Genomic DNA, 144,179 nt, shown 5'->3' with positions numbered 1-144,179 from the left:
GCCGGAAGCCACACTTTACCTCCTCCTGAACTTGGGTTGAACAGGGTGACTTTTCTGCAGTCAAATTACTGCTGACAAAATGTTTTTTTTAAGAAACACTCACCTCTCTGGAGCAGATCAGCTGAAGGTGTTTAAATTCCACAGACATGAGAGGCTTTGTTGGAACAGGCTCCGCCTTTATCTTTTAAGCCTTGTTCCACTGCTGCGTGCAACATGTTTTTTTAAAATTGCGGTCCTCGGGCTCGATTCCGGATATAATCCGATGTCAGGTGCCTTGCTGTCGGGGGTTTCCCCTGTCCCGTTGTAACCCCTTTCGTTCCGATACAAAATTGTAACAAGCCAGCTGATCGATTTCAGCACCACGTGCCTCCCGTTGCCATGACTGCAAACCAACACAAAGCGGTGGCGGCTTCCCTGAGCCAAGTTGGGGGTCTGCCATCACAGTCCAAGGGGAACCAGATCACCCTCTAATTAAATAAGGATAATCCAGCTTCCTCTACAGTTGCATTGATAGATCTGCCCTGTGTTGCTATGTGGCACTTTGAAAGAAAGGACTTGCATTTATATAGTCACAACCTCAGGACGTCCCAAAGCGCTTTACAGTCAATGAAGTACTTTTGAAGTGTGGTCACTGTTGTAATGTAGGAAACGTGGCAGCCAATTTGCACACAGCAAGATCCCACAAACAGCAATGTGCTAATGACCTGATAATTAGTTTTAGCAATGTGGGTTGGGGGATAAATATTGGCCAGGACGCTGAGGAGAACTCCCCCACTCTTCTTCGAATTGGTACCATGGGACCTTTTACATTGACCTGAGAGGATAGACAAGGGCCTGATTTAACATCCAATCCAAAAGGTGGCACCAATGACAGTGCAGCACTCCCTCAGTACTGCACTGGGAGTGTTAGGCTAAACTTTGTGCTCAAGTCCCTGGAGTGGGACTCAACCCCACAACCTTCTGACCTAGAGGCAAAAGTACTACCAACTGAGCCATGGCTGACATTGGTTACAAAAATGGAAGCAGGTTTGAGCTTTGCTGCCTTTCCCATGCTCTCCTGAAGGTTCTGGCTCATGTTGAGCATAGGTTCCATTGAAGCCTTCCAGCATTTCGCCCAAGTGGCCATTAGTCATGCATGAGGCCTGATTGTGACTGAATGTCAGGCTATTTGACCATGGAGGGCATCAGAGCTGAGCCCAATCTTGTCTTCACCCAACATTCACTTACTTCGACAGCAGTCACTCTTAAAAATAAATCATAGAATCATAGAAAGGTTACAGCACGGAAGGAAGCCATTTGACTCATCGAGTCCAAGCTGCCTCTATGCAAGAGCAATCCAGCTAGTCCCACTCCCCTGCCCTATCCCCGTAGCCCTACAATTTTTTCCCTTTCAAGTACTTATCCAGTTACCTTTTGAAAGCCACAATTGAATCTGCCTCCACCACCCCACGTGGCAGTGCATTCCAGATCATAACCACTCGCTGTGTAAAAAAGTTTTTCCTCATGTCACCTTTGGTTCTTTTGCCAATCACCTTAAATCTATGTTCTCTGGTTCTTGACCCTTCCGCCAATGGGAACAGTTTCTCTCTCCATTCTGCCTAGACCCTTGATGATTTTAAATACTTCTATCAAATCTCCTCTCAAACTTCTCTGTTCCAAGGAGAACAACCCCAGCTTCTCCAGTCTATCCACATAACTCAAGTCCCTCATCCCCTGGAATCATTCTAGTAAATCTTTTCTGCACCCTCTCTAAGGCCTTCTCGTCTTTCCTAAAGTGCGGTGTCCAGAATTGGACACAATACTCCAGTTGTGGTGGATCCAATGTTTTATAAAGATTCATCATGACTTCCTTGCTTTTGTATTCTATGTCTCTATTTATAAAACCCAGGATACTGTATGCTTTTTGCTCTGCCACTTTCAATGATTTATGCACATATATCCCCAGATCTCTCTGTTCCTGTACCCCTTTCAGAATTGTGCCCTCTAGTTTATATTGCCTCTCCTCGTTCTTCCTACCAAAATGTATCACTTCGTATTTTTCTGCATTAAATTTCATCTGCCACGTGTCCGCTCATTTCACCAGCCTGTCTATATGCTCTTGCAGCCTATCACTATCCTCCTCACTGTTCACTACACTTCCAAGGTACAGCTGTTTGTGTTCCAGTGCAACTTATACCATTCTTGCTGATGATAAATGTTACTCCCTGAAGTGGACAACTCTGCATTAACACTGTCTGCTCCAAAGGTAAGCCCACAGAAGAGAGTGCTCATTGCACAAGCCAGCTACACTGCAAGATATTACAGACAACACCTGTGTGCTTTCTCTCTACATTATTACAATCTTGCATAACAAATGCACTTTCTGTCCACAAGCCTTACTTCCTGCTGTCATAATTTTTGGCCATGTTTGTTTGTCAACATTTATCATTGTAGATTGCTCTGTCAACATTTCCCACTACAAATTAATTGCAGGTTGTGGCCACAAGATGGCTCTGTGGAACAAGTTTCTGAAGTCTCTCTCCCAACTCTGTTACCAATATATATTCATCAACTTATCATAGGCAATGCCATTGGCAATTTAGTAGTAATATGTATTTCTCCAGTCAATTCATAATTATTTTGTAGGCAATATATAATGATACCATCTTCTGTGGCTGGAAAGTGGGGCCTTTACCTGGACACTGATCTTAATACAGCAGTAGTTGGGTCGCTGCAATTGGGCTCAATGCCCCTGTGCTAAGGAGGGGAAATCAGCCAGAGTTCCCACTTCTGATAGTTATCCACCAACTCCTGCTGGAAAGTTTGTGTGGGTGGTGGACAGTGAGGACAGAATCAGGCTCTACTGTGACAAAGAAAGGAAGAACGTGCATTTATATGCCTTTCATATCCTCAGGGTGTCCTGAAGTGCTTCACAGCCAAATAATTACTTTTGAAGTACAGTCTATGAGCTTTGTAGGCAAACGCGGCAGGCAATCTCCTCACAGTAAAGTCCTGAAAACAGCAATGAAATAAAGGACCAGTTAATTTGTTTTTGCCGGTGTTGGTTGAGAGGTAAATGTTGGCCAGGACACTAGGAGAACTCCCCTGCTCTAGTGCCGTGGGATCTTTTACGTCCATCTGAAAAGGAAGACGGGCAGCGGTGGAACGTCTCATCCAAAAGGTGGCATCGACAATGCACCACTCTCTCAGTACTGCACTGAAACAGCGGCTTAGAATATGCGCTTAAGTCCTGGAACGGGGCTTGAACCTATGATCTGACTCAGAGGCAACTGCGCCCAGCTCACAGAGTCACCTTATATAATGTGTGTTGCCAGGAGATCATGCCCCAATTGATGCACTAATATCTTTGTGCCGCAGTGAAATCTTTGTAGGTAACTGCATGATCACATTGCAGTCTTCGGAGGAAAAAAAGGCTTACCAAATGCTTTTCAATAAAGACAGTGTCCTTTTAACACTTAGCACTCTGTGGACAACTGTGAAAAGTTGCCCTGTGGCAGGTGAGGACAGAATTGGGCTTGGCTGTGATGCCCTCCACATTCAAATAGCCTGCCCACATTCACCGCCTAAGCGCACAAGAGAACAATGGCCACTAAGCTGAGGTGCAGGAGGATAGCCAGTACCTTTAGGAGAGGAAGGGCAAGAAACTGGCAGGGGGTGGGGCAAAACTGCAAAATGTTTAGTGGAAATCATGATTCGTTTTACAATGGTGGCATTGCATTACTGGTTACAACCCTGAGAGAATGGCAAGCAAGCCATTTTACAAAGATGGCAATATCCCTTTAAGTTTGTTTAATATTCTGCCCAGCGCAGTGAGGTAAAGTCAAGATAATAACAGAAAACCACTTTATAATTTTAACAGATTCTCACTGTGATCATGCGGATTAAACACAGCAGGGAGCTGCAGTGACTGGCTGGGCCTGCCGGCAACAGTTTTCTATGGTTACAGTTTGCTGGGATTCTTTCAGAGCTGCAGAAGGTCTCCAACGAGGCTCCCACACACTCCGCCATAGTTCTGTCATCCTGAACCAAACTAACTGTCACTTACTTGGAGCGATTTGCAATGCAGAGGATTCAGTTGGAGCCAGAGACAGAGCCATACACACACACAGAGGCTCCTTTAACTGGGAGAGCAGGCAGAGACAGAGAGATCAGCCTTCTCCCAGGCTGTGTCACTGCAGACTTTTGGCCATCAATTGCTTTTCTGCATAAAAATGTCCAGAACATCAAACAAATGACGTCACCATCTTTGTCTTGCCTGAGATAAAACCTTCAGCTTTGACCTGTATGAAGCAATCAGCCATCTGATTAGATTACATTTGAATATTAAAACAGTGATGAAATGGAAAAAGAAACAGATACTGGTCATTGTGGGAAAGACTAAATTTAGTATGCCTTTTCTAAATAAACCAGTAAGGAGACACTGGGTTGCCCTAGTGTCATCAAACAAAAAACAAACAAAAGTGCCCCCTTTTTAGAGGGGCATAACTAATAAAGAAGTAAACCATAAAAAAAAAGGAAACTTATAAACTTAATCATGTTGATGCTTGTGTCCAGTCTGCACTCTAGTCCCTGTGGTGCCCACCGGTCGTGGAAGGTCCCAAGCGTACTGGCAGACACTGTGTGCTCCTTCTCCAGGGTCTGCCAGGTGTGGGCAAGGCCGAGTAAGAGAGGTAGGCAGCCAAAGTGACTCCCCCCACGGGCTGCGTCCAACCTGGACCTGTAGATCCTAATTAAGTATGTAGTTGGCAGCTTGTGGATGTAACTCTGTTACAACTCCTGTTAAACATTATATTGACCTCATCTCTCTGGGTTGAATAGGCTTACCCACCTTGTCTGGTTATGGCATGTGAGTCCACAAGAACTTAATGACCAACAAAAGGCCATTGGGCCTTTTTCTTAGATTAATTCAATCTACCCTTCTCCTTACTGTTTCCTTCAATCCTCTCTCTCCAGAAACACAACCATTTATATAGTTCACTTCCTTTGTAACTTACTTGACAAATCTATTACCCTTTAGGCCTAAACATTTGACCTGATCTGACATCCCTTCTCACTCATAACTTCCTCATTTTCAAATTGTATTTCAAAATCTTTACTATGGAAAAATAAAATGTCAATTTTCTTTATATGACCATGAAAACATCAATTAAGCCATCTTAAAGTCTCCTCTTTCTCAAAGTATTGAGAGAATGCTCAGTTATATATACTGGAATACTTGCGCAACCATCTCTTATTATGTCATTCTTTTGTGACCTATTCTGCTGAAAAATTCAAGCAAGCTACCCTTAAGTTGCTTTTAAATTGGATTTAGGATGAAGGATAAATAGTATATTAGACTTCTGAGAAATTGTTAAGTTCTCGGAAGGGTTAAGGATTATTTCTGATCAAAAATGGGGTCATCCCTCTTATTGTCCACCCTTTTGGGGTCATTTTCTGTCCAGTCTCTATTATTATCACTTCTATCTGCACTGTCTTCTATTGTCACTTCCTGCTTTCTGTTCCCTCTGCCTGTTGTCAATTCCTATTGTTAATATTTGCTATCACCTATTGTTATCACTTCTCATTATTATTCTGTTACTTCCTGCTTATTGTCCTCTCTCATTGCAACTTTCTGGATATAATTTATTTTACTATAATTTCCTGTTCACTACACTCTTTTACTGTAATGTCATACTCACTGTCCTTTCAGGTAATGCCACTTTCCGCTTTGTTTAATTTCTATGTTGCCATTTTATGTCACAAATTTATATGATGGAAATTCTTTCATTGATAATTTTTTTTAATTATTATTGTGAAAAACCTGGTTGAAAGACCATGACTCCAAATACATCAACAACATTGAAAAGAGTGAAAGAGGTGATGAGATAAATGAGCACCCAATGATTATGTTATCTCAAGCTTGTATTTTAAAATCCAATGATTATAGGAGGAATGGGACTGAAGAGGTTGGAGGTTTCACAGTTTTGAGGTGCTGGAAAAGACCGAGTTAGATTGGAATACGGTGCGTTGAGTCTTGATTTCAACACAATGAGAATGTAGAGAGGATTAATTCTTACATTACAACAGTGACTACACTTCAAAAGTACGTAATTGGCTGTAAAGAGCTTTGGGACATCTTGAGGTTGTGAAAGGCGCTATATAAATGCAAGTCTTTTTTAAACTAAAATGTTCAAAGGCGGAAGAGTGTATTTGCAGATGTAGGAGGAACAATAGAGTAAATTCAGAAGAGCACTGACTGTAATAGTATTGATAGAATAGGTTGCAATAGACAGTAAGTGGTTGGAGGCTGGAGGTGAGAAAGGGATCATCTATCAGAAGACAAGCTTTTTCTTGTGTCCTGTACAGGAGTGCGTGATAAGTGTTAGATACACTTCTCCATGTATGGCAGTAGTATTAAGACTTGGGTTTTACGGAGAGTTAAGAGATGTTGAGGGAAAAAGAGAAAACCGCGCTTTCTGGTGGCAGCTTTAGCATTGCAGGAGATAAGGTTGGAAGAGATAGTGAGGCCAAAAATATCAATAACTGAAGAAGGCTTTATAAATAGAAGCATAAAGTACAAAAGCAAATAAGTTATGGTAAGCCTTTATAGATCATTGGTTGGGCCTCAGCTAGAGTATTGTGTCCAATTCTGGGCACCACACTTTAGGAAGCTTGTCATGGCCTTAGAGAGGGTGCAGAGGACATTTACTAGAATAGCACCAGGGATAAGGGACTTCAGTTATGTGGAGAGACTGGAGAAGCAGGGATTGTTCTCCTTAGAACAGAGAAGGTTAAGGGGAAATTTAATAGAGGTGTTCAAAATTATGAAATGTTTTGATAGAGTAGATAGGGAGAAACTGTTTCCACTGGTAGGAGGGTCAGCAACCAGAAGACACAAATTTAAGATAATTGGTAAGAAATCCAGGGGGGAAATGAGGAGAATTTTTTTTATGCAGCGATTTGTTGTGATCTGGAATGCACTGCCTGAAAAGGAGAAATTTGCAGGGCTATGGGGAAAGAGCAGGGCAATGGGACTAATTGGATAGCCCTTTCAAAGTGCCAGCACAGGCACAATGGGCCGAATGGCTTCCTTCTGTGCTGTATCATTCTAAGATTCTATAAAGATGAAAAGGGAAAGCATCAAAGATAAGAGGTGGGAGCAACGATTAGACTTGAGAGAAGAAACTGGGGTAGATTTTCAACTTGCCGCCTTGTGTGGTCTTGTGTGGCGAGGTGGATTGGCTGCATATTATAGAAACAATCCAATTTTCATTTCCATTCAAAGGAAATGAAAATTGGATGGTTTCTATAACAGGCAGCTGATCTGCAATGCCAGTTTTACATCTTGGTGGCAAGTTGAAAATATACCCCACAGTCTGTGGAGGACTGAAAGGACATTTTCTTTGCTCATTGATAGGCATTAGGAGGATCAAAGTATGATGATTCAGCCAGTACATTGCAAGAGGATCTGTGGCTGTGTCTACTGAAGGAGTGCAATGTGAATGGAAGCATCAATGGACCATGACAGCTAATGCTCTTATTCTACAAGAGGAAGCATTTTCAATCATTTAATAACAAACCGTACAATATTTTCCAAACATGTATTCCACAGGCCAGTATATATAGATGCAGCCACCATTTATTCACCAATAAAAGTTATTGTTGAGCTTGATTTGTCTGACAGCCAAGGGTTCGATATGACACAGGTGAACTGAGTTCCCTCGGCCACTGAAACTTGAAGCCCACTTTTGAAGTTGAAATGTCCATTCGACAACTTCATGACTGTTTTTGAACGAGCGGTGAGGTCTTTGCCATTACCTGATAGCCAACTGATGTTTCCTAGAGGAAACCCTCCTTCAGTGTAGCAGATGAGGAACACATTGCGGAAGTTATGGGTCTTGTATTTTCCATATGTGATTACTGGCTCACTATAGGGTGCTGCTACTCGAAGTTCCAAAAGATCTTCACCAATTAACTTCTCTCTTTTTTTAACCCGACAGATATACTCTCCCATGTCATCAATTGAGATGTTTTTTATCTTCAGATCTGGAGACCCTTGCAAAAAGTCTTTCCAGTACAGGAAAGCCCGGTTCACATATCTTGGATCTTGACCAACTAGATTTTCCTCTTCATTTATGAGAGAATAGACCAAGTGCTCCTTGCTATTTGGATCCTTGCTGACCCAGTAGAAACCCAACTCAGCAATGGCGACTGGATCTCTTTCTGGAATAGTAACATCACAAATTAGCTCAACACTACTTCCAGCTATTCCCACCGTGTTCTTATATGGTGTGTGGACTGTGACACTTGGAAAAGGCAACACCCAATCCACCAACAAGTTTTCAATGTATTTATTCCAAATGCTGCAGATGTATTTTACTCCCTTCTTGACAGGGATCACAAGAGAACTTTTCACCTCAAATCTTTTGTTGGGTAGTTTTTCCATAATAGTGATTGCATTTTGCGAAATGTCAACACCAGCAGCAACCCACTGAACATAAGGCTCAGGGTATCCTTCCTTCGCCGCACAGTTTATTGACACTTTGGTTCCTTCCTCTGCTTCTTTAGGTTCATAGTCTATAAAAATATCCTTGAATGGTATACAAACAAAGAGAGTAATGGTGAGGCTCTTGACCCCATTGATAGAGCAAAAATATTTCCCACTGTCCTCAAGTATTGTTGGGTTAATATTCAAGATGGAGACACTTGAATTGAGAAAGCTGCCATGCACTCTTGCTTTGACATTTTCAGTCAGATATTGGACTGCTTCCTCATTAGGGCTGAATGAGTGATGGAGCACTCTCTCTAAGGTGTAGCCATCTGTGATTCGCTCCCATTCAATATCAAAGGTGCCTGATTCTGATACAATCTTACTAAGATTGCATAGCGCTGTAAATTGGTGACCTTGTTGCACTCCTACAACTGATTTCTGTTTAACCATAGCCATAGAATTGAACTTCTCCACTCTTGTGCATGTGAGCCACGGCAACAGGTACAAAGCATATAGGTAGAAAATTGGAAGTAATCGCATGATCCTGTTGGTAGTTGTGGCTTCAGTGATTCCGTCCACCACCTGGATTTTAACTTCCCATGTTTTCCACCATTCATCTGAAAATAAACATAGTTGTCAATGGAAACATGTCCTTTTGTCACGTAAGTTGGATTAAAGGGAGTCTGATATGAACACCATCCTATCTCGAATATAAGAAAAAACTATTGGACCCATCAAGATCCTTCCACACACCATGTTCAATCTACCCAATCATGAATTCAACCCCACCCATTTAATCTCCTGAGGGATTTTTCTTCATAAATAATCCCTGATCCTCAAGGTAATCGAGCAAAATCCAGACTATTCATCCATCCTCACATCCCCAAAACTTAATCCTGGTCTGCTATCATCCAGACAACATTCCCCCCTCACCCCCAATACTACAGAACAAAAACCATTGGGCTCCACTATGTTATCTGACTCCAGAGTGTCCCACTGAAATTATACAACAGTGGGGAGGGGGGGGGGGGGTGCGGAACAGGGCTAGGAAAACCAGATTACCCCCTTGTCTCCAATCTCTACAGCCACTGACCCCAAGGACCACCAGGACAAGGAGTGGTGGCATACCCTGAGGCAGTGGTTGCTGGCTCACATTGCTCTGATAGGAGAGAGAGGGCCTAGCAATGACCATCTCTCCCTCCACGCCCGCATTGCTTGAAGGCCTCAGTCCAGTCTGAGGCCTTGAATTAAAATTTTTCTCAAGTCTTTGGATTGCCTTTGCCCCCTTTAAATGGTCCTCCTCCTCTACGATGTGGTTCTGCGGCAGGTGTCCTGCTGAAATTTTTCATTGTGAGATGACAAAGATCACAGGTATGCTTACATATCGCACTTATTGTTCAATGGGTTTTTAGATTAAAAAAATCATTGTTCAGTATACACTGCCATTAAGGGCCAATCACAAACTGATGGTGAGGTCATGTGACTGGGAGTTCTCATTGATATGTGCATTTTTACATACCCTCCATTATTCAATCATGGTAAATGATTAGCACTGAAAAAAAACCTGAAAATTCTTTGAAATGAGTTAATAGATCTCTCCTGGGGTAGCAGTTATAGGTACCGTAATTAGCCTCAGACCCCTGGACTAGGGGAGGGGGAAAAAATCAGTCAGGGATCTCACTCCTGATCACTATCTAAGGACAGTGGACACATGATATTGGGTAAGGACAGAATTAGGCTTGACTGTGATGCCCACCATGGTTGAATAGCATCCTGGCACTCAGTGTCTTGGCTCGCACATGGGGAATGCCCACTTGGGCGAGGCACTGAAGGGTTGCTAGCACCTGTGAGCTATACTCCAGCACCTTCTGGAGAGGAGAAGAGAGAAAAAAACCACAGCAACAAACATAAAAATAACTTCAACACTACATAGAATCATACAGCACAGATGGAGGCCATTTGGCCCATCGTGCCTGTGCCTTTGAAATCTAATTAACAAATCATATGCACTGGGGGTAATGTTCCAACTTTGCATTACCAGAGGGGGCTTCACATGCCAGCAGTGCATATCAGGAATCTGGGTGCACACTGCCTATGATTTTCTAAGCATTTACATTAATGCTTGGGAAATAGTGCCCAAATTGCCAATATGAACTCTAGGTGGGCAAGGGTTCACCCTCTCCTCCCCACAAGCAGCACAGTCAGAAAATTACCCCCTTTAAGTGAGAGGCAAGAAGGAATTTAATTATTAACCAGTAGAATAAACTGCCCGCTGGTGTAATGGCATTTGAGTCTATGGCCTAGACATTCCATGCCGTTTTTGGCATCGTTTCAACTTATAATTGGGGCAAATAGCTTATTTAGCAACAAAATGGGACAGAAGCAGTCTATACGGGTGTTCTGTCCCAAAATCAATTCCCCCCCCAAATTGCCCTTCCCATTATTTGCCCGCTGTCTTGAGCGAGCTCATTTACACATATTATAATGAGGGCCAATAGCGTTGCAGCTCCCAGTTTCCTGCTGTTACACTCACATTGCACTCGGGGTAAGTTGGACTGAGCATTATAAGGTGCAGCTGTTGCCAGGATCAGCTGAGAGAGGAGGGTGTGAGGAGTTTGTGAGCCCAAGGAATGCAGGGAATTTCAGTGGCGATTTCTGCAGCTGGGAATGACTTTGTGTGGTGATTTTTCTTTTGGTATTCTGCTTACCCAGACCTGGACTTGCTTCTCACCGCTTCTGACTGTCAAACAACCCGGGAGATTTGCTGGAAGTTGTTAAGTGTCATTCACGCCTCGAAATTTGGTCTTCCCTGACCTCTTCTGGGAAGAAAAGCAAGTCAACGCATGGCTTGTTGGTGAAAAAGCCTACTGCCTGCTCCCATAGGTAATAGAAAGAAAGAACTTGCATTTATATTGTGCCTTTCACGACCTCAGGACGTCCCAAAGTGCTTCAAAGCCAATGTGTTACTGTTGAAGTGTAGTCACTGTTGTAATGCAGGAAATGCGGCAGTCAATTGCTCACAGCAAGATCCCACAAACAGCAATGAGTTAAATGACCAGAGAATCTGTTTTAGTGATGTTGGTTGAGGGATAAATGTTGGCCAGGACACTGGGGAGAACTCCCCAGCTCTTTTTCAAATACTGCCATGGGATCTTTCTCGTCCATCTGAGAAGGCACACTTGGCCTTGGATTAGTGTCTCATCCGAATGATGGATGACCCCACTAAGAGTAGCCCAAATAGCCGCAGAGGAGCGTTACACCTAGGCACACGTCCCTACGAGAGTGGTCAATGAGAGGACCAATGGGGTCTGAAAGGGGTGTTTCTGCTGCCTTGTTGGGTCGGAAGGGCCTCTGCCTAATGCTCCAGCATGTGTGTCCTGCACAAGTGAAGCTTGCTGTGCCCTTTACGACTTCACTATATAAAAAGACCTGGGCGTGGACAATCCTGGGGAGGTAGCCTTAGCTGCTTTGGAGGCAGAAGTACATGGAAGGGAGCATCACAATGACCTTCACTCAGAGGGCTCCTCAGTGACTGCTTCAAGGGGCATCAGAACTCATCTCATCACTGAAGTCTTCTCTTCTGTTTAACAGTTTACCTTTGACACCAGTGCCTTACCACCTTCTTCCCCACCTTCAAATAAAGGAATCCTTCAATCTGATATGCAGCCTAGAATATGACCACACGCAGCCCTCTATATCTCCCCATGAGCATGTCAATAATTATTACCTGGTTGAATAAGTCAGCACCAATAATTGCACTCTTTCCTGCATGACTCTAACCTCTGAAAATCCAAAGTGGTATGTTGTGGTATCATCCTGCTAAAGTGGAGGATGGGGTTTTAGGGTTGTTCATGCAAGTAATTGCTGTTAGGGGAGATGGGTAGCCATACAGTGATATCCTGAGTTAGTGCTTCCTTTTAGCCAGACTGCATTGTGAAGAGTCAGTTGTATAGCTGTTAGTTTTAGAGGGCGAAGAGAGTACTTGTGCCCAAGGAAGTAAAGCAAAAGTGGTTGATGAAATATCTTGCCTGCCCTGGTCAGTTTTATGGCATTGGTCTGCAGTCCTGGGGATGAGAAAGTTAGCACTCAGTGCCAGTCCCTCCAAATGGCATGAATGACCTTTTTGGTAGGACACTCAGCACCCTGTCTTTCCTCTGTTCTATTTCATAGAGGAGGCTTTGTAGGTCACACTCTGAAATTGTGGCATCTCCTTCTCAGTTTCTCTGTCATGCCCTTGTGCCTTCTTTGGCTGCTTCTGCCTGTGTTAAATATTCTTGGTAAGTGGCACAAAAACAGTCACGAGACATGCAGTCAAGCTGGCTGGCAGTCAAGTGAGTGAGCCAAGCACTGTTCCTTACTTACCTCTTGCTCCCACAGCCTGCTCCTGCAATCTTCAGATCAGAACAACCTTTTTAAAGGCTGCACTCTAATTTCCCAGCATTTTAGCAGATTTGCCTTACTTTAAATGGGTTTTACGCCAATCACTGCTCCAATGACTATGCAAATGAGCTGACCCAGGAAATTCTGTTGTGAATACCTCTCTGGAACATTGGTGGGTGGATCTCATTTTCCATTGGTGTAAAAATGGTGCAACTCACTGTGTGGGGTATCTAGATCTATAGATTCTTTTAAAAGGGTAATGGACTTTTAATTCTGGAGATTCTTGGGTTCTCTATTTGTAAACACAAATGGTTTATTGCTGTTTGGAATATACAGAAATAGGGGAACTGAAGTGATAGTCTAATTGTACACATTTATAAATTTAACCCATGTCCTGCAGTACTCTTCAACCAGGTTATCTGGGGCAGTTTTTACCATTTCACACTTCAGGCTTGAAGTTCAATGTGACAAAAGCACTAATTGGAACATTAGGCACAGAGGTGAGGAATTTGTGGCCCACTTGATTTTCCATCCATTAAAATTAATGGGATGGAAATCAGGGAGGCTGTGAATTGGGTGCACTGATCACCATGACCATTATCCTGATTCATGTTCCTGCCATGTGACACCCCATGCTGAGAGCGCTAAATGGTAAAATCTGTCCCATAACTCTTTGCTGTCAAATATGAAATTGTGCTGTTCTTGCAGGTAGTTACAGGGTGCACCATCTAGATAAAAATATAGTTTGACAAACCCTTTCTGCACTCGTATCAAACATGACACGTGGCCTGAAGATCCGCTTAAACGTTATATGACAATTGTATGTCATGTCATTGTGACCAAAAGGACCATTGGCTCTTCTCCGATACCAAACACAAAAAAAAATTGCCAAATACTTTTTCATGCCCCTTTAAAGATGTGACTGACCTTTTTAAAGCATCTTAAATTGTCCTGAATTGACTGTAGCTGTAGCATTTTTTGGGGCTGATAGTCTTTGCAGTTTCTGTATACGTATGAATTGCATTTTGGACATAGCTTCGTTGTTGACCACTCCAATTTCTTTCTCAACCCACTGTGGTTTTTCCCTTTAGGTAAAAATAGTTGCCAAGCTTTGCTGCTATGATCCGATCTAGTTAACATTGTATAATCTTTAAACACACCACTACCCATATTAGGTTTCTCACCTGATGAAAGGGATCTACATGATCCCAAAATCTTATGACAATCACATTGAGCTGATCCAATAAAAGGCAATTGCATTGACTCAGAACACAAAATCTAAATTGATACATGTTCGTGATGTCGCTGTGTAAGATTGTTTCATCATTGGAACCAAATCCTCTTGCTTGATGACATCATAGTCTTCTCTATGTGGCATCACAAAACCAGCGAAAGCTACAGTCAGCCAGAGACAGGAATCCCTACCCTTCATCATTGTCTACATTGAACTTGCAATTCCTTTATGCTATAGGTTTTGATCAGAAGTAAAGGATTTATCATCTAATTAAATAGATTCTTATTAGCTCTTCCAGTTGCTCAAAGGTTTGGAATTCAAGCCCTGGTCCATGTTGAGTTAGTTGATCTTAGCCAGGGTGGCAGTGATGGAGTTAAAATGGGCCTCAATTCCCCTGATCAAGAAGGAGAAAAAAAAAGATTCACCTGGGACTCAGGAAGTGTACCTGTGTGGACATCAGGTGAGGATAGGATTGGGCTTAGCAGTGATGCTCCCCATGATCTAATAGCCACCTGAAACTCACTGTCTAGGCTGACACATGAAGAATGGTTATTTGAGTGAGATATCGGAGGACAACTGACACTGACCTGCAGTGAAGGTCAGTACCATTGAGAGGATAGAAAATTGGGGGAAAAAACTAGAATCTGCAACTGATTCTTAATATGGTTACAACCAACAAAGGAACAATTAAAACCTTGATCAGTGGTTAGCATACCTTAGTTTGAGGAAAGGAAAGAGCCATGGGCTAATTTCAATATGACAAAGGCACTCATCAACTGATCTGAAAGCTCCTGTGATTTTCAGTAAGATTTTTCCCTCACTGCATTTCCACTGCGTCTCTCAATCCTGATCCCATTGGAAGTTGTGATTCCAGCAATTTTTTGTTATAGTCAAATTTAAATGCAATATGTTTGAGAAAAAGAAATGATAAACAGTGAAGAGAAACAGTCCACTAACTAAACTTTATGTGCTGTTTGACTGCTGTAAATTAGAATTTTAGCCAGTTTATCATTTTACATCTTTTGTAACCTGTTGTGCTTTTGGATGATATCAGAACTGAGAGGATATACTTATCAGGAAAGGCTGATTTATCTAAATTTGGTGAGGTTGAGTTGTATCTGTCTCTTGGGTTTAGTAAGCTTGAGTTGTATCTATCTCAGGATTTGCTGAGGTTGCATCGGGTCTGTCTCTGGATTATGAATTAGTTACCCTTTCTCTTCAATTTAATCCAAATACAGAAAATCCACTGTACCCTTTGATGCAAATTTAAATTTAAATTATGAGGCAAGCACACATTTAAGGTTCATTAAAGTCAGTTTTTGTTGCTAAATTTTGGATTTTTTCAGATTTTGCTTTTAGTGTAAAAAAAAGAGAAAATAACTGGGGAAAAATAGGCCCCAAAAAACAGGGTAAATTCAGAGATAATCAGTAAAATACAGTTTTTTAAAATTTTGAATATCACTAACACTCAAGAAAAAAAGCAAGGGACTTAAAAAAAAATCAGTCAAACTAAATCACAAGCCACAATTATTTACACAGTTCATCAACACCATTTTTATGGTGCTCCTCATCAGACTCTCAACCTTCAGATAATTTTCTTCTGCCTGTGTATGGTGGAGTGTTAAGTGCCCTTCGTTCCAAATGTAGCTGCATTGTCTTTAATCTCAATCAAGATATGCCCCTCGGATGTTATCTAAGGCCCAATTATTAGTACCACCAAGTTATCATCATTGGATAAAGTAAATTGCACATCACAATGTTTGATGTAACTTCATCATCTTAGCCCCGCCACTAGCTATAAAAATTAAACTAAAAAAGTTTTTTTCCCCAAAATGTCATTTGGATAATTATCTGATTGCCCATTAAAACAAATGCCACCATTCATAATTGTGATGTTTTGGTATTCAGGCAATAATTAAATCAGTTTGCAGACGTTTGAGAGCTGTGGACCCCTGTGACTTTGTTCCCCTGAGGTAATTTGCATGTTAATTATCATGGTGGCTGATGGCTTAGATCGAGAGAAACAAGTTATAAACAGCTTTAATTAGCAGCTTAATCATTTTTACAAGAAATTGCAAAGCACTGTGATACATTAGTATGCATAAAATTAAGCCAGATCAGCATGGCTGCTCATGTTAAATCTTCAACACAGAGCTGAGGTGACAAGATGGCTGACTAAGCCCCCAACTCACAAAGCTTTTGCTGAAAGACCATTTAAATAATAATTGCAGAATCCTGCATTTTAGCAGATAATTAGAATTTTTTGCATTGGCCATAGGCATGGTGCCCATGTATCATCCTGGCACCGTTGTACAATGGAGGCAAATTCTTAGAGATTACTAAACCCAAGGGTTAAATAAACCAAATTCATTATAAAAAATACAGAAATCCTGATACAATTTACTTCTCTTTGTTCAAAGTTGCTTAATTCAAATGATTCAATTTTTTACCACAAAATCCTAATTCACTGTGCTATAAACGCTGCTTAATTCAAAACATGTTTAGCACAAACAATGCCTTTGAATTATCAGGAGTGGACTCTGAAGTAGATTATGAACTCAGTGGTCTTCATCCATCACAGTTTTGAACTGAACAGTCTGGATCTTGACTGAGCTGACCAATAAATTCTAAAAAACAGACACGAAAGACTGGTCTTTGAACTTGAGCGCAGTGCTGTCTATCGAAGACCCTGTCTGTGTGTTCAGCTGATCATAAAAGATCCCATAACACTATTTGAGGTTCTCCAATATGTTCTGGCCAATATTCCAACTTCAACTAACATCACCAAAAATAAACAGATTACTCATCATTCATCTCACTTACTGTCTGTGAACCTTGCTATGTGCTATTGATTGGGGTGTCTGCCGACATAATAACAGTGACTAAATTTCAAAAGCAATTAATTCATTGACTGCAAAATAATAGAGATGTACAAACATGGTAAATCTCAAAGCTGGTAAAGACCATATAGATCGATCTAGTTCACCTTCCTGTTGTCCGAGCAGTTGTAACTTATGATGTGTTTCTCTTTAATGTACTTGTCCAATTTGACCTTGTAGCGATCTAAGCTACTTGCCCCTACAACCTTCTTAAGGTCTGAAATCTAAACTGTAAATCTCTTATTTTCACTTAAGTCTTATGATGTGGAGATGTTAATTTTACTCGGGTCTTGGGCTTGACTTTCAGTTAACATTCAGGGTCTGTTGGGCAAGAGGGGTTTATAAAATAGGCAAAGGCACATGTCGGTGGCTTGATGATAAACCTAAGATGTAGATCCAACAACAACAGCGTGCATTTAAATAGCGCCTTTAAGAGAGTAAAACATTCCAAGGCGCTTCACAGGAGCGTTATCAGACAAAAATTAACACCGCACCAAAGAAGGAGATATTAGGACAAGTGATCAAAAGCTTGGTCAAAGAGGAAGGTTTTGAGGAGTGTCTTAAAGGAGGAGAGAGGTGGTGAGGTGGAGGTTCAAAGAAGGAATTTAAGAACTTACAACCTAGACGGCTGAAGGCACGGCCGCCAATGGTGGTGCGAAGGAAGTGGGTGTGCACAAGAGGGAAGAGTTGAAAGAATGCAGAGTTCTTAGAGGGTTATAGGGCCGGAAGAGGTTACAGAGATCGGGAGGTGTGAAGCCATGGAGGGATTTGAACATGAGGATGAGAATTTTAAAATCGAGGTGTTGGTGGACCAGAAGCTAATGTAGATCAGTGAGCACAGGGGTGACGGGTGAACGGGTCTTGGTGCGAGTTAAGATATGGGCCGTTTTGCTCCACTTACGGCTTCTCAACCCAGAGCCAATACCAATCTCTTCCACTGGTAATGCTGTCCCCAAGCATCTTGGTTTCTTCTTTCATGCCAGTCTCAGCAACTATTAACACTCTATAGAACTCACATCTGTTGATTTCAATCTATGGACTGAAGGCCTTAACCTAGGTTTCTCAGTTAAAATAAAAATCCCATGCTAATCCCCTGTTGGTAGTGTCTGAACTCTGAACCACCTGCTATATCTGAGACAAGCCTTACCATGTTTAATTGAAGTTTCTAATTGGTATGCATTGCGCCCAATTCCCCATAAACTCTGCTCTGGCATTTAATCAGAGTGCCTCCCTCTGGCTGGATTTCTACATTACCAGTATTATCCTGTGGGAGCCAGTAAAGAATTTTAAGCTGTTTGGACTAGCCTCCCTTTTCCCGTGTGGAGATCTTTTCTGATAACATTAGTAGCTACAAAGTAGCTCTTGCAGCAAGTTATTTATTTTAAATGCTACTACAACTAAAATTAACCCTTCCTCTTATGCACTAAATAGGCGGTCTGTGTATCACTAAGTATTAATCATAATGAGTAACAGAAGGGACAGAATGCCTCCAGTTCTGAGAATTAAATGGACAGTATGTCTTTCAGGTTTGAGCGAGGCAGCCTTGGCAGCAATCAAAGGGATATCATTCAGCCTAATTAAGAGAGCCAGCTTCTCTTGTACAGTAAAAGGTAGATGTAAATACAATGGTTTTATTTGTTCAGAATTCACTGCTTTATAACATGTCAGGCCACAAGTAGATCATGCTCAGTTCTCTGCCAGCTCTGTGCAATTGGCCATAATGAAGGCTTTTCATAATTGGTTGCTCAAAGCTTCAATATCACTAAGCCTTAAATGGAATAAATTCTGGGGCAAATTCCCATAATGCCCAAGAGCAAATTCCAAACTAAATCACAATCATATAATAGATCTGATAGTTAGGATGAGAGGTTAGGGGCCAGACACTTGGCAAAGACCGTTGTTGCCCCCTCCCTCCCACATTATCGCAAAATGTCATCAGAAAAATTATAATTATAGCTCCCTGGAATTGAATTTAAAATAAGATAATGAATGCTTGTGTACTTTAATTTCTAAGCAGTTATGGTAGAAAGTATTGGAAATTAATGTCAAATGTTTCATATTTATGTTCCAATGAACACATTCAAATAGAAAGCAAATTATTTTAATACTTCATGTAAATGAAAATTATGTATTAACATAGGAAGTTGAGAAGGCATAGAACAGAATGGGATTGGATTAGGAGTATCTTTAATTAAAAATATGCAGAGATGGATCGGTGCGGAGATGGTTCAGTGTGGAGTGTTGAATGTAATCAACTTGCTTCTTTGTTTTAAGTGATTAAGGCAAGGGAACATAAAGGATTGCGGGATATAATAAGCAAGTCGATCGGTGAGGTTGATCTCTGAAAAGGGGATGGCTTTGTTGAGCTGTGGCCTTTCCCCGTTCTTGAAGATCCTTATGCTCTCAAGGATGTATAAGTACGAAGGTTAATCTGGACAGAGCTTGAACTGTTCTTACGCAGGACCCTCAACTAATAATCTGTCACGTAATCAAGACTGACACTCCAGTGCTGTGCTAAGGAAATGCTGCACTGCTGGAGGTGCCGTCTTTCAGATGAGACATTAAACTGAGGCTCTGTCTGCCCTCTCAGGTACACATAAAGGAACCCATGGAACTATGAAGAAGAGCAGAAGAGTTCTGCTGGTGTCCTGGACAACATTTATCTCTCAAGCAACACCACTAAAAACAGATTATCTGGTCATTTATCTCATTATTGCTTGTGGGACCTTGCAATGTGTAAATTGGCCCCTGTGTTTGCCTACAAAGAATTACATAAAATGTACAGCACAGAAACAGGCCATTCGGCCCAACTGGTCTATGCCGGTGTTTATGCTCCACATTAGCCTCCTCTCTCCCTACTTCATCTAACCCTATCAGTATATCCTTTTATTCCTTTCTCCCTCATGTGTTTACCTCGATTTCCCTTAAAGCATCTACGCAATTCGACTCAACTACTCCTCGTGGTAGTGAGTTCCACATTCTAACCACACTCTGGGTAAAGAAGTTTCTCCTGAATTCCTTATTGGATTTATTAGTGACTATCTTATATTTAAGGCCCCTAGCTTTGGTCTCCCCCACAAGTGGAAACATCTTCTCTATGTCTACCCGATCAAACCCTTTCATAATCTTAAAGAGCTCTATTAAGTCACCCCTCAGCCTTCTCTTTTCTAGAGAAAAGAGCCCCAGCCTGTTCAATCTTTCCTGGTAGTTATAACTTCTCAGTTTTGGTATCATCCTTGTACATCTTTTTTGCACCTTCTCCAGTGCCACTATATCTTTATATAATGTGGAGACCAGAACTGTGCACAATACTCCAACAATGGCTACAATTTAAAAGTACATAATTGGGTGTGAAGCACTTAGGGTGTCTTGAGGATACGACAGGTGCAATATAAATGCAAAGTCTTTCAATCAGCCCTTAGATCAATGAGGAGGTGAATCGGACAAAGCCTACAAACTACACCAGGTTCAAAGTAATTTTGCCTCAGAAGTGCCTATTAAGGGAGTCCAAAAGCCCTTTTATCAAATCTGACTGATGGCAGGCTCTTCAATAGGCATCAATGCAGCAAACAAGGTGGAATAGACACTGCTGTCGCAGTATTGAAGTGGGGTTGTGGGCTCAAATTTCAAGTTGTGAGAAATCTTAGCATTTGCCTGCAGAGGGTGCTGGTGCACTGAGATTGGTATGAAGGAGGAGGGAATTGTCTATGCTTCTGGTTTGGTTACTGTGTCTGATTGGGTTGGATCAGCTGTGATGTAACCTGCAATAGACAAAAAAAAAATCATTCATTAGCAAGGAGTTACTGAAACTCTTTATTAAAGTTCCTGGGTTTTGCTATATGTATGGAGGAAAATAACGACAGATTTTGGCATCCTATCATAGGAAGGATGTAAACGCAGTGGAAACGGTGTGGTGTAGATAGACTAGGAGGCTACCAGGAATGAGGGATGGTTTGGGGGGGGTGGTTACAGTTATGAAAAGTCACTTGAGAAGTCAGGCTTTTATCAGTGGAGCTGAGAAGGCCGTGCGGTGACCTGATAGAGATCTTCAAGATTACGAAGGGTTCTGATAGGGTAAATAATGAGAATGTTTCCACTGGCCAGCGAGACCAGTAACAAGAGGGCACAATTTTCTGATAACCACAAAAAGAATTAAAGGGCGAGTTAGAAAAAAAATCCTTTACAGGGCAGTTCGAGTGCGGAATCCCCGGTCACAAACCGTTGTTGAAGCAGCGTCCACAAATTCTCTTAAAAGGGAGTTAAATAATTGCTTGAAAAATAGGAATATCATAGGGTGCGGGGATCAAACAGAAGAATGGGATTAGAATAGGTGGCTCATGGGGAGAAAACCTCTGCATAGACTCGATGGGCCGACTGGCCTGTTTCTGTGCTGGAATATTCTCCAGTTCTATAAACAACTGGTACGGTAGTGTATTGTAGTGGTTGTGTTACCAGGTTAATAATCCAGACTTATCCAAGTACCTGAAGCACTGCTTCAGCACGTCAGTGGTTTGCTCTGTGACTGCCTACTCTGGTGGGTACCAGCATCTCATTATAACTGCTTTCAGTTGGTGCCCTTGGGTGCCGCAAAGATGTCATGATCACCCAGGAGCCACCCTGTTACTTGCCTTTGTGAGTCAACTGCTGGGACAGAGGACTGCCTTGAAATGAAAGCATTGTTCGAGCTGCCTGTGAAGTGACATTGGTTTGCATAATCCCATGATGATGGTCACAAACAAGCTAAACATTCAGAGAGTAGAATAATATGCAATTCATTTAAGTAGTGTATAATTGCTTGAGCAAACAAGACAGCCATCACTTACTTTATACATCTATGTACTCCAGATTGACTGATATGGCTGATGTTACCTTTGATGCCTTGCAATGATCCAGAGGCATAGGAGTTAAAGGTTGTGTCTGTGGATGAGCTAGGCTGTAAGTCATTTTGCCGTGCATGATGCAACTCAGTCATAGCTTGCCTTCTGAGTTTGTCTGAACAAGCATTGCACCTCCGACATATGGAGATATGTACGGTGTAAATGTGGGTACAAAGATATTGGTGGGTTGGATTGGAGCACTGCTGGTGCACTCTGACCTGCCTGGCATCCCTCCAAAAAAAAAACCCAAGTACAAGGAGGCTTGCTGTCTAGAAACCAACTGTGCTACTATCGGGGCAAAAATGAGGTGTATGTTCTCCTTGCAGTGTTCAGGCTCTTTAAAAGTACTTGCATCAACAGCTCAAGCCCTAGCCATCCTGGAAACCCAATATCTTGAAAGAAAGAGAGAGAAGGCAGTACCCTATCAGTTGGATTTGTAATGAAGCGCTGGAGGTGAAAGGTCAGAGTGCCAACCCAACTCACCACCAGGTCAGCTCCATTTGAAAACAAGCCACACATTTATAGAATTTAATATCTGACAGAAAAATAAAACTTTAACAAAAAATTCCTCAGAAAGAATCATGGTATAACTGCCGGCTCTGGAGGCCTACTTTTGTTGTCAAGTAATGTGCCATAGTTGTGAGGCTCCCTAAGTATTTTGTTACACTGGCACTATTAGTACATAATACCTTTTAATACTTCAGAAGGAATTAGCTTATCATGTTCCCGATGAGTGCATAAAGATCCAAGGAAAGGGGATTCCACACTTTAGAAAGGGCTAACTTCACAGGCAGAACAAGCACGTTGACTGGGATGTGCACTTAACTGTTCCGGTGTTCCAGAAACCTGACATTTCCTTTCCCTTAGCTCCTGTTTATTTGGGAGGAGCCAGGTCTCTTCAAGTTTTAGTCCAACCTGCAGCATTCCAAAAAATCGTTCCTATTAAGATGGCAGATGTTAGAGCTGGGAATTAGGAGACTTTTTTCCACTCAGTGTCAGAATTTGGGAATTCACAGGTGTAATAGGATAGCCAGTTGCAGAGTAAAGCTTCCTCTACTTTGCCCCAACAATGTGCCTTCCCCCTAACTTCAGTGGACACACCAGTGTCTGAATGAGTAAAGTGACCAATTCAGTGAATTTATGGCCAGTTTTGTGCTGTGGGCTCACAACTACTGAGAACTGAGTGAGTCTGTCCTTATAATCATCTTAAATGAGGACCCTAAAGTCAGCATAGAGAGGAGACTGTAACCAAAGGCCAAAATACGAAGTGGGTGAATTTCCTCACGGCTTCTCCCACTCCGCTGATGTAATTTTGGTACAAGTTTGGCAGAAACCCCGTTTACATGCATAAATGGGGCTCCTACCGAAATTACGATGGTGGAAAGGCCCTGAGGAAATTCAACCCCTGGGGTAGTGTTCCAAATAGTGTTTTAATCACTGTGCCACCCACTGCTCAATTCTGGTTGGTCACTGGACTTGCGAGTAAATTCAACATCGGAATTGAGCAAAGCCACATTGAACCAGCTCTTTCCAGCCCACTGTACATTGCGAAGGGCAATGGGAACTATAAGGATTGTACATGCAGTTTTATTGGCCTACAATAAACTGACTGCATGTCCTAAATTGATCAAATCTGTCTTGGTTTTGTTGACGCCATCCTGTTTTCTTCCCCTGAATATTCTCCCTTTCTCTCCTGATGGCACTTACTCTTTGCTTGTGTATAATTCCACAGATGCCAGTAACTCTTAGATACCTCACCAAAGTGCCCATTATTCACGTGTTGGCAGGCTATTCAACTGGGGTTGAGCTCAACCCTGTTGCCCATCTGATGACCCCACACATGTACTTCTCTAAAAAGCCCAGCTGATTTTTCCTTTCCCTAGCCCAGAAGTGGTGCAGCACCCCAAATGCCTCCCTGAAATAGGTCAGTTAACTTGGCAAAGATCAGCGATCAAATCTGGGGCTTCTTCGGTCTGTATGCCTCAGTAGCACATCAGATGGTGAATTAACCCACTAAAATTTCGAGGCCCCTGAATTTTGGGACAGATTGGTATTTTACCTCAATTATCACATAGTGTCAAAAATAATTTATTTAAAAAGAAAAATGGCACTTGGGAATTGGACAATTGGACCACGGGAACATATCTGAACCAGAACAGGAGCCAAAACTCAGCCAATAGCTTCTTTATATCTATAACAGTGGTCTTTGTCGTTTCGTAATCAAACTCTCAAGGTAAAGTTTGACCCTCTTCCCTTTTACCAAGTTTGGATGAAGTGCTGGACAGTTGAATGAAACAAAGGCAGTTTGTTGTAATGTAACAATCTGGCAGTCAGCTGAACCAGAGCATATGCAATGTTGGAATCACATTCAACAACACACATACTCTTAGCCTTGTCTCAGCAAACCGAGTTCCATGTACAATTAACCAAGACAGTTTGAATGAATTGGCTGTTACATGACAGAAAGTACACCAGACACCAAAGACTATAGTCCCCCATTTTCTCCAAAGGTCACCAGCAAGCACTGCAAGCTGTGGAAAATTGTAGTAAAGCCTTGGTTTCTCTCCTGGGTACGGTCGAAACGGAAAAAGCTATGTATGGAATTGGCCCATCAACTTAACCCAGCTTTTATGCATTACCTGCAAACAAAGAGGCCATCTCTTTATCCAGTCAGCCAGTCAACCAGTCTGTTCCAGCTGGCTCCTCCCCAGTGACTAACATCTTATTTTTTTCAGTGCTGCCTTCACTGTGTTAATTGTGGGGGTCCTTAAGAGCCAGCCCGAAGCATCCCAATACTAAAGTAAGTATTAGCCACTTATCCACTGAATCACCAGGGAGATTGTTGAGTTTTAATGCTGAGACTCAGCACCTATCTCCAGTAGAGATTAGCCTTTAGTCAAATGAGATACACAGCAGGTCATTACATGCAATATTATACACAACACCTAATCCTCCTAGTTTTCTTTTCCCAAACATCTAACTTTTAACCCATTGCAATCAGTAGGATTTTCCGATGTTACATTTCTTTTAACCCTTGAAACCGATTTTCCCTGTGCAAAGTCCGCAATGTCCCACTTGCCGTTCAAAGTCATTGTAGTGCCCAGTATATTATTTCTGTTCCTGTAAAGATGTCCTGGGATCATTACATCCTGTCTAGTTGCTATATAGGTAATCTGCGTGCTTTGGTTAAATACATAGCCAGAGAGAACATGTTGAAAGCAGTTGTACAGGGAGTGCAGAAAGTCATTGTTTCAACCTCGGCAACTTGCAACCTCTGTATTAAGATCTCTCTTTAAAAGACACATATTACAATCTCTCAAATTTAAAATCTACATTTCTCGCAAAATTGAGGATTGCAGAAGGTCTAGTCAGACTTCTCGAAGACCCTGTAACTGGGCTCTTTGTTGCCTCATAGTCTGATTCTCCAGGCAGAATGTGACCACATCACTTCACCAAGTTTGGATGGCGTGCCGATATAGAAGGATACGGTAATAGGGTGAGATGAAGTAGGGTGGGAGGAGGCTCGTGTGGACCATAAATACCGGCATGGACCAGTTGGGCCGAATGGCCTGTTTCTGTGCTGTACATTCTATGTAATTCTATGTAGATGAATGATACAAAGATTGGCACTCAGTACAGCCAGATATTGGACTCTGAACAATACACATACTCTGTGCCCTCCAATCCCAATCCCATTCTGTGCTTGGCTAAGATGAGGAACATTAACTGTGACTAAGACATACAATTTACTCCTCAGCACATACACACACAACATTTTCCCCCAATATATAATTAACTTATAAAAGATTTGTTGCACTGACAAGAATTTTAATGTTAACGATTCATTTTATAAATCCTCCTGCCAACTCGTTGGATCGATACTTTTAAAAAGGCACTTGATTATCCACCAGGAGTAATCAACTGTACATTTAATTAATTACCAGTCCCTTTCTTTTATCAGACAAATAAGGCTTTTTTGGGGATTAAATAAATCCACTCCAACATTTAATGAACACACGTTCTGTGTCTGTCACAAAAGGCAATGAAGTGGAGAGAATAATTTAATTTTTTCATTAAATAGAATTACAGCTGGTTACTTGAGGCTACTGCACACTTAATTGAAAGGAAACCATTTTGTCTTAATTTACTTCCGTAGTTATGAATTACAGTCAGCTTGGCAGAAAACATATTGAGAAGGGATCAAAGTGGTTCTGAAACTTTTTTTTTGGACAAAAATAGCTGATTACCGAATGAGCCAGCAGACACACATAGAGGGGTAGATTTTGAGGCCTCCTTGCTGGCATACATGGGGCGGTAGCGCACTGAAAATGTTGGGGAATGACTTACCGCCCCATTCCTGTTGTCCCTGGTACTATGGCAACCCTCCCTCCCCCCCCACCCCACGGGCCGACTGCTGGGCCTACCTATGGGAGGGGCCGAGCCAGGCGGTAGATCCATTTGAAATGCAATTTCTATAACATACATAGGACCTCAGTAGCCATTTTATTTGAATACTTAACTCAGTTGGTAGCACTCTCGCCCCTGAGTCAGAAGGGGGTTCGAGCCCCACTCCAGAGACTTGAGTGCATAATCTAGGCTGGCATTTCAGTGCAGTATCGAGGGAATGCTGCACTGTCGGAAATGCCGTCTTTCAGATGTGATGTTAAACTGAGGTCCCGTCTGCCCACTCAGATAGATGTAAAAGATCCCATGGCACTATTTGAGGAATATCAGGGGAGTTCTCCCAGGCGTCCTGGCCAACATTTATCCCTCAACCAACACCTCAAACAGATGATCTGGTCATTTATCTCATTGCTGTTTGTGGGACCTTGCTGAGTGCAAATTGGCTGCCACGTTTCCCTACATTACAACAGTGACTACACTTCAAAAGTACTTCATTGGCTGTGAAGCGCTTTGGGACGTCCTGAGGTCATGAAAGGTGCTGTATAAACTCAAGTCTTTCTTTTTACTGGGCAGAATGTGTTGTGTACATGCTCCCCTCAGTATCAGCCGAAGATGATCCCATAGGTAAGTATGTGTTTATTTTTGTGGTGCCGGGTGGAGCTGGACTGTTCCTCCAGCCTGGGCTGCGGCTGCTCCAGGTTACCCTCCCACTCTGGAGATGGAACCGTCCCCACCCCCCACCCCTTGACCAACCTTTTTCCAGCCCAGAGCCTGACAGGCTGCCCCGGGGCACTCCATTTCTGCCCACAGCCCACCGACATCATGCTAATATGGCCCAGATCTCCAAATGGACCGGGCCTACCGGTGGCAGTTGGTCAGCCGGCCGACAGTTAAAATCCAGCCCAGATTCTCAACAAGTTAGCTGATGGGGTCTTAGAGTTGAGAGAGACACAGATGGGACAATCCTATAGAAACCAATTCCTGTTGTGCCTCTCTGTTGGGCACTGGGCACACAAAGTATCCTGGCACATTTAAAAGAGCTATGTGGCATAAATTAAAAGGCTTAATTTAAACTGAATGAATAATTTGAATGAAGACGAATTAGTGGAATGAGGAAAGGCCATTCAAACCCAATCAAGACTGAACAGGCTGGGGCTCTTTTCTGTATAAAAGAGAAGACTGAGAGGTGACCCAAGAGAGGTGTTTAAAATTATGAAGAGGTTCAATTGGTTAGACAAAGGGAAAATATTTCCACTTGCGGGGGAGACCAGAACTAGGGGCCATGAATGTAAGATAGTCACTAATAAATCCAATCGGGAATTCAGGAGAAACTTCTTTATTCAGAGAGTGGTTAGTATGTGAAACTTGCTACCACATGGAGTGGTTGAGGCGAATAGCAAAGATGCATTTAAGGGGAAGCTCGATAAGTACATGAGGAAGAAAGGAGTAGAAGGATATGCTGATAGGGTGAGATGAAGTACGGTGGGAGGAGGCTCGTTTGGAACATAAACACCAGCATTGACCATTTGGGCCGAATGGCCTGTTTCTGTATTGTAAAATTCTATGTAATTCTATGTAACCCATTGAGCCCACTGCTTCCAGAAAATCATGAACTCTACCCCAGGCATTCAGTCTCCTGCAGGGACATTCTGCATAAATATTCCCTGATCCTCAAAGATAATCAAGGAAAACTCCAGGATATTCATCCATTGTCACATCTTTTCAACCCTGGTGCTCCACATAAATAACATTCTTTGCATTACCCTTACCCTCTCCCCCCTGCCAGCCCAGCAATAGAGGACCATTGTAATAACTTGGATAGCCAGATGAAGGATAGAATACTGGAGCCTGGTCTTCAGTTGCTTCCAAGCCTTTATTCACAGAGATCCACATTATCTACACCACACCCTAGATAAGCTCTCATATAAATGAATACAAGAGAATCTCCACCTGATACACACCACCTGAATACAATTAACACTAATTGATATAAATCGTATGGATACAATTAACAACCATCATACCCCTTGATGTGTTTAATTGTCCCAGTCCATATGTATCCCTGTAATCTCCCAGCCTGTTTCCAATCAGATATCTTTCCAGCTCCTTTTTGAACAAGTTGGTCAGCTCAGCCTCAATTGGTTTTGTCTGGAAGTTCTGGGAAATGGGGTAGTAAGTAAGCTGATAAAAATGGAGAGACATGAAACCCCCACAAGAAAAATAAATTAGCCTTATTAGTGCCGCATGTGGCTCCATGCTCACTGACTGCTAGAACTGGTGATAGGTGATAACTGAGGTTCAGTCAAAAGCAATGATGGCTGTTTCTTTGGTGATTCCTGCACTTCTTCCTACAGGAAAAATAGGGATTTTCTGTACTTTATTACAAGTGAATTTATTTTTGTTTTTTTTAACCAATAAAATGCCAATGTTGCAATAAAAAGAAACAATTTTCTGCTGAGTGTTACAGGACACATTGGGGGTGAGATTCGATTTGGGGGTTAGCGCAAAACAGCTGATTAATTGCGAAAGTCAGACAGTTTTACACCTGTCCGATTTTCTTTTCCACTGACTTCAATAGAAAATGAGAGCGGGATAAGTGAGAGAGGGATGAGTGAGGGAGCGATGAGTGACAGATGAAGGAAGAAAGGCAGTAGTAAAGGAATAAACTGAGGAAAAGACAAAGAACATGCCAGGAAGAAAACAGGTACAGTAGTACAGTAGCCTAGTGGCTATGATACTGGATTAGCAATACAGTGGTTGTGAGTTCAAGTCCCATCATGGCAATTTTTGAAATTGGACTGGCAGCGGAAAAATTGGGTTGGATTAGGAATCTGCCACCTCTACCTAGTCTGGCCTCCATGTGACTCCAGGCCCCCTGTTAAAAATGACAGCGATCAGAACATCAGCATTAACCGGGCGGTAAGTCTACAGTCCCCATTTTGAGGTCTTTACTCCCCCATTAATGTGAATTTTAGTGTTAAAAATCATTCCCCTGGGAGTTTTCTTTCCAATTTCCCTCTCCTGTCCTGAAGGTGGGCCCCACAGGCACCAGTCACCTTCCCCCACCCTCACCCAAGTGGCCCTTTCTTGATGTGTTAACTTAGAAAGCAGGCTATTTGACTGTGGAGTGCTTCGACCCAGGACCGACAACTTGATGTTAAACGGTGTTTATCAGTCTCACTCCCCCAATGATAGAATTAATGACAGTTCCCTGCTCTCCTCAGCTGACAGATCATCCATTAAGGCAAACTGCACCAAAATACTAACAGTTCCAGTGTAAGGTAACAAAGAATGGCTGTTGAAAGGCTAGACCTAGGGCTTATGAGAACAAATTTCAAGGTGTGCACTTGCAGTACCTGCAGAACATCTGATCATTGTGCTGGCAAGGGTAAATGTTAAACAGAAGTAGTGAGATGCAGTGGCCAACAGAATCCTTATGGCTCCAGTGACAGACTGAAAGTGCAATGGTCATGACTTGTGCATATCTCCATCCATCCCGATTTGAATAGAGAGCTGACGGGGAGACAATGCCTGCCTTTTCTATTGCTAGACACCGGATTGAAGAGGGAAAACCAAGTGTGTCTTCCAATACAATACAAGAGACTGAGTGATGAGTTTAACTCAAACAGCAGCCCCACGAGTGAATGCTCCTTAATGAACTGGGCAAAAGAAACTATCTGCTGCATACGTCAAAATGGCCTATGTTTTCTAGCCTGATTCATATAGAGAATGACAGGCAGGAATGGGGAACAGTTTGCTTCGCAAACAGACCCTATTACTTGCGGGTTGTAAGTTTCAGTGAGCGAGAGAAAGGGACATAACTTTTTCCTGAACCTGCATCACTCCTTTGTGGTAACTCTGCAAATCACTGGATAGCAACCCAAGCTATTTTTTTTCTCTTTCTGAGACCATGAAACTGAAGCTAATGATAGCGTCCCTAGTATCTTTGCCCACTAAGCCATCAGGGATTCTCTGTGCCTTTTTTTTTAGCAACAATAAAGTAATGGAATTTCTCACTGGTGACATCTTAAGAGATAAGACTTCAAATTGCAATGAAGATCTTGGACTTGTCAGGTCGCTGGTTTGTCCTACGGCTCTACTCTAACCAGACCTCACTTCATCATCTTTCATCTGTCCAGCCGCACCCTACATGATCAGAGAGAGTTGCACCTCGTACCTAAACATAGGATTTCCACTGGCATTGAAGCAGCAGCTTCACCTCATTTTCAAATACTTTCCTAAGCTTTCATCTCATTACCATTTATACCAACTCAGTTCATCTGTTCACAGCATTAAACTAGATTAGATAGCAGTCTCTATTGGCTTTTACCCAAAATCTAGAATAATTTGGTAAACTAAACTTTGCCTTTAAGGCCGACAATCCAGTCCAATCCTCAACTTCTCAACCTGTAGGACTTACTGTCCCTGGTATCAACCCAACACCAACCTGTTAAACTGTGGGACTCACTGCCCCTGGTATCAATCCAACACCAACCTGTTAAACTGTGGGACTCACTGCCCCTGGTATCAATCCAACACCAACCTGTTAAACTGTGGGACTCAATGCCCCTGGTATCAACCCAACGTCAACCTGTTAAACTGTGGGACTCACTGCCCCTGGTATCAACCCAACACCAACCTGTTAAACTGTGGGACTCACTGCCCCAGGTATCAAACCACTGCCACCCTGTTAAACAGTGGGACTTACTGCCCCTGGTATCAAACCAATGCCACCCTGTTATACTGTGGGACTCACTGCCCCTGATATCAAACCAATGCCACCCTGTTAAACTGTGGGACTCACTGCCCTTGGTATCAACCCAACACCAACCTTTAAACTGTGGGACTCACTGCCCCAGGTATCAAACCAACACCAACCTGTCAAACTGTGGAACTCACTGTTCCTGATAGCAAACCAACACCACTCTGCTAACCTATGGGACTCACTGCCCCTATATCAAACCACCTCATCTTTCTACAATTAAAACTAGTATCACTAGGTGCATTATTATTTCCACTTGTCCCCTCAAGTTTGGTACGACAGGTGAGAAAGGCCAATCACACATTTCATTTCAGTTTTAATTTCAACCCATTTCAATGATTCTATCTCATCTATTTTGTTGTTTTATTTCCTCTTGTATAATGTACTCCACATAAGTTCCTGTATGACATGGCTGAGGGTAATTATGAAACAGGCTACAAAATTTTAAATTGAAACCAATAAACACCAGCAATACCTACTGCCTCATCAATCTGCCTTATTTCTGCTCACCAACTTACTAGCATGGACACCATGAGGTAGATTGTCAACTTGCCAGGGTGTAAAACTGATGGTAGTCTCTATAATGGGTGGTCGATCCACAACGCCAGTTTTATACCTGGGTGACATGTTGAAAATCTACCCCCATTAATCCTGGCAAGTCTTAGTCATCAATAAATTGGTATAGGTATTGGCAGGACTAGCAAATTTCACTCACCAAAGTATTGCCATTGGCACCAGGAGGTTTGGCAAGACTAATTCACTAAAAATTAGCAAAGACATTGGCAGTTTTGCCAATGTTCACTCACCAATATATTGCCTTTAGCACTTGCAAGTTTAAGGTGCTTCACTGACCAATATATTATCTTTGGACTGGACAGACTCGGTAAGTGCAGTGACCAATATATTGTGATTGTCATTGTAAGGCTTGGTGAGTCTAAATCACTGATATATTGGTATAGATCTTGGCAGGCCTGCTGAGTTTCACTCCCCTATATATTGCATTGGCACATGCAAGCTTGAGCAGACTCATTGACCAGTATATTGTCATTGATACTGGTAGACAGCAAGACTCATTGACCAGCATATTGCCATTGATACTGGTAGGTTTGGCAAGTCTCACTAACCAGTATATTTCATTGGCATTGACGAGTTTATGAGTCTCACTGACTAAAATATTCCATTGGTCTCTGAAGGCCTATTGAGGTTCATGCATTTTGAATGTGCTTTGTCTAAAATGTAACCTTTTTTCCAATGTCTTCCACTTTGAAAATTAAAAAACTTTCTATTTAAGTGAATGTGGCAATTGGTTTTCTCTTTGTTCTTGTAGAATCTCAAAAGGCGAACCATGTAGCCTTGATGTCTCTACACTAAAGGTTCAAAATATGTGACCCACTTTAACTGGAAGAGGCTGGTGCAAAGGTCACGGAGGTATACCTTGCAGCATCTTAACCCAGTACTACATGCACGGAAAACCTGGTTGATTAAAGTTTGCACATCAAATCAAATAGCCTGTGGGGTTGGATTTTTCACATCAAAACCGTAGGTTCCCTTGCTGTGTCAGGTTAGTGTATTACAGACAGGGTCAACACTCAGCCAAAGTTAAAAATCAGAAGAGAGTAAATGGATGTGACATGGATTAGAGAGAACTGGTGTCTCGCTCAGGTTCACCTTAGTGTTTGTTTAATTGCTTGTAGACTGTGCCTACACATACAGTCCATGTGTTCTGTGATTCTCTGGCAATGGGACGCACATGTTACAAACTATGATCTGGCCCAGAGCTTTGGAGGCAATCAAAGGCAGATGTGCAATGCTGCACATTGTTTCTTAGAGAAGTGGTTTGGCCACTAAGACACATGGACTAGAGAGTAATCATTGTTCATTGAAGATGACTCGCACAGAAAATGGCCTCAGAGACCTCAACCCACTGAAGCAAACCAGTACTGATGTTGTCCCATGATGCTTGGGTTTTATATTAGGCTGCTCACTAAAGTGCAGTGTAGGTGGTGTAAGAGGTAAGCAGCTCTTCTTTAAAGCATTCAAAGGTTACATAGGAAAAAAGCAACTGAAGTAATGCTTTATCTAGAAGCCTAAGATCAGACACATTGCTTATTATGAAGGATACATTCCCCGGTTTAGTTACATTGCACTGTTTTTGCCCCACCCTCACCTGAAGGTGCCGACTCATGCTGAGATATGACTCCATGGGTGCCTGCCAGAACCTCACTCAAATGCCCATTCTTCAGTGAGTGTTGTCAGGCCATTTACCTGTGGCCCGATCCTCCCTTTACCAACACACGCTATCCAGCAGGAGGATCTCTGGCTGATTTGTCTCTCCATAGCCCAGAGGTGCTGAGGATAACTGTATCTTCCCTCTGCCATTATCCTGGCTCAAACAGTTAACGCAGACCGAGGATCAAACCTGGAACCTTCTTGGCCTGTATGGTTCAGGTTGACACCGAGTCATCCAGAAAGTGATCCCCCTGTTTGATAACCTTAAAACATTCATATACATGGACATTTCAATGGGATGACTGCTGCTTTTTTGGGTGATGGGAATGGGGTTCCAAGCTTAATTAAAATGTTTTCTTGAAGTTGCCTGTCATTTCTTTATTGTTTTAAAAAATAAATCGCAAATGTTGATTGGTATAAAGAAAACACACCTGGCTCCCCATGGCACCTGCATGACTTGAACATTGGGCAACATTGGCATCACAACGACTGAAACTCATGCTCCGACCTGAAAAAGTGGAAGCAAGAGTGTTTTAAGGAAGAGCATTGCCCACACCTACAAGTATTATATTCAAGGCCACTGGCTCAACAGAAAATGGACAGAAATCATGGAATGTAATCCCCAATACACTGGTAAAAATCCTGGAATCCCATGTAAAAAGAAAAGCGGAATTTGACTTACTCAATCACCGTAACCCAACATTCTTAATTACGCATGAATGGAATTGCAGAATGCGATCCCAAAAGCACTGGTAAAAATCCTGGAATCCCACGTAATAACAATGGAATGTGGCCTATTCCGGGACTGATAGCAACGGTCCTGGCAATGTTTAACCCGAAGTGAGGGGGAATGACTGAAACATTGTCCAACAGCCAGGTTGATCTGTTCAGTACAATGGCTACTGCTCGAATGGGCAGTACTCACAAATTTCTACAAAGATCACAGCTGTGCACTTAAAATATGTCTCCCTTCAAGCAAATAACATATGGGTAGCATATTCACAGTACAGGGTGTAGAGCTATACAATGTTACTCTTTTAACAGGAAATTAATGATTAGACTTCAGATGCACTCTCTGAGAGGTAGGCCAGAACAATAACTCCAAGCATAGAAAAGCTTTTTTTCAACTCTGTAAAATATTTCTTGATGTCTGAATGTTTGAATGTAGACCAGCACACAAGTGATATATGTACTTCACATATGAAGTCCCAGTGAATGAAGAGCATAGGCTATGTATACACAAGCATGCTGACATATGACTGTAAATCTATCTTTAAGAGTTTTATTTTTCCCTCTTTAACCTACAAAGGCTTTGTTCTACCCAATGAACTTATTCTACACTTCAGTAAACGTTCCTTGTTGAGGTGTTTAAGATGATTAAAGGAATTGATAGGAATTGAAGAAACTATTTCTTCTGGTGGGGGTGTCCAGAACAAAGGGGCATAACCTTAAAATTAGAGCTAGGCTGTTCAGGGGTGATGTCAGGAAGCACTTCTTCACACAAAGGGTAGTGGAAATCTGGAACGCTCTCTCCCAAAAAGCTGTTGAGGCTGGAGGTCAATTGAAAATGTCAAAAACTGAGATCGATAGAAATTTGTTAGGCAAGGGTAATAAGGGTTACTGAACCAAGGTGGGTAGATGGAGTTAAGGTACAGATCAGCCACGATCTAATTGAATGGTGGAACAGGCTCAAGGGGCTGAATGGCCTACTCCTGCTCCTATGTTCCTTCCTTATCAGCCTTCACCCAGTGCTCGCCCAATTTCTTTTTACTTTCTATTGAGAAACCTGGGTGATGGGACAAAGGTTACAGGTTGATTCGAGCAGGATGGACTATAAGGTAAAACATGGCATTAAGCTTGGGTCCTAAACGCCTGTAGATGTCAGAAGGAAGGGAAGACTGAGGGAGCTGAAGAGATCCATAATTTTCAGCTCCCTGGAAACAATCAGCTGGAGTAGGAGACTGTGTGATAAGTCTTGATTTCAACACAATGAAAATGAAGAGAGGAGGAAGAATATGAAGGATGGTGCGTTTGGAACTTGGGAGCAACACGAGGAATAGTTCAGAGTAACAATAAACAGATAAAATAGAAAGTGATAAACACGGTAGGTTCTGATGTAAAGAGAGACGTTAGGAACTGGAGGCAATAGTAGGGTCATTTTAGCAATGGACAAGCTGTTTCTTGCAGAGAGGTGTTAAAAGAGCCTCCGTAGGAAATTTCAAACCCAGCCAGATTTCTTTGGACACATGTAGCACGTGATAAACTTCTTCAAAGCTACAGGTTCATAGAATAGAATCATAGAATTTTACAGCACAAAGGGAGGCCATTTGATCTTTTGCATCTGCTCGATTTCTCTGAAAGCGTTATCCACAATCCCATTCTACAGCCCTTTCCCCATACCCTTTTAAATGTTTCTTTTCCATTTAAAAACTATGGCGAGGAGTTTTATCTCCATGGAGCCATTGTCAGGCAGAACTGACTTCCATCAAAGTTGGTTGGTGCTGCCCATCGCCTCCTGCTGGAAAGTGCACGGGGTTAATTTTGACAGGGCGATAGTGCAAAATGGACGATATTGGATCAGCTGCTCGTTATACATCGCTCCCGATTTTCAGTTCCGTTGAAGTCCATTATGACATAATCCGATATCGCCCATTTTACACTATTGCCCAAAGTCAAAATTACCCCCCACGTGTGGAATATGGGAAAGGCAAAGGACTGGGCTCGGCTGTGAAGGCAACCATGGTCGACCACTAATCGTGTAGGTTCGCACATGAGGTGCGGTCACTTGGGTGGTGAGGTACTGGAGGGCTGCCGGTGTCCGTGGAATGATACCTAAATGAGCCGGCACTTTCAGGAAAAGAGGGGAGAAGGAGGAGCAAAATAGGAGGGAAACATATAAGGAAATAAAATCTACGTGTAAATTATCTGTATGCTGCTCATGTGAGGTCTAGTCCATTGGGAGATCATGTTCATGCAGCCTATGATTTTCGGTTTGTGTGCTCCCACATGGAGCATGCAATCACAAGATATACCTTATCGACTGCTTAGAAGGGTACATTTTTCTCCAACTCACTAACAGCAAAAAAAGTGAAGAGTATAAAATGGCTTTGCCCACTTCACACTCAAACTGACTTTCCACTAATACTAGCAGATGGAAAAATCCCCCAACAAACTGTCTTAAATAAATGGATAAGGCGTGTGTGTGCCTGTGAGGGCTTTTCATTCCCCATTCTGTCTTTTGCTTGCCGTCTATCCTTATCCTGTTTTATGAATTACTTCAAAATGTAATGCTTCGCAAAAGTTAAGCATAGAAGCAGCAATACCGTCAAAGTAAATGAATCACAAAAAGTAAGGGCATGCCCCTGGCTTGGTGTCAGATATGATGTCATTGTTTAATGGGTTAAACTGAATGAAAACATTCACAGCAGCATTCCTTCTGGATAGGTATCAGACTGAAATGGCGACTCATGCTTGACTCATGCATGAGCTGAAAGTTTTGGACGAGGAATATAGATTTACACAGAACAGAGGACGACATCTAAAGAGCTCATCGAACCTGTTTAGCTGGGATGAATGCCATCCAGTCAGTCTGCTGCATCTGTCCTTTCTACTCTCCTTTTAATGTAATTATCATCTGCTTAAACTTTACTCATATTAAATTTGTTATTTTTGTAATATTAATCACATGATGTGAAACTGATTTATAAATATAATACAATCCCCAATTCATCTCAGATACAGTACAATAACATTCTTCTCTTAAAGCCTTTATTTTGAAATTGTATATTTAATAGATTTCTATCTAATGCAAAAACTGAGATGTGCACTCAGGCCATTAGATCTCAGCAATGCACAGTCTGAAGTTCCCATGCGTTTTCATTTTCTTTTATATGAGTTTTAGGCAGATCAAAGTGCAGGGTGTTTCACCAACAAGTGGAGTGACATTTTCTACTTTTTGCACCCAGTGTCAGCATCAGGCATTCCCAGGTTAGGTATACCACATGTTAGATGCAGAGTAAAGCTCCCTTAACACTGCCCCATCATGTATTCCCAAATGAGGTACAGCATGGTTTAGGTTCAAAGTAAAGCTCCCATCAAGTGTGGCCAGGTCAACTATATCAACGTGTTAAATGCAGAATAAAGCTCCCTCTACACTGCTCTACAAAACACTCTCAAGTCAGATATAGTCCTGGGTTTGATACAGATTAACACTCTCTTCTAGTTTAGCTTGGCTTGATGGTAGCACTCTCACCTCTGAGTCAGAAGGCCACATGCTGAAGCTCCACTCCAGAATTTGAGCTCACAATCTAGGCTTGCCACTTCAGTGCAGTACTAAGGGAATGCTGCATTGTTGGAGGTGCTGTCTTTCAGATGAGACACTAAACCGAGGCAATGTCTGTCTGACAAGGTGGATGTAAGAGATCCCGTGGCACTATTCAAAGAAGAGCATGAGAGGTCTCCTGGAGTCTTGTCCAATGTTCCAACCCTAATCTCAGATGCCCATTTCTCACACTAGTCATCCTTGTGGCCTCCTTAAGTGATGCTGCCAACGATGTGAGTTTTGGACCCATATTGAACTAGGTTGAGAATGTCTAAAGGACTATGTGGAAAGAACCAAGAATGAGGGTGAATGATCTTTCACTTTGGTTTTATGTTCTGCATCTTATTCCTCAGCCCCAACGAGGGCAATGTCCCTTTAAGTCTCCGGCTCTCTCACTTTTTTTATTTTGGCACAAAGAGATCTTACTGTTGTCAACAGGCGGCCATAGCACTAAACACTGGTAACTTGGCCATTCTTTTCACTTCAGTTATTTCCCAAACTGCTGTCTTAAAATATTTACAATGCCAGTGAGCCACGGAGACAGAAATTCAGACTCAAGCTGAGACAAATTATTAAAATAACACAGGCCAATTCTGGGCACCGAGTGGAGAAGGAAATTAATCCTGAATAAATTATGCAAATAAGAGACTGTTGAGTAATAAAAATGTATTCAAGGTCTGTGCCTCTCCATAAAGGATATTCTGTATCGTTGGTAAAAAAAAAAGGGGCGTTTGTACTACTAATATCATTTAAATGAACCAGGCCCCGTAGATTTAAAAAGTATACACTTCAACTTATTGACTGCAAATGAAATGAAATATTCCCTGATCCCCCCAAAGGCTCAGTGGGTGTGTGTGCCGTCCAGTGTGGAACTGAGCCATATTAATCAGGAAGGCCCCAGTTTCAATTCTGTGCTGACTTGGCTAATCTCAGCTGGGTAGAGTTAGGGTGTCACTGCAATTAGCCTTAGTGTCCCCTGGGCCACAGAGGGGAAAAATTCTCCGGGGTACCCGATCCCGAGTCCTCTTTCAGATACTGACCTGCTGTGCATTTCCAGCTATTTCTGGCTTTATTGATGCATTGCCCTCTGACTTTTTTCCCCAACCCCCGTGAGGTGAAGGACAGATTTTAAACCCTGTGCCCAACGGGAACGGGGCATGTGGGGGGTTTCAAATAGAGGCAGTGCCCTTCCCTCCCGAAAGGACTTATGGCCCGTGCCATTTTTACAGGACCGTTTGGGGCAGGGTGTGGGGCTCTCACCGGAGGCAGGTGAGGGCCTCATCAATAATTAAAAGTTGGTGTCTGATGATGTGATTCGGACCCTGACACAAATTTAATCGACAGTCGCGTGTTTGGCGCTGAGTGCCACCTTCACCAGGGACACCCGGCACTGAGGAGGATGGAGAAGGCGAATTATTTCCTTGTTGGGAGGGGAGGGGAGAGAAAGTGGAAAGAAATGACCTGGCAAGTCTTTGCACAAAATTGATTTTCTAGAAAGTGGAAACATGACTTAATGTTAAGAAAAAGGAACAGAAAGTAAGTTTGGAGTAGTAGAAAGTAAACTGCACTTTGCCAGTAAAATTCTGTGTTAGGAACAACTTATTTCTCTGGGGAAAGTGTACCTTGCCCTCAGCCAGTATCATGAAAGTAAAGGGCATGGTATATACTTTCTGGCCAATGATTCTGGAGAGGTTGCAGATTTTATGAAGGTACAATTCTGCCAGAGTTAAATTTTCTAAGAATTTATCTTTAAAGAGCAATTCCTGGAAAGTTCCATGCATGAACTTGACGTCAGAATTCACATGAAATTGGCATCAGAAAAAAATACATGAAATTGGCATCAGGGTATATGTAAAATTGGCGTCAACACACATGAAATTGATAGGAAATTGACATCACAATGTGTGTATGAACCTGATGTCAGCAGTCAGAAGTTCAGGCTTCTTCATATATCTCCACGTGATGTAGCAAGAGTCTGACAGTTATCTATCTCAATGTAGATTTCGGACTTCTGCAATGCCTATTGGTAAAGCATGAAGCCCCGTCCAATCTTGTGCCACAGCAACACAGGATTTCTTTTTTTTTGCCTCTATGGCATGCCACACATTCCGGTCGTCCTGCATTGTATTCACATTGGCATGGGTCAATGTTCCTGCAGAGAGTGAAGCTGCCTTGTGTAATGAGAAACAGCTTCTTAATATCAATGTTCATGGTAGTGCGTGATGCCAAAGACTGCCTGCTCAGCACACTGGCCAGATGCCCAGGTCGTCGCCATGACTACTGTGTTGGGCCAGCACCACTGCAGGAGATGTATGAAAGATGGATCCAATTATCAAATACATGGACCGCTGATTTGTGGCCTAACCCAGTCTTTAGGAGAGCATGGGGTATTCCTCAGGATAGAGGTAGGAACACACACCACACACAAGTAACAATATGATGGTGTAGCAACAAAAGCATTAAATGTGAACAGATAACAGGTTTGAATCATGCGAACACAATGCAGTTAGTTTGCATCGGTCCTTCCTGTGTAGTCTAGTGTTTCTCTGAGGCTAGATTTTCCATCCATAGACCTAAAATAGAAGGAAATCTATCCTTGCATTTTAAAGTCACTGGGTAGTCCAGAGGTGCTGGCTAATCACAATAAATCACAGCACACTGCTTGATGTGTACCTTCTAATCTGTTAAAGGAGCAGTATCTTTATAAAAAAATTGCAAATCATTTTTCATTTGTTTACAAAACACAAATGGGTTGAAATTGCATTGTGCGAAACCAGCAATGAATACATAAGCACATTCTTATGACATTCCTTTAATACATCAATGAAGATGTTAACCTGTTTAAAACATAGAGTAAGTAACGGCCTTGTTAAAATAATGGACTAAGGAATATTATTGCATGATTTCACCCCAGTAAGGTGATGGCGTAAATCGCATCAAATCACATTGTTGCATTACGTACATATAACATTGAGATGAAAGTGAACATCGGCATTTTTCCTTCCAAGGTATGACCTTCTCATACTGCCATGGTATGTATTGCATGAGACAGCCAGGTAGGTATCGAGGATGTCAGGGATAATATCTAAACAACAACAACAACTTACATTTATACAGCTCCTTTAACCTAGTAAAATATCCCATGGTGGTTCACAGGAGTGTTATCAGACAAAATTTGACTCTGAGCCACATAAAGAGGTATTAGGACAGATGTCCAAAAGCTTGGTCAAAAAGATAGGTTTTAAGGAGCGACTTAAAGGAGGAGAGAGAGATAGCAAGGCGAAGAGGTTTAGGGAGGGAATTTCAGAGCTTAGGGCCTAGGCAGCTGAAGGCACGGCCGCCAATGGTGGACCGACGAAAATCGAGGATGCGAAAGAGGCCAGAATTGGAGGAGCGCAGAGATTTCAGCAAATACGTGCTGCTGACGAACATGATCCTTCAGCTGCGCAATTCAAAGATTTGAGCGCGTGCTGCCCATGGATTTAATGACTGGAAAATGGTGGCCGGTGCAGGGTTGGAAAACTACCCTGGCCGGACACGTCAACAGGCATTGGTCCGATCTCAAAAAAATTTTGGGCATGAAGACTAGGAAAATCAAGTTGGGTCGATCATTGATGTTTGTCACAGATTGTAACCATCACAATTAGGGAAAATAGACAAGCAGGTGACTCTGCTCAACATTTAGTTCATTATGTTTTACGTATTGAGGTGTATAAAATTATGAGGGGCCTAGATAGAATGGATAAGAAGGACCTATTTCCCTTAGCAGAGGGGTCAGTGACCGTGGACGCAGATTAATAGTAATTGGGAAAGGGATTAGAGGGAAGCTGAGGAGAAATCTTTTCATCCAGACGGTGGTAGAGGTCCGGAACTCACTGCCTGAAAGGGTGGTAGAGGCAGAAACCCTCAACTCATTTAAAAAGAAGTGCCATAATCTACAGGACTTTGGACCAAGTGCTGGAAAGTGGGATTAAATTGGATAGCTCTTTCTCGGCCAGCACGGACATGGTGGGCCGAATGGTCTCCTTCTGTGCTGTAACTTTCTATGATTCTATGATTTGATGTCTTGACTTTCTCCCTCCCCCAACAATAATTCTCCTCCCATCTGCCCTGAAGGCATTGACTCATGCTGGGGTACTGTCCTACATTCTTGACCTGGTCTTGGGGCAATGAGCAAGTAGAGAACTTAAACAGTAGGGGAACATTTAGGAAGTAGTCACCATGCTGGGAAAGGTTGTAGAATCTGCTTGGTGGCTTCTTGCCCGACACAGCTCAAATTAGGAACTGAATGGAGCAGGACTCAAACCTGGATCGACCCCTGTCCAATGGCACTCAGTGTTGACCCTCATTATTCTGGTATTTGAAATTTATGGTACTGCACAAAAACCCTCTAGTACCGCACATTTGTTAATTGTATTTTATGTGCCAAGAAATACCTAATTTTAGTGTTTACTGTTTAGAGATCATAGCAAGTAAATTGTCCTTGGAAACGTACCAAGGAGAAATGCTACTCTTTTTACTTTTTACACTCCTCTCAAACCTAGCATTCATACCACTAAATATAAACCACCTGTCTGTCACATTATACCCTGGCTCCTCTATCTCACTGCCATGTTTATTTTAAATAACTGATTATTTTGTGGCAGAATCACTGAAACCAGACTTGGCATGTTTCAGGAATCCCACTACTTTAATTTTCGCTTGTATCAGTGTCGCTATGTATGAAATCACAGCCAGTTCATTCAGGAATTGATAAGGCCATTCAGTTTCAGGAGTGAATTGAAAAAAAACTCAAAGGCACTAATGTAGAAATTTTTATTTCCTAAAGATTTTCCTGAGGCTAATTCCAAATAGCGTGATTTATAATTACTTTTATATACTTTCTAGGGTGAATTTACTGTCATTTCCTCTTGTTGTGGAGAAGCATCAGTTTCCCTCTCCTTTGACACAAAGTTCCAGGATTTCCTGAGGCGCATATTGGAGATGAGGAAAGGAACACCCTTAGATAATATGTTATCTGCTCTTGTCGTCATAGAAACTTCCATGGAGATATCTACCCCATGAACCTGCTCTTATGAGTTAGCATTTTGCTTGTTTTCATATTAATCCATCTCAAAGGATACAGGTTTACCTGCAGGAAGTTAGCAAGGCTCACAGTGACGGGTGTTTCCTTTACTGTTGGCATGAGATGGTGCCCACTTCCTGTTCAGTATGGCTGACAGCAAGTGATGGTGCCTTATTTCACATTCATAGCCATTTGGACACGGTGCTGTAGTTAGATGATGTAGCTGGGGGATGGGGGAGAACTCCACTGTGAGAGGTGAAGTGTGTTGAATTTAATGCTCCTTACAACAAAAGTCCATTAGCTCACCTACATGTGGGGTGAGAGTATATCCCTACTCTAGAAACCGAATGGCAGTTGACTGCAATGCTTGTGTATGTTGATTGCATTTGGATGTGCAGCATGGGGTACTCACATGCTGGTGAGATGGAGATTTGGCTACTGGGAAGGGTGGAATTTGAGGTGCTAGTGAGGAAGGGGATTGAGGTGCTGGTGAGGGTGGAAATTGGGGTTGTGATGAAGGTGCAGATTGGGGTGCTGATAAGGGAGGGGATTGGGGGTTTGGGGGTTGTTCAGCCTAAAATGCATATTTGTTTAACGAATTAATAAATGAACTCCAGATATCCAGTTTTTTGTATTTCTGTCCTTTCAATTTTTCCATTTTTTTCTTCTTCGCTCTTCAAGTGCCAGCTCATGTGGAGATATGCATCCACAATGTTTGATGGCGCTCTATTACTTTGCCCAGTGGCTACTCTTCTTTAGGCACCGAGTGAATCCTTGCTGTTGATGGGGAGCACTGTCCACTGGCAGGGAAAATGAGAAATTCGGACCTGCACTGCCCACAGTTTTCCGATTACTCACAGCCGGAAAAACACGGGTAGTGCACACCTGACTTTCCAATGATGGCACATCACCTCGAGCGTCAGCAGATCATCAAACATGGCGCGGATCTGAGCCACGGCCAATCCCATCCTCAGTGTAAGTGACGCACGTGTACACTTCTACTGGATAGCAGTCAAGACAGTAGATGTTAGTTGTAGTCCCCTCACTGCTGCCCCATCTGCAATGAGCTAACATAACACAGACCAGGGGTTGAACCTGAGACTTTGTCTGCCTGGTTTAGTGCAACATAGGGTGGTGCTTTTACCCACTAGACCAGCAAGGGAGCTTCACTTCGTTCTTCTACGTTCCTTTTTATCACAAGAGGCCACAAAAACAGCGTCGGCTAACACATAGAAATACATCAAAGTTACAACACAAAAACAGGCTTTCAGCCCATCCAATCCATGTTGGTGTTTACCCTCCATGCAAGCAAAATAATTAATTTACCCATCCTGTTCCCATCTCCATTTTCCTTCATCCACCTATCCAATTTAATCTTGAATGTTGACATAGTTTCTGTCTCAACTACTAACCCTGGAAGTGAATTCCACAGCCTCATAACTCTCTGTTTCTCTCGTGCTCTGTCCTAAATCTTTTACATTTAATCTTGTATCTATGCCCCATCAATCTTGACCCCTCAACTACTGAAAACAGTTTGCTTCTATCCACCTGTCCCATCCTTATCCTGCAATTGTGTATCTTATTCACTGCACTTTTTCCGAAATTCAGTAACTTTTTTTTTCATCCATCCAAGTCTAGTGCTGTCAACATGTTTGTCTCCTTGTAATTGGAATTGGCTTTTCTTTTTCTCAGCTGGTTCTACTACTCCTGCACTGTAACAAGTGCTGATTGTACGCAGATGGGGCTTTTATGTCAAAGCTGTCAGCATTGCACAAGTCCGAGGTGCGAAATTTTCAGTTGCGAGCCATTCACCTGAGGCAATGGCTACCACCAGAGATATAAAACGAGGGCATCAAACATGGCGGGGATCTGAGCCGAGCCACAGGGCATGGTCAAGTGGCATCAATAGAAGTCTATTCTATCCCTATCCCAGTGTTTCCCTACTTTAAGAATATAAGGACATAAGAACATAAGAAATGGGAGCTGGAGTAGGCCATACGGCCCCTCGAGCCTGCTCCGCCATTCAATCAGATCATGGCTGATCTTCAACCTCAACTCCACTTTCCTGCCCGATCCCCATATCCCTTGATTCCCGTAGAGTCCAAAAATGTATCTATCTCAGCAACCCAGCATCCACAGCCCTCTGGGGTAGAGAATTCCAAAGACTCACCATCCACTGAGTGAAGAAATTCCTCCTCATCTCAGTCTTAAATGGCCATCCCCTTATCCTGCGACTATGCCCTCTAGTTCTAGACTTTCTTTTATTCTCTTTCCATTATCTTTCCATTCCTTTTTTTAATCTTTCATCTTCCTTTTTCTCTGTCTGCCTTTTTCTGTAGTTCTCATTCTCTCTTCAAAGCTGTCTTGCTGTGGGGTTTTTGCAGTGTATTTTCTTGCTGGAGAGTGAGGGGAAAGTAAAAGAATGATATGGAGGTGGGGCTATCCCAGCATCCATAGTGACAATGAAATCCCTCTACTAAAATTGCAGGTCCTATTCAGGCCATGAACAACTACTAAAAAATGCTGGGATCAGCTACTTTTTCCATAAGAACATAAGAAATAGGAGCCTGCTCTGCCATTCAATAAGATGATATCTGATCTTCGATTTCAACTCCGCCCTATCCCCATATCACTTGATTTCCTTAGTGTCCAAAAATCTATCGCTCTCAGTCTTGAATATACTCAACGACTGAGCATCCACAGCCCTCTTGGGTAGGGAATTCCAAAGATTCATAACCCTCTGAGTGAAGAAATTTTTCCTCATCTCGGTCCTAAATGGCCGACCCCTTATCTTGAGACTATGATCCCTAGTTCTAGACTCTCCAGCTAGGGTAAACAGCCTCTCAACATCTACCCTGTCAAGTCCTCTAAGAATTTTATACATTTCAATGAGATCATCTCTCATTCTTCTAAACTCCAGAGAATATAGGCCCATTCTACTCAATCTCTCATCATAGGACAACCCTTTCACCCCAGGAATCAATCTAGTGCACTTTCGTTGCACTGCCTCTAAGGCAAGTATATCCTTTCTTAGATAAGGAGACCAAAACTGTACACAAAACTCCAGGTGTTGTAGCACCAGAGCAGCAAGACCCTCTTATTCCTTTTTCTTGTTTTCCCTTTCTCTCCACTGAGAGAAAAGCAATGTCAGGAATTACTGGTAGATGCAAACGTGATGTGATCCTGAGGTAGGAAGTGGGAAATTGTGATCTCGTATTCAAGACACCTGCTGAATGTGGGAAATTAAGGAGCTACAGTTTGCTAAATGGTCAGTGATTGGCTGGATTCAGTGCTGTAAATTGGAATGGAGAATTTTCAACAAATAAAAATATCACTACCAGGTGAGGAATGGGTTGGCATTGCAAATGCACAGTGTACTTCAGATGTGCCAAATACCCTCTCTGTTTAAAATTGGGGCATAGGTCATTGAGCTGGCATGTGCTGATCCTTCCTTGGACACTTAAATAGCTCTTCGGTTTTCAAAAGTAATAGGATTTAGAATAAGTTACAGTTTTATTGTAGTCCCCCTCACTTTACTATAATCCTATTCGTTGTGTTTTCCTAATTCTCATTGTATTGTGGTCCTGCTGCTTGAACTATGGCCCTTCTCATTGCACTATGGTCCCCTTTGCTGTGATTTTGTACTCATCGCACTTTGGACCTTCTCATTCCCTTATGATCATCCTCACTGTACAATGTTTCTTCTCATTGTGTGTTCATAATCTTCGTAGAATCATACAGCACAGAAGGAGGCCATTTGGCCCATCGTGTCTGTGCCGGCTCTTTGAAAGAGCTATCCAATTAGTCCCACTTCCCCACAGGCCTGCAATTTTTCCTTTTTCAAGTATATATTCAATTTCCTTTTGAAAGTTACTATTGAATTTGCTTCCACCACCCATTCAGGCAGTGCATTCCAGATCATAACAAATTGCTGCATAAAAAAGTTCTCTTCATCTCCCCCTGGTTCTTTTGCCATTGAGCCTCCTCATTATCCTACCATCCTCCTCACTGAGCCCTGGCTCAAGCGGTAGCACTTTCACCTCTGAGTCAGAAGGCTGTAGGTTCAAACCCCACTCCAGAGACTTGAGCACATAATCCAGGTTGACATTTCCCAGTGCAGTACTGAGGGAGTGCTGCACTGTTGGAGCTGCCATCTTTCGGATAAGACATTAAACTGAAGCCCCATCTGCCCTCTCAAGTGGATGTAAAAGATTCCATGGTACTATTTTGAAGAAGAGCAGGGAAGATCTCCCTGGTGTCCTGGCCAATATTTATCCTTTAATGACCACCTAAAACAGATGATCTGGTAATTTATTTCATTGCTGTTCATGGGAACTTGATGTGCACAAATTGGCTGCCGTGTTTTCTACATTCCAACAGTGACTACGCTTCAAAAAGTACTTCATTGGCTGTAAAGCGCTTTGGGACGTCCTGAGGTCATGAAAGGCGTTATATAAATGCAAGTTTTTCTTTCATTACACTACGATCCTCCTCATTACACTACGATCCTCCTCATTACACTATGCTGCTGCTGATTGCACTATAATTCACCTCAATGCCTTTTTGCTTCCCCTTCCTCAACTATCAAGTGTTGTTACTTCATAGATGCTTGCCTGTCAGTTTAGATCTTGGTTGTCGGCGCATTTGTTTAGAACAGACAGAAAGTGGATGAATTAGGGTGTAAAAGGACACTTCCTTGTTGCTTTCTCATAATCGCCTTACGGATGACAACAGACATCTGTATCCATCATTAACAGCTCTTAAAACCTCTCACTCTTCAACTGTGGAGAAGTTGTCCCTCAAAAGACTGTGCATTAACTGGATATTTTGCTCAATGAATTGCCTCACTGTTGAACTAAAATTCTATAAAATGTTTGGCCAAAGAAGATTCCAAAGTTGCAAAGCAGCCTTCACCACAATACTGTTTGAAAGCCCTTTGAGTCCCCTCTTGTAAATGTCTACCACACACATCTGACTGCATCCCATATTACTAAAACCCAAGGTACACAGTCACACTCTTCTATATTACTGTTTACATAAATGTGCGTTTGGGTTTCAGCTTTATTAAAGTTATAAAGCCCTCAATTGCCTTTTGCACAAAATGTAATCTATAGAATACTTGAGAGGTAACTGTATACATCAATGCTGCTTGATAACATCTATTGGCCTCTGTCGCGGACAGGAACTTGCGAGCATGGAGTTAATAATGTCATCTTAAAAAATGCATCTGGCAGAAACGAATGAGAAATTGAATAAAAGAGACCGGTGTGGCTATAATGAGGACCATGTGGGTTCCTTCAGACAAGGATTAGGCAGGAGGGGGCTCGTACCGAAGATCACTTTCAATTAGATGAGCTCAAGGCAAATGGACTTGGCGAAAGATTGAAACAAGAAGGAAGAGGTTTTCATTCACTGCCCTGGGCTGACATGAAGGATTTAGCAGAATGATGTTAATTGAAGGCATAGCTGTATATAGACTTGGCCCGAAAAAAAAACTTCAGAGCTTGGAAGCTTTGATTTGCCATGAATTTTACTTCTCCCTCTCCCCTTACAGAAGAGTCAATCATGTGTGCAGTATTTGAAAATGCAGAAGAAAAAAAACAGACAAATTAAATAACCATAGGCTTGACAAGTCCTTAAGTGTAACAGATATGGAGTTATGACAGAAATGATTGAAAGAAAGGGAAACATCAGTAGATTTCTAAACACAAGACAACAAAGGAATGTTTCATTCCGCCCTGTTCAACATTGCAGACATATTTGTGCCCCGCACTCTTCTTGTCGTTTGCCGTAGCTTGGCAGCCAAGTTTCGCTAATTATATTTATTTATTTATTTTTGACAAATTCTGCTTTTTTTTAATTCATCCACCTCACGAGGAGCCATTTAAGCAATTCCTTCAGCCTCGGCCTATGCATGAGGCATGTGTTTGAGGGAACGCCCCATGGGAGCTATGGGCAGGTCAACAATTGCATTGCTACCCATCCTCATTAGTGTGGCTGAGAGAAGGTAACAAAAAAGAATCAGTTCCAGGTTTGGCATGGGTTGTGTCAAATTGGATGCAGCAGTGGCAGAGGCCTGTGCTTGTCTGCAGGGTGCTGGACTGGACTACTGACACTTTCAGCTCTAACTCTGCCAGATCTGGACTGCTAATTCCTCTCAGATGTTGCAGGCCAATTTTACAAGCTGTCAGTGTACAAGTCCAGGAACTCACAACGGCACTTGCAGCCGAAGCACACCGCGGGAAAGGCTACTTGCAAAGAAATCCTCGGATTTATGAGCTACGGTGGAGCTTCCTCTCAAACTGCATTAACACTTTGAGGCCTAGGCAGGCGCTGCGTCCTGTTTTATTTGTTTCTTATTCTGTACAGTTGGCTTGTGGACCAATTGCGGCAATTTTTTCCCCTTTCCCACGATTCCTGCTTGGGTGCGGTGCCACAGGTGCAGGTAACTCTCTCATTACATTGCCCAAGTGACTGAGCTTCTAGACCTCTGCATCTAAACAGTGAGTGTTGGCACACTAATTGATCGGGGTGGGGGTGGGGGCATTACAACCTACCCAACTCTCGTCCTTACCTGAAGTCAATATATGCGCACTTCCCAACATGGCCCATTGAATGGGAATCAGGAAGACAGAACAATGGCTGATTTACCTCCTCAACCCTAAGCCCAGGGGTGCTGAGGCCAAATGAAGTGTTACCCCCTTGCCTGGTTGAGATGGAGTAACTCAATACAAGCCAATAATTTGAGTCTGGGATTCTCTGGCTCTATGTGGCATTGTATTTAGTCACCGAGCCATCAAAGCCCCCATTTTGTTCCCTACCCCCATTACAACATTGAAAAACAAACAACACCATCTAGTGTCCTTGACTTCATTACATTGCTGGGTGACCTTGCCTGTCCAAATTGTATGCTCCATTATAAAGAAAAGTCCATCAAAGAACTCTCCTGATTTTTATTTCCATTGAAGTCATTGATGTAACATGGGCTGCAGACTCGCTATCACCCACTTTACACTATCGCACAAAGTCAAGAACCACCCCAATTTTTTTAGTCTGTCAGCTGTCTGGCATGGGCAAAAATACAAATCAAATTTATGAGAAACGAGTCCCCATTTGCCCCATATGAAGTCCACACTCTCTCCCCATTGGGTTGCATCCCATTTACCCAAGTGCAGGGAGCTTGAGCACGGTTTTGCATTTGCACTGCTGGAGTTTAATCAGCTAAAAACAACCAAGCCTACCAGCACCGAGCACTTCACGTAGCTTGAGAAAGTATACTGAGGCAATTTCTCTCAGTTTTCTTTTACACCAGACCCGTGTTCCCCACCACTACCACAATATAATTCTGTGGTATTTTCATCAGCCGTAGCACCAACCATCAAAGCCTGGACCACCTCCCTCCTCTCACAGTCAGCCTGCGTGAGCTGTTTTCAGCCAATCAATGTCCTGCGCAGATAATACAGTGAGGGGCCCAAGTGAGAGAGTGCTGCAGTGGAACTGATGTTGGGTTGCAAAATGCACACAGTCCAATACCAAGCCCATTAATGCACAATGGAGGTCACATATGAACTGAGGGGAACACATTTCGCACTGTTTCTGGAAAGGCTCAGTACAAAGGGCATTGGTATCCAGCCAAAATACTTGCATGGGAACAACAGGAAGCTCAACAGTATCCATATTAATCAACTCTCGCTTCCTTGATAGCCCAATCGGCTGATCCAGAGAGTAGCTGAACCACACAGTCTGGGCAGCTTGTAGATTTGATCCCTCTTCCGTGCAGACTTACCCGGTCTCAGCTGGAATGACAATTAGCCTCAGAGCCTCTGGGCTAACTTCTAACTGTTATTCAGCGACCCCTCATGGAAGTGTGTGCGTCTGAATATTCAGGTAAGGACAAAGTCAGACCTGATCTTTTACGTCAACCAGATGGGACCTCGATTTAACATCTTATCAGAAAGACGGCGTCTCCAACAGGGCAGCATGCACTCAGTACTGCACTGGGAGTGTTGGCCTGGATTGTGTGCTCAAGTCTCTGGAGTGGGACTTGAACCAAGAGTGCAACGAACTGAGCCATAGCCGACACAGAAGGGATATCCTAACGTGTTCGGTATGTGTGACACCCCATTTGTGTTGCAGCCCTGACTCCACAGGCTGCCTTGTAGAACAATGAGATGGCACAGATGGCTCTGGAGATGAGGTGACTTCGCTGACTCCAGAGACAAAGTGGCAAATTATGGTAAAATCTCTGCCGACGCCACTTGCCGTTTTGGTTGTGGCTGGGCTTATCCTTCAGCTACACATGGACACACCAGCAATGTGATCTTTGGGGGAAGTTGGCGGCTGGGATGGCAAAGTTGGGCTGTTTTTATAGTGTTGCACCAGTGTTGGAATCAGTACTATTATTCGGGGCATAGGGTGTTGGGATATGTTGTGGAACTATTTTCACTGTAACTGGTATTACACTAAGCATTAATTGTGTCAGTGATAAAGATACCACAGTACAAGAGAAACACTGAGACATGTGGATTTATTAGGGGTGTGGTCACTGTATCTATATATGGAGGTACAGATCAGCCATGATCTAATTGAATGGCGGAACAGGCTCAAAGGGCTGAATGGCCTACTCCTGTTCCTATGTTTCTATGAGTGTATTCCGCCTCCTCCTGCCCCCAATTATCTTCTACTAAAGCTGCTATCTCAGGCTGAACCCCGGATAACACACCCATGAAATCTAGTTGTAGGTCACTTCCTGTTCAAGGTTAGGTTTAAATGATTCCTAAGAGAACTTCAAAATGAAAACTCTACTGTGAGTGCAGTCCTCTGCGCTTTTGAAGGTAAATTTTACAAATGTGAGCTCCTGGGGCAGAGCCTTGCATTCCGGGAGTACGTAACAGAAAATAATGGTCGATTTGAATGGATGAAAAATCACGGGGAACGTGGCAGCGATTTCCCGATATGTTTTCTTTGAGGCTGAGGCGCAATGCCTGGACCGTGTTCCCGGAATCACCTATAAGCTCAACTCTGAAGATGCTAGCTAAAGTATTTTGATGACTTCATTTTTTTACGTGTTTGTTTCAATCCCTTGAAGCCAGGCCAGTCTCTCATTTCGTACCGGGGGGAGTTCTGCAAAGGAAGAGTTGTGAGACAGTGTTTATCAATGTAGATGAGATATGACAGCTGCTGCAGCCTGGGTTACACACCCGCTCACGCAGATAGTGGGTAATGGATGCGATCATAATGAGTCCTCTCGGACCTCACTAGATCAGGAACACAGAATATTTCACTCGCAGTATTCGTTCTATTAAAAAGTATGATTCCAGACCAGGACGGTCTTAGGTTCAATCTCCGGCCTGTGTGGAGTTAGCTGAGCTTGGCTGAGGCAGGGATTGGGGTGCAACGATTAACCTCTAGGCTGCCGGGCTAGGAGGACAGAAAAAAGAAACCAACCAATGCCAGTCTAGTCAGGGTTCCTGTGACATATGATGATTGCCAAAGTACTGGAGGGGGACCTGGTGACCGGAAGGCAGTGAGAGCCAATGCCTTCAGGGGAGAAAGGAAAACTATGTTATCTCAATAATTAACCGTTTGAGTACCCCCTTCAATAATCATTATGTCGATTTCATACACAAGCATGCATTTTAACATGGATTGTAGAATGCATTTTCAAACAAGCTCACCCCATCCTGTGCACCCACGTGCACGAGTCAGTGATCGGGAGTGAGATCCCTGCGCCTCCCTAGTTCAAAGGAGCATAAAAGAAAAAAAGATTTGCATTTATATAGTGCCTTTAACATCCTCAGGATGTCCCTTTACAGCCAATGAAGTACTATCAAAGTGTAGTCACTGTTGTAATGTAGGAAACAAGGCAGAAAATTTGCACACAGCAAAGTTCCACAACAGCAATGTGATAATGACTAGATAATCTGTTTTTTAGTGATGTTGGTTAAGGGATAAATTTTGGCCAGGACACCAGGGAGAAATCCCCTGCTCTCCTTTGAAATAGTGCCATGGAATCTTTTGCATCTATCTTAGGGGACATCCAAAAGGCGGTACCTCCAACAGTGCAGCACTCCCTCAGTACTGCACTGGAGTATCAGCGTGGATTATGTGCTCAAGTCTCTCAGTGGGAATTGTATCCAGAACCTTCTGACTCAGAGGCGAGGGTGTTACCCACTGAGCCAAGGCTGACACAGTTGCACAGGACTGGAAAAAGCCATTGTGATGCAGTTGGTCGGCCCCAGTGTTTCAGGAATACCAGACCCCACTGTACCTCACATACCGTTCTCTCTCCTCAATCTGCTGATACAATCTGCCTCCCTTGACAGTCCATTCCATACATTCACCACCCTTCGGAGTTAAATTGAAACTGCCTTTTTACCTCCCTGCTTCTAAGTTTGAGGCTATGGCCCCTTGTTGTAGAGCCTGTGGGGGTCCTTTTGACTTTGGGTAATGATGTAAACTGGGTGACATGAGATCAGCCGCCCATTGTACATCTCTCCCGATTTTCATTTCCTTTGACTTCGACAATCGGCTGCTCCGATATTGCCCGTTTTATACTATCGTCCAAAGTCATAATGACACCCCCGTGACTACATTAAACACTTTGGGTGACATGGGCGGGGCGGCAAAGCGGGTGATATCGCATTGGTCGCCCATTCTATCCCCTGACTGATATTCAGTCCCACTGACTTCACTAGAACTGAATATGCATGTGGTATAACTGGCGGCGAGTGCGATCCTGCCCATTTTGTGTCCCTACCCATGTCCAATTTCACCCCCCAATGATGTTTACACTTTCGGGGATCTTGAATACCTCTATAGGATCTGAGCCGAGGACAAAGGTAGCCCACTTTCCACTGCCCCCCCCCCCCCCCGTTAATATCTCCGAATGCAAACTCTGTCAGCGACAGAATCCCGAGGATCAGTTTGTGGAAAGGCATGTCTGCTTCCTGTGACACAGCTCTGCGCTGCTCTGCTCTCCCTGGGGTTGGTGGTTCAGTCATACATCTCTGTCAAGACATCTATGAATAAATTAACCTTCGAAAGATTAGTGCACTTTATTGCTGGAGGTTTCTAATACAAATCAAAACAGAAAGATACGCACTCAGATCTAACTGAGTCTTTTCATTTTTTCATTTGTCGTGGGTGGGTTCAAATTTGTCTCCTGAGCTCCGCCCACTGAGAGCGCGCATCGAAAAATTGGGTGCCTGCTGCCCGTGGTTTTGCGTCCCATGGATGGAAAAATCCTGCCCGGCTCTCGGACATACGTTTCTGCCACATGAAGCCCCTGCACTGGAAGAACGTTAACCTGGACTCCCCCCCCACCGAACCTGCCGAAACTTCGATGCAAGTGAACGCCTGTGCCCACCGCCGCAGCTTCGCCTCGTCGCCACGCCTGGATCTTTTGGAACTTTCCGGAAGCCATGTACATGAAATAAGCGGAATCACACAGCTTTGAGCGGTTTGGCTTTTGGAACTGGTGAGTACCTTACAGGGGGGTGATACTGCCGCGGTGCAGAGCCTCGTTAGCGGAGAGAGCGCGAGTTGGTGAATTGCTGTCGGACCTCCGCTCTTGGCGCAGTTTCATTTGAATATGCTGATGTACAAGTTTCAACTTCACAGAAGCTTTTACATCCTCTGAATAAAAAATGCAAACAAAGCACTGGGGTTCATTTCTAGAGGAATAAAATTGAAAGCAGGGAAGTTATATTAAAGTTGCATCAAACCTTGGTTAGACCACACTTAGAGTACAGTGCACATTTCTGGTCTCCAAAAGGATATGGAGGCACTGGAGAAGGTGCAAAAAAGATTTACAAGGATGATACCAGAACTGAGAGATTATACTTATCAGGAAAGATTGAGCAGGCTGGGGCTCTTTTCTCTAGAAAAGAGAAGGCTGAGAGGTGACCTGACAAGGTCTTTAAAATTATGAAGGGGTTTGATAGGGTAGACGTAGAGAAAATGTTTCCACTTGTGGGGGGGTCCAAAACTAGGGGCCATAAATATAAGATAGTCACTAATAAATCCAATCGGGAATTCAGGAGAAACTTCTTTACCCAGAGAGTGGTTAGAACGTGGAACTCGGTCCCACAGGGAGGAGTTGAGGTGAATAGCACAGATGCATTTAAGGGGAAGCTGGATAAATACTTGAGGGTGAAAGGAATAGAAGGATATGCTGATAGGATTAGTTGAAGTAGTGTGGGGGGCAGCTCATGTGGGATATAAACACTGGCATAGACCAGTTGGGCCGAATGGCTTGTTTCTGTGCTGTACACTCTATGTCCTTCTATGAAGACAGGGCGACAACTGAGCCTCACAGTCAACATCAGGGGAGGTCCCACCAGGTGTCAAACCCGACAGCTGAACCATGGTAGGAGGTGCCGACTGGCCAGAAGAGGCCAAGGTAAGTTTTAAAAAATTACTTTTGTGCTCCCTCCCCTCCCAGGCCTTACAAAGAGTCCTTAGGTCCCTCCAGTAATAATCGAGCCCTAAGCGTCAGAAAGCTATTCGACTGGGATAGCTATCGAATTCTGTCATCATCTGACATTCACATCCTGAACAGGCTGGAGCTCTTTTCTCTAGAAAAGAGAAGGCTGAGGGGTGATCTGATAGAGGTCTTTAAATTATGAAAGGGTTTGATAGGGTAGACGTAGAGAAGATGATTCTGTTTGTGGGAGAGTCCAAAACTAGGGGCCATAAATATAAGATAGTCACTAATAAATCCAAGAAGGAATTCAGCAGAAAGTGGTTAGAATATGGAACTCGCTACTACATGGTGTAGTTGAGGTGATAGCACAGATGCATTTATGGGGAAGCTAGATACACACATGAGAGAGAAAGGATTAGAAGGATATGGTGATAGGGAGAGATGAAGTAGGGTAGGAGGAGGCTTGTGTGGAGCATAAACACTGGCATAGACCAGTTGGGCCGAATGGCCTGTTTCTGTGCTGTAAATTCTCTGTAATTCTATGGTTAGTGAGCAGGAGAACCTGAGTTTTGCTTTCTATCCAGCCCAGGGACACTGTAGCTGATTGCACCACGAGTAGTACTGCAGTGATTGAGACCAGCTAACTCTTCACAGAGAGGGAATTGAACGAGCACCTTCCAGCTTCTCTATGGCTGAGAACAACCCTGGATGGGATTGCCCAGTGTACGAGTCATACGGACCTAGAACCAAAGCATCAGGGGAACAGGCTGCAGAGGTTTAAGAAGGTTTTAAACTCTGGTTGGTGGTAAGTTATAAAATTAAGATGCTGGCTATTCTTCATCTCTCACAGTTGGACTGTTGAAGTGTTTCTCTTATTGCTGTATCCATACTGCCCGAAGTTCTTGTATAAACACTCCTCATCTGTTTATTAGATCTTATTGTAGCTGCATGGCTGTAATAAAATCTTTTGCTGCAATTACTATGGGGAATTAAACACTTTGTGTTAAAGAACATAACCCCAAAAATTCATTAACAAAATAAATATTTTGCTTTCTATTCTCAACACTTTTTCTCTGCCAGTTGTTTCCTCCCTCTCCCCTGACCACCCCCCACCCCGCCAAATCCCCTCCTTTACCCCCTTTCTGTTACACTTCAGCCTCATTATAAGGTCCTTGGTATAAGGACTTATAACACGGCTCCTTTGCATCTCACTCTCAGTTATAACACTCTCTACATTACACCTCACCCTCTGTTACACCTCACTCTATTGGATAAATATTTGAAAAGGAAACATTTGCAGGGCTATGGGGAAAGAGCAGGATAGTGGGACTAATTGGATAACTCTTTTAAAGAGCTGACACAGGCACGGTAGGCCAAATGGCTTCTTTCTGTGCTCTACGATTTTAATGCTTAACCTGTTTGTATGACATTCTGCTGTCTGCTGCTTTAGTGGAGAGTTTTGCCCATTTTAAATAAGCAGCCAACATCAACGTTAAAATAATGGACAGAGCAATGTCAGGCAAAGTGTCAATGGTAACTTCTGGGTTACAATTCATTTCATGATCCTGACTTGTACACACATTCCAGCCTGTTAAATATCTTTGCTTTCCACCTTTCAGAATCTAACCCTCAGGTAAGAGCATATAAATACTCTGAAAAAATAAGCACCTAATGTGGTCAGCTGTCCGTGATGGGTTAATGCACGTTTAAGCATTCACAGAATTCCACTGAAAGGGTCACCTTGACCTCCTTTTGCTCAGTTGTCAACAGCGATGCCTCATTGGTGCAGCCCACTGCTAAACCAGCAGGTGGCACTCAACACACATGGGTGCAAAGCAAATAGAAGCGATGCAGCAGTCGGGCTGAAGGTTTTCAGCGAGGGAACTCCCAAACCCCCAGAATCTACCCAGTAATAGGCTTTGAAAGGTGAATTGTTGTTTTATTAGAGCTAGGAGATACAGCATTGTATTAAAGCAGCAAAATGCTTTTGGCCGGCCTGCTCTATATACTCTGTAGTTAAAAGAATTAAGTTTTGCCCGAAATGGAAAATCTATAGTTTGCTCATATCGAAGAAAAAAACATAGGGCCAAATTTTGCTGTCAAAATAACGGTGAGGCTAATGGCAATCGCCGCTATTTATGCGTAAACGGTACAGCAACTTGGGGCGAGGGGCAGATGTGCGGTTAAATGTGAATATCCAAAAGTTGGTGTCCGAGTTGCGCTGCTCCACCATTAGCTTTGCGAAAACAGCATTTCGCTGTCTGCCTTACCATTGATGTACATTTAATGTTGTGAAGTTGCTGTATTTGCGCAGTAGACAAGAACTAAACCCACCGCAGATATTTAGGGCTAGTAATGACAAGCATTAGTACCTTTTTAACGACGTGATATGTGTTAATAACTGCCAATCAACCTCTCTGGCACGAAAATTAACTATTATAAACATGGATTCTCATTCCTTCAGGTTGTGAACTGTTTTAGAAGATTTTAAAAATATCGAATTTTAAATTAAAACATTTTTTTCTTACCTTTCCTTTCTGTCACTTCTTTCTCTCTTTCTTAATCCAATCTATCTTTCCCTCTCTTTATTTCTCTTTCTGTACCTGATTTGACATTGAATTCATCCCCTTTAATTCACCCTCCTTCTCAGTCCTTCCTCTGTTTATTTCCCAGTCCTTAAATCTCATTAGTTAAGGAGATACCCTGTTGGTTGCCTTATTCACTCAGGTCCCAGATGCCTTGATTCCCTCGCTGTGCCGTTATCAGCTTGCACTTTCATCAACTTAGTGGGCACATTTTTTTTCAGTTGAAGGGTGCGGGTGCAGAGACAGGTTTAACTAATGGCAGACGCCATTAGATGCCCTGCTACAGCAAAACCTGACCCATAGTTTAACAGAAGTGATGAGGGATGGAGAATTTTATTTAGGAGTAAAGGGAAAAACGTTCCAATTGTCCAGACCAATATTTATCCTTCAACCAACATTACTAACACAGATTATCTGGTTATTTATCTTACTGCTGTTTGTGGGACCTTGCTGTGCACAAATTGACTGTCTCGCTTCCATTACCACAGTGACTACACTTCAAAAGTCTTTTATTGACTGTAAAGTGCTTTGGGACGTCCTGAGGTCATAAAAGGTGCTATATAAATGTAAGTGCTTTCTTCTTTTCTTTTAATTTTATCCTTCTTTTCAAATCCCTCCATGGTCTCGCCTCTTCCTAGCTCTGTAACCTCCTCCAGCCCTCTACCTCTCTCTCCTCCTTTAAGACACACCTTCAAACCTACTTGACCAAGCTTTTGGTCACCTGTCCTAATATCTCCTCATGTGGCTCGGTGTCAAATTTTGTCTGATAATCGCTCCTGTGAAGCGCCTTGGGATGTTTTACTACATTAAAGGCGCTTTATAAATGCAAATTGTTCTTGTTGTTGTAGAGTAGCTGGTAGCCCTGTTTAATAATCTGAGACTTCCCTTAAAACTATTCCCTTAATTCAAATATAGTTCACCTCTGAAACACACATACAAGGAGTGAAAGGGTTAGACACTGGCATTTTATCTCTGGACTTGGGTTCAGATCCAGCTCAGACTGATGGAATTAAAGTAAGGGTTATGTGGGTAGGATATGTGGTTTCACTCCAGTTTCCAGTGGGAACAAAACATGCCCTAAATTGACACGAAAGGGGAGATTCTCTGCTTCAATACTCCCACTGCAAGCTAGGAATCCACATCAGGAAACTGCGCTTCCCCAGCTCGTGAATGACATTAATGGATGAAAAATTACAAGGCGGGGCATGCAGTGTCCCCATTTGGATTCCCAGCATGTACAGGGAGGGCCAAAGTGGAAAATCTCCCCATAAATTGCCATTCTAGATGGTTGAGTGATGGAAAGGGAAAAAATGCCACCCTGATCCAATAGAGGGCACCCTTCTGAGGCCGAGGATGAGTTACGTCGTTGGGGTAGAGCAGAGGGAGCTTCAGTTTGCAGTTTAATGTGCTGTAACTAACCTGGGAGTGCTTAGTACTGATACTAGTGTTCATTCCCCAGCACTAATATCCATTGCCCAAATCAGCACAAACATTTGCAAATTGAAACATGTCCATAAAACAACAAGAGCACAAATCCAGTTCTCCTTCATAATATGAATGAGATTGAAATATCTAAGGAAAAAGGAAGCTGAAAGAGATGGAGACTCAATGCTAAACATTTCCACCCAATGTAGAGCAGCAATCAACAAAACCATGAACTACATAGCCAAGACATTAGAATACAAGTCAGAGGTAGCCATGATCAAACTGTACAGTGCACAGGTCAGATATAACCTTGAGTACCGCGTCCATTTAGGTGTTAGCCTTGGTTCAGTGGTAGCACTCTCGCCTCTGAGCATGAAAGTTGTGGGTTGAAGTCCCACTTCAGAGACTTGAACATGTAATCTAGGCTTGTTTGAAGTCTGCACTGAGGGAGTGCTGCACTGTCGGAGGTGCTGTCTTTCAGATGAAACGTTAAACCTGTCCTCTCAAGTGGATGTATGTGAAAGATCCCTTGGCACTATTTCAAAGAAGAGCAGGGGAGTTCTCCAGGCGTCCTTGCCAATATTTATCCCTCATCAGACATCTCTAAAAACAGATTATCTGGTCATTATCATATTGCTATTTGTGGAACTTCGCTGTGCATAAAATTGGCTGCCATGTTTCCTACATTACAACAGTGACTACACTTCAAAAGTACTTCACTGGCTGATTGGGACATCCTGAGGTCGTGAAAGGCACCACATAAATATAGGTCCTTTCCATTTCTTTATTTTTGGTTATCAAAAAGCAAGGGAGTCATTCAAGCACTGGAACCAGTGCAGAGAAGGCCACAAGGCTGATCCCTTGTTTTCGAGACGTGATTTATGAGGAAAGGCTGGATAAACTCAACCTGGAAAGGAGACGTCTGAGAGGTGATGTTATAGAGGCAGGTAGGATTGTTAAGGGAATGGAAAAGATAAATCCAGAATAAGTCACATTATTTGAAAAGGGTAAGGGGACTCGGGTTCTAACTAGTAAAAGGCAAATTTCTTCACACAAAGAGTGATCAACACTTGGAATGGATTCCCGGATAGTGGTGTAAGAAACAATTGGATGCTGCAATGGAGGACTTGTAGGGATGGTTGAATTAAGATAGGACAAATCGCCATCTGTAATTATCTTGTGATCTTGTATCTTGTGATATCTCTTGCTTTGGTTTGGCATCCATTTATGATTACGCCTCTGTGAAGTGCTTTTCACGGGGATATTTAAATGCATGTTGTGCCTGCAAACATGCTTTCCTTCTCACCAATTTTTTCCCACTTCTGAAGGCTTTGACTCCTAGCTGGCCTACATTGCCAATACAGCCATTATTCACATGTGAGGTGAGACAGTCAGCCTTAGGGGGCTAAGTGACCACACAAGGAGGGGACACCATAGTCAAGCCCAATCCTGCCAACTTCCAATATTTCCAGGCGCACTTACAGGAGCAAATCGTTTGATAAAATTCAAATTGTTTGATGTCTGTACTGACCACCACTGCTGCAAGGCACAGGCCTGAACAGCCTCAGATCAACCCATACAGCTTTACAGTGTAGAATATAAAAAGAACAGGTATCCTGGAGAGATTTGAAGGCAGTGACCTAGGCTCAAATGATGGTGATTAAAAAAATTCTTCAACTTCACCCTGGTAGTTTAGGGCATCTTCTGATCTCCTTGATATTTTTGATCACTCTGAGGTGCTGCCAACTCTCTATATATTGGCGATCGCCCACCTTATCAAACACCTGCTTTAAGGTGGAAAAGAAAATAGATTTACCTCTAAAAAGCATAATTCACGGAAACTGATTTAAAACAGTGTGACTTTAACTCACAGCGCGAAACAAAGGTCAAACCATTGTATCTAAGTTTGTAATACAATAATAGCAACTGAGAGTAAGAGCAGGAATAATGTCTGTCAGAGTGGGCCGGAGATAGAATTACATAGAATATACAGCACAGAAACAGGCCATTCGGCCTAACAGGTCCATGCCAGTGTTTATGCTCCATACGAGTCTCCTCTCACCCTTCTTCATCTAGCCCCATCAACATATCTGGAAGGATCTGGAATTGATCTCAGGTCTGCAGAGTTAGCTGATTTTAGCCTTTGTAGTAGCTGGTGTGATAGGGAGAGTTCCTGCTCCTGATCCCTATCCAGGGACTTCTGTTGGAAAGCACGTATGGATGGATGACAGACAGTAACAGAATGGGTATCTGCTGTGATGCTCCACATGGCTTGAAGGCCAGTGGTTCTCATTTTCTGGGCTCACACATAGTCACTTGATCAAGACACTGGAGAGAGGGCAGCACCTGGAAATGTACCCCAAAAAATGAGGAATGAACAGGGGATATTTTACAGTGTGAATTATTGCATAGGATAAGACCTATAAGCACTACAAGCTAATACATTAGCAGGAATGTGTTGCATTAGTATTATAAGGCAATGGTTTTCAACTTTGTCTATATTGGAGACCCCATGCAAATTTCATCAATCCCTCGCACCATCCTTGTTTTCGAAAGATAGTGTCAGCTATCCAAAGGAGATCGGTGCTGTCATTGCGGAAAATGTTCTTATTAGTGTACAGCAACAGAAATAATATGCTAATAAGTCAACAAATACAGAAACATATAAAAATCTGATGACTCTCAGTGGTCCCCTATGAAACCATTAAGGTCTGCAGTCCCTAGTTTGATAACCCACGTTCGAAGGTAAGATGGGATACTAGCCCTTATATGGGAACAAAATTACAAGCTATCAAATATTACCTGACTATGAGTAATATTTAGAGTGTCATATATTACATTGAAACAATTAAATAATTCTACTAATTTGCCCATGCTGTTGCCCTCAGTCAATTGATGAATATAAGATGAACAAGGATTTGGGAGACTTCACTGCACTCCACCACCTACTGGCCAGACCCTGCAACTACATCGTTACGGGCCATTGTTTACATACAGAATTTCCATGCTAAATGTTTACATAGACAGTTTCAATGTTAAAGGTTGACAGAAAAGTGTGACCAAAAATCATGACAACAGGAGGTTGGATAGAAAGCGCATGCATACACAAGATTTTGAATAATCTGTAGATACAACGGATGATTCCATGATCCGGTACTTTCAGTTGGAAGTGGTGTACACATGGATTACGTTACCCATGATTTCTCGAGATGCACTGCCTGTGAGCACTGCTCCCCTCTGGGAGTGTGGGATTGTGGAATTACGCCCTTTAGTGTGACATATCAGTACAATGGGGTACATGATTTAAATTGATTGGTCAAGTGAAATGATGCTAGGTGATATTAATGTGCTTGTATGAAATTAATCTGTCTGATATTTTAATGAAAGTGTTAAACCATTTAAAATAGGATGGAAAAAGCTCTCCCTAGGGAGTGTCAGTTCCAATACTGTTGGTAGCTGTGTGCTACTGTCATAAATTTGCTATATTCAGCATTTTATGGCACTGTTATCTCTGCTGCAGTAAATCACTTGTAAACACTCAGAGATTAAGTTTCTACTCAAGCTTTTAAAATCTGCCTTTCTGTAGGTGACCCGGGGACTAAAATAAAGCACTGGTGATGTGCTTTCAGGGGAGATATATTTGTAGAACCTGCCCTCTCCTGTGGGGCTAATGTTGACATCAAGGCTGGCGGCTGGTGATTGGGGACCCAGCTCAGCAGATTGTGAAGGAAGGCCCCAGAACTCATTACTGCTCAGAACAATGACTGACCCTTCGGGGCAGCTCCATCTCTCCGACCTTAGAGGGAATTCAAAATCGATTCTGGTTTACCTCCATCTGAGGTAACTCCTGATTTAATGCAGAACAAGAAAGTCTGCACAACTTCCCCTTAGTGGCTCAGCTGGTAGAGTTGCTGCCCAATGTTGAATTGAGCCATTCAGATCAATAAGGTAGGTACCCGGGTGAGGGAGGTCATTCAGCCCACCGACCTCATTCTTCTGTTTAAACCTACAATCCTCTCCATCCACCACAGTATCGAACTGCTTCTCGAATGACTCAGATGCTTTTGTTTCCACTGCCCTATCCAGAAGACCTTTCTAGGAATTGATCACTCTTTGTGTGAAGAAGTGGATTGTACACTTGCCTTTTATCATTTTGTACCAAGGCGGAATATCCACCTTGTTCCACAGTCACGTTCTAATCTTATTTTGTATTGAGTTAGCCGATCTCAGCTCGGGAGACAGTCCAGGAGTTGAGATTGGTTATAGTGGGCCTTGATAAGGGAAGGCAAAGGTTCTTCCTCTCAACACTAGCCAATCATCCCTGCTGTAAATTGTGGATCGCAGGTCAGGACAGGATCTGACCTGTCTGTGATGCCTCCCATAGGCGACAAACCAGACGCTCACGATGAAGAATGGCCACTTGGGTGAGGCAATGGATTGCGGCTGCTGCCCTTGGAACCGTACCCCAGGAGCAGTCGCCGCTTTCAGGGGAGGAGAGGAGAAAATTTCAGGTAAAGGAAGACCTCCTCTCCTGTCGCCACTTTCTATTCCTGGTGAACTTTTTCCACCGATCTAACTCCAGCCCGGATCTTTGGATGGTCGTCACCAGGAACTGCAGGATGTAGGTATGATGAGCAACTGTCATCACATGGCTATGCATTTTGTTTATGACAGGCCTAAGTGAAAGCCTAAGGCCTGTCATAAACAATGCTGGGCACAAGGGACACCCGAGAGGCCCAGAATTCCAGCATTCTCCTGACGCCGATGGGGACCCAGAATTTTTTCGTTTTGTACACCAGGACCTGTGCAAGCTGACTGCGATCTCACACAGGCTGAAGAGGAGGCCCCAGAATTTAATCACAAAATAAGAAGTATAGAGGCAACCTGCATCCCATGCTGCAGTTGGCCGCCTAGATACTAGTGAATCCAGGGCTGGAAGGTTGTGTGGGTTCAGGTGTGCATCTCCATGGTGGGTGGAAGTCCTGCCCCCTTCCCCAAAATGTGTGCCCCCAACAATGGAGGGCAGAACATCACAGCCAAGAACTCATAGGAACAAGAAAATGCTTTCCAACAAGCAAGCCTAATGAGTACAGACCAAGTACCAAGTTCAATCCTTGGTCTGTATTGTGTTAGCTGATTTCATCTGGAGAGGTGTTACGAGGGGTACAATTAGGCTTGCCAACTCTGGTTGGACATAATCCTGGAGGTTTCCTCACATGACCTCCCGCCTTCAACTGTCTCCCCCCCAACAGTCAAACAGCCTTTTTCCCATCTTCAATATTTTTATAATTAATAAATGAAAGCATTCAAAGAAAATGAAAAAAAAAACACAATCTTTTTTTACTGCCCCTATGATTTTTATCCCATGTTGGTCGCAGTGATGCTCAATCTTTAATTGCTGAAGCCTCCAGGACAACCCTGGAGGGTTGGCAACCCTACCTGTAGTGAAGGCCTAAGGCCTGTAGTGAAGAACACCATCAAATTTCATAGTTTCACAGTATGATACAGCACAGAAGGAGGCCATTCAGCCACCTTCAAAGATTTGTGTACCTACACCCCCGGTCTCTCTATTCCTGCACTCCTTTTAAAATTGCACCATTTAGTTTATATTGCCTCTCCTCATTCTTCCTACCAAAATGTATCACTTCACACTTCTCTGCGTTAAATTTCATCTGCCATGTGTCTGCCCATTTCACCAGTCTGTCGATATCTTCCTGAATTCTGTTACTATCCTCCACATTGTTTACTACATTTCCGAGTTTCGTGTCATCTGCAAACTTTGAAATTATACCCTGTATACCCAAGTCCAGGTCATTGATATATATCAAAAAGAGTAGTGGTCCTAACACCGACCCCCGGGGAACATCATTGTATACTCACCGCCAGTCTGAAAATCAACCGTTCACCATTACTCTCTGCTTTCTGTCCCTTAGACAATTTTGTATCCATGCTGCCACTGTCCCTTTAATCCTGCTAACAAGTCTATTATGTGGTATTTTATCAAATGCCCTTTGAAAGTCCACATACACAACATCAACCGCACTACCCTCATCAACAATCATTATGCTCCCCTGTTCTGGATTCCCCCACCAGAGGAAATAGTTTCTCTGTATCTACCCTATCGATTCACTGGTTGTCCTCTGATAACTTGTCGTCGGTGTCCATTCTTCATGTCAGTCTAGCCAGTGAGTGTTGGTGGACTATTCGATTTTCATGGGCATCACAGATGACTTTGATCACTCAAAACCTACACATCCTCAGTAATCCACAGTTTGGATACTGTGTGCAGTTTTGGGCTCCACACCATGGGAAGGACACTGATGCAATAAAGAGGATATAGTGCAGATTCACCAGGACCCTGCCGGGTATGAGGAAATACAAATACAAAGAAATGCTTGAAAAATTGAGGCTGGTTCAGTTAGAGCAGAGGAGATGCTCAGAACCACAAAGAGATGGGACAGAGGAGACAGAAAGTGAGAGAACTAAAGGCAAATCAAGAAACTGAATAGGTGACACTAAAAACAAAAATGCAGGAGGGGGAAAATAAGATAAAATTCAAAGGTGATTATAAGACATGAGACAGAAGGAATCAATAGGGTTGAAGGGAACAGAGTGAAGAAAATGTTTCTGTCAAGTACCCCTAGACACTGGAACAGCCTTGTTGGACTTAATAGTGTTCATAAGAGGAGACGGTGGGACCAATTCAAGCAAACTGTGTGTATGGGTCAGAACTGAATGTAAATATTTATTAGGAACAAGAAGTGGCCATTTGGCCCAACAAGCCCATTCCCATTTGATTGACCTCAACCCATTCTGCTCACCTTCTTACCATAACCTTCCTTCCTTCTAGAAATACATTATTTGTTTGAGAAGACTCCAATGACACTTCTCTCACACCCCAACAGGAAAAGCTTGTTTGATATGTCATCTTCCATCATATCCAGTCTCCAACCTATCTTCCTCCTTTGCAGCCTTTCTTATTTCTCTCCATTTTATCAATATTGCTTTTGTCACTACGCTTCTAAACTATCCTCTTTTGTTCTTAAGCTACAAATAGACCATCCAATAAACTCTTCCTCCTCCCCGGATCATCACTGTGTTGAAATCAAGACTTATCAGATTGTCCAAGTAAAAGAAAGGCTTGCATTTATATCACGCCTTCCCAAAGCACTTTATGACCATTGAAGTGTCGTCATTGTTGTAATGCAGGAAACAGGGCAATCAATTTGCACACAGCAAGGTCCCACAAATAGCAATGAGATAATGACCAGATAATCTGTTTTAATGATATTGGTTGAGGGGCAAGTATTGGCTAGGACACCAAGAAGAACTCCTCTGCTCTTCTTTGAATAGTGCCAAGGGATACATCGAACTGGGAGGACAGACAAGGCCTTGGTTTAACATCTCAACCGAGAGACAGCACCTCCGACAGTGCAGCATTCCCTAAGGACTGCATTGGAGTCACAGCCTAGATTTTATGCTCAAGTCTCTGGAGTGGGGCTTGAACCCACAAGTCTTTTGACTCAGAGGCGAGAGAGCTACCAACTGAGCCACAGCTGACACCTAATTCAATAATTCAGTCCCAGGACCTCAAAACAACAACAACAACAACAACTTGAATTGATATAGCGCCTTTAACATGGTAAAACCTCCCAAGACACATTGTGGAACGTGTCACATCGCTCAGTCTTCCAATCCTCCTGCAATTTTTAGGCTTTTAATACCCAAGCTTGGTGCCAGCTAATCTCTAGTTCCTGATGTACCTCATCTTCTACTCTTGTGAATATTGGTGGTGTCTTGCACTTTGGGCCTTGGTTCTCCACCTAGGTTTTCTCAGCTGTAAACAAAGTCGGCACTGGCTATACCTCAAGAACGCTGTCACCAAGGCCCCAGTCCAACAGCAGATGGCAATGTGCTACTGCAACAATATTCTGGCTGTATTTCCACAGTGCCCTCAACATCTGGAAATGCTTCTGGTGATATAGTGTCCTCTTACTGGGCAGGAATGAGCCTAAGCATTTTACTCATTGACTATGAAACCTGATCCGTAGATATACTACCAAGGACTTAAGTCAAACCAGAATGCCTGTTAAACCATTATCTGTCTGGGTCTGGAGGTAGTTAGGAGTACCCTACTATGAATTAAATGTAAAGTGACGTGCTTCTGTCTAGGAATCTTTGCCGCCAGTTAAGCTGTGTTGGTGGTAGGCTGCCCACTCACATTAGTCTAAGGTCTCCTTCACTCCTCTGGTTACTCGCTCTGTCAAGCCTGGCTGAGAAGGCCTTTTCCCAGTGTCCCCTTTCGAGCAGACCTCAACTGTTTTGTCCCCTTTAACTTTCGGAGCACTACTTTCGTGTCAGTGATTTGCACAAAACAAAGCAAAGTAAATAAATAATATGTTGTTGTGGCCCCCAAATGCTTTGATTTCTGATTAATTATTAATAAACAAGCACTCCAGCATGAATTTAAATAGTTGCGAATTGCCACTCCGTGCTGGCTATTGAAAAAACATTTTTTTTATTTATTTATGCAAAAGTGGAAGAAAATGCGCATTGTTGTTAGGATGGAAAATTCTGGATTAGGAATGTCAGAATGGCACTTAGTGTAGGGAAAGGAAAGACGGCTTCCAAGGTATGTCCTGCTGTAAGTCCGAGAATATTAAACACAAATTACCTCGAAAGTTAAGTCTCACAATCTCCGTTTCCTTAAATTTGAGCTTCTCAACTTGGACTTGCTAAAGGTAAATGGCCTTTTTGCTACAAGTTTTCTCCCCTCCTTTCCTGAAGATGCCAACTCAGGCTGGGCATCTTCTGCAGGTGCTGGCAGCATTACCTTACCGTTCCCAAGCAACTATTCTTCACCTGTGAGTCTTGGCAACAGGTATTAGCAGGCTTATCCACTGTGGAGGCCATCGCAGCCTCCTGAGCACGATCCTTTCTTCACCTGACATCAACATGTCTTTGCTTTCCAGCAGAGGTCACTGAATAGCAATCACAGTGGGGGACCCCTGATTGATTGCTCCCTCCCCTCACTAATCCAAGGGTGCTGAGGCAAATCAAAGTGCCTCCATTGCCATCTTTGCTGAGAGAAGCCAACTCAACACAGGTCGGGTATCGGATGTGGGACCTTCCTGGTCTGTTCCACACCAAGTGCTGCATTTACTCACTAAGCCATCTGGTAGCTTGATAAATGCCCTTTAATTAATTAACGTGTCATGCCTTTATCAATCCCCCTGCTAGTATCTTCATTTTAATTATGCTCCATCCCCCATCATTGTTGCTAATGGCTACGAGACAGACTGCAATAAATAAAAACTGCTCACATTCGACAACATAACTTACATTCACATATTACTTTTAATAATGTACTAAAATGTCCCAACAGCTTCACAAAGAAGGAGAACAATCACTCAGTCGGAGTTAGAAGGACTGGGGAGGTGACCAAAGGGGAGATGCAAGAGTTAGATTTTGAGGATGTTTTTAAGTTGGAAGAGATGTATCAAGGAAGAGGGATTTAGGAAGAAATTTCCACATCGCAGTACAAGAAGGGTTTTTAAAATCTTCTTTTATTTTGCATTTTGAAAATTTGAGTGAATTTTGTGCTTATTAAAGTGAACAATATCAATGAGAGAAATTGATACACTGTTTCAATTTTTGTCATCCCATATTAGTATCAAACACTTCCAGGTCAAGTACAGCACAGTTAGACACAGAGTAAAGCTCTCTCTACACTGCCATCAAACACTCCCAGGGCAGATACATCACGGGTTAGATACAGAATAAATCTCCCTCTACACTACCCCATCAAACACTCCCAGTGCAGGTACAGCAAGGGTTAGATACAGAATAAATCTCCCTCTACACTACCCCTCCCAGCGCAGATACAGCAAGGGTTAGATACAGAATAAATCTCCCTCTACACTGTCCCATTAAATATTCCCAGCGTAGATACAGCACGGGTTAGATACAGAACAAAGCTCTCTTTACACAACAGTATCATTCCCCCAACCTCAGAAATGCAGCACCAATATGAAATCTGCCAATTTTTACACATAGCTTTTCTGAATTAGATTGTCAACTCTTGCACCAATTAATGTCAAATTCTAAAAAGAAAGACTTGCATTTATATAGCATTGCATTTAGCAACTTGCATTTATATACCGCCTTTCACGACCTCAGGACGTCCCAAAGCGCTTTTCAGCCAGAGCAGTGCATTTTACGTGTAGTCACTGTTATAATATAGGAAACACGCCAGCCAATTTGCGCACAGCAAGCTCCCACAAACAGCAATGTGATAAGTGACCAGACAATCTGTTTTAGGTGTTGATTGAGGAATAAATGTTGGCCAGGACACCGGGAAGAACTCCCCTGCTCGTCTTTGAATAGTGCCGTGGGATCTTTTACGTCCACCTGTGAGGTCAGACAGGGTTTCGGTTTAACGTCTCATCCGAAAGACGGCATCTCCGACAAAGCAGCACTCCCTCAGTATTGCACTGAAATATCAGCCTGGATCATGTGCTTAAGTTTCTGGAGTGGGAAAGTGGGAAAGTCTGGACTGCTTTGTGCTGTGACCCTTGGCCAATGGGAACTAGATAAAGACTGCTCAAACTCATTTCAAGTAGGGCTTTACAGCTGGCAGAACGAGAGGACTTTCATCCCATCAGTCTAAGCTGGACTTGACATGATGTAAAGCAGCAGTGTGCACCATCCAGAATCCAGGATTGAAAGGGTTCAAGAGTTACTTACGCTATTTTTATTTTTATCTTTATCTACGCTTCTTGTATGTGTTGCATTCTTCAGAAACATGTGCATGCAGATGAATTGAATTTAAGAATCTTTGAGAAACAGTGAAAGGTCCTTATGCCCCAATAGCTTCCCCCTAGGGACCACCAAAACGCAAAAATCTGATAAATGTATTTGAAATCACAGACAGAAGGTTTAAAATGTTTGGCAAAAAAAAACAATTTCTCCATAATTGAAATACAATCTCCTTTCCAATCTTGCTATGTAGCATTGCTGCTTGTATTGACTCAGCTGAGGATCAATAATGAAAACAAATCCATTGTTCTGATGTGAATTAATGATAGGCCGCTTAAAGGTGAAGTTCACTGATGAGTATGTACAATGGTGCACCTCTTAAAGCAGCACATCGCTGATAGGTGCATTCTCACAAAGTTGCTCCAGGTTGTGAAATATTTTTGAACATATTGGTTTCAGAACTGTTAAGGCACTGTTTTTGCTCGGGCTGACTGTTGTCCATGAGAAACCAGTAAACAGAGATCTCCAGTGCTGTGTTGCAGGCATACTGACACAATGAATTGTTGCCTCGCACTCCCCCTGCTCCCACATGTTGCTTGTCGAGATGAACGGTTTCATGACTTTAAGGGAAATTATTAAGGGGTAATTCAGAAACTAAAACTTTCAAAATAATACCACACCAGAGAAGAAGTTTGTGCATCAGTGATGGTACAGGGAGGAATCTATGGGTCAGTACCTAACAGTGCTGGTACAGAGAGGATTCTATGGGTCAGTAACTATCAGTTTTGGTAAAGGGTGGACTCTATGGGTCAGTACCTATCAGTGTTGGTACAGGGAGGATTCTATGGGTCAGTACCTATCAGTGATGGTACAGGGAGGAACTCCATGGGTCAGTACCTATCAGTGTTGGTATGGGGAGGGACTCCATGGGTCAGTACCTATCAGTGTTGGTATGGGGAGGGACTCCATGGGTCAGTACCTATCAGTGTTGGTATGGGGAGGGACTCCATGGGTCAGTACCTATCAGTGTTGGTACAGGGAGGATTCTATAGTTCAGTACCTATCAGTGCTGATACAGAGAGGGACTCTGTGGGTCAGCACCTATCAGTGTTGGTACAGGGAGGATCCTTTGGGTCAGTAGCAAACAGTGTTGTACAGGAGGGTCTCTATGGGTCAGTGCCTATCAGTGATGGTACAGGGAGGACTCTTTAGGCATTGCAGTTCCAGCGCTATAAAGTGAGTTTAAATACAGCTGAAACTAATGGGGTAAAGCTTTCCTCTTCTCTATTAACTGTAAGGGTTGTAAGTAAAATTAGCTTAGGGAATCTCATCCAGTTTCCTGTGAATGCATGTCTACTGCACAAAACCTACCGATAGTTCAGCATACACAGAGCTTCTCTCTACACTTCACCTTCATTGTGGCTCAGCCAAGAGGGTCAATGCTCACATTGAATGCTAAAAGTGGAAACCAAAATTCAGTTGAAAACCTTCGCCTGGAAGAGCTCAGAATCCCTATAAAGCCAGCAATTAGAGGTCACGGAGAGAATCCCTGCTCTTTACACAATTCCTTTTTAACTGTTTTATTGGCTGTAAATTTTATTTTTTCCTCTCCTCTTCCGAAGGTGGTGACTCTCGCTGGGATGCAGTTCCACAGGCGTCCGTCACCTTTTAGTAGCTTGCCCAAGGTCATGCTTCACGCGTGAGGCTAGACAGTAAGTGTTGACAGGCTTCTCAACCATGGGCTGAGTGGACGGAACAGGCAGGATACATCATGACCGAGCCCAGCCTAATCAACAACAACTTGCATTTATATGGTGCCTTTAATGTAGTAAAACATCCCAAGGTGCTTCAGTGGAGCGATTATCAAACAAAATTTGACACTGAGTCACAAAAGGAGATATAAGGACAGGTAGGTTTCAAGGAGCGTCTTAAAGGGGGAGAGAAAGGTAATGAGGAGGAGAGGTTTAGGGAAGGAATTCCAGACCTTAGGGCCTAGGCAGCCGAAGGAACCGCCGCCAATGGTGGAGTGAAAGCCCAAATGCAAGCACTCTCCAGCAGAGGTCACTTGATAGTCATTGAGCCCTGGCAGACTTTGCCCTCCACTGGGTAATGAGACCAATTGTAGCCTACCGATTGAATTCCTGGATGGTTTCTGCCAACTTAGTCAAGAATCAAACCGAAGACCTTTTAGTGAGAATGGCTTAAGTGATGATTAAGAGTTTTAGGCAGATTTTCCTGTTCCTGCACCTGGGACTATTGGATCACTTGGGCACAGCGAATACAGGAAAATCTGGCGAGGAGGAATGCAGCTCCATGAGGGAGCCTGCCCGTTTTTCCCATTAGTTTAAATTAATGGATAGAAAATCAGCTGAGCTCCATTAGCAGCATGCACCTCTTCCTGTCCAGTTTTCCTGTATTCGGCACACCCAGTGATCCAATAGCCCCAGGAATAGGAACAGAAAAATCTCATCTATTGCTCAGTCTAAACACAATTGAGGTTTTCTGCATGTGCCAAGCAGCCAGGTGATCTTAAACCAGATGGTTCTGTGTCATAGTTTTACCCATTGGGCCTTTGGACAAGTTACACGGTCATGGGAATATTCAGGAATTTGATTAGGCCCTTGTGGAAAGCAGTGTTATAAAAAGAATACAGCGGGGCAAGGAAAACCTCTAGCACGAGTTACTGGAGAAATAAAGAACTGCATTTCAACTGTTAAGAAGCTAGTTTAATTGAAAGCTATCTGGGTATCAATCATGCTGCGGAACACTGGATTTAAATTAATTAAATAATTAATGTTAATTTGATTACAAAGAACTGCCTTTAACTGTCTAAGTGCTGTGCAGTTTTTCATAATAATTCTGTTCTCCTTTCTGCGGTGTGTCAATGCAATTCTTTTTCTACACAGTTCTCCATTTTAATTATTCCTTTCCCCCTTTCCCCAAAGATTTTCTTTCCTTCCCTCCTGAAGGTGCTGAGTCAGACTGGGCTGCGGTTTCAAGGGCCGCAGTCCGATTGGCCATTCTTCATGCCTGAGCCCAAACAGTGAGGCCATTTTGTCACGGGGGGCATCATATCCAAACCTGATACTGTCCTCACAGGGGTTCGGTAGTGTAGTGTTTATGTTGCTGGACTAATAATCCATAGAATGTGAGTTCAAATCCTACTATGGCAGTTTGATAATTTGAATTCAGCTTTTAAATAATCTGGAAATGAAAAGCTGGTATCAGTAAAAGTGACCATGAAATTGTCGGATTGTCATTAAAACCCAACTGGTTCACTAATGTCCTTTAGGGAAGGAAACCTGCCGTCCTTACCCGGTCTGGCCTATATGTGACTCCAGTCACACACCAATGACTCTTAACCGTCCCCTGAAATGTATCACTCAGTTGCATCAAACATTGGGCAATTAGTGATGGGCAATAAATGCATGCCTTGCCAGCGACGCCCACATCCTGAGAATGAATATATAAAAAAAAATCAACATCCACACACAGCTGGGGCCACTGGATAATGATTGGATGGGGGAGCCTAACTGATTCCCCTCCACCCCCTCCAACCTTTCCTATACCAGGGTTCTGAAGTCAATTGTTGCATCTTTACTGCCACTCCCTACTCAAACCCATTTTGGTACGTTTTTAACTCACATTAAAAATACAGCAGAATAATGGCGCTTGTTGATAAATTAACATTGTGCCACAGAGAGCAATATTATGGACTGAAATGGAAAATAATTTCTTTGCTGCTTAAAAATTAAATCAGAGCTCTTACCGGTTTAGCTTTGACAAGCAGTGTCTGCAATAGTTATTTCTAGATGTCGTATAAATCAGCTCAAGTCCCGGTGAAATGAGAGTTTTAAAATAACCTTTATAGACATCTCAAATCAATCATGATGCCCATTGCACTTTGCTCTACAGGGTATTACTGACCGAGTGAATGTGCACATTTACAGTGACAGCAACAGGAGTGGCTCCATTCTCATCCACTTGATCCCTCTCAGAGCAGCTTTACTTCCGCACATGAATCTCAACAGTGAGTGTCAACAGGCTATTCATTTGTGTGGGGCTTTGTAGCAGACCCTGACCCTAGCCTGGCCCACTACTCTTACTGTGAGCTAAATCTTCTGGCAATCATTACAGAAAGTCAAAACCGAAAATGCACCTTGATCCTATGCTAGGCCGGACTGGGACATGCTACAGTGATATTATCCATTGCAATAAATACATTCTGCAATAAATAGTGTGCCCAATACTGGCTGGATGGATGGTGGGGAAATGAGGAGAATTTTTTTTATGCAGCGAGTTGTTATGATCTGGAATGCGCTGCCTGAAAAGGTGGTGGAAGCAGATTCAGTGGTAACTTTCAAAAGGGATTTGGATATGTACTTGAAAAGGAGAAATTTGCAGGGCTATGGGGAAAGAGCAGGGGAGTGGGACTAATTGGATAGCTCTTTTGAAGAGCTGGCACAGACACAATGGGCCGAATGGCCTCCTTCTGTGCTGTATGATTCTATGATTCTATATTTCTATGATTCTATGCCCCCGATAGTCCCTGTATCCCAGGAGGTGTTGTGTTTAGTAGCCCAACTGAAAACTGCCTAAATGCAAAGTTCAATGTTATTCAAGACTGGGATTGGAACTCAAGCTCTGTGAATACCATTGGAACTCAAAACCTGAGTGTCATTGGAACTCAGAGCCTGAAATTGAGATTGGAAGTTGAACCCTGTGAATGTGCTTGGAACTCTAGCCCTGTGAACTGGACTTGAACTCAGGTTTATGAATGAATTTGGAATTTAGGCTTCAGAATGGGATTCTATGAACAGAATTAGAATTCACTGTCTCTTTTTACCCATGGTTAGAATCTGTGGGTAGATTTACTAGTCCTGAGCTCCCAGCAGGGAGTCCTGCTCAAAGGTGGACCCTATCTCTGACTCAAGCTCCCTTCAAGTGACAATCGTTGCTGGTACTGCAGGACAGGTAAATTTACCCTTTGGTATTATCTAGCTATATACAGGAAGAGATAAGCAGAGGTAAATGTTGAAGGTAAAACACTCAGGTCTCATTGTCAAAATGGTTTAGTAGAACAGACTTCCTTGTATTTATCTGATTTGGTTTTATCCATGCTATTTGCCGTCGGGCAACACAATCCAGGAAATGGAGATAATAGGGACAATTTTCCAACTTAGCATTTCTGGCGAGCAGCCTTGCTCACTAGGAGCACTTATTGGAAATTCGGACATGTGAGGTACACGATTTTCCGACCATCAGTTGAAAAATAACTGTAACTGTTCAAAAATTCTAGTTTGAAACACAGTCTGAAACTCCCTCCCTGAACCCCTCTGCCCTGCTGCCTCTGTCCTCCTTCAAAAACCTCCTCAATACCTCCCTCTTTCACCGTGCCTTTGGCCAACTCCCCAAACTTTTGTCCAGCGACTGCTCAAGCCTCCGTTTTGGCCTCTGCAAAGCACTTTGGGACATTTTACAACGTTTATACAAGTGCAAGTTGGTGTTGCTGAGCACACAGAAGTCCAGTGATAAAATGCCTGTAGTGTTTCCAAAAGCTTGCAGAGTTGTCTTTTGCCAGTTTTGATATATTTGCAGCCTTTTGGTGTTCGGACTCATCTTCCCCGCACCCCCCCACCACCACCACCCCCCGACCATTCACACTTGGTCACACTGAGTCGGTTGGCTAGAGGCAGATTTATATCCTCCTGTCACATCCAATAGTGAGGTAGCTCCCCTTATATTAGTGCTTAGTTACAATGACAAACATTTGATTGGTAGCAGCCAGGTGATTGATGGTTATTTGCTGAAGAGTAAAAGTGTTGGACCAGGACATAATAATGTGACATTAATCGTGCATTGAGAGCCAGGATGATTGTCTTACTTCAATAGATCCATATTTGACCTTGCCTGCTCGCTAGGCGACTTCCATGGCCAATCCTGCATAATACTAATAAAATAAAAATGAAATGGAAAATGCAGATTTCCATCATCTTCTGTGAAAGATGTAAAAATATAAAGTTGGCTCAAGGGATTACACAAAATGTTATTTGCAAATTTAAAATCAAAGCAGCCACTGGAAGCAGAGTAATAACAGTGATGAAAATTGTTATTAAAGGCATTATCAGAACATGGTTTCAGCTGAATTGGATAGCTCATCTATTTTTAATACCATAATTTTTATTTCTATGAACACATCAGTAATAAGTATTTGAATGTACTGTTAATATCATCTTGATGTTATTTTCTGTGCTTTTTTTTTGCGCTTATTTGAATATTATTTCCAGTCATTTTCCCACATCCACTACACCAGGCCCAGTGTGTTAGGAATAACCCTGACTGCCAAAAAGAAGGCACCTTTCTAAAATTTGTTCTCAGGATGTGGGCGATGCTGACAGGGATGCATTTATTGCCCATCCCCAGTTGATCACAGTGATTGTTTTCACAACTGACTGGTTTGCTAGGCCACTTCAGAAGGCATTAAGAGTCAACCATCGAATTTGGGACTGCAGTCACATATAGGCAAGGCCAGGTAGCAGTGGCATGTTCCCTTCCCTGAAGGACATTTGTGAACCAGTTGGGTTTGGAGACATACCCACCACTAGGCTACCAGACTATACCTACCTTGTCCATCTGTGACTACAACGGACTGAATACAAAGGTATTATTCGTCCATCAGGCATTTGAATACTTTCTCACTGGCAAAGAAATCCTTTAGCAATGATGAGGATGAGAAATGTTTACTCATCAAAGCAACACAAACAAAATGTATCACTCCCAGTTTCTGACCTCTGAGATCAATTGGGGCTAGCACTATTAAGATAGAGTCAAATTTTTTGGCATGACACAAGTGCCACCATTTTCCACAAAGGGACAGACACATCACAGTCTAAAAGAGTCTGGATTAAGCCAGTTTGGATTTATACAGAAAAATCTGCATTTGGTCCAATTTGGATTAGTTGGCGGTTATTACACATTAAGCCCTCATCCCAATAAAGGGCCTAACTAAATCACAACAACAACAACAACAACAACAACACACATTTATATAGCACCTTTAATATACTAAAGCGGAGGTTACAGAGATAGTGAGGGGTGAGAACATGGAGGGATTGGAACACAAGGATGAGAATTTTAAATTCGGGGCGTTGCTGGATCAGGAGCCAATGTGGATTGGTGAGCACAGGAGTGATGGGTGAATGGGACTTGGTGTGAGTTTGGATAGGGGCAGCAGAGATTTGGATGAGCTCAAGTTTACGGAGGGTGGAAGATGGGAGGCCGGCCAGGAGAACACTGGAATAGTTGAGTCTGGAGGTAACAAAAGCATGGATGAGGATTTCAGCAGCAGGCTGAGACAGGGGCAGAGAATTACAGAGGTGGAAGAATCACCCAATGGCTCACTTGGTGAGTGTATTGTCCAGTGTATTGTCAGAGGGTCCTGGATTCGATCCCTGACCTCTGCTGAGTTAGCTGACCTCAGCTGGCATACTACAATTGGGACCATACACTTGGCCTCAGTGCCCCTGGGCTAGGGAGAGGGAAAAGTCAGCCAAGACTGTGTACCCGATCACCATCCAGTGACCCTTACTGGAAGGTCCACTTGGATGGACATTGAGTTAGGACAGAATTGGACTTGTCCCCTATGGTGGAATAGACTATCAACATTACTTTGCCAGTGGGCTCACACAAGAAGATTGGCCAACTGGCTGATGGGTGAAGCACTCCAGGGTGACTGGCACCTTAATGTGAGTTAGTGGCTCCAGTAGAGGAGAGGAAAAGAATGAAAGATATAGGACAGCCTGTAGGATAATGGCAAACAGACATTTAACAGGAGGTGTTAATCCACTTAATTTTAGAACTTTAGATGAATATTTTAAGCATTTGTGTTCTATTATCTCACAGTGAAGCCAAGAGTTTATAGTTAAAAATCCAATGACCTAAGAAAAACGTTTGCTTGCGCACTGGGCCATGTGCAGGCAGTGTGAGAAATAAGGACTAGGAATATAGAATCATACATCACAGAAGGAGGCCATTCAACCCATCATGTCTGTGCCAGCTGTTTGAAAGCGTTATCCAATTAATTCCACTCCCCTGCTCTTTTCCCGTAGCCCTGCAAATTTTTCCTTTTCAAGTATATATCCAATTCCCTTTTCACAGTTACTATTGGATTTGCTTCCATCACCCTTTCAGGCAGTGCATTCCAGATCATAACAACTTGCTGCTCAGAAAAAATCTCCCCTCTGGTTCTTTTGCCAATTACCTTAAATCTGTGTCCTCTGGTTACCGACCATCCTGCCAGTGGAAACAGTTTCTCCTTATTTAGTTCCTCCTCTATTAAATCACCCCTTAACCTTCTCCGCTCATATACAGATCATTTTATCGAGGTATCTGATTGGCACTCACTAGCCATTGTTACACTTTCTATAAGAAAAATGTAAAACAAATTAACTGCAAGAGTGGATGTTAATTGCATTTTATCAGAGCATGAATGAGCTAAACTGTTATTTTTACTGTCCGTGACGGACAGAGAGTAACAAAACAATGGTTTAGAGTAACCCCCCTCATGACCGAGGAGGTAAAGACTGCTGATTGGTCAGCACTAAGCCGTTTGGGTAAGGATCAATTCCTGGAGTGCTCTGAGTCAGCTGATCTCAACCAGGACAGCAGTCTCGCAGTTGGATCAGCTTGGCTGTGATGCTCTCCATAGCCAAGCAGCCCGCCGACACTCACTGACTAGGCTCACACATGAAGTGGGGCCATTGGAGTGAGGTATCATAGAGCAGCTGGTGCCCGCAGCCTGAGCCAGCACCTTCAGAACAAATGGGAGCATAGGAACAGGATTAGGCCATTCAGCCCATTGACCTTGCTGTACAATCCCAACGAGGTGAGTAAATAGACTGCTAAATTTGATTTTTAAAAATGGCTTTATATGTGGGGATTAGGTAGTGGCAAAGGCTTTTTGGCTAATTTGGCTCATTGAATTCCATGAAATGACAATCCAAATGCTTATACAATGGCCAGTCCTAGTGTATGAAGGGAATTGCTTGCAGGGGATGGAAAAATATTGATTTAGTAATTATTCTTTGTTGGGATAGACTCACACTATGGGAGGAACATGTTGATTAACAATTTCCTGGAGCTTCTCTTTAGAAGCTAGCATAAATCCAAAATTCCATGTCCTGGAGTATTGCCCCTGCCCCCTAACAGCTTCTACTGAAATATTGGCACTATGCCATGGCACATACTGGCTGCACCTCCAGAATTACAGCTACTAATTCAAATTGGCACTGTACACGGAAGCACATCTGCTGGTTGTCCTGGCACGGGATACTGAAATGCATGCACTGAAATACAGACAATTGCCGTGATGAACAAATGCTGGGCATAATTGGTCAGTGCCCTGTATGACACTCAATGGATACACTGGCAAAATGTCCCAAAGAGTATCTGCTGAAATACTGACACAGCGTCCAAAGTGCAGCTATGGGACTATTAATACCTATTGGACTGGGTCCTCTGTTACAGCCACTGAAGAACTGGTTCCAAACCCATACGTGTATCTGCTGGATCCACTGGCATCTGTCAAACTATCTAATGAAACACTGGCACTGCTCACCTATTGAAACACTGGCACTGCTCACCTAATGAAACACTGGCACTGCTCACCTATTGAAACACTGGCACTGCTCACCTAATGAAACACTGGCACTGCTCACCTAATGAAACACTGGCACTGTTCACCTAATGAAACACTGACACTGCTTGGGTACGGTAGCATAGTGGTTATGTTACTAGACGAGTAATCCAGAGGCTTGGACTAAAATCCAGAATCATGAGTTCAAATCCTGCCACGGCAGCTGGCGAATTTAAATTCAACTAATTAATTAAATTCAATTAATTAAATAAAATCTGGAATTAAAATACGAGTATCAGTAACGATGGCCACGAAACTACTGGATTGTGGTAAAAACCCATCTGGTTCACCAATGTCCTTAAGGGAAGGAAACATGCCGTCCTTACCCGGTCTCGCCTATATGTGAATCCAAACCCATAGCAATGTGGTTGATTCTTAATTGCCCTCTGAAATGGCCTAGCAAGCCACTCAGTTGTAAAATCTCGCTACGAAAAGTCATAATAAGAATAAAACCGGACGGACCTCTAGGCACTGGACGCGACAAAAGCACACGAAGCCCAGTCGACCCTGCAAGGTCCTCCTTACTAACATCTGGGGACTTGTGCCAAAATTGGGAGAGCTGTCCCACAGACCAGTCAAGCAACAGCCTGACATAGCCATACTCACAGAATCATACCTTACAGCCAACGTCCCAGACTCTTCCATCACCATCCCTGGGTATGTCCTGTCCCACCGGCAGGACAGACCCACCAGAGGTGGCGATACAGTGATATACAGTCAGGAGGGAGAGGCCCTGGGAGTCCTCAACATTGACTCTGGACCCCATGAAATCTCATGGCATCAGGTCAAACATGGGCAAGGAAACCTCCTGCTGATTACCACCTACCGTCCTCCCTCAGCTGATGAATCAGTCCTCCTCCATGTTGAGCACCACTTGGAGGAAGCACTGAGGGTAGCAAGGGCACAAAATGTACTCTGGGTGGGGGACTTCAATATCCATCACCAAGAGTGGCTCGGTAGCACCACTACTGACCGAGCTGGCCGAGTCCTGAAGGACATAGCTGCCAGTCTGGGCCTGCGGCAAATGCATCTGTCCATGACAGTATTGGTAGGAGTGACCACCGCACAGTCCTCGTGGAGATGAAGTCCCGTCTTTGCACTGAGGACACCATCCAACGTGTTGTGTGGCACTACCACCGTGCTAAATGGGATAGATTCAGAACAGATCTAGCAGCTCAAAACTGGGCATCCATGAGGCGCTGTGGGCCATCAGCAGCAGCAGAATTGTATTCCAGCACAATCTGTAACCTCATGGCCCGGCATATTCCTCACTCTACCATTACCAACAAGCCAGGGGATCAACCCTGGTTCAATGAGGAGTGTAGAAGAGCATGCCAGGAGCAGCACCAGGCGTACCTAAAAATGAGGTGCCAACCTGGTGAAGCTACAACTCAGGTCTACATGCATGCTAAACAGCGGAAGCAACATGCTATAGACAGAGCGAAGCGATTCCACAACCAACGGATCAGATCAAAGCTCTGCAGTCCTGCCACATCCAGTCGTGAATGGTGGTGGACAATTAAACAACTAACGGGAGGAGGAGGCTCTGCAAACATCCCCATCCTCAATGATGGCAGAGTCCAGCAAAAGACAAGGCTGAAGCATTTGCAACCATCTTCAGCCAGAAGTGCCGAGTGGATGATCCATCTCGGCCTCCTCCCGATATCCCCACCATCACGGAAGCCAGTCTTTGGCCAATTCGTTTCACTCCACGTGATATCAAGAAACGGCTGAGTGCACTGGATACAGCAAAGGCTATGGGCCCCGACAACATCCCAGCTGTAGTGCTGAAGACTTGTGCTCCAGAACTAGCTGCGCCTCGAGCCAAGCTGTTCCAGTACAGCTACAACACTGGCATCTACCCGACAATGTGGAAAATTGCCCAGGTATGTCCTGTCCACAAAAAGCAGGACAAATCCAATCCGGCCAATTACCGCCCCATCAGTCTACTCTCAATCATCAGCAAAGTGATGGACGGTGTCGTCGACAGTGCTATCAAGCGGCACTTACTCACCAATAACCTGCTCACCGATGCTCAGTTTGGGTTCCGCCAGGACCACTCGGCTCCAGACCTCATTACAGCCTTGGTCCAAACATGGACAAAAGAGCTGAATTCCAGAGGTGAGGTGAGAGTGACTGCCCTTGACATCAAGGCAGCATTTGACCGAGTGTGGCACCAAGGAGCCCTAGTAAAATTGAAGTCAATGGGAATCAGGGGGAAAACTCTCCAGTGGCTGGCACAAAGGAAGATGATAGTGGTTGTTGGAGGCCAATCATCTCAGCCCCAGGACATTGCTGCAGGAGTTCCTCAGGGCAGTGTCCTAGGCCCAACCATCTTCAGCTGCTTCATCAATGACCTTCCCTCCATCATAAGGTCAGAAATGGGGATGTTCGCTGATGACTGCACAGTGTTCAGTTCCATTCGCAACCCCTCAAATAATGAAGCAGTCCGAGCCCGCATGCAGCAAGACCTGGACAACATCCAGGCTTGGGCTCATAAGTGGCAAGTAACATTCGCGCCAGATAAGTGCCAGGCAATGACCATCTCCAACAACAGAGAGTCTAACCACCTCCCCTTGACATTCAACGGCATTACCATCGCCGAATCCCCCACCATCAACATCCTGGGGGTCACCATTGACCAGAAACTTAACTGAACCAGCCATATAAATACTGTGGCTACGAGAGCAGGTCAGAGGCTGGGTATTCTGCGGCGAGTGACTCACCTCCTGACTCCCCAAAGACTTTCCACCATCTACAAGGCACAAGTCAGGAGTGTGATGGAATACTCTCCACTTGCTTGGATGAGTGCAGCTCCAACAACACTCAAGAAGCTCGACACCATCCAAGATAAAGCAGCCCGCTTGATTGGCACCCCATCCACCACCCTAAACATTCACTCCCTTCACCACCGGCGCACTGTGGCTGCAGTGTGTAGCATCCACAGGATGCACTGCAGCAACTCGCCAAGGCTTCTTCGACAGCACCTCCCAAACCCGCGACCTCTACCATCTAGAAGGACAAGAGCAGCAGGCACATGAGAACAACACCACCTGCACGTTCCCCTCCAAGTCACACACCATCCCGACTTGGAAATATATCACCGTTCCTTCAATGTCGCTGGGTCAAAATCCTGGAACTCCCTTCCTAACAGCACTGTGGGAGAACCGTCACCACACGGACTGAAGCGGTTCAAGAAGGCGGCTCACCACCACCTTCTCGTGGGCAATTAGGAATGGGCAATAAATGCTGGCCTCGCCAGCGACGCCCACATCCCATGAATGAATTTTTAAAAAAATGAAACACTGGCACTGCTCACCTAATGAAACACTGGCGCTGCTCACCTAATGAAACACTGGCACATAACCAAAAGAACATTTACATAAATACTGGGACCATGCCCTGATTTACTTCCTCTATATCAATCATCAACATGAAAGGCTAGTTATGATTTATACCCAATGTCTATCGTGTATGTATGTGTCATCGTGATGTAATGGCATCATGTCCTCCATTTCATCTCTGATAGTAAACCATACATGGGTAACTCGTGAGGCTCCACTCCTGGATTAGAATGGTACGGTAGGAGAGATCGGCTGTAAAATGGGTGCAAAGCATACCAATTTAACAGCGGGACGACCTGCGCAGGCGTTGGAGCCACTGCTAAATTTGTGGGCCCATTTTATAGGCGTCATTAGCGGATGCCACAACAGGCATTAGGCCCCTTGATTGTGTAACTTAAGGCCCTAATACATGTTAAAGGACCCTTTTTGAAAATTTGTCAGTGAAAAGTGAGGCAGGCGTCAGGCCTAGCCTGCCCAGAATTATTCAGAAGCTCCCGCGGCCGCCATCGAGAGGAAAAACATTTTTTTTCAAAAAAAAAGACTTCCTGTGGAGCAAGAAGGAGCAGGACTGTTCCTTCCCTTTCCATAGAAGTCCAGAAGACCATTGCCAGGCCTTGCTCGGCCCCCTTCAGATCGCCTCCCCTTTCCCGATCACCTTGCTCCTCTCCTAATCACCTTCTCCCTCTCCTGATCGCCTTCCCCCCACTCCCAGGTCCTAACTGAGGGCTGCTGCCAGTGTCGCAGTGGCCCGAAATTGATGACTGCTTCGCCAACGGGATGCCTGGGGGCCTGTAACAAGTGTCCGCAGCTCGCTGATATAATTTAAATGAGGCTCGAGGGACAATTTCGATCGGGCCACAGGCCTCCCTGTTCCAGGGCAGGGAACAATCCCTGCGCCTAGCTCCCGCCGGGAGGCCGATGCTATGCAATTTCCACCCCACTATATCCATAAAAATGGTTCCCGAAGAACTAGATTCACTCCAGAGTTGGTGGATCCTAGTAATATCACTTGTATTATGATTTTCACAAAGCATTTGATAAAGTTCCTAACAAGAGACATGTGAATGTGAAATCTAACAAGATAATGGAGAATATATAAATATAAATTACACAATGAAATTGGCTAGATAATGGAAAGCAGAGGACAGTTATTAACAATAACATTCCTAAATGAGCATGGGGGATCTCCCTTAAGAAACTGGCTGTTTATAAAATTTATAAATAATCTTGACAAGGTTATTCTAAATATTTTAATAGAAATAACTAAGTTGAGTGACCTCAAGGTAAACGTAAAGGATCCCATGACACTATTTGAAGAAGAGCTGGGGAATTCTCCCTTGTCCTGGCCAATATTTAACCGTCAACCAACATCACTATAAACAGATTATCTGGTCGTTTATCTCATTGCTGTTTGTGGGACCTTGCTGTGTGCAGATTGGCTGCCGCCTTTCCCTACATTACAGGAGTGACTATGCTCCAGAAGTACTTCATTGCTATGAAGCGTTTTGGTGCGTTCTGAGGTTGTGAAAGGAGCTTTATAAATGCAAGTTCTTTCTTTATCTTTTGATTTACAGTCACCATATCTTGAATTACAATAAGTAGGCCTGTTGGTACAATGTCCCAGAGGGCTTCTACTGGAGATATTAGCACTGCACACCAAATATACCTGAAGTATAGGTATCTAGAGGCACATCTAATGAAACACTGGCATTGCATTGCATTGGGTAGCTGCTGATCTTGCAATATCACATGCTAAAGTAAATGTAGAGAGGTGCATGGTCTTCAAAAGTGCAGAACAACTACCAGCCAGTTATACAGTTCAGGAATAAAAAGCACTCGGTGAAAAAAGATAATTCAGGGAGCTGACGGCGAACATTCTGATTGATGATGTATATGTCTGACGTTTAATGAATTCATACTACACTCATGTGCGTGCCGTTTCTATGGCGGCGTTAACCCATTTTAAATGAATGGGTTAACACCTACGTGAAAATAGCGCACAAAGGAATGTTTTACGTGCTCGTTAAATGTTCAGATGTGAACCATGCCAATCGGAAGACTGCTTTTAAAACCTGCTTGTAAATACAAGCAGATTGGAGTGGAGGAAAAAAAATAATGAGCAAATAGTTGCAACCGTATTAAGAAACATATATTTCAGATTTGGCATGGAGGGGGACTTAGCAGGACTCTGTTATGAGGTAATTAATGAATAACCTGCAATCACTTCTTTCATAAATGTTAGCTGCATTTGTTCCGTTGGCTTCATCCGCTTCAGTTGAGCAGTTTTGGCTGTTGCTAGCAGTGGTCCCAAAGTCACAACCTGCAGGTACTTCTCCAATACACCTGCACATTTTTTAAGACCTTGCTTCTCAACGGTTTGCATGGGAAAAATCTATTACTAGAGCATCATTAATCTGCTAAGGCAGCCCTTGGCATTTTCTGGATATTCCATTTTATGGGCCTTTGCTTTCTGAGCTCTGGAGACTGGTTGTTTTTCTCTTGATCAGCTTTGCTTAATTATCAAAACATTTGATGCAGAAAATTGCCACAAACTCCAAGGTTTTCCCCTGCGGCAGTCCTCAGAGCCTATGACTGCACCTTTACAATTCTTCAGGGGCGGGGGGGGGGGGGGGGGGGGATGGGGGATGGGTGGTGGGGGGAGGACATGGATTGGAATAAGCACAACAGTATGTTTGCCCACCTTTAGCACAGCTCAAGATCTTGAACACAAGTCCCCTCGGGCAACGATTTTCTTATTTCGTCTGGAGTTAGTTGGGCTGGCCTTGTCTGGGACTGCTCCCTTTCCCTGACAGTTACTATTATTACAGCCTGGGGAAAGTGGGGGGGGGAGGGAATCATTTACTGAGTTCTGCCACCCAATGACCCAGCCCCTGACCCCAACATGCTCCAAATTTCTTGCTCTGACCATTTTTACACTGCAGCCTCAGAGGACACATTGAGAGACAAAACAAAACCAGGGTCACATTATCAGCAGCAGTAGTTTTTCATACCATTATTTCACCGTCTCGTTTTTAAAATTTAAATGATAAATAAAGCCTGGTAGCCATCAGGGAATAAATAGCCCCTTAATAAATGCACCAGCCTGTTTAAGATTTCTGGCTGTAGTACTTTATCCAGTTAAGCTTTCTTAAAGAGACAGTAGTCTTTGTTAATGGAACACTCACTTTATGCCTGGGGTTGGTAAAAAGCTGGAGTTACATGGAATATGAGGACATTATACACAACAAACGCAATGTTGTTTTTACGCAGTGACGTTTTTTCCCCTGAATTATATCTTTGTGTCTGAACATTTGGAAAACAAAATAGAGGTTTTCCATACACTTCATGTCCCTTTAACAATATGCTTCATTAATAAGACAGTAAGAAATAACTTGCATTTATATACTTCGAGTCCTTATGATATTCTAAAGTGCTATACAACCAATGGATTGCTTTTCCGAAGTGCTTATTCTGTTATGTAGGCAAACACAGGAGCCAATTTAGGTACAGCAAGATTCTGCAAACAATAAATGAATGGCAAGGTATCCAGTTTTCGGTGGTGTTGGAATAATATTGACCAGGACACTTTCCTGCTCCATGGGATCTTTTCCATCTACCTGAGCAGATGAATGGGGGCCTCAATTTAAAACAGCACCTCCAAAAATAGAAAAAAAGAAAGACTTGCATTTATATAGCACCTTTCACAACTTCAGGATATCCCAAAGCCCTTTACAGCCAATTAAGTACTTTTGAAATGTGGTCACTGTTATAATGTAGGAAACGCAGCAGCCAATTTGCACACCGCAAGGTCCCACAAACAGCAAAGTGATAATGACCAGATAATCTGTTTTAGTGATGTTGGTTGAGGGATAGATATTGGCCAATGTAGTTGTCCCTCAGTTCTGTACTGAAAAGTAACCTTAGATTACATACTTAAGTCCATAGTGGGGCTTGAACCCATAACCTTCAGACTCAGAGACAACAACGTTACAAACCGAGCCAAGCTAACACCACTAAGAACTCCCCTAACATTTTCTTTCAAATCTTTCCTAACATTCAATTGATTTAAAGTATGATCTGCGGTTTCTGTCTCCAATTTCTGCCCCCCACTGTGTTGCTTTTCCCTTCAACTGAGAGTGAAGGGAAATCGGAGCAGCTGTCTCCGTGATGGTTGTCAGCGCTCTTTGGCTAACAGGACATTGACTTCCAACTGACGCTGAGTGTTTATCTCCTTTTCTCTCCAGCCAACCCACCAATGAAACACTTTGCACCTGCACCACTCCCCTTGACACCCCCTGCTGAGGAATAGTGAACTTTTAAGTGGAGAAGATCATGGACTAGATCATATCACCGTATCCACTAAAGAGGGTAAGAAACACCGGGAATGAGAGATAGAATTGTGACTACATGAAGCCTATGTGCCTATGCATCAGAACAGCAGCCAGAAACCCAGCTGGGTCATAAGAACATAAAAAGTGTTTAGGAATAGGAAAGGGTCATTAGGCTAAAGAAGTTAGTCCTTTTACGATAGTTCCACCCACTTAGCCGCCTTCTCACCACATCTCTCAATCTCTTCTCTTTTCAGAAATACATTTAATTGCCTCTTCAACCCAATTATATTGTCTGCTTCAAAATCCTTCTGTGGTAACTTATTCCAAAACTTTGTTACCCTTTCTGTGACCTGCTCGGTTTCCTTTCTCTACTATTTGTGTTTTAAATAAAAAGGGACATTTCCTATTGTAAGCTGCCAATCAAACTTCTAGAGAAAAGTCTGGAATCATAGAATCATACAGCACAGAAAAAGGCCATTTGGCCCATTGTGCCTGTGTCGGCTCTTTGAAAGAGCTATCCAACCCCACTCCACTGCTCTTTCCCCATAGCCCTGCAAATTTTTCCTTTTCAAGTATATATCCAATTCCCTTTTGAAAGTTACTGTTGAATCTGCTTCCTCCACCCTTTCAGGCAGTGTATTCCAGATCATAACAACTGGAAAAAGAAAACCTCTGTCCACACTATGTCACATCTGGAAAAGAAGCCAAGTAGCTCAAACTAGATATTTGGTGACTTTGAGTCATCCTCCAATTAAATTTGATTCCCTCATAGAAATTATAGCAGAGATGGGGGCCACTTAGCCCATAAAGCTTATGTCAGTGCTAGCTCTTCAACTGAAGCTATCCACACTAATCCTGTTTTTCTGTTCTTTTTCCATATCCTTTTATATTGTCCTTTTTCAAATACTTATCCAATAAGTTCTGCCTCAATAGTCCCTTGTGATAAAGCACTGGAAGAGTTAGGACATTTCTCAGTTTCATCATTAGATGGGGTGTCTGTAAAAGTGAGGCAAGAGAGAGAGAGAGCGGGAAAAAGGGAACTAGAAACTATTTGATTCACTCTACTTCAAGAGTGCCTCCTGCTTGCTGGCTGATTATGTCATGGAGGATGTCTCCTTCCCATTGCATCCTGTCCACATGGCAGGAGCAGCATCTTATAAAGGAAGAGACTGTCAAGATGAGAAAGAGACCAGTATGGCTGCACCCAGCCTTCAAAAACCTTTAAAATGTACAAACATCAGCAATGCAAAGTCTCTCCTATACTTCAAAATTGAAACTTTGATGATAGTGTGTCTATGTCTAGCATCTAGAGGCCCTACAGAGTTCTAAAACTTTACTTTTAAATTTAATGTTCTACCTTTTTTCCTGTGTTAGAAATTAATCTGGAATCCATTGGTGCGCTATCTGCTTGTTCCTTGGTGTCCCTGCTGATTCCTTGGTGCCAATGTTGGCTTCTTGCCAGACAGCAAAGGAAGGGGCCATATCCCAGTCACTTAGATGAGCTGGACATGATTGCAAACTGACCCTCTGGGAAAAACCAGAGTACAGAACTGGGATTTGAACCTGGGCTTCAAACTGAGAGTCAGACACTGTCATGAATCAGCTAGGTGGCATTCGGTTTTAATAATAGCCCTGTCTGACATTGCAATTCATCCAGTGGCCCTTGATGGGTGTGCTTTTCTCATTCCATTGCTACTGGTGTGCGTAGCAGGAAAGAAATTAAAAGGACCAGCCAACCCAACATTCAAATACAGATCACTGACAGTAACTCTGGAGAATTCTATGATAGACTATCACCTCCCTGTTCCATTCACTGTCCCCTGCTTTGTTTCTTACTCAATAAATACTCCTATATGTTGACATTTTTTGGGGGAGCAGGGAGTTTTCTCTCATCTTCTTTAGCTGCCTTCATGTTGTCAATCATTCACTGCCTTGGACACCAATACCTAACCTTTCTCCAGACATCAGCTGAAGTAGTTCTACATCCAGGAACTGAGATATGCATAAGAGGCCTAGAGTAATTCACCCAGTGATTTGTTTTCCTCCTTCCTTGTTGGGAAGTTCCTGGCCTCCATCCTGTCCCACCCCCAGTGGCAGGATGACGATCAGTAATTCATTAAGGGGAAATCCTGCGTGTAAACACATCCTACCTGACCACTGCACAGTGTGCTTGAGGACTGGTTATTCTCTGTTAAGGTCACCTGAACTAACCTGCACAAATGGATGAATCAGTGCTTATCTTCAATTCACAAGATCGTGGATTTGAAAACCATGGGATACATGTCATTCACATTCATCCACCTCAGGCAAGATCTCACTCACCCCAGAGTTACATCTGTTCCCAAGCAGGCCATGAAATAGCACACCATATGGAAAGAAAGACCTGTTTTCAGACAGCACCTTATCACAGCTCAGAGAAACATAAAGCACTTAACTACGAACAATTATTTACTTTGACGTGCGATAACCGCTGTTATGTGGATTAATGCAGCAGCCATTTTGTACAGAGCAAGATTCCCAAAACAGCAATGAGATGAATGACCAGTTAATCTGCTTTAAGTGGTGTTGGATGAGGAATGAATGTTGGCCAGGATATTGGGAGAACACCCCTGCTCTTCTTCGAATAATGCCATGGAATCTTTGATGTCCACCTCTACAGGCTTAGCTTTTACGTCTCAGCTGAAGGATTTCACCTCCGACAATGTAGCAGGGTGGCAGCACTGCACTGGAGTGACAGCCTGGTTTGTGGGCTCAAACCCAGAACCCAAAACCTTTTGACTCTGAAGTGAGCGTTTTACCAACCGTGGCAAGCTGCTCCATCTGAAGAAAAGGAAAATCCGCCTTTGCTCCGTTTGCCTCACTACCACATGGAGAAGGAACAATGGCGGCAAGCAAGGTGAGTAATGAAAGAAAATAGACATTAGAGAAAAAAACACATGGTTCATTGGATTAAACCCAGCAACGCTAAAAGACACTACGTCTGTTCAGGTCACAGGCTGTTTACTTGATGACCAATTAATGAACCAATTAGCCCTGCAGCATGAACAGTTTCAATGACCTTCAGCCCTATCAAGGCCAATGTTAGCTTCCAAAAAGGACAAATCTTTCTTTCACTTCAGCCGTAGCCAGAGAGCCATAACAGCCGCCGTAGCTTCCATCCTGAAGAGAAATCCTAACTACAATCGACAGTCATCGGTTTTACCCAAGAATTATAGCCGACAACATAAAACAAAAAACTGGGAAATGACTCCATCCACTCTTCCAATACACAGGCCTCCTCAACGTACCTCAATAATCATTGTTAGCCTCGGTTTTCAAAAGGACTTCATTTCTGCTTCTTTTTTTCTATTTGCATTATGACTAGGAACGGAATTATGACTGTGTGCTACTACAAACATCGCCCCAGGCCACTATTTTTTTTAGCCTGTGACAATGTTCTTGTTTTTTTCATCCTTCTGTTTTGATCTCTACTTAAAGTTTTATGGCTTTGCTCCTCGAGGGTGCTATTAGCTAATATGCTAATGGAGCTATGCATATTCTATTAGCACTGTCAGAGTAAGATAAGAGACAGTTGGGTAGAGAGCACTGGAGGGTAATAACACAGCAGTGGGTCACAACATTACCATATTATCAGTCATCTTTACATCTCAATGGAGCCTCTCTGTGGTAGCTTTCACTGCCCAAGTCACAACCAGCGCAAGATTTATTCCATTGCTTGCTTAACGGTTTAACATGAGGTGTGCTGCTCAAGCACAGAAGAGCAATCTTGCCTTTGAAACCTCAAGTACAACAGTGGTGCTTTTTCTAATACCATTCCCAACAGGCCTAATGAAAGGGTTATCTGTTGTAACAATCGAGGAGAATTTTAGTGCTTGGAACAGCAAGTTAATGAAACAAAGGTTAGTCGTCCCTGATGGTGGAATGAGGTTGGCTGATTTGGAACTGAACTGTATGGGCAGAGAAGGCTCCAGGTTGATTCTAGGTTAGTTGATCTCAGTTGGACAAGAAATGGAACCCTAAAATTGGTCTCTGCATCCGTAGGATAGGGAGCGTGGCTGGGGTGGGGGTTGCAGAAAATCAGTCCCACTCCTAATCACTACCCCAGCCAGAAGATGTGGATGTTGGGTGACACCAGAACAAGGCTGTGATGCCCTCCTTGGTCAAATATCCTGCTGACTTTCACTGTTTTGTCTCACACATTAAGACTGGCCATTTGGGTGAGGTACTAAGGGTGCCTGTAGAACTGAACCCCTGCAAAAGAGACCCTCGGGAGCCCTGCTTCCAACATACATCTAGATTTAATGGGGATCAGCTACACTTGGCCACACTTCATTCATCCAGATTAAATGTGAAGTGCTTTCAAACTCAATCCTTGCTGGCCAGATGGACACTTTCTACATTGACTTCTCTCTGTAATGAATCACTCTACTGTATTTCCAGCAGCTGCTTCATTTGAATTAAATGCAAATTAAGAGTGACTCTGAATTAAAACAATATGTAGACCCCAGACAGTGCCTCTATGTTTTCTGGACAAACTCATGCAAGAGGTCTCAGTCGGTAGACGGACTGCTCAGTGTAGGATTGAGCCATACAGGGTTTGAGTCCAAGGTACAATCATCAGTGTTTCCTCAATTAAAGTACGGTAGTGTAGTGGTTATGTTACAGGACTAGTAATCCAGGAGACCGTGGACTAATATTCTAGAGAATGTGAGTTCAAATCACACTGTGGTACTTTGAGAATTTGAATTCAGTTTTTTTAAAATCTGGAAATATATATCTTTCTCGAGGTGCAATGCCCAGAACTGAACTGAATTAGAAAGCTGGTATCAGTAAAAGTAATCATGAAGCTGTTGGATTAGTCTAAAAATTCAGTTGGTTTACTAATATCCTTTCGGGAAGGAAATCTGCCGTCCTTACCCGGCCTGGCCTATATGTGACACCAGTCCCACACCAATGTGGTTGACTTTTAACTGCCCTCTGAAGTTGTATCAAACTGCTACAAAGAAGGAGGCCTGCCACCACCACCTCAAGGGCAACTAGGGATGGACAATAAATGCCAGCCTTGCCAGTGATGCCTACATCCTGAGAGTGAATATTAAAAAATTACCTGAGGAAGATGCAGTGGCAGCAATTCATCTTGGTGCCAGAGGCTAAGAAGGGGAAAATTTATCCAGGTTCCTCCTCCTAATTAATATCCAGGTGCCGGCAGCTCGCTCAAATGATTAAAATAAGGCCCGAGGCCCAATTTTGGGCTAGCCTTGGGCATCCGGTTTGGGGCACGCGCTTTCTGCACGCTGTTTCTACCCCAACGAGTGCTTCACATATGTTTTTAATACCCCAATGAATGCTTCACATATGCTTTTAATACTCTTAATCTGAGTTACATCCCTTTGCAATGTACACCAAGGTAATGAGCTGAAAACATGACAGGATGAATTTTCACTTTTACCATCGGGCAGAAAATGGGCAGTAGCGGATTGGCCGTCCGTTTTACACCCCGCCCGATTTTGGTTTCCATTGAAGTCAACTGACCACATTTCCACTTGAGTCATTTACATCCTGGCACCTCAGGTTGGAATGTATTACTCCCAAGAAACTTTCCTGTCAAAAAGTAATTTCACAAAAGGGCCTGGATTATGCAATGGGATAAAACATTGACCTCTCACCTCTGGGTTGAATCCAGCCCACACTGATGGAATGAAAATTTCATCTGTCTGTTCACTGTTAAGGGCCTACATGAAATGAGTTTGGGCAGTCTCAACCCAATTCATCCAAAGCTGCCTCAAGTTAGGATTTCAACTGGCAGTCTCGGTTAGAGAGACCACAAGGACAACTGATGCAGGAGATGGGAATTCACACCAGAAAGAAAGAACTTAAATTCATATAGGGCCTTTCATAACCTCAGGACATCCCAAAGCTCTTCACAGACAATGAAGTATTTTTAAAGTGTAGTCACAGTTGTAATGTAGGAAAGGCGGTAGCCTATTTAAGCGCAGCAAAGTCCCACAAACAGCAATGAGATTAATGACCAGATAATCTGTTTAAATTATGTTTATTGAGGGATAAAAATTGGCCGGGTTACTGGGAGAACTCCCCTCCTCATCTTCAAATAGTGCCATGGGATCAGGCAGGGCCTCGGTTTAACATCCCATCCAAAAGGCAGCACCTCCAATAGTGCAGCACACCCTCAGTACTGCACTGAAGTGTCAGCCTAGATTATGTGCTCAAGTCCTGAAGTGGGACTATGAACTCACAATCTTCTGACTTAGAGGCCAGGGTGCTACCACTGAGCCATGGCTGACACTAGTCCAGTGGTATAGGGTTAATGTGTATCTTGTTGGAACAGAGTAGAGCAAACTTTACTCTTTATCTAACTAGTGCTGTACCCGACCCAGGAGTGCTCAGTGCTGACACCTTGGGGTAGAAATTGGTTAAGGACCATTTCTCGGTCTATAACCAGCCGTGTGCCGACAGCCAGGAGGTGCGAGACCGGCTTGAATTTGACCCTCAGGCCTCATTATCATTATTTGGGTGAGCTGCCGGCGCCTCCACAGGCAGCTCACCCATTTTTTTAAGATGAACGTTGAGCCGCTTGGGTTGAAGGTAAGTCCCGGGAGGGGAATGGAGCGGCCAGTGGGGCCGATCACGAATGCTGTGGAGTGGGGAGGGGAGCACTTTTGCTTCTCCTGCCTCCACAGCAACAATTTCGGAATTAAAAGAAAATACTTACTTTTCAGTGGAGGCCACAGGGCCACTGAAGAATCCCGAGCTGAGCAGGCCCAGCTCCTGCTCCACTCATCGCCAACCAGTTTCAGCAAGGGGACCTAAAACAGCGTTAGGCTCCTCATTTACATATATAAGGAGCCTAAGGCCTGTTTCAGGTGGCGGCCCGGGACTACTGAAAAATGGGCCCAATAATTTTAGCAGTAGCCCGAATGCACGCACAGATTGGGTGAGGGCCATCACACTGCTAAATTTGTCATCGTTGCACCTGTTTAACGCCTGAAAAACGAACTCACGCATGCCAATTTCTACCCCTCGATATTGTTGGCTGCCCCATTTTTCACATCCCTCACCTGATGATTAACTACATTCACCAATGAATAAAAATAAAAAAATAAATGATATTGCACAGCCAAATGTGGCCTGAATTTTCACCTTGAAGGATAAGTGATATTTTCAGTGTCATGAACTGAAAACTTTGAAACCTAAAGTCCATCTCAGAAAGGTGGTCTCCATCTGACCTGTACCCACAGCAACCCCACTGCCCAGAACAAGGTTCAGGGGAGATTGAAAGTCCAGCAAAAGGTGGGAATAGAATCTGTGTTCCTGTCAGATAATAAGACCCCCATTCAAAAATATGACACCACTTTTACCCCTTCAAAAGAGGGGAGATGAACAGACTGTTTAGATTTAACTACTTTACACAAAGGGTGATGAGTATATGGAACAGAGTGCTCGGGGAGGCAGTGATGATCGATGGTGGCAGTGAATTGAACAGGGAGCTGGACAGATATTGGACGGAGAAAGGTGCTAAGGAGTAAGAGAGATGAAGTAGGGCGTTTTTCAAAATTATGAAACCGTGGACTGCAAAGATATTGCATGTTACTTAAGTTCCTCTGAAAAAAATTACATCCTATAATAGAAAGAAAGAAAGAATTTGCATTTACATAGCTCCTTTCACTACCTCAGGACGTCCCAAAGCGCTTCATAGCTGATGAAGTACATTTGAATGTAGGGAAACATGGCAACCAATTTGCACACAGCAAGATCCCACAAATAGCAATGTGATAAACGACCAGATAATCTGTTTTGGTGATGTTGGTTGAGGGATAAATACTGGCCCGGAAATCACTGTGGCGATATTAGCAGATGAATGCTTAAGCCATTTCCATGCCATTCCTCTGCCGCTATTTTGGCGGTCGCTTTAATCCATTTAAAATAAATGGATTAACGCTTAGCATAAAAGGCACAGAGAAAATCATTTTACAGATGTTATGTAGAAAAGATGTATATTTTTAACAAAACACTGCGCAGGAAACCCAGCACTCAGAGGGTTCAGAGGCCAATGAGTAATTTAGAAAGTACTTTCTGTTCTGTTTACTTTCTTACTAGTCATGGGTGTTTGAAGAGTTGCGTATGAATAAATAATCTCCAAGGAAACACATAAGAAAACAAAAGCCCATTTACAAAACGTTTAGAGATGTACAAATGTACAAGGCTCACGGTAACAGTAGTTCAAAGATCATCTGGAAACATTTTGCGTTCACTTTGCTGATTTCTTCTGTGGTTCCAATTTTCCCCCCTTCCCTCCTGAAGGCATTGACTCTGGCTAGTGGTTGGTTGCACAGGCACTAGTACAATGTAGTGCAATGCCAGAGGAGAGATTCAGTGTGGTTCCTTCACCCCATCTAGTTTAGTGAGAGAAGCCAAAGAAATGTTATTAGGTGATGGGGCTATCCCAGTTTCCATAGAAGAAGTGAATGGAACTATTGACCCTATTTTGTGGGGTAAGGCATAGAATCAATAAGGCAATTTCCATTAGGAGCATGATTGAAATTAGGACCTCACCGTGTGATGGACCGTGGGTGTGGACCTGTGACCCATTATTCTGTGGTGCAATGTCTTGCAGCGTTCCTCAGATCAGCCCCCCCAAGCAAGATTCTTTTTGGGATTGTAGTCCTCAATAAAACATTGATGAAAAAGAGTGCAATAAGAAGGCAGTGGACGGGTGAATAACTAGGCTCTGGAACATGTTTCCTAATGGTGTGGGAAGCCATTACTAATTTACTTTATTATTGAGTTACATTGAGTCTACAGCATAGAAACAGGCAATTTGGCCCAACTGGTCCATGCCAGCTTTTATGTTCCACACGAGCCTCCTCCCTCCCTACTTCATCTATCACTATTGTGTAACCCAAGTGAACAGCCCAAGGCCTGTAATGCAAGGCAGCGCCAAGGATAAAAACAGCAAGATAGCAGATTGAGTTACATCAAATCTACAGCACAGAAACAAGCCATTCGGCCCAACTGGTCTATGGCAGCATTTATGCTCCACACGAGCCTCCTCCCTCCCTACTTCATCTAACCCTAGCAGCATATCCTTCTATTCCTTTCTTCCTCATGTGCTCATCAGCTTCCCCTCAAATGATGTATAAGCACATGATAAATCAGTACTGGGTGACACCAAGCTTGGTTGCTGAATACCTGTGAATTGTAGGAGAAAGGAGAGATGGAGGAAAGTGAGGAATTCCACATTTTTGAGTTTTGGATGAGACGTTAATTTGCTCTCTCAGGTTGACCTAAAAGATCTCATGGCGCTATTTAAAAGAGATGGGGAGTTCTCCTGGTGTCCTTGCCAACATTTATCGCTCAACCAACATCACTAAAACAAATTACCTGGTCATTTTTTCTTTCTTTCCTGGGAAAGAATGATTTAAAGTAGGGAGATGGTCTGATGAATCTCATTTCTAACACAGTGCGTGTGCAGGAAAGGAGAGTTTGTATACAAATCATCGGTTTTGGGCACCCTATTTTAGGAAGAATGTCAAAGTCATAGAGAGGGTATAGAAGAGATTTACTAAGGTAATGGTAATGCCAGAGATGAGGTAGTGAGCCTTTGGCTTAATGGTAGCATTCTCACTTCTGAATCAGAAGGTGCAGAGTTCAAACCCTACTCCTGACAGTCCTGATGAGTGGAGACTGGCACTCTGACTCAGAATTCTGGGTTAACGCACAGCAGGCTACTCGAATCGTATGGGTTGCGGTTCCCCCCCCCCACCTCTTCGTATGGGTTGTGGGAGCCCATTAAACCCTCCTGCTCTATAGGACTGATCACCCTCAGCTGATATGAAGATGGTTACAGCCATGAAAGGAGAATTCACACTGTGGCCTGTTAGACTGTTAACCAGCCTGTGAATCCTTCCACTACTTCACACTTATCTCCAAGTACAAAGATACAATACAACTAGACATTGAGAAGCTTTAGTTATGAGGAAAGACTGGAGAAATGGAGGCTCTTTTCACTGGAACAGAGGAGGTTTAAGAGGAAATCTGACAGAGGTGTTCAAAATTTTGACGGTTTTGATAACTTAAGTTAGGAAAAAATATTTCCACTGATCAGTGAGTTGGTAACCAACACCAAGATCAACACCAAAAGATAAAAGAGAGTGGTTAGGGGCATTTTCTTACTCAGAAGGTTGTTAGGACATGGAGAGCGTAGGTTTCACCTTCGACTGGGCAGTCACCTGGCAGAGCAGATCGCCCGCCCATTTTCATCCCAATTTATTTCGGTAACAGTGGTGGAAGCAGAATTCAGAATAGCTTTTAAAAAGGAAGTAGATAAAGATTTGAAAAATAAAAATTCAAAAGGACGTGGGGAAAGGGCAGGGGAATGGGACAAAGTGGACAGCTCCTCTAGAGCGCAAGCATGGGAGTGATGGCCCGAGTGGCCTTGCTGCAAGATCCTATGATCTATATTGGTTCATACAGGGTTGGAACATCTGTATACATGAATGTACATATGTGACTTTTTTAATGTGAGTTCCTCACCTACTCACAATGCCTCTGACAAGCAGGATGTATATTCCTATCAAGAATCCCTCACACATCAGATTTGGATTTTGCTGGGTCAGTGGATGGGCATCTAATGAGCATGAGGCTGTTGGGCGCCTTTGCCACGACGGTGTGCTCCCATCAGAATGAGGCACGCCTAGGCCGGCCCCACCCCGGGACCCCATGTAATTCCCTCCAGGGGTGTGTAATGGTGGACGATTCAAAATAAAATTCCTTTTTCTTGGGGGGTCCAGGGTGTTTTCATGGCCTGGACTCCCCCAAATGGGACCCATGTGCGCCTCTGTGGAGGCGAGAATGCCTCATCTCTGTCAGCATACCGTCTTCCAGCATTATGTTGGGCCCCTTCTGATCTCCTCTGGTTCTTTTGCCAATCACCTTAAATCTGTGTCCTCTGGTTACTAACCCTCTTGCCAGTGGAAACAGGGAGGGAATTTTAACCTCCTGACGATAGGCAGGAGAGGATTGGGTGGCGGGGGTGGGGGTGGGGTGTTAAATCGGCAAATATGTGAAATCCAACCCCAACATGCCGCGAACACGCCGGCTTCCGTTTTAACCGCGGCGTCTGAGTAACCTGCTCTGGAGAGGCAGTTCTGTCATTATTGTTTGTAAATGGGGCTCCGTTCTTGATATTTTAGCAGCCATTTAAATTTAACGCTGGCTGGCTGGGCGGATTTCCCAGGGCTCTGGAAACCCAGCAGCTAAAGGGAGGTGGGAGCAGTCAGATCCAGCAGGTAAGTGCTTTTTATAGCACTGGTTGTGGGCCAGGAGAAGCAGCAGTGCTACCCCTATTTTTCCCTATTTACTCTATCAAAACCCCTCATAATTTTGAACACCTCTATTAAATCTCCCCTTAACCTTCTCTGCTCAAAGGAGAACAATCCCAGCTTCTCTAGTCTCTCCATATAACTGAGGTCCTCCATCTTAACCCTTCCATGGGAGGAGGGGGGCAGATGCCGACTGGAGACTGGAGAGCAGTGGACATATGATCCTACCTCGCTGTTATGTGCCTCCTGCTGGGCATTTACAGAATGGCACTGTTAGAGGCCTGGGAACAGGTCTCCTGCCTTCCTCTTGGCGTGGGAATGGTGGTTGTCTCTGGAGGGACGCTAAGAAAAACAAAAAAAGAAAAATGTGCTGCAGTGTTAATGGAGAGCTATTTTAGTATTGTCCAGAACCGCTTGTTACAGGGTTGTAGTTAATCTCTCTTTAGTCACATCGGATCATGTGATTAAGGAAACCATTTTGAACACACACAAGTGCCAAATTCTTTTCAGGCTGAGCAAAGAGTCTAGAGTGTGAAAGAAAGACAAAGACTGAGAAGGTAGGGTAGGTTTCCTGAATTATTCTGCTGTCTTTCTATTTGCATAACCACTTGGGCGATTCAAGATACCAGCCGATCATATGGCTAAATATTTCCTCAACGGCCATTAATATAGTTGTGCTTTCTGCGACACTCAGTGCTGTCGGTTGTTTGATTGAGATGCAGGCTGGGTAAGCTGACATAATGAAAGACTGTTGCTTTATCAATAATTGATTGGTGCTCATTGAGACAGGAAAATTGTAATCTCACAGATGGGCTCAACCTGATACTTGATGGAATTTGAAAAACCAGGACGCTGTTCAGATGAATGCAGTTCAAAAAAAAAAAAAATCGCACCCTCGAAAAATGATAAATCAACGTGTAAAATAATAGGGGACCAAATTAGGTGAAACTCTCAGTCTGTCCCATTATGCTCGCTCAAACAGATGAACCTCTTATGGAAATATGGAAACAATTAGCTTGAGGGCTGTCCCTTCAGTATTCCCAGAGAAAGGAGCAGGCTTTATATTTATGAAGCCTGTTGCAATGCTCCTAATGATGCAATTAAACTAGGAGGCAGGAGACTTTGATCTAAATGTGGTAATTTTTACAAAAATATTTCCAAGTGATAGATACTCATAATTCAGAGGATTTAATTGTACTTAATTTGTTTGGACTTTGAATGTGCTTTTAATTAGAGGAGAGATTTGCCTTTATGTTTAAGGCAGGCTGTCAGGGAAAATTAAGAACCAGTTTGCTTTAGCGTTGCTGGTTTTCATCACAGCAGGGACCACAGAACAGAAGGTAGCAGATAATTAGAGTCAGTTTAGGAGCTAAAGTACAGGCTTGAGTCATATTTCAGTGCAAATCTTAAAGACACAGGGTCTCTTTATTGGCCAATGCAAGCTGGGTTTCACAATACTAAGATTTTCACCCGTTGTTCTACCTACAGCGGTACTGAGAATAAATGATAAACCCTACATACAAGGCCCGATTTTATCAACGTGAGCTCATATCAGGAGATCACAGGCGCACTCCCCATGATTTTGCATAGTTTCTCAAAGTGTTCTCCTGGAAGACAAGGCTCCTTACTGGCAGCTTAGTGTAAAGTCAACCCTGTAAAGTATATAAACTGGATTACCCAACTGCTCTCTTAGTTGCCTATTTACATTAAATTACTATGGCTTGGGGCACTTTCAATGGATCAACAACAACTTGCATTTATATAGAGCCTTTAACATAGTAAAACGTCCCAAGGCAGTTCACAGGAGCATTATCAAACAAAATTTGACACTGAGCCACATAAGGAGATATTAGGACCAAAAAGCTTGGTCAAAGAAGTAGGTTTTAAGGAGCATCTTAAAGGAGGAGAGAGAGGTATAGACGCAGAGAGGTTTGGAGAGCCAATTCCAGAGCTTAGGGCCTACAATCCTGAAGCTGTGGTCGCCAATGATGGAGCGAAGGAAATCGGGGATGCATGACGCCAGAATTGGAGGAACACAGAGTTCTCGGAGGATTGTAGGGCTGGAGGAGATTACAGAGATAGGGAGGGAGGAGGCCATGGAGGGATTTGAAGGATCAGTGGATGGATGCATCACATAGTGCCGGATTTAGGCATTAGGACCAAGCAAGTCCCAGGTTCAATCCCTATTCTGTGCTGAGCTGACTGATCTCAGTTAAGACAATGGTAGGGGTACTACAATTTTTTTTTAATATACTTGTTATCAGGATGTGGACAAAGCTGACAAAGGCTACATTTATCTCCCATCCCTAGCTGACTTTAGAAGAGCTCCTAAAGAGAAGGTGGAGGTGGGCCATCGGCTTCATTGATTGTGGATTGCTAGGTCACTTCAGCGGGCATTAGAGTCAACCACTTAGAATGGGATGGAGTCATGTGTAGGTCAAACCAAGTAGGGATGTCAGGATCCCATCCGTGAAGGACACTAGTGAACCAGTTGGGTTCTTACAATAATTTGTCAACTTTCATGGTCCTTTTTTTCTGGTACTAGTCCACAAATTACTAGATCTGTTGAACTCAATTTCACAACTTGCCATGGTTGGATTTGAATTTACGTCCTCCATTTGCTAATCCAGTACCATAATAACAACAATTGGCCTCAGTGTCTCTGGGCTAGGGAAGGGGAAATATATTAGCCCCAGCGTTCTCATTCTTGGTCAGTATGCAATGACTCATGCATGTGTGGACATGGCGCGAGGACAGGAACAAACTCAACTGTAACGTATCTTCCTTAGTCAAGTAGACAACCAACACTAGCAGTCTAGACTTACAATTCAAGAAAGGGCACTTGGGTGAGGTAGTGGGGGCTGATCGGACCAAACATCAACAAGAGTGAGTCTCTCAGGAGAAAGGGAAGAAAATTGGAAGAGGTCAGCTGAAATGTTGAATGTGAGGTGTCACGTGCATTGCCATGTGTAGCTGAATCACTGAGCAGAACACAGAGATAGCCCATTATGCAAGGTTCCATTATGTTTAGAAGTACACATTGTCATCTGCAACTAAGAGTGCATTTACACTGAATGTTTAAGCCTACATTTTCCAAATACAGCCCAGTGCCAGCGCCAATGGGAAAGTTTTGGGCACTGGACCTGGCAATTTCCTGATAAGCACTAATGCTGAAATTGCACTATAAATTTAGAGAAGGAGAAGTTTCCTGCTGCCAGTGAGTACTTGCAAATTATCCCCTTAGACTCGGGGTAAGCGATTTCCTCTTAGCACTGATGCTGAACTTACACTGTAAATTCAGAGTCATTGCCTGATCTGACTCCAGAGCAATGCGGAGTGAGGTTCCCTGGAGTTGGTAGTTTCGCATCGCTTTGCTTTGTCACCACATAGTGTAAATCCAGTGCAATGCCAAACCTGGTGTACAAAGATCCTGGGGGTCTGTGAAAGGTAGGCTGGTTTTAATAGATGAAAACCAGGTGGGTTCTACTATGGGTGGGTGATCTGCTCCATAGATTACTGCCCAGGTGGTGAAAGTAAAAATTTTCCCCCACGTCTCAAAGTGTCTAACTCTCTATGCATATAAACCATGTGATGCTCCTCTTGCACATGAGTTCAGCTCCAGCCTAGATGGATGGGGTGAAAGTTCCTTCTGTCTCTTGGATGTGAGGGTCCTACATGAAATGTGTTTTGGCAGGCTCAGATCAGTTCCCACTAGGTCTGCATCATAAAACTACTCCTAATTTGGCATTCTTGTCCAGAGAGGCTACTGGATGATTGGTGTGGGAAATGGAAAAGCCTCACACAGGCAGGGGGTGCACTTCTGGGAGTTGGGGTAGATTTTTTTCTGGGCCCGGTACTTGGGCCCCAACCGAGAGGCCTGAGGATCGATGGAAATTGGTCCTAGGGCCTCATCAGTTTGCTCAGTGCAAGCTGCCGGCGCTGGTCACTCCTCCTCAGGCAGGCTGCCCAAGCAAAGACATCAATGTCAGGCTGCCTACCTCACTGGCAGCGGCCCTTAGGTAAGTCCCGGGAGGAGGGATATAATGGGGGGAGAAGGCGGGTGAGTAGGGGAGGGCTGATCGCGGCTCCACAGGAAAATTTTTAAAAACAAGTGCCACTTGACATTTGCGTTCACTCACCTTGACCATTCGTGTCAGAACTTTTTCCTGCACTGCATCTACGTATGTGGTGCAATGCTCTTGGCATTCACCTCCAGGGCCACTTCCTCCCACTGCTTCCCCAGCTGGTGTTTGGAGGGTCTCCTGCCACCCTGTGGGTACAGGATGGCTCTCTGTGTGTCCACCTCTTCCACAAGGCCTCCAGGCCGTCATCGGAGAACCTCGGTGCACGCTGTCTTGCAGGCCCAGACTTGTCTTCCTCCACCAATTGTATTGATAATGCACCTCCCCTTTAAGAGGTGCAGGTTGCCTTTAAGTAGCGCTGGCCACGCCCCCATATCGGGCCTCCTGCTGGTGCGTGCAGCCATTCAACAGCGCGGGTAGTGCTGGCTGCACGCAGAAATCATGGAGATGAGCCAGCAGCACGAATCTCACATGCTGCCCGCATATCAACGACCGGACGCAGGTTAATCACGCACCGCGACCCCCACGCCCAGATTCGGGGGTTATCGAATTTAACCCCCGGTGTGTTCACCTACCAGCCCGATGCCTGCCCTGCTCACTACCACCAAATTTTGAAAAAGGGCCCTTCAACAGGCGATAGCCCCTAATTTACATATTTATGAGGACTAACGCCTGTTTTAGCTGTCTGCCCAAGACGCCTTAAAAAAGGGCCCTAAGAATTTAGCAGTGGAACCGATGTCTGCGCAGATTGGACGTAGGCCGTCCCATTGCTAAGTTGATTTGCTTTGCGCCCGTCTTACGCCCGAAAAGCGGGTGCAGCACATACCAATTTCTATCCCCTGGGTGCCTGAAATGGAAAGTGTTCCCTTCTCCAGCTCCAACATCCCTCACCTTGATGAGCACAAAACAACACAAAAAAAAGCAAACAGCGCTGAAGTTCACTCTACTTAATTCCATCAGCACAGCAGAGATCAGGCGAGCAGGTTCAATCTTTCACGCATGGTTAGGTGCAATCGCAGTCAGAGCACATTACACGATTGTTTCCTATTAAGTCTATTAAGATCCTGGATATAAGCCAAACTCCCCCTCCCCTTCCCCTCACACCTTATTGTGGTGATTGAACTTTAATTTAATTTAGCAACTGTTCAATACTTTGAAGAAACAGCAGTCGAATCGATCTCTTTAAAAATGCAGGATTTATTTCCCAACGAATTTAAAGAGCCCAAAAAACTATAAAGCCATGAAATATCAGAACTAATGAGCATCTGCTATTGTGATCAGTACATTGTTTCTGAAAGTGTAATTTTAAAGTGACAAAGTCTTTTAGAAATCATTGAAATTTCTGTTGCAAAGATCGAATGGGCGGCAATCTGACTTTGATACATACCTTGGTACGTGGATCTGATTTTGTGCAGTTGATATTTTCGAGGACAGATTTTTATTTTGATAAGTTATTTTCTCACTTTCTCCCATAATTGAATTTCCTTCATCAGACACCTTCCCCAGCTGAGAGAATGGGTTAGACACAATTACTTTGGACACTAAAAGTAGGGGTCCTGCGTCCTCTGAGATATGGCTGATATAGAAACCGGGGTTCGTTGCCTTCTGTTAGACACGACTGATTTATACACTATACCCTGTGAGAGATGTGACTGATATAGGTACCAGGTGTGAGTGCCCTGTGTGATGTGACTGGTATAAGCACAGGGTATGGGTACACTGTGGGAGATGTGACTGGCACAAGCACTAAGTATGGGTACCCTGAGGGAGATGTGACTGGTATAGACACCAGTTGTGTGCCCTGTGTAAGATGTGACTGATATAGGCACCAGGTGTGGGTACCCTGTGTGAGATATGACTGGTATGGGCTTTGGGTGTGAGCGTCTTATGTGAGATGCGAGCCTAAGATTGGACTCAGTCAAGGTGCCTGTATGAAGAAAGGGAAAATCACTCCTGATTGTCATTCAATGACTCCTGTTGGAAAGTGTCTGCGTGGGGATGTCAGACGGGGGCAGAATTGGGCTCCGCTGTGATTTCCTAAATGTTCAAATAGCCTACCTGATGCTCACTGTCTAGGCTCACACATGAAAAATGGCCGCTTAGGCGGGGTACGGGGCAGCTGACAAGAGTCAGGGAGGGAAGAAAGGAACATGGGAGAGGAGGGGAGAAAGAAACATGAACAGTTTCATTCCGAGCAGGTTGATATCACCCTGCTATTTGCCATAGTGCTGCTTTGTCTTGGATTCTATGACAGTCAATTATATTTTCATCGCCTATTGGAATGACAGCTCAAGCAGACATGACATTACACACTGTGAAGAGTCACTTAACGGCAGATAAATCACAAGCAGCAAGATTCAAATCCATCGGCCCTTTCAGGAGGACAGCAAGTCATTTCCAGCTTTCAATTTATGCACCTTTCACTGAGATTTTTTTTATTAAAAATTATTTTCTGCCTATTTCCAGTATTGTAGAATTTGGGAAAAAACAAAGCTGAGACTTCATGCAGCAAGACTCTGCAGGTAGGTAAAGAATCAGTAATTAGATTACAACATTTCAGTCCAGTGATAATTCTGCGAGTGATATTCTTTTACTAATTTTCTTTTCCCTTTTTTTCTTCCCTCTCCCCGAAAGCATTGAATCATTTTGGAATTTGTTTTCAGACAGATATTCGACCATGGGTACATTTCTGCCCAGTCCAACCCCTGCCCTCACCCGACATGGATCACTGGACAGTAATTAGAGAACCCACACCCAATTCTAGCACCCTTACCACTCCCCCACCTGAGTTCTGCCAACACCACGTGTTTAGTGCCATACTAGGTTCACCGACTCCCGATGCGTGACTCTCATGAGCAACATCCAAATTAAGCTCGCTGGTTTCATTCATGCCGGTCACACAATTAATTTTCCCTCGTGCAGTACACCACTCTTATGAATGAATGACAGTATCTAGTTCATGTACACCATTCAGAGAAATAATGACTTCCATTCATATAGCACTCCTTAAGTACAAAGAGACATCTCTGAGCATTTTCCAGTTAGCGAGGGGACACTAAGCAGGGGAGAGGGGGAAAGGGGGCAAAAGCACAGTTGAGAGGAGAGTCTTATGGCAGGGAAGGAGGTGGAAATAGGGAGATATTGAGGGAAGGAATTCCAGAGGAAGGAGGAAGGGACTGCTGAAGGAAGGACTGCTAATGATGGGGTGGAAGAAGTGGAATTATCAGTTGTAATTCAATAATACTTCACTCATTTAATTAAAATGAAGAATCTTTCCCGTATAATAACCAGCAGTAATCTATTCTCTCATTTGAAAAAGACTAAACCTCAACAGGTTGTGAAGAGTGACTTCCTAACATCTGGTGACAGATCAGACAAGTTCCCATGATGTTAGCCATGCAGGTATAACTATTGCCACAGGGAAACACTCAGTGTGTCTCTTCCAGATAGTCCTGTGCACTTTACAGACCATTAGTGCCGACGGGTCCCATCAGGCATCTGTCTGTCATCAGGGCCTCTTGGGGAGTCTTCTGCTCTTTAAAGATGCAGGTCCTGGAGTCTGCCTGATCGCTATCTTAAGTGGTAAGAAGTTAGCTCTTAAAATCCCTCTATCTGTTCCGACTGGCAAGGTGAAAATGAAGCAAAAAAAATAGGCTGTGCACCCAGATCAACTTGTGGCACAGATTTGTTATGGTAGATATTGATCCTGGCCCTCCTGCTGTCCCCACCCCCTAAAATGAAATGGCAGGTATTTAATTCTTTCCCTAATGTTAAGCCCTGCTTTCTTGAAGGCGACGGCCTTCACTACCTCACCCCTAAGCAACCGTTCTCTGTGTAGGCGTGTAGACAGCGAGTGCTGATGGGCTGTTCGACCTAGAAGAGCATCACAGTCAGGCCTTCAGCTTAGTTTTCCACCAGGAGTGACTGGAAAATAAGAACATAAGAACATAAGAAATAGGAGCAGGGGTAGGCCAATCGGCCCCTCGAGCCTGCTCCGCCATTCAATAAGATCATGGCTGATCTGATCCTAACCTCAAATCTAAATTCATGTCCAATTTCCTGCCCGCTCCCCGTAACCCCTAATTCCCTTTACTTCTAGGAAACTGTCTATTTCTGTTTTAAATTTATTTAATGATGTAGCTTCCACAGCTTCCTGGGGCAGCAAATTCCACAGACCCACTTCACCCTCTGAGTGAAGAAGTTTCTCCTCATCTCAGTTTTGAAAGAGCAGCCTCTTATTCTAAGGTTATGCCCCCTAGTTCTAGTTTCACCCATCCTTGGGAACATCCTTACCGCATCCACCCGATCAAGCCCCTTCACAATCTTATATGTTTCAATAAGATCGCCTCTCATTCTTCTGAACTCCAACGAGTAGAGTCCCAATCTACTCAACCTCTCCTCATATGTCCGCCCCCTCATCCCCAGGATTAACCGAGTGAACCTTCTTTGTACTGCCTCGAGAACAAGTATGTCTTTTCTTAAGTACGGAGACCAAAACTGTATGCAGTATTCCAGGTGAGTTGCAGGAACCCTGGCCGATATGTTTTCTCTTTCTTATCCCAGGGGCACTGAAATCATCTGTGGCTCCCCTACCATTGCCCCAGCTGCGATCAGCTAATTTAGCACAGATTAGGGATTGAACCTGGGATCTTTCTTGCTTATATGCCAGTGTATTCATCCACTATATCACTGGGGGTGGTAGTCATAAGGTATTTATATCTATTTCAGATGTCACTGCTCAATGCCATAGCTAACGTGGTCTCATTCTTCCAAGTGTAGTTATTGTAGTTTTGTAGGCAAATATGGCAGCCAATTTTGTACTCAGCAAGCTCCCGCTGACAGCAAATGAATGAATAGACAGATAATCTGTTTTAGGTGCTGCTTGACAGAGGAACGTTGCACAGGACACCAGGAGAACTCCCTGCTCTTCTTCAAAAAGTGCCAGGAGATCTTGTACATCCACCCAAACAGAAAGATAGAGCCTCGGTTTAACATCTCATCCAAAGAACGCCACCGACAATTCAGCACTCCCCCTTTATAGCATTGAAGTGTCAACTTATATTATGCATTCAGGTCTTGGAGTAGGACTTATAACCCACAGCCTCCTGACTCAGAAGCAAGAGTGCTATTAACAGAGCCAAGATGACGTTTAAGATGTGTCAAGCTCATTGCTGGCCCAGTGAAGAGCATGTCATTACATTACCTGATCTTTGTGGGGGAGGAAGGTGTCACATAGTGGTCTGTGTTATCATGACTACCCTTCAACCTCTCAAATACCTGAACCTAAGGACTTCAGAAGCTGAAGCCAACCAACTCAGATACTCGCTCTTGGTTAACACATGCAAATGACCAGGAAAATGTTTCCAAAAGGAGAAAAGCGGCTATTGCTTAAACTTTGAACCAATAGTTACAAATATAGTTTCAAAGAAGGTTAAGGGAAGATTTAATAGAGGTGTTGAAAATTATGAAGGGTTTTGATAGACTGGATAAGGAGAAACTGTTCCACTGGCAGGAGGGTCAGTAACTAGAGGATACAGATTTAAGATAATTGGCAAAAAAGCAAGGAGAGAGAGGAGGAAAATTTTTTTTACTCAGCGAGTTGTTATGATCTGGAATGCGCTGCCTAAAAGGGCAGAGGAAGCAGATTCAATAGTAACTTTCAAAAGGCAATTGGATAAATACTTAAAAAGGAAAAATTTGCAGGGCTACGGGAAAAGAGCAGAGGAGTGGGAATGATTGGTAGCTCTTTCAGAGAGCCGGCACAGGCATGATGGGCCGAATGGCCTCCTTCTGTGCTGTATGATTCTATGAAATATACCGATAGCCATGTTGTTATATGTTGCATACCTAATCTTTTCATTTCTCATTACAGAGTTCAGAAGCAGCCAAGCAAGAAGACACATCATGAAGCAAGGTTGTCAAAGTATGGAACTGCTTTCCTTTAGTCAATTGTTCCATTTACTATAATCACAGTTTTTCCTGTGTATTGCAATGTCAGCAGCTAATGAGAACTTTTTTGGTGGCAAGCAGTACACTCCAGCTGACGACTGCCAATTCACTCATGTCCAGTACTGTATAGCCAGTGTACGTGTTGTTGTCAACTCCTCCACATTTACCACATACACCAGATAAACACTAAGAATTCTCTCAGATATGGAACTGGAATAGCTGGAGTGTATTTAAGTGGTAACTCCTAAGTGTACATGCTGTAAATTGAGTAAGTTATGCACATAGAGAGGCTGATGTAGAAGACTAGAGAAGCTTCATTAGGGATAAAGAAACAATTCATTTGTTTAAGAACTAAATTATAAAAAGAAGTTTTTTTTTCCATCTAAAATGCTCTGCCCTATTGGAGTGCAGTTGCCATTTGGGAGAATAACGGATTTATCTATAGTTTGAGACAGTAGGAGAGTTACCTGGAGTTTGGGTCGGTAGGAGAGTTACCTACAGTTTGGGACAGTAGGAGAGTTACCTACAGTTTGGGACAGTAGAGGAGTTCTCTACAGTTTGGAACAGTAGAGGAGTTACCTACAGTTTGGGACGGTAAAAGAGGTACCTACAGCTTGGGATAGTAGGGGAGTTACTTACAGTTTGGGACAGCAGGGGAGTTACTTACAGTTTGGGTCAGTAGGAGAGTTACCTACAGTTTGGGACAGCAGGGGAGCTACCTATAGTTTGGGTCAGTAGGAGAGTTACCTACAGTTTGGGACAGCAGGGGAGTCACCTACAGTTTGGGACAGTGGTTGAGTTCTCTATATTTTGGGTCAGCAGGAGTGTTACTTACAGTTTGGGTCAGTAAGAGAGTTACCTACGGTTTGGGTCAATAGGGGAGTTACCTACAGTTTGGGACAGTAAGAGAGTTACCTACGGTTTGGGTCAATAGGGGAGTTACCTATGGTTTGGGACAGTAGGAGAGTTACCTACAGTTTGGGTCAATAGGGGAGTTACCTACAGTTTGGGTCAATAGGGGAGTTACCTACGGATTGGGACAGTAGGTGAGTTCTCTACAGTTTGGGACAATAGGGGAGTTACCTGGAGTTTGGGACAGTAGAGGAGTTACCTGGAGTTTGGGACAGTAGAGGATCTACCTGGGGTTTGGGACAGTCAGGGAATTGCCTCGACTTTGGGACACTATGGGAGTTACTTGGAGTTTGGGACGCTACAGGAGTTACCTGAAGTTTTAGACAGTCGGAGAGTTACCTGGAGTTTCAGACAGTCGGAGAGTTACCTGGAGTTTGGGACAGTCGGGGAGTTGCCTGGAGTTTGGGACACTACGGGAGTTACCTGGAGTTTGGGACAGTAGAGGAGTTACCTAGAGTTTGGGACAGTCAGGGAGTTGCCTGGAGTTTGGGACACTACGAGAGTTACCTGGAATTTGGGACAGTAGAGGAGTTTTCTTTTTCTGACACTAGTACTTTTGTTCCTATCACAGAGTAGAAACTCTCTTCAATTCTCTGTGCCATTGAAATTTATTGGAGTGGAGTGACAACTATAACAAGCTTAAAGAAATAGATTAATGTAGAAAAATTGTAGGAAAGAAACCAACAATTAAAATGAAAAGTTAGCCACCTCAACATCCTTTTCACATGCCCTGTTTTGTGTGGAATCGCATGGAGCACTGTTTAAAAAATAGACCCAGTGCCTCTGAATGATTGTCATCCTGTGCTGAACAGAAAAGCCACATTAGACATTCCCTGCAATATATGGTATCTGACATCTCTTATAGGTGAAATCCAGCTTACTCATTTTTAATGGTTGAGCATAAATCTTTTAAATAATACATCAATAAATAGTTAATAGAATAATAGAAACTTTATAAATATTTAAATATAAATATGCGTGGGAACTATAAAGTACCAGTAAACTGAAATATAACTGTATGTTAGATGGTTCCTATCCCATCAGCATCTTTAAATGTAAAGATATTTCACCACATTGCATGGTTTTAAATTATTCTGATCCATTTTCCATACGTTTATTTTTATTTTTTAATGGACAAAACATTAAACTATTGACCTTCCATCTGTAGGATCTGGGTTCAAATCCAATCTAGACTAATGAGATGGATGTCTCTCCCGTCTGCTGGCTGTAAGGCTTCTATGTGAAATGGGTGCTAGACAGTTTTTAAAAATTCATTCTTGGGATGTGGGCATCGCTGGCAAGGCTGGCTTTATTGCTCATCCCTAGTTGCCTTTGTGAAGGTGGTGGCGGGCCTTCTTCTTGAACCACTGCAGTCCGTGTAGTGAAGGTGCTCCAACAATGCTATTTGGCATGAAGTTCCAGGATTTTGACCCAGTGACAATGAAGTAATGGCAATATATGTCCAAGTTGGGATGACGTATAACTTGGAGGGGAACTTGGAGGTGATGGTGTTCCCATGTACCTGCTGCCCTTGTAGTGGAGGTTGCAGGTTTGGGAGGTGCTACCGAAGAAGCTTTGGCGAGTTGCTGCAATGCATCCTGTAGATAGTATACACTGCAGCCACTGTGCGCCAGTGGTGGAGGGAGTGGATGTTTAAGCCATTTGATGGGGTGTTGATCAAGCGGACTGCTTTGTCCTGGATACAGTGGAGGCTCTTGAGTGTTGTTGGAACTGCACTCATCCAGGCAAGAGGAGAGTACTCCATCACATTCCTGACTTGTGCCTTGGAGGTGGTAGAGAAGCTTTGGGGAGTCAGGAGGTGAGCTATTTGCCACAGAATACCCAGCCTCTGACCTGCTGTAGTAACCACAGCATTTATGAGGCTGGCCCAGTTCTGTTTCTGGTCAGTGGTGACCCCCAGGATGCTGATGGTGGGGGACTCGGCAATGATAATGCCATTGAATGTCAAGTGGAGTGGGTATACTCTCTCTTGTTGGAGTTGGTCATTGCCTGACAGTTGTGTGGCATGAATGTTACTTGCGTTTTAATCCAATGCCTGGTTGTTGTGGGTCCACAGCACAAAGCAGTCCCTAATTTGGTGATCTCACACGCAGAGGCCACAGGATGGCTACGTGGGAAAAAGAAAAATGTCACACTGGTGCATTAGGGAGTGCTTTTCTGAGGTTGGGACTGATGCACGTTGAAGGGGCCGAGCAGAGGGAGATTTACTCTGCATTTAGCTGTGTTGTACCTGACCTGCAAGTGCTTGATGCTGACCGTAGGTGCCAGAATTGGAAAGTGTTACATACCCCAGCATTAGCACTCCCCACAAAAATATATGCAAAACATCAAATCATTAAACAATTAGCCTTCCAGTTGGGATGGATGTTTCATTAACCCTCAGAATTGTCCTTGGAGAATACAGAAATTTTACCTGTTCAAAATACTATACTTGTGTTTTACAGTACTAAGTCAATAGACCTGATTGAACTTTGAGAAATCTAATTCCTGGTCTGCTGGTATATCCAGGGAAATGAGTGACTCCCTGGGCTGGACAGTTTGGTAAGTTTCTAGCTGGCACACTGACGATGAAACACTAATATTACAGTAATAACATGACTCTCAAATATCAGGATTATCATTATTACTGTAACTTTCACCATCACCTACAAAAACACTTAAAAAAGCAACTTTAATTAACATCTTTAAACATTAATTTTTTTCACTCTCCGTTCAATTTTCACCTATTCTCTCTTCTTTCCTGATCAATCACTTTTTTAATATATTACTTCACTTTAATTTAATTTTCTTTACCCTTTTTATTCTTGATTTTCCTAAAAACTCAAATTTTACGCCCTGCATTTATCTTCTCAATTTCCTCTATATACACCATTTTGGCTCAGAGGTCACATTCTCACCCCTTAACAGAGGGATGTGGGTTCGGGTCCCACTCAAGGACTTGAGCAAAGCGCCTAAGCTGACAGTCCATTGCAGTGTTGAGTGAGTGCAGCCTTTTTGGAGATTTAATTCATTCTTGGGATGTGAGCATCGTTCGCAAGACTGGCATTTATTGCCCATCTCTAGGTGCCCTGATATAATGGAGTGGCTTTAGAGGACAGTTAAGAGTCAACCATGTTGGTGCGAGACTGGAATCACATATAGACCAGATCGTGTAAGGACGGCAGGTTTCCTTCCTTAAAGGGCATTAGTGAACCAGTTGAGTTTTTACAACAATCCGACAGCTTCATGGTCACTTTTACAGATACCAGCTTTTTATCTCCAGATTTTTTTAAAACTGAGTTCACATTCTCAAACTGTCATGTTGGGATTTGAACTCATGTTCTTCTGGATTAATATTCTAAGCCACTGGATTACTAGCCCAATAACATAATCACTATGCTATCATACCTTGTGCATCGCTCCAATAAGATGCTAACCAAGGTCCTGTTTAGCTGGACATAAAAGATTCCAAGGGGCTATCAGAGAAGAGCAGGGAGCTCTTTTGGTGTCATGACCAACATTTCTCCCTCAACCAAAAGAAAATGAAATGGTCATTAACTGCTTGTGGGACCTTGCTGTGTGAAAGCTTGCCTGCCTGAATAACAATAACGACTACACTTCAAAAGTAATTCATTGACGGTGAAATGCTTTGGGATGTCCTGTGGATGCCAAGGTGCTATATAAATGCAAGTTCTTTCTTCCTTCCTCTTGCTGCCCATTTTGGAGGTGGGAGCAACTTTAAGAAAATAGATTTTGATTTGCTAAAAACAGACTGCCACGGTGATTATTTTAACCAATCAAAAGCTGGAACAGTGTGCATGCTCACTGGTGCACTCTTGCACATCAGAACAGGAAAGGATACAGACAAATGAGTCCACTGGAATAAAGCCTGCAGAGTACAAAGGGTTAAACACAGAGGTAACCACTATTTACTGAACCAGGGATGCCTCTGCACATATTACACTGTGAGAATTGCTGTGGGCTGACCCTTTGGGATCCCAGCACAGATTCTCCATCACATCTGTGTGCTGAGGGGACACCAGGGACAGTGAAATACTGGTCCACAATACACTTGCCTCCAGGCACATCCTGTTGTTATGCTATCTAATACCATAAAAACTAGCAGGGGCGAGGGGATGGGGTGCTGCTAATAAACTAGCTCTTTTCACTGCTGTGTTTATCGTCATTTCAAAGTATTGCTTATGCAGGGCACCACTTCCCCCCCCACCCCTCCCATGACAATAAATAAATGCATCACCTGATGTGGTACTAAGACATACAGACTAGGAAGGTTTCAGGTTCCAGTTTCAAAACCTGGTCTGTGATGAGTCAGTCAATCTCAGTCAAGAAGTAGCAATAAGTCTCAGTATCTCTAGGTTAGAGGGGATCCTACCACCGATCACTATCCAGTAACCCCTGCTGGAAAGTTGATATGTGGGTGATGGGTCTGTGACATGCACCTCCCCCCACACCTCCCAATGCTCACAATTCATCTCCAGCCACACGAATGAAGAATGTTGACTCCAATCTGGGGAGGGATCAGGAAGCTGCCAGTACATCTGGAATTGTACTTCAATATGAGTGAGTGCATTTGGGAAGAGTGGCAGAAAAGGAGAAAAACCAAAGTCAATGTAAGACCCGTTCTTCCCACCTGAAGTTCCTAAACCCTTCCACCTCTCCACCTTTCTCTTCTCCTTTAAAAACCTGCTCAAAACTCATCTCTTTGGTCAGACTTTTGGTCCTCTCTCCTCTATCTTTCCTGTCCTGGCTTGATATCTGTTCTCCTCACACTTATCTGTGAAGTGTAAACAATTTTACAACACCAGGTTATAGTCCAGCAATTTTATTTTAAATTCACAAGCTTTCGGAGACTTCCTCCTTCCTCAGGTAAATGTTTACCTGAGGAAGGAGGAAGTCTCCGAAAGCTTGTGAATTTAAAATAAAATTGCTGGACTATAACTTGGTGTTGTAAAATTGTTTACAATTGTCAACCCCAGTCCATCACCGGCATCTCCAGATCTTATCTGTGAAGCACCTTGGGTTGTTTTTTAATTAAAGGCATTATGTAAATATGAGTTGCTGTTGTAGTGATTTTCAATGGTTCAGTTCAATCTCTGGTGTCAAGATACTACGTATAAAAAAAGAAGAAAGACTTGCATTTTTATAGTGTCTTTCACAACCTCAGGACATCCCAAAGCATTTTACAGCCAATTAAGTACTTTTTTTTTGAAGTGTAATCACTGTTGTAATGTAGGAAACGTGGCAGCCAATTTGCGCACAGCAAAGTCCCACAAACAGCAATGAGGAAATGACCAAATAACCTGTTTTAGTGATATTGTTTGAGGGATAAATATTGGCCAGGACACCAAGGAGAACTCCCCTGCTCTTCAAAATAGTACCCTGGGATCTTTTATGTCCACCTGAGAGGGAAGACAGGGCCTTGGTTTAACATTTTGTCCGAAAGATGGCACCATCCACCAGTGCAGCACTCCCTCCTTACTGCATTGAAGTGTCAGCCCAGATTTTGTGCTCAAGTCACTGGAGTGGAACTTAAACCCACAACCTTCTGACTCAGAGGCAGGAGTGCTACCAAGCGAGCCACTGCTGACACCATATAGTTCACGTCAAACCAACTAAACATAATTCAAGGACCTAATTATGATCAATAACTTAATAATAAAGTATGTGATTACTCAGAATTTGCTTTATAAAATAAAAATTCCTTGCATTCATATAGCACGTTACTATGTTAACAAACATGTCACAGTGGTTCACACAATTAATTACTTTTTAAAGAGCAGTGACTTGTTCTATAAACGTAGCGGCCATCCTGTACCATTAATGCCCCACAAACAGCAACAAGCTAAACGACAAGTTAATCTGCTTATATTGATAGGGCTGGTTGCCAATGGGATCTTTAATGTCCACCTGAACAGGCGGATGGAGCCTCATCTCATCTGAAGCGTTGCATCTCCTGATATTGCTCATCCCCTTCAGGAGTGCCAGGTTAGTTTATAAATGCTTTAGATGATTTGAAAAGCATTGAAGTTTGTTTGAAACTACAAGGTCTCAGTTCTGAAAGGGTTAATGGAGTTTATTCTCCTGCATTGTCTGGGTTCAACACATAACTGGGATATAGTGCTGTTGTCCTTCGTCCTTCTATCTCAGCATGTAAAACTACCATTAATAAAGCAACTGGCCTTCATGCACTAAGCAGAAACACATTTATCAAGAGACCAATGAACTGTGTTGCACAGCTAAGATACATTACAGAGAATGGATTTTCCTTTACAGGCTCTTGATAGCATTTGATGACATTAGACTGCGCGTACTGCACGATCCAGTTTAATTATACATATGGCCGACTTGAAGGTGAGGGTACCGAGTGCAAAAAGCACCACAAAGAAAGAAAGCGATGCATGCATTACCAAAGAGTTTCATTTGTATTCCATCAAAAACTGATCTAGAAGTCTAGACAGTCCAGTGACATTATATTTACTTAACTCTGTGTGATGTGACTGCCATTAGCTGTTTTGAAAATGTAAACCATTTTAAACACTACGGCTGGATTTTTGATACAGAGACATAATACATGTTGAAAACATCTTTCAGCTGCTTAAGAAACTTGTATGTTTAAAAGTTAAGATAATTCTGTTTTGTAACATTCAAAGTGTTATTTGTGGAGTGAGTGATAGTCTTTATTTAATCTCCATCAAAACTCTTCTCAGCTCTCTCTATCTTACCCAATTACTATGTCAATACTCCTCTGATCTTCCCTCTCCTGCTCATTGTAACTTGCAAATACACTGTACCACATATCCTTCCTCCTTCTTGCAGCCTCACTGTGTCAAAATCAACACTCAGCACACAGTCTCCTATTCTAACTTCCTCTTTCCCAGACCTCAAACTACGGAACTCCTCAGCTCCTTCAATATTCCCTTCTTCCTACAACCGACAGTTTTTCAAAATCCAAACATTGCTTTCTGATTTATCCCATCCTTTTTCCAACTCCTTTTAACCTTGTTGATGTGATCCTTGACATGCCACCTGAGTTTCTCAAGGAAAATAATATGCTTTTTCTTGGGTATCTTGGCCTCTGTTGCATTTTTTAAAACCTCTTCAACCTCTTATTTTGACTTTCATATCTAAGAGTCAATTCCAACTCCCTGTACCTTCAAGAGTGCCTATCCTTACCTTGACATCTAGGAAAGCATTTGATAACATGTCCAGGGGAACAAACAGCAAACCCTTTTTGGTGATTGCTTTTAGGTACTGGACTATCTTATGCCTCCATAAGTTCTCACTTCAGTCTTTGAAAATGGTGGATCGCCACACCAGATCTCACGTTTAAGTTTAAAATATCAAGCAAATTTATTGGACAATGTACAAACAAATAATATAATAATGATATAATAGTTATATATTTAAAGAAGGGAGCCTTTTATCTAACTCCTCAAGTAGACAAAACAATAAGAGTTACAATCTAACACGAAGCTATTCTTTAATAGACACTTTTTATAAACTTAGTCTTTTTCATTTTTACAATCTTTTCTGACTGCAGGAGTTAGCTGGTTATCTTTTCTGGTGAAGTTTCTACCTTCTGATAACTCAGTTCAATGAACAGATCCAGTCACTTAAATACCTGTTCACCAGTTGCCATGGCTTGTTTGGATTTTTCAGAACTGACAGTCAGATTGAAAATAATTGGCTGTCATGCATTTAACTGAACAAATCACATCGTCTGTGTTTGTTCGAAGTTAGCTTGGTTCCTCTGCTCAGCCTCCAGTTAAAAATCCAGTTTGAACTGACCTTGCAACATATATATCAAAATAAGCTCCGTACAGAAGTCGGAACAGCAGTCCCTTTTTAAAGAAAAAACTGCTTATATACAGTGACTGAATTAAACAGAAGAGCTACTAATTAAAACTGGACCAAATATGTAATTTTTGTCACAGGTTTATAGCGGAGCGCCATCTACACCTGTCTGAAAGGACACAACCTCAAATCTGAAGACAGTTTGCCACTCCAATCCACTCCATTTTGGGTTTTCTAGGCCACAATGATGGATGGAAGCCCTCTATAACAACAGCAACAATAACTTGCATTTATATAGCACCTTTAATGTAGTAAAACTTCACAGGAGTGTTATCAAACAAAATTTGACACCGAGCCACATAAGGAGATATTAGGACAGGTGACCAAAAAAAGAGGTAGGTTTTAAGGAGTGCCTTGAAGGAGGAGAGAGAGGTAGAGAGGCTGAGAGGTTTAGGGAGGGAAATCCAGAGCTTAGGGCCTAGGCAGCTGAAGGTATGGCTGCCAATGGTGGAGCGATTAAAATCGGGGATGCGCAAGAGGCCAGAATTATGACTGCATTGGGGAGGAGAATAAAAGTGACTTTGGGTGCCAAGCCCAACCTAAATCAGAGTTCCTGTCGACCGATTAGGCATTGCCATTGATGGTGGCCATGGGACTCTGACTGTTCCCAAAGAGGAATGGGTAGAGGTGAGAGGTGTTTGGAAAGGAAAAGAGCAGTAAACATCATTCTCTCTACATCATGAATTCTACAGTACATCTTATATCTTTCTGTCCTACCCTTTTCTCTTCCTTACATCCTCACTATGTTAAAATCAAGGCTCATCTCCGGCTCTAACTCATTCTTTCCCAGAACTTCAAATCTATGGAACTCCTTATTTACCTTTCTCCTACAAAATACAAATGTGGCATCATCAAACTATTAGTTATTGATCTTTCTCATCTCTTCTACTTCCTTGAGACAATCCATCCTGTTAATGTCCCAGAGATCCCATCAGTGCAATTCCCTCACATGATCTTACTGAGTAGGGCAAATACTCTGACCTCCACCCAAAATGATGGCACAGCTTTTCCATTCACCTATTCACAGTCCATCCAAGACTGGTGATCTCACCTTCTAGAGGAGTCTTGTGAAAATACCACTGAGGGCTGGAAATGAAAGTCAGATTTCTGAGAATGGACTTCTGCCCTCTAGTCTTGTCACTGCTGGACTGTAAGCATTGCTAGGAATGATTTCAGAATCAGTCAGCATATCGTCACTTAATATTATCAGCCCATCAAACACTTAGATTTTAAATCAATTGGCAATTTATTTGATAATCATTTCCAAACATTTAAAAAATAATCACTCAGGATCATTGACAATTCTAGATCATTAACATCAATTTAGACAAATTAATTAAAGAAACTTGTTTTACTAAACTAATCACCTGTAAACCAATGAGTTTAGTAAAATAAATCCTTTGTATTTTCGATGAGGAAAAAAGTTACAAATATATTAAATTAAAATTTTTTGGTTTAGTAAAATTTGGTGATAAAATTTGTTGACACCTATTGTAATCTGAGTAACACTGCGGACCTTCTTAATTCCACTTTCGATTTTTATCTTTTGTGTGAACTGGGGGAATCTCAGTGCTGGGGAACAGAGGACTTTCCATTCTGAGCACTCTAGTGTCAGCATAAAGCATAAAGCAAATCCAGGTCAGGTACAGCAGTTAGATGCAGAGTAAAGCTCGTTTTACAGTGTCCCAACAGTGCACCTAGCCGCAACCTCAGAAGATCATACATACTGCACCAATGTGACATTTAAGAAATTTCCCACACCACGTCTTCCCTGACTGAGATGGTCAATTTGGTGCCAAACTTGGGACAATTTTGTTCTGTGTTCATTTGCCCACTAAGCACTGGACTGAAACTGTTCAAGGGCATTTCAAACAGAATCCTTATAGCCAACATTCAGAGAGGACTTTCATCCCATCTGTCTGGACTGGATGCAAAGCTCAGAGGTGAAAAACCAGTGTCTAACCCGCTTTTTTCTACTTCTTATCCCAGTTTTATTTGGTCTGAAAATACTTCGGCCTGGAAATTCAGGCGTGTGGGGGACGCAGGGTGCGTGCTCTGTGCCTGAATGGTAAGTTTTAAGGCACCTCCGATGTTGGGTCTCGGGATAAGGGACATACTGACCAAGGCCACTGGTTTTCATCTTTCATGGAAGAGCAGATGGAATTGGCATTGTGATCTTCCAAACATTCCAAAAAGTCCCAGGATCCCAAGTCAACCTCTGCGCTTTTCTACCTCTCCTCCTTTAAGACACTCCTTAAAACCGACCTCTTTGACCAAGCTTTTGATCATTTGACATTCAATTATTTTAAGCCAATGGCATTGATCCTGCCCTCTTCTAAACAGGATGATAATTGGAATAGACTCAATATATTGGCCAAACAAGGGCAGACCTGTGCTGTGGGCACAATGGCTTTCGATTGACAAGTCATGAATTGACCAAACTGATCCTCTCTCTCTCTCTCTCTCTCTCTCTCATTTGCCTCTTGGCTTGCTTCCCTTCACACGGCACTCTTGCGCATCCCCGATTTTCATTGCTCCACCATTGGCAGCCGTGCCTTCAGCTGCCTAGGCCCTAAGCTCTGGAATTCCCTCCCTAAACCTCTCTGCCTCTCTACCTCTCTCTCCTCCTTTAAGACGCTCCTTAAAACTGACCTCTTTGACTAAGTTTTTGATCATCTGTCCTAATATCTGCTTATGTGGCTCGGTGTCAAATTTTGCTTGATAATCGCTTCTGTGAAGCGCCTTGGGATGTTTTACTACGTTAAAGGCACTATATAAATGCAAGCTATTGTTGTTGTTTCCTTCTTTGTTTCTCCCTTTCTCGCTGCACAGGTAGTAGATCTACCAGATCAACTTTGAAGCGCTCCATACGAATTAGCAAAATGAATAAGGGGTCCAACAGTGTCCTGGGAGAGAGGAATTCAGGAAGGCAATTTCTTTACAAGGTTATTAAGGGGATACTAGCACACAAATATTTCTTGATAGTGCAGACTGGACGCCATTGATGTTCTGTTGAAATCAATCCTGTTGCTGTCCCTTATTTTCCTTTAAAATCCATTAATTAATATGAACAAATCTTTTACATCTCCTCAGCTGACAGTTCAGTGCTCAAATTGTGTGGTCTTCTCTATCTGCCATGCAGGGGCTGCATACATCCAGATAAGTGGCTGTGCTTGGTGACACAATAAGGTCAAAGTTCAAGCCCAGACGTTAAGTTGCCGCAGTCAAGGCTGAAGCACAAAATGGTGCCAGATGACTGAGTGAGGGACGGGAAGCCAATCTGTGGCAAATTCAAACGTACAGCAAGGAAGCTTTCACAGGGCACAGTGACAGAAAGCAGTCATTACTCAAAAATCTTTGACTTTATATTTCAGAGGCTGTCTTAAGTAAGATTAAATTCACAGGCCCAGGTTTAATGTTGTAGAGTATGGTTCAGGTCAGTCCAACATTACTTGTCCAACTTGTAGCCATTTTTGCCTTGGGTGCCTAGGTACTTACTTAAATGAAGATACTCCATGTTTTGCTTGGTTTTTTTTGGAGTATGTGGGAGGATGGTAAACATCTGACAGGAGAGAATTCCTCCCTATTGAAACGCTTATATTTAATACATCATCTTATCACATGGTTGAAATGTTTCAAAGCGCTTCATGCTAATGAATTAGGTTTGGAACACACTGACTGTTCTTTTTTAGGTAAACACAGCAGCCATTTTGCACACAAATAGCAATGAGATGAGGTATGAGCACAGCTTGGAGTGAGTTGGCTTGGAAGAGAGGTGGGAACCAAGTGAAAAATGGTACTAGAGTAGGAACTCGGAGCAGAGTAGTTTCATTGAAATTCAAGTTGGTAAGAATATAAACAAAACTAACCTTTATAGTAAGAATAACACCATAGGAAGGGACAGTGATGTGCGGTTCCAGCAGGATATGAGAGTTTTGAGTAACAGATGTTAACTCGGACAAACACATCTGTGGGAAATGTCTCCAACTGAGATTACTTGAGCTCAAAATCTCAGAACTTGAGGTGGAGTTGGAGACAGTACAACACACCAGGGATAGAAGGTGTGTTTCTGGAGCAAGAGTTTCAGAGGGTAGTCACCCCGCTGAGAGATAGGGAGCTGGCAGTAGTTGAGGAAGGAGGGGTGACTTTCCACAGGTCAGGGAAAGTGAGGAGGGACAGGGTGGAGCAAGAAGACCCAGAGCAGATTACCCTCTCTAACAAGTTTGAAGTACTGGTTTCCTGTGGGGAGGATGAGGACTCTGTGCAGGACCATCAAATGGATTACAGTGACACTAAAACACATGAGATGGTTCTTTGTGGGGAGGGGGGATTTGCAATATAGTTAGGAATGGAGTAGTAATAGGACTCAATAGAGGGATGAGCACTATCTTTTACAGTTCAGACCAAGAATCCCAGATGCTTAGCTGCTTCCCAGATGCTAAGGTAAAGGACATTTCTGAAAGACTGGAAAAGATTATGGAAAGGAAGGGGAGAAGAGAACAGCCAGCCATTGTGGATTTTTAGAAAACTATGTACCACTCTGGTTGTGGGTTTCAGGGCTGCAGAAGTGTCTATAGAAAGAACTGGCATATATGTAGTGCCTCTTATACCCTCAAGATTCCCCAAATCATTTCTAGAACCAGAAATGGGATTTAGAAAAATACCATAGCTGGGGCGAGTAGGCAGTCTTATTATTATACCATATCTTAGATACCAACAGGGTGATGAATAATGGTCTCTCTTCCAACACTACCTCGCCTCCATTCCCATCCCATCTAAAAATTCAAATCAATTTAATAGCTCAAAAATTGACTATTAACATTATAATCTTCCCAAACTAAAGTATTGCTCATCACTAATGAGTGAATCAGCTAGATTGGACCCACTCCCTCTTGGCTTGACTATTGATGATTCGGCTACCTCTCCGAATCTCTCCTTTCCTCCCTTGGCATCTGCTCTCCTTACAACTACTTCTGAAGGGCCTTGAGATGTTTATTACATTAAAGGCGCTGTATACATACAACTTGTTATACAGCTGTATAGAGAATGTGTGTTCCCTTTTGTCATGAGCCTCTGATATAAATGAATTATTGGATCTTGTGGTCTACCTAATTTCCAAAATCCATTAATTGCAATACAGAAAACCATGCTTCATGGGGATATGATTTCTACAGCAATCAACTCTACCCCATCTCCGACCTAAAGGATGTAAATTGGGTCAAAATTCCTAGCGATCCAAACACTGTCGGATCTGGGGTTCTTTCAGTCTTTCTACTTTGGAGTGATTCTGATCAAGACCAGCATTAAGGCAGGGTTGGGTTACTAGTTTCTTTGTAGATTTTACAATGACATTTACTGATGACATATATGATTATAGGGTCATTATCTTATTAATTAAATGACTAAATGATAGTACTGGTATTGGATGGACTCAGGCCAGAATTTTAATCCTTCCAGTTTCTACTGTATCTTTCACTCTCTCTCTATATCAAATCTCATGTTTGAAATTGTAGTTTCTGGCTGATCAGTCCCTTACTCTGTATCTCTTTTTCTTGTGTTTTCTCCTTTTATTTCTTCCCTCTTTCCTTGCTTTCATCAAGCCCTCTCATTACCCCTTTCCCTCATTCTCCGGTCCTTTTTCTTTCCTCGTCAATCAGTATTTATTTGTGAGTGTTATGGTTTCTCCGGTAATGCAGTTGTGGATTTTTTATGCAAAGCTGGTGGCCTGACTGTACATTGCCCTAAAGTCAAAGCATGTAAGACCAGGTTTCAAAAGGGAAGTCGTGTAACCCATTGAGCTTCACATCTGCTGCAGTATAACTGCAGTCTGGTCCAATATCAGGTTTAAGAAAGCCCAAACTGCCCAGAAACTTTTAAAACTTAATTTTGAATGCTTTAAATATCAGAGAATGTTACCAGTTTTGAGCTAATGTTATAAATGTAATATGTGTTCAGAAGTAGAACTCTGTTGTCGCTGGACACAGGACAACAAGGGAGTCAGCAATATAACTTGGGTTTGATAGCCTACATCATAGTCTACAGGTACCAGTGACTTTTTTGTTCTTGGGATGCAGGCAGCAATAGCAAGGCAGTATTTATTGCCCATCCCTAGTTGCCCTGAGGATATTCAAAGTCATCACATAGTGTGCGATTGGAGTTACAGGTAGGCCAGCCCAGGTAGGACCAGTTGGGTTTTTACAACAAACCGGCAATTTCATGCACAGCCCACACACTACCAAGATTTATGAAATTCTCTTCTACAAGTTGTTATGGTGGAATTTGAACTCATCAGCTCTGCAGACACTAGTCCAGTACCAATACCACTAAGCTGTCATAGTTGCTTATAACTATCTTCCCCTTAGAAACCATCTTCCACATATACAGACTGCCGATTGAACACTGTAAAATATTTATCCAACCTTATACAATTGTCCTTTGTTCATGTTTATGGGCTTTGAATTTATTCATTTTAATTTTCTTCTGGCTAACAGATGAACAATGTGGGTTACGACAGATCTATGTTATTCTGGAGTGTTGATTCCTATGACACTATGGCATCAGATAGATTCAAGGAATAATATTCCATCCGGACCCCTGGGTCAGCTTTTTGTAACATCTCCATGCTATTTTCAATTCAGTGAAATGGTAATCGTGATAATGTTACTGCAGTTTAATCTGGAATATTCCGGGAAAGTTTGCATTGGCATTGACTATTATTAAAATATTAATCAGCTGTTATGAATACAAAATACAAGGTGACAGTTAAATTTAAGGTTAACAGATGACTGCTATCAAACTCTGCTGATTTGTTGGTGGTTCTGGCAGGGAAGAGAGGCTTGTGGGTCTCATTAAAGGACCCAAGTCCCAGCAGCTCATCAGCGAGCCATTAGATAAATCTCGCAACGCACAGGCGGCCCTTGTCTGCCTGTCATGAAGCTACTTATGAAAAAAATTACCCTGCAAAAAGGTGAAATTACGGGCATTGTCATTTGTTCGCTGTCTGTTGAGTGATTTCTCTCTCTGAGAAATTCTTTTTGAATCTCCTTTCAGCTCGACCTTATTCCAGTAATGTCGAAGAATCCAAAAAAAAGATGAGCAAACAATGTGAAGAAAACAAAAAAATTTTCACAAGGTTTCATACAACTGACCTGTGAATTTTTGTGCTGATTGAGGCAAAGGGGTTAGGACTGGGATGTGGAACACTTTTCTTTTCCAGCATCATGTTTGCGGCAAGTGCTACTAGGTCAGTAAGATACAGGGTAAAGCTCTGTCTACCCTGCCCCAACATCGTGCCTCAGCCACAACCTCAAACAGCATCCCCTTACTGCAGCAGTTCCCCCTTACTGCAGCAGTTCCCCCTTATGTCACCAGTACCGCCTTACTGCACAAGTATCACCTTACTGCACCAGTACCCCCTTACTGCAGCAGTGCCCCCTTACTGCATCAGTACCCCCTTACTGCAGCGGTACCTCCTTATGTCACCAGTACCACCTTAATGCACCAATATCCCTTACCGCACCAGTAGCCCCTTACTACACCAGTATGTTATTTGTATCAATGTGATTTTTAAAAATTAATTCATGGGATGTGGGCATCGCTGGCAAGGTCAACATTTATTGCCCATCCCTAATTGCCCTTGAGAAGGTGGTGGTGAGCCGCCTTCTTGAACCGCTGCAGTCCATGTGGTGAAGGTTCTCCCACAGTGCTGTTAGCTAGGCAGTTCCAGGATTTTGACCCAGCGATGATGAAGGAACGGCGATATATTTCCAAGTCAGGATGGTGTGTGACTTGGAGGGGAACATGCAGGTGGTGGTGTTCTCATGCGCCTGCTGCCCTTGTCCTTCTAGGTGGTAGAGGTCGCAGGTTTGAGAGGTGCTGTCGAAGAAGCCTTGGCGAGTTGCTGCAGTGCATCCTGTGGATGGTACACATTGTAGCCAAGGTGTGCTGGTGGTGGAGGAAGTGAATGTTTAAGATGGTGGATGGGGAGCCAATCAAGCGGGCTGCTTTGTCCTGGATGGTGTTGAGCTTGAGTGTTGTTGGAGCTGCACTCATCCAGGCAAGTGGAGGGTATTCCATCACACTCCTGACTTGTGCCTTGTAGATGGTGGAAAGGTTTTGGGGAGTCAGGAGGTGAGTCATTCACCACAAAATACACAGCCTCTGACCTGCTCTTGTAGCCATAGTATTTATGTGGCTGGTCCAGTTTAGATTCTAGTCAATGGTGACCCCCAGGGTGTTGATGGTGGGGGATTCAGCGATGGTAATGCTGTTGAATGTCAAGGGGAGGTGGTTAGACTCTCTCTTGTTGGAGATGGTCATTGCCTGGCACTTGTCTGGGGCAAATATCACTTGCTACTTATCAGCCCAAGTCTGGATGTTGTCCAGGTCTTGCTGCATGCGGGCACGGACTGCTTCATTATCTGAGGGGTTGCGAATGGATCTGAACACTGTGCAATCATCAACGAACGTCCCCATTTCTGACCTTATGATGGAGGGAAGGTCATTGATGAAGCAGCTGAAGATGGTTGGGCCTAGGACACTGCCCTGAGGAACTCCTGCAGCATTGTCCTGGGGTTGAGGTGATTGGCCTCCAACAACCACTTCCATCTTCCTTTGTGCTAGGTATGACTCCAGCTGCTGGAGAGTTTTTCCCCTGATTTTCATTGACTTCAATTTTACTAGGGCTCCTTGGTGCCACGCTCGGTCAAATGCTGCCTTGATATCAAGGGCAGTCGCTCTCGCCTCACCTCTGGAATTCAGCTCTTTTGTTCATGTTTGGACCAAGGCTGTAATGAGGTCTGGAGCTGAGTGGTCCTGGCACAATCCAAACTGAGCATTGGTGAGCAGGTTATTGGTAAGTAAGTGCCATTTGAAAGCACTGTTGATGATGCCTTCCATCACTTTGCTGATGATTGAGAGTAGACTGATGGGGCAGTAATTGGCCGGATTGGATTTGTCCTCCTTTTTGTGAACAGGACATATCTGGGCAATTTTCCACTTTGTCAGGTAGGTGCCAGTGTTGTATCTGTACTGGAACAACTTGGCTCGAGGCTCGGCTAGTTCTGGAGCACAAGTCTTCAGCACTATAGCCGGGATGTTGTCGGGGCCTATAGCCTTTGCTGTATCCAGTGCACTCAGCTGTTTCTTGATATCACGTGAAGTGAATCAAATTGGCTGAAGGCTGGCTTCTGTGATGATGGGGATCTCGGGAGGAGGCTGAGATGGATAATCCACTTGGCACTTCTGGCTGAAGATGGTTGCAAAAGCTTCAGCCTTGTCTTTTGCACTCATGTGCTGAACTCCGCCATCATTGAGCCTTCCCCTCCCGTTAGTTGTTTAATTGTCCACCACCATTCATGACTGGATGTGGCAGAACTGCAGAGCTTTGATCTGATCTGTTGGTTGTGGGATCGCTTAGCTCTGTCTATAGCATGCTGCTTCCGCTGTTTAGCATGTATGTAGTCCTGTGTTGTAGCTTCACCAGGTTGGCACCTCATTTGGTACACCTGGTGCTGCTCCTGGCATACTCTTCTATACTCCTCATTGAGGTCACAGATTGTGCTGGAATACAATTCTGCTGCTGCTGATGGCCCACAGTGCCTCATGTATGCCCAATTTTGAGCTGCTAGATCTGTTCTGAATCTATCCCATTTAGCCCAATGATAGTGCCACACAACACATTGGATGGTGTCTCAGTGTGAAGACTGGACTTCGTCTCCAGAAGGGCTGTGCGATGGTCACTCCTACCAATACTGTCATGGGCAGATGCATCTGCGACAGGTAGATTGGTGAGGATGAAGTCAAGTAGGTTTTTCCCTCGTATTGGATCTCTCACCACCTGCTGCAGGCCCAGTCTGGCAGCTATGTCCTTCAGGACATGGCCAGCTCGATCAGTAGTGGTGCTACCAAGCCACTCTTGGTGATGGACATTGAAGTCCCCCACCTAGAGTACATTCTGTGCCCTTGCTACGCTCAATGCTTCCTCCAAGTGGTGTTCAACATGGAGGAGTACTGATTCATCAGCTGAGGGAGGGCGGTAGGTGGTAATCAGCAGAAGGTTTCCTTGCCCATGTTTGGCCTGATGCCATGAGACTTCATGGGGTCCGGAGTCAATGTTGAGGACTCCCAGCGCCACTCCCTCCTTACTGTATACCACTGAGCCGCCACCTCTAGTGGGTCTGTCCTGCCGGTGGGACAGGACATACCCAGGTATGGTGATGGAGGAGTCTAGGATGTTGGCTGAAAGGTATGACTCTGTGAGTATGGCTATGTCAGGCTGTTGCTTGACTAGTCTGGGGAAAGCTCTCCCAATTTTGATATGTCCTCAGATGTTAGTGAGGAGGACTTTGCAGGGTCGGCTGGACTCGGTTTGCCTTTGCCATGTCCGGTGCCTAGTGGTCCGATGCTGGGTGGTTCATCCAGTTTTATTCTTATTATGACTTTTGTAGCGGGATTGTGCAACCGAGTGACTTGCTAGGCCATTTCAGAGGGCAGTTAAGGATCACTCACATTGTTGTGGGTCTGGATTCACATATAGGCCAAACCGGGTAAGGACGGCAGGTTTCCTTTCCTCATTATGACAATCCAGTAGTTTCATTGTTACCATTACTGATACTAGCTTCTTAATCCAGATTTATATCAATTAGTGTTAATTGTATTCAGGTGGTGCGTATCAATTGTGGACTCTCTTGTACCTTTTTATAAGACAGCTTATCTAGTGTGTGGGTTGTATTGATCTCTGGGAATAAAGGCTTAGAAGCAACTGAAGACCAGACTCTAGTATTCTATCCTTCACCACCTGGCTATCGAGTTTATAACACAGTACCCCCTTACTGTACCAGTACCCCCTTACTGCACCAGTACCCCCTTACTGCACCAGTACCCCCTTACTGTACCAGTGTGAAATTCTTCCATTTCCCATCCCAACGTCCTGTGGTGTCTCTGAGTGAGATGCAAATTTAACATCAAACAGGATGTAATGCCTGGCTGGGTTCTTTTTATTAATATTTTAGTGTCCTCACCAATATTTATCCCTCAACCAACATCACTAAAACAGATTATCTAGTCATTATCTCATTGTTGTTCGTGGGACCTTGCTGTGTGGAGATTAGCTGCCACGCTTCCTACATTACCACAGTCATTACACTTCAAAAGTGCTTCATTGGCTGTAAAGTGCTTTGAGACGTCCTGAGATCATGAAAGACACTGTATAAATGCAAGTTCTTTGGCTTGTTCATCCAAGTTGCTGTGCGAATGCCCATGATGGGTGTGGACTTTTTTTCCTGATATACTTCCAGGTCAGATTAGCATGGGTTAGATGCTTGATAAAGCTCTCTCTACCCTGATCCATCATTGTGCTTGAACTCTGACCTTAGGAGAGTGCCCAATAGTGCACAAGTGTGAAATTTTATCCTTTTTGTATAACAGATAGATGGCACAACTTTAACCAGGGAAGATGTCTCTCTTGGTGACTGCTGGTAGCACCGGGATATCAGTGGGAAAGTCATAGATATTTCAGAACCAAATGCATATTTACAATACTGGCTTTGCGAGTAACGGTTAATTCTACATCTAGATTTGTGTGTGCAAGGGGCACACTGCAGGAGAGTGCCGCACTGTTGTTATTCCATAATGATGTTTTGGGCTGATACAGAATAATTAAGGGATTAGATTCCGTTCAGTTGGATAGGGTATTTGAGATGGATAGGGATGGCATGCATATAAAATCCTTAGGAAAAGAACTAAGTAGATGTTAGGAAGTATTTCTTTTCACAGAGAGTCACCATCTTCTGGAATGGATTACCAAAGCGTGTGGATTCCCTACAGTCCTTCAAAAGGTAGGCGGACAAGTTCTTGTGAGAGGAGGACATTTCCAGTTACAGATGGATAATTTTAGATTGGCTGGGATTAGAAGGATTTATGGATTATTGGGGTTTCTTGGAACTTTGCGCAATTGACTTAGGGAGTCAGAGGGGAATTTCCCACTATTTTTTTCTGAGGATTTTTGCCTCTTCCAGCAGATTACGTGATTATAAGTTAGATCAATGATGTCTGTGGCTGCACCATGTCTGGGTGGGGTGGGCTTGACGGACCTTCTTGCTGTATGTTAATGTGTTTGAGGTGAAGTAGAAGATCCTGGTAAAATCATGACGATCTGGTTTGAGTTCCAGCCACACATCTGGTGGTGTTCCAGTCACAATCTTGTTAACAACCGACAATCCAACGACACATGTCCAGTGTTGATAAGGGTGGATCCTGGCATGGAGTAAGCTACCCTCATCAAGACTACTGGTCTACGTGAATTTGCCTACACAAGATTCAAAAGTAAGAGATAGGCTTTTTGCTTGACCCACCATAGACCAACCCAATGAACTGAATATTGGTAGCTGGGGACTCCTGTGAAGAGAATCTGGATTTCCTACATCAGCAGTGACCATGTGATCTCTTTGAGAGTGAGTCCAGCAATTTAGTGTCAGCCATGCTACAGTTACTATTACTAAGCATGTCACTATAACCGTTAGGACTTGACATATTATGGTGTTAAAGGCTTTAAGACAGTCCTAAATAAAAAGAGCCCTGCAGCTTCAATCCATTTCCCAGATGATATTTATGGATGAATCCATGGGGAGTATTGAGATATCTCAGAACAATTCAATCTTTATTTATGTGCCCCAATTGGACTATTGTAGGAATTCAATTTCCCACTCCAGCCACCTTTGTAGCCTCAGTGAATGAGATTACAAGTCAGTGTCAAATTCTGAGTGGTTTTCTGCTGTGGACCTGTAACAACAATGAGTTGGGTTCAGGGCTGCTGCAACTTCACTTTCATATGCAACAAATTCAGCCAACACAAACATTTCGATCAGTGAAACTACTGGATGGGGCCTGGAAAATGGGGCAGAACCCGGTTCCACCAGGATTATGCCCAGTGGAGAGAAGGCTGTGAAATTCCAGTGCAGGGGGGAGGGGGAGGACAGATCTTCTGTCCGCCCACCCTCCCCCCCGCCCCATGTCAAGGGGATGGGTCTGGGGGAGTTATGTCAATTCAGCCCTTATAAGGCCTTAATGGAGATTTGCCAGTTGAGAGATTGAAACCTTTGGAGAGGCCCCAGAAGCTCTGCACACTAAGGTAATCAATCCCAGAGAGGATCAATTATCTTTGCTGTACTTGTAAATGGCTCCATTCAGAGCAAAAGATTTTGTAAGTTGCTGTTTATTCAGCCCAGGAAGTGTGGATCAGAGCAAGCACGACTTAAGCATCCTTGCAGGTGCTGATGGCCCACCCCAACCATACTAATGTTCCTGACCCCACAATTTGGGACATGATTTGTGGCCAAGCATCTGGGCAGATGTGCGTTCCACTCCACCGCACTTGTGTTGACAACGCAGGACTTGAGGAATTCTGGCCTCTTTCATTCCAACACATAGAGCTGGATTTGAACCCAAATCCTAGAGATGACATTGTGGCAACCCTCTGCACCACTCTTTCTTTCTCCTAAACATGATCTTAAATGACATTGTGGCGACACTGTCTACTATTCCTGGTGGCTAAAGGGCTTCCTGTGGCCATGGTTGAGTTTTTTGGCAACTTCCTACCACTTCCAGGGTCATGTCATTTTGTTTGTATCTAACACTATTGCCGTAAAACAATAAACACTAATAGGAAAACAAAGATTTTACACGAACCCTGGAGATTCCAGGAATCAGCGATATCATCAGCCTTAATTCCTGCTTTGTCTCATCACCAAGGAGACTCTATGTGCAGGACAGCAGGAGCTGACACTTGAAAATCTTCTTAGATTGAACAAAAAGTGCATGCACCCTTCAACCTCACTCAAGGGCCATGAAGTGGAGATGCCGGTGATGGACTGGGGTTGACAATTGTAAACAATTTTACAACACCAAGTTATAGTCCAGCAATTTCCACATCGTTCACCTGAGGAAGGAGGTAGCCTCCGAAAGCTTGTGAATTTAAAATAAAATTGCTGGACTATAACTTGGTGTTGTAAAATTGTTTACAAGGGCCATGAAGATATTGGGGTAGATCTTGACTTTGTGCGATGGTATAAAACAGGTGATAGCGAGTCAGAGACCCGTTTTACATCTCTCCCCATTTTTATTTCTATTGAAGTCAATGGAGATAAAAATCGAGAGAGATGTAAAATGAGCTGCCGACTCACTATCACCTGTTTTACGCTATTGCACAAAGTCAAGATCTACCCCAGTCACTGTAGAAACAGCAATCATACATTTTAATTGTCTGACACATAACAGAGCCCTTTACCCATTTCCACATCATTCACCTGAGGAAGGAGGTAGCCTCCGAAAGCTTGTGAATTTAAAATAAAATTGCTGGACTATAACTTGGTGTTGTAAAATTGTTTACAATTACCTAAAACAGGACAGTGGTTTTGTGAGGCTGGAGTTGACTGCCATGGCGGCAAAGGTCCTTTTGGAGTTCTCTGTTGTATCTGACCCCTGCCATTTTATGTCAACGTACAAACAAAACATACTTTGCCATGCCAAAAATTATTATTAGCTGTAGTCACTTGAAATATTGCTATAATATTGTCCATTACCTTCTGTAATTCTAATAATAAAGATAGTTAAGGCGATCGTGCGTAGGAAGAAAAAGAGGTGCAGGGGGATAGCAGAATGTTCTTTCATATTTACAAATGGGATTCAGATTTAGCCCTGCCTGATTTGGTGAGTCTCCTCCCTGTGTCAGCTGAAACTTGCATATGAACTGAGGTCACAGGTTGTGTTGTCACAAATCTACAGCACAAAACCACCCAGCATTTGGCAGTTAGTGGTAACTGGCAGTCTCACACAGAGAAGCTACAAGGTGGTTCGTGTTGGAAAATGAAATCTGATCATTGTCCAGTCAAGGGTCATTAAATAAAATTGAAATTAGTCAGGGATGGACAAGTCACAGAACAGCAGTGAGAATGGGCCAAAATCAATCCCTTTACTTGTGTAAATACACCTACAGAAATTATAATTAGTACTTCAGACTAATTTTATAGTTTCGTCTTGTCTCCAGCAAATGTAGACCAGCAAATGCTGCCTAGAGGCAGGTTATACCAGCTTCCACAGAGCAGGTGATAAATCTATTGACTTCAATGGAAATGAAAATGAGGAGAGATGTACAATGGGCAGCTGATCCGATATCGTCCATTTTACATTATCGCCCTAAGTCAAAATTACCGCCAAGATATTTTTCCCTCAATCACCATCACCAAATACAGATTATTTGGCTATTCATTCATTTGCTGGTAGTGGAACCTTGCTTTTGTCAAAATTGCCTGACGTTTGCCTACATAACAACAGTAACTGCACTTCAAAAGTAATTCATTGGTTGTAAAGTGCTTTGGGATGCTCTGAGGGTGTGAAAGGCACTATATGGATGTAAGACAACATCTCCCAAACCCGCGACCTCTATCACCTAGAAGGACAAGAGCAGCAGGCACATGGAAACAACACCACCTGCACGTCACACACCATCCCGACTTGGAAATATATCGCCGTTCCTTCATCGTCGCTGGGTCAAAATCCTGGAACTTCCTACCTAACAGCACTGTGGGAGTACCTTCACCACATGGACTGCAGCGATTCAAGAAGGTGGCTCACCACCACCTTCTCAAGGGCAATTAGGGATGGGCAATAAATACTGAGCCTGTCAGCGATGCCCACATCCCTTGAATGAATTTTAAAAAGGTTTGTTCTTTCTTAGTCAACATTAAAGGTAAAGGTGTTTGGTTTAAAAAAATGAAAACAGTAGATCAAGAGAAAAGCATCAAGAACAAAAAATATTTGGTTCTATAATTTTTACAAAGTCCAAGCTCTGATTGAAACATAATTAAGCCTTTCTCTGCTTAAAGTGTGCACAACCTAAAATCAATAGGGTTAACTTTCAAATGGGAACACTCAGATGAGACAAAAAACCAAGGCCCCACCTGTGGACGTAAAAGATCCCGTGGCACTATTGAAAGAAAAGCTGTCCTGGCCTACATTCGTCCTTCCGTCATCACCTCAAAAATGGATTATGGAGCTATTCGTTCATTGAACCTCATTTGGTAATCAATAGTTAACTATTAAAGGGGCATTATTGCCCCAAAAAACAAACACTTTCATTGGTATGAATGAGGCGAACCAAAACAGAATGACATAATCCACATCTCTCATTGTATCTCCATGAACAAAAAACAATTTTAAAAAGCATGGAGTGGTCTTCTGAGAAGTTGGGTTGAGGCATAATATTGAGGCAAAATAGCAGGAGCTTTGTTCTGTAAAGAAAGAACTTGCATTTATATAGCACCTTTCATGACCTCAGGATGCCCCAAATCACTTTAAAGCCAGTTACGCACTTTTGAAGTGTAGTCACTGTTGTAACGTTGGAAATGCGGCAGCCAATTTGCGCACAGCAAGATCGCAGAAACAGCAATGAGATAATGACCAGACAATCTGTTTTAGTGATGTTGGTTGAGGGATCAATGTTGGCCAGGACACCGGTGTCAGCCTGGATTATGTGCTCAAGTCTCTGGAGTGGGACTTGAACCCATGACCTTCTGACTTAGAGGTGAGAGTGCTACCACTGAGCCGAGGCTGGCATACTGTATCAAATTGTACTGTATCTGACCGGGAAGTGTTTGATGCCGACACTGGTGACTGAAAAGGAAAGTATTCACCAGCATCGACATCCCTCATCTTTAAAAAAAAGCTTAAAGAAAAGTTATTTTCTTGAAGGATTTTACTGGCAAATCCTGTTTACAATCCCTGGGATCAGTGACATAAATGACATTGAGATGTATCATCGCTTCACTTGCACGTGTCACTGTCCAAAAAAAGGCACATAGGTTTTCCTTGGCAAACAGGAAAAGAAAGTTCACTGAATTTATTTCATGAATCTCCCCCCCACCCCACCCCCCACAAATATTTGTTTTGCAGCAGGTATTATAAGAATCAACCTATGTGAAAGTTTCCTGCAGGATCAAAAGGTGCCTCTTTAACACATAACAATTGGACCCTAAAAAAAAGTTGCCCTTAATTTAACTTTCTCGCTGCATATAAACTGCAACAACTGGTCTGATGCAGTTTGGATTTCAGCTGGAATTGTCCTATTTCACCACGTGCTTACTGTATGCACGTACTGTACAGGCATTTAAATTCATTGCAGGAAGGTGTTGAAAATATTGAGGTCCAAGGTACACCAGGGGCACTTTTGTTACTCCTGGTTTGGCACTGCACTGGATTTGCATTCCATGTGGTGTCAAACCTGAAGAGAGGTGAGACTACTGCCTCCAGGGAGCCTCCTTCTGATCTGCTCAGGAATCTGATCCACCCTGATTCCAAATTTGCACAACTTTATAAGTGATATGCAGAAGAAACTGCTTTGCACTGAAGCTGAACTTGTAGCTTAAATGCACCCTTTAAAAACTCCAGCCCTTATTGACAAGCAAGGATGGGAAAAGGTGCTTCCTTTAGGAGAGATGGACTCAGGCCTGATTCTAACATCAAACTTCACGGCGTTGCAGAGAAATAGCCCCCTTTACCCCCTCCTCTTTAAATTCTGCAGTTTTAATGCAGTCCAACTTGTCGACTTTTATAGGAGATTCTATAGATTTGACGATGAAGAATGCAGTTCCTTTATGTGTCCCATGTGCCTCCTAATTGTGTACTTTGCGCTGTTAATTGTTCTCATTAACAGAAAAGGCTCTGGTTTAAAAGCCAAGCCCTTTGGAGAAGGCCTTGTGTAACAGTGAGGCTCTATCTGTCTTTTATGAGGGAAATTTTGCAAAGTAGCGTTTTAAAATTGCTGGTTTTGTGTAGATTTATGCAAAACAATACTGTTCCAGTTCACTTCCTTTGTCAAGATTGTAATGTAAGGACATGCTTCTTGGGGAATTCGCTCTGGGGTAAATTTTATGATTTAGCATTCTCGACACGAGTTTTGCATGATGGGTACGCATATCAAGAATTTGCAGGCGAAGGTCAACAGTGGGCACTATCTTCCATTTCATTTTAACTGATGAAAAATCATGAAGGCTCGTTTGCTTCTGCGCTCTCATTCATAAGATATGCTCCTGTCGTGCAAAGTTCCACGCTGGCAGTGCTGGTCTGTAAAACTTACTTTTGTCTTTATCAGCTGGCAAGACAGAGAGAGAACTGAAAATGTGCAGCTTACAAGCTTGTATATACTGACCCACTCTAGAGGGAGTAAGAGAGCTGTGAGTCGTGCTCTCAGTCGTGCAGCAAGATTCCAGCTCAACGCTGGGTAGAATCAAATCCTCTGCTTGTGCCGTTGCAAGGTTTGCTTTCTGGTCAAGCCAGTGAGTGCTGATTCAAAGTGGTGCTTGAATGGGCAGTAAATTGAGTCTGAACCCAGGCTAAGCTGAGCTGGGCCATCTGCCCTCGTCCCTATTAACAGGGATATTATTCAATTCACAGCTCCCAGTGCTTGTGGAACATTTTTTCCAGCATGCTTACAAGCTTGAAAGCTTGCCATCTGATGAAGACAGAAGTATGTTTTATGGACTAGCACTCCCAACGTGGAACTTTGCATGACAGGAGCGTATCTTAGGAATGAGTTTTTTCCAGCAGGTAAAATCTTAATGGAAATTATTAAAAACATAGAAGGGATTTTGAAGTGCCCTTAGAGGGGTAGGTCTTGACTTTTGTGCGATAGAGTAAAACAGGTGATACCGAATTGACCAGTGGAAATAAAAATCAGGCTGTACAAAGTCCAGATCGACCCCAGAAAGTGAGCTGAGGAATTCACATTGTACAAACTTTCTAATCACTCTGGGCTGTCACACAGCAACATAGTGGAATCTTCATTGTCTGAACTCCTTGAGACCACAACTCTAAAATACAGCTGGTTCACTAATGTCCTTGGGGGAAGGGAACCTGCCACCCCTACCTGGTCTGGCTGACATGTGACTCCATGTTGTTGACTCTTTTTGACCTCAGGGCAATTAGGAATGGGCAATAAATACTACCTTGAGTTTACAAGGTTGAGAGGTGATCTAATTGGGGTGTTTAAAATGATAAAGGGATTTGATAGGGTAGATACAGAGAAACTATTTCCACTGGTGGGGGAATCCAGAACAAGAGGGCCTAATCTTAAAATTAGAGCCAGGCCGTTTAGGAGTGAAATCAAGAAGCATTTGTTCATGCAAAGGGTAGTTTAAATCTGGAACTCTCCCCGCAAAAGGCTGTGGATGCTGGGACAATTAAAATTTTCAAGAGTGGAATCTTGAAAATAGATTTTTGTTAGGTAAGGGTATCAAGGGATATGGAACAAATGCGGGTGAATGAAGTTGAGATACACATCAGCCATGATCTAATTGAATGGCGGTACAGGCTCGTGGGCTGAATGGCCTCCTCCTGTTCCTATGTTCATTGCCAGGGTTGCCTGCATTCCAAGAACAAATAAGAAATACTTTCATCCCTCAATGTATATAACAAAGAAGCAATCATGTCCAAATTTTTTTTTGTGAAACATGCCTTTAGATACAGTAGATCAAATCTAATCAAAGAAACAAATTCAATCAGCACAATGTTATATTACTGTAAAAGCAGATGGAAGTGTTAAAAAATTTGGTCCTTGTGACACAAGATGGAGCTGGTAAGTGAGTTTGTACCATACTGTCCATTATCCACTTGACACAAACCTTCCCATTGCTCTGTGTTTGTACGGGGCCTGTCACAAGGACATTTCAGTTACTTTGTGCTATGCAGGCACTGTTGTAGGGGAATGCTACTGGATCATACCGTTGAAGTGCTGCATATTGTGTGGGGTCACTGACATTACCTACAGGAATTTTGCTTTGCCGTCAACTACACATCACCACTGAGAATTCAGTTGTTCCAGATTTAAATCAATATTAGTTTATTTATAGAATTGAACATAAAGGCCCCAAAATTCTGTAAAGGGAAGGAGGGGGGGGGGAAGCTGCTGTGATGCACCTGCCTAGGACCTCTGCCACTGGCCCTGCCAAAGTTCTGGGGGTCAGAGGGATGCCTCTTCATTTGTTTGAAATTGGTGGGTGCCTATGTCAGTCAGGGCACATCTAGGGTGTCCGCCTTTACATATACACCAGGAAGTCTGGTGTAAGTTGCTGGGATCGGAGTGGGGGGGAGGGGTGTCAAAATTCATTTCACCATCTCGTCCTCAATCTCATTCTTTCCAGGACCTCAGAAACAATGGGACTCCTTCCCAGACTTCTAAAAATCCAATCTATAAATGGAAAATGTCACCATTGGTGCAGTAGGAGGGACTCCTCTAAGGCTGGAGGTTGTGGGACATTAATGGCTTTACTCTGCCTCTAATCTTGGTATACCAAGCCTCAGATTGCTTGATGGTGACACTGGGTACATGAAATGCAAAGTGTATCACTTATCACCACAAGCAGTCTTCACCTTAACAAGTACAAAATTCACACAAGAAAAAGGTTTTAAAAATCCCAAAGTTTGGTGCTACCTAATCAGCATTTCTTGATTTATCTTGTTATCTCTCCAATTCTTCACAAACTTGGTGCTGTCCTGACTAGTGCGCCATAACTCTTCACTTTGATTTCTCGGTTAAAACAAATACTTTAAGAAGGTAAAGGGTTGAACCTGATAAGTAATCAAGAAAGAAGTTGGAAATTTAAATCTGTGCTATTGCTCGAAAATTGCCTTTGTGATAGCAGGTGATGCACATCCATGCAAAATGGAGGCCGGGATTTTGCAATTCCGCACTCGCCAGCCTCTGGTGATCTGCCAATGGTGTAAGATTGCCAGCTGTTGATCACAGAGGTGGAAAATCCCGGCTTGAGTATCTGTAAGAAGCTTTAAGGGGCTCATGGTGTAAGAAAGTCCCTCATCTGGGAGAATCAGAGACATAAATCACCAGAGAAACAAAAGATGATTTGTATTGTTGGGGAATAACCCCAGTAAGAACTCACCAGTAACACCTAAAACAAAAATTGTGGAAAACCAGAGGACTTTGGGCACAATAAACACTTTTGGAGTTCAGCTCCTTTGTATTGATTGGCAGGTGCAGGCTCGTTGAGGGTGCTGTAGATAGTAATTTATATACAAAAGCGCTACTTAATCATTGAAGAGGCAACTAATGGAGGCAGAATGTGTAGAAAGTACAAAAACAGAACAAAATGCATGTTATTAAGGAAAGGTAGAATAAATAATAAATGAACGTTTGCATGTTTTACAGCCTTTTTTTCTATGCATGAATATTAAAACAAGCAAAAAATGCGAATTTTTACCCAGATGAAGAGAAAACCCAGATTGCAAGAAAGCCTACAAGGAACAAACAAGACATGGAAAACAAAGTCATTAATGTATTTTTAATGGGTTTCTCCGCTATGTAACGCAGCACGATGCGAATGTAAAAGGCTTGTAGACAAATCATGAAAGTTTGGATTGACAGCTCTGCTTGGCTGGATGTATGAGAAACATGTTGAAAATTTCATAAATACACACACTTTCATCATATTGTGAATATGTTAGAGCTCTTCTGGTAGCCAAAGAGAATAAAAACACTTTTAGATGGACAGAGAGTGGCCTGAAATATCCCGCTCTTTGTGTCAAGGATAAACCGTATGGGATTATGCGAAACTTGTCTACTGAAAGTGCAATGTGAGTTTTATCCGTGTGACTTGTGTAAAAGGAAGCCTATGTATCTGTACCTGCGTCGTTGTATCCGCACCTTCTCCTACTGGGTAGGAATGATTAGATCAACTAGAGGTCTTCAGCTTTGAATAGAGATGTCTCAAAGCCTTATAGAGAGATGTAAGATACTTAAGAGGATAGAGAAAGTAAACTGAGGCCAATGCTTTCAGGTACATCAGGGCAGCAGGGTAAAGGCGCACAAGTTCAGGGTTGTGTAGGGGAAGTTTAGGACTGGGATGGGGAGGTACAAAAAGGGTGATTGACAGCTGAAATCAGATGCCAAGAAGGGTGGCTGAGGCCAGGTCACCGGACTCATTTAAGAAACAGACAGATGCAGTGGTGGGAAGACAGTAGAGTTGGTATTCTGGAAGGAGGAGATTAAATGGGCTTCTACATCTCAATCTGTGTTTGCGGCTGTACCTGTTCCTGTATCTTTCCCTGTGTCAATGATCGTAACAGTGTCTCCCTGTACTTGTGCCGACAACTGCACTGGTGTCTGGATTTTTACTGGTGTGTGTCTATCAATATCCATGCCTTTTTTTCTTGAGAAACTCATGCCTGTGTTACATCTGTACCCACATCTGCAAGTTATATTTGGGTTTGTGGCAATCCTAAAAAAGTAGAGATGAAAATAACCAAACAATTAGGTCCAAATATGTTCCTACAATAAAAGAAAGAGAAAACGGCCTCCGTTCTATGTGCACAAGGGTACTAGGGCAGTAGGAGGCACTGAAATCCAAGGTCAATCCAGTAGATTAAATTTCCTTCTGTCTGTAAGGATCCTATGTGAAATGAGTTTGGGCAGTCTCAACCCACTTTCAAGTGGGCATGGGTCCACAGCATAAAACTGCTCCTAACATGGCACTAAATTAGTAATCTCACTCACAGAGGTGGCAGGATGACTAGGGTGGCAAATGGAAAAATGCCACACTGATGCTGGAGTGGGTGCTGTTATGAGGTCAGGTCTGAGTTACTCTGCTGGGGTAGAGTAGAGGGGCCTTTATTCTGCATCTAACCTTGCAGTACCTGACCTGCGAGTGCTTGATGCTGACACTGGATGCTTGGAATGGAAAAGCATTCCATTCTCCAGCGCCAACATCTCTCACCTTGACTAGCACAAAATACATAACACAGAAAGATTAAAAACAGTTCTTCAGTTCAACATACATTGAGATGATGGCATGGTACAAATAGAGATTTTTTAAAAACTCTGTTCCATACACCTTTACCACAGGAAACAAATCAATAGTATTACTGTACATGCCCAGGTATCATTGTGCAGCATTATTATATATCCAGGAATGACCTCATATATCTGCTGCCAACAGTTGCTAGGGCTCATGTAATAGGAGGCAGCTTCTCCTCCTCAATGCTTTCAATGTCCAGAGTATTTATTTTGCTCTCGGTGGGGAATCTTGTTTTATACATTTACCCAGAGAAAGAGATTTCAAATTATTCATATGTGCAGACCCTGTGTCGATTTGTGGAGGAAAAACAACATATTGCACATCAAAGAATTCGCAGTACGTGTCATCCTTTTCTCCGCAATTAACTGCGACTGACTGCTTGTCACTGGGAAGATTGGTTTATTTTTACCAGGGCCTTGGTTTTCCTGTGTGTCTGATGTACAGAGCCTTTACTCTGCAGTCTCACTGCAGAAAGCCCTTGTGCCTTCTGCTTTATGCGAGAATAAAAATACACAAATGTGAAAAGTAACTTGGACGGTGCACAGCAACTGTGAGCTTTGACCATTTTTATTTTCAATCACAGAACCGTAGAAATTTCAGCACAAAAGGAGGCCATTCAGTCCATCCTAGCAGTACCAGTGCCCGTGCTAGATCCACATCAGAGCTATTTACTCTCATTTGCCTGCCTTTAATATTCTTCAAATGTTTATCTAATTTCATCTTAAATGTTGTGATTGATTTGGTCTCAATAGCTCCTTGTGACAAAGCATTCAGTATTCGAATAACCTTTAGCTTGGAAAAAAATTCTTCTCATCTTTATCCTTCTATACTATTTTAGTTTGTAATTTTTAAAAATGGTCTCCTCACAATTTTCTTCTATTTATCTCACTTCCATCCCTTTCCCTCAAAGTTTGAGTTCTACGAATCATTTCCTGACCTCTGCATCTAATCCGTCTCCTTTAGTGATTCATACCGGTGTCTAAAACTCACCAAATGGTCTTCTTCCTCCCTGCATCATCAGTGTTGAAATCAAAACCTATCCCGCCGTCTCCCACTCTGAGTCATTCCTTCACAGGCCCTTCCCAGTTGTGGGCCTCTTTAACTGTTCCATCACAACAAACTGCTTCTACAACTAAAATTGTCACTTTTAAGTAGCAATATGAGGATAAATTTACCCCAGTGAGAAACTTATTCAAAGGGAGTGTGTGTCAGAGAATCAGCACTATCATGATCATGCAGCCGTGATCATTTTGAATGGCGGAGCAGGCCCGAAGGGCCGAATGGCCTACTCTTGTTCCTATTTTCTATGTTTCTATGTTTGTATCTCTGACCCCCACTCCCTTTGAGCACGTCTTCCACTGGGAGCAGAGTATCAGTGAATTTACCCTATCATTTTAGTTATGGAAATCCCGGATCTGGTACATCACTTACAAAGTAGGTAACAATGGTTGATCTAATGCAGCTCTCTTTCTCTGCCTAAACCTTCTGAAAGGTTGGGAAGCCTACCAGCCTGCAGACCGCGGACTGGGATCCAGGACTATTTGTTTAAAGTGCTGAACTGCTATTGTCATGTGGCAAATTTAGGTAGTAAAATTTCCAAGAAAACATGGGACTTTATTTGCTCAGTGATACAGAAGGTTTCCAACAGGAGTCATTTAAGGGAAGGTCAGCTGAAAACCTAACATACCCTGGTCACTGAAATTCTTGACTGCCTGAGATGTATTGGGCAGTCACACAGAAGTCAATGATCTTTTGTGATTGAACTTGTGTCATTGGTTACGCTACATTGAGTTATATTTTGAGGTTAGGCCTATCACCTTGATAGTCATTGAGTCCAATCAAAATCTGTGTATTCTGGGCCTTCATTTGGATAATCCCTGGATCCTAGTTGGACCTTATTGACTTCCATTTGTTTCCTGCATATTGCGGGTACTGCCTCTGCAATCCATTTAGATTCAGAAGCTCTGGAAAACATCCCAGCCATGTTAACTATTTGGCTTAGCCAGGTGATGTTCCTCCAAACAGAATTCCCCTTCTTGGAATCTGTAATTACTGAACTGACTCTGAGATACATCCAAAGGCTAATCCCTTCCAATTCACCATATCAATTTTGTATTAATAAAGAATTCTAATCTCTACCCTTGCTTCCCAATTTTATCCGTGCATCCGCTAGTTCAGCAAACACAGCCTAATGTGAACCATCTGCTGACATCTACATTATTCACGCCTCCCGTCATTTCGAAGACTTCAGCCGTGCTTCCAAGGTGTTTCTACACAAAGCTGGTGGCACAGGCACTTTCAGATTAAGAGGTATTTTTTGTTACACGAATGATTACTGTGCTAGTTTCCAGTACAGTAGTTGGAGATGTCTTAGGTCTTGCCTTAGAAGGTGCTAGTTGGATTTCTGCCATACTTCTGTTATAGATAGAAGTCTGAATGTAAGCGTGTTTGAAAAGGCACTCTCAAGTTGAAAGTTGTGTTCTTTTACACTATTGATTGGTGCTCTAGGTATTAGTATAGCAATTGAAAGTGTCTCAGGTGCTTATGTTAGACAATAGTAGATAGACTTGCTCTGGCTGCTTATATTGTTTGTGGATATATTGTGGACTACTGCTTGAGTCTGTTAATTGGGATGTTCTGAGGGAATTCCATTTATCAGGTGCTCCCAACTGATCAAACCGTATGATTATTAATTCAGGTAGAGTATTAAAAATCAATCCATATGCCTCTCCCTGATGGCTTTTTACTCCTTGCATTGTAGGTGAGGTGGCCCCTCAAAGCTCCACTGAAATCCATTACGATCCTCCTAGAAAGGGTTGCAGACTGTAGCAGTCGCACTCTCTGCCTTTCTCTGACTACTTGGAACCCGTCCAAAACCTAATCTCTTTGAATCCAGCATATCAATTTTATATTAATGAAGAATCTCATATCACTGCATGTGTTCTACATTCTATTTATACTCCTTGTCAAATTGTTTGCAGCATCCATTTATATTTCATGATGAATCACTTTAAGTACCTCATTGTATGAGAATCATTATTGCTCATCCATTGTAACTCTGTCACCTCTATTTATGTATCTGTACTAATTAATTATGTGAATAAAATCTGAAAAATAAATATACTTATTAAAAATATAGAACTGAATTGTTTGTTGTGAAATACGAAACTAGATTACACGGTTGAAGGGCGCTGGATGACTGATTTGCACTTTTGTAGATCTTTGGGATAATTTTCTGACTTCATGTTCCTAGTGGGAAACCTCGCACAACACGGGTGCAAATTGGAACTTTGGGCGTGCGCTGTGCAAGAACTTTCAAATTTTGATTTAAATGGCCAGAAAATCATGCGCAGTCTGAGCCTGAATTTCCAACATACGTTTCCAGCGGGCAAGCTGTCCTGCAGGAAGCACAAGTCAGAAAATGACCCCTCCTTTGTCATAGTTCGAGCCCAGCGGTCTCATAATGTGGCTCCGGGCTATTTGTCATCATTTCCCCCTCATGTGTGTCTCGCACAGACTTTGGGTTGTGCAGTGCTGCTGGAGATGGGATTTAGTCACACTCACTCTCCTTTTACTGCTACACAGTGAGAGAAAACAAGAAAATGTTTTGGAGGGCAGGGTGGTGGGGTGGAGGGTGATGGAGGGCAGGGTGGTGGAGTGGAGGGTAATGGAGGGCAGGGTGCTGGAGGGGAGAGGAAGGTGGTGGAGGGCAGGGTGGTGGAGGGCAGGGTGATGGAGAGGAGGGGGTTTATATCATCATCCATAACAAATGCAAAAAGGGTCAACCAAATGCTTTCTAATACTCTGGTTGCTATGCATTCACAACATCAGAAACATAGCAGGAAGGTTTTGTTACTTCTAGCAAAACCATTTTTAAAAAGCTCGTTTTAAGAAATTATTTTCAGAAATCTTCCCCAGGTCCCAGCACTCTTTAATACCGCATTAATACTGATTTCCACCGAGTTCCATTCCTACTAA

The 144,179-nt window shown here is 43.1% G+C and overlaps 1 long non-coding RNA gene across 8 annotated transcripts; it reads left to right on the top strand.

The window, feature by feature from the left end:
* The first annotated feature begins 50,488 nt into the window (after window positions 1–50,488).
* Window positions 50,489–143,311, top strand: LOC137300970 (uncharacterized). 8 transcript variants are annotated; one of them, XR_010958202.1, is made up of 11 exons: window positions 50,489–54,100; window positions 54,916–55,024; window positions 55,633–55,853; window positions 58,122–58,199; window positions 87,099–87,222; window positions 89,845–90,081; window positions 105,073–105,128; window positions 108,479–108,529; window positions 111,933–112,029; window positions 115,364–115,473; window positions 138,557–143,311. It is a non-coding gene; the product is annotated as an uncharacterized lncRNA (long non-coding RNA). The 8 variants fall into 8 exon arrangements; XR_010958200.1 differs by lacking the exon at window positions 58,122–58,199 and having other exon boundaries at window positions 54,920–55,024; XR_010958205.1 differs by lacking the exon at window positions 58,122–58,199 and having other exon boundaries at window positions 142,963–143,311.
* Window positions 143,312–144,179: the final 868 nt, after the last annotated feature.

The sequence above is a fragment of the Heptranchias perlo genome, chromosome 32 (genome assembly GCF_035084215.1).
Source record: "Heptranchias perlo isolate sHepPer1 chromosome 32, sHepPer1.hap1, whole genome shotgun sequence".
Classification (NCBI taxonomy): Eukaryota; Metazoa; Chordata; class Chondrichthyes; order Hexanchiformes; family Hexanchidae; genus Heptranchias; species Heptranchias perlo.
Note: the sequence above shows the minus strand (reverse complement) of the source record. Positions and strands in the feature narration are given on the sequence as shown.